Below are 140,974 nucleotides of genomic sequence, written 5' to 3' on the forward strand. Positions count from 1 at the left end.
TAGATCTACCCTACAACCCAGCAATTGCATTACTAGGAATTTACCCAAGGGATACAGGAGTGCTGATGCATAGGGGCACTTGTACCCCAATGTTTATAGCAGCACTATCAACAATAGCCAAATTATGGAAAGAGCCCAAATGTCCATCAACAGATGAATGTATAAAGAAGATGTGCTTTATATGTACAATGGAATTCTACTTGGCAATGAGAAAGAATGAAATTCTGCCATTTGCAACAATGTGGATGGCACTGGAGGGTATTATGCTAAATGAAATAAGTCAGTCAGAGAAAGACAGACACCATATGTTTTCACTCATATGTGGAACTTGAGAAACTTAACAGAAGACCATGGGGGAAGGGAAGGGGAAAAAATAGTTTCAAACAAAGAGGGAGGCAAACCATAAGAGACTCTTAAATACAAAGAACAAACTGAGGGTTGATGGGGAATGAGGGAAAGGGGAAAATGGGTGATGGGCATTGAGGAGGGCACTTGTTGGGACGAGCACTGGGTGTTGCAGGTAAGCAATGAATCACAGGAATCTACCCCTGAAACCAAGAGCACACTGTAAACACTGTATGTTGGCTAACTTGACAATAAATTACATTATAAATAAACAAACAAACAAATAAATAAAAATAAACTCAAGGCGTAACATTAAAAAAATACGTGAAAAGAACCTGCAACATAGAAGTTGTGCAGCAAGTAATAGCTCATTTCAGTATTATTATGTTAACTATATTTTGATAAGATCTGCAGTTCTTTGCCATGAATTAAGTGCAGTAGGCTCTCTGCGCACCCACACCAAGGCCAAGCAATGCTGCACTCCGACATATATTCTTCATGGGGAGCTCTGCCCTATATAGGAATTTGAAACCTCTTCCACCTGTAGGCATACGCTGAGAGGGGATCCCATAAACACAGTGTGACCAGCCTTGACTGAGAAGAGCAGTCAAGAAATGGCTCTAGAATCAGCATTCTGGGTTTTATCTTGGCCCCACTGTTTAACTGCAGACAACTTGGCCTTTCTGAGCCTCCATTTTCTCATCTCTAAAACAGGAATCATAGCAGCACCTGACTCATAGGCTTATTGAGAGGAGCAAATGGGACAATGTATATGAAATCCTGGCTCGTCCTTAAAAAGTGGCCAAAAAATAATAGCTCGTATTATATTCCCTAGGCTTAGCCTTTTCTGCTCATGAAGAAAGTGTTGTAGGAGATAAAAGTGGTGGATCCGGGTTTGAGTGACTATTGGTAAAGTTCTGATTCTGCCACAAGTTAGCACCTTTCCCCTCTTCAGGCCTCGGTTTCCCCACCTGCAGACTAAGAGGGTTGGATTAGTTCAGCTCTAACTCTGAAGGAGAGCTGATGAGAAGGTGGCATGGCTGTGCATGTGGTTTCTGGATGGTCTCAGTCTTCCAAGATACCCATATGGAGAAGGACCAAGAAGACTACTGGAAAGAATGCTCTGTCCTTCCCAAACCAGGGCCTTGGTTATGAGAGCTGCCCTGGGGACACACAAGCCCAGCTTGAAGTTCTGTCCTTACCATTGTGTGTGACCTTGGTAAAGTCACTTCACTCTCTGAGCCTTAGTTCCTTCATCTGTAACATGGGACCTGAAATGGTACCCAGAGTAAGGGACTGCAATGACCATGTGAGCCAAAGCCTACAAAGTGCTTGGCACACAAGAAGTCAGTAATGGTGTGTTGTTTAATAATCATTATTGATGCCAGTTGCATCAATTGGACTCATCCCTGGGCATGGCGCTCTTCTTAGAGCCAGTCTGAGTGCACCTGTGTCCATTCCAAGTATTATTTCTAGTGGCATTAAATCTTTTTATGAGAATAGAAGCCATCCTGGGGACCCACCTAAAGAAGAGGAGTTGGCCGGTTTCTGCATGACGACAGTTGAGATTCCCATGATTCCAGGTCAGCCTGAAGGAAGCGACAGCCATCAGTCCTTCCCCACCCTGCCAAGAAGACCAGCTCTGCAGGGTTGGAAAGGACCACAAGCTACATCTTGCCCAACCCTTCTACCTGGGGTAAGATGCCAGGAGGGGAAGTGACCTACCCAAGTGTCATGGCATGTTACTAAACCTAAGGCACTTAGTATATGCAGTATTGGAAAGCGTATCTGTGTTTGATTCTTGGCTTCTTGACTTACAGGCTCAGTGACCTCACTGAACTTCATTCCTCATCTGGAAAATGGGGATAATAATAAAACCTGTTTCCCAGAATTGCTGCAAAGATTAAACGAGCATGCATATACATATATGCATATAGGTAACTAACATGCATATAACATATAGCAAGCCCTCTATAAATCACAATGTCCAGCAGAAATATAATGTGAGCCACTACGTTTTAAATCGTTTTGTAGCCACCTTTACAAAAAGCAAAAAGAAGTAGAGAAAATTAATTTTGATAACGTATTTTATTTAACCCAATGTATCCAAGATATTATCATTTCAACATGTAACTAATAACAAAAGTTATTAGTAGTTTACATTTTTTTCTTACTGAGTCTTTGAAATCTGGATGGGGTGCAACCTGGGGAGATTTTGGCAACCGGTTGTCACAACTAGGGGAGCCCAGAGATGGGCAGCAGTGTATACAACTGGCATGAGACCAAGGATACTACCGAAAATCCTACAGTGCGTAGGACGGCCTCCCCTGCCAAACAATTATGTGTCCCGAAATGTTAACAGTGTCTGTTTTACGTGTCTACTTCATGACTACTTCACATTAGCCCCTTTCCACATTCTCAATAGTCACATGGAGCTGGGGCCTACCATACTGGACAGTGCAGCTCTGTAACAGAACATTTGGACATGCACTTAGACGGTTCAAATTTTTAGGGATTTGGGTTTTCGTAAATTAGTCTTCCTGTTCATCCTGGAATAACTGGCCAAGTGAGATGTGACTGGTTCACTAGTGCCTGGCTGGCTAAGGACAGAGACCATCTGTCTCTGGCTGGTCAGACCCTTCCAAAGTCACCGCCCTTCCCTGGTAGACGAGCCTGGGACAGACAGTGAGCCCTGTTGTTCTTTTCTGGGGAGACAATGCTACAGGCCCTGCTACCTGCCTGACAGTGCTATTGTGGCTCAGGGAGAAAAGGGCTTTGTCAGGACAGCAGGCGGGGAGACTGCGGTTCAATGGGGCTCATTATATCTGCACTCCCGGGATGCTGATGCCAGCCCTGGGGAAGCCACGCCTCCTTCTAGAACAAATGGGGAGCCTGAGGCCCTGACAGGGTTTAGAAGAACCATCAGTAGATCCCAGCTCCCTCCACCTCAGCCCACTGCCCTAAGACATGAAACTCACCTAACTCTGAAAAGCCTTGTCTCAAAGCACAGGGTGAACACAGGGCAAGGGAGCCCCTGCCCTGGACCACAAAATTTAGCAGCTCCACAAATCACAAACATATCCAAAAATATATGTATTAGGGAACATATGTGTGTACCTACCTCTCAAGATCTGGATTCAGCTCTGGCACAATGAGACCATAACTGAAATATCCTCTCTTGTGATTAAAAAAGCCCAGGTCAGAAAGAAAGACCACAAATCTCTTGTTCCATGTCCTTGGAACAAATGCAATCAGGGTTTGAAGGCAGTGAGAGTTTGAGGGTCATATTTATACCAGCCTCAGAAATGGGCACTGTTTAGTAGCACACGTTAAATCTAAGCAGCAGAAATGCTTAGCTAAGAGAAAAGACCAGTTAAATTTTCTTGTCCAATCCTCCCTCTCAGGTAGTGTAGATGTTGCTATAATGAACTATCATTTCCTAGTAGGACCAATCATCCAGTTTCCAGCTTCTCTGTGTTCCAATTTATACTGGACTTGGAGGTACTCACCTCCATTTGAACTCTGATGCCTCATCCCTCCAAGGTGAGGGGTAGGTCTGGGTGCATTACCTTGAACTCGGATGTGTAATGTTACCAATACCTGTGATTTCCCGCTCCCTTCTACACTCTACCTTAACCACCTTGCCCCCAACCCCATGGTGATACAGACACACACACACACACACACACACACACACACACGCACGCGCGCACACACACACACACACACACACACACACACAGAACGCTGGAAGGACTGTCTTATTTGACAGATGAGGAAACCATTTCTCCTCAAGAGTAAGTGATTTGTTTAAAATCACCTGAAAGTTAGGGGAAGACACATGCTGGGAGAACCCATCCCTTGGGGCCCAGCTAGAAGGTCACGTGTAGAATGTAGAAAATGATGTTGGAGAGGACAGGCTGGGGGGCAGCTCTGTTTACTCCTGGTGCCTTCACTAGTTGTGGGACCTTGGGGGCAAGTTTCTCACAGTATTTAAAATACAGCTTCTTCTATTCATATACAAAATATTAACATTAAGGGAAGCTGGTGACAGGTATATGGGAACTTTCTGGGCTATTTTTGTAATTCTTCTGTAAATCTAAAATTATCTTGTAACCAAAAAAAATTTTTTTTAAGTACAGTTTTCTCTCATCTGTACCATGGAGATAGTAATGATACCTACCTTACAGGAGGCTCAAATAAGATAATATCTGGATAGGGATTAGCCCGGGGTCTGTCCCATAGCGAAGACTCCATAACTATTTTTAAAAGCTACCTCCTCCAGGAGGCCAGTGACCAACATTGCCAGAACTGACCACCTGCTTTCTTGGAGGTCCCATGTCTTCAGTTCTCAGGAGCCAGAGTGTATTTGAGTCTAAAATGCCAAGCATGTCCTTGCGGCCACTGGGAGCATGTATTTGATCTGGGCTCTTCCACTTTCTAGCTGGGAACCCCAGCAAGTTCCTTGATCACTCTGTGCTTCAGTTTCCTTTCTGAAAGTGATAAAAGTATGTCCTGTATATGGCTGTCATGAGGACTGAATGAACGGGAGTTTTTCAGCATTAACATTGCCTGCCCTGCGGCAAACACTGCACAAGTGTTCTTATGGTTCAAATCAGTGTTTCTCTAATTCATGTTTACTATTACCCATGGATGACAAGCATACTTTCCATAACCACAGTTTTTTGAGTTTTGTTTTTTTTTTAAGCTTATTTATTTATTCCGAGGGGGAGAGAATTCCAGGCAGGCTCTGCACTGCCATCACAGAGCCCAGCTTGGAGCCCCAACTCAGGAGCAGGGAGACCATGACTTGAGCAAAATCGAGAGCCTCTCAACCGAATAAGCTACCCCAGGCACCCCATCCAGTTTGTTTTTTTTTTTAATGCTGATTTGGAAGACACCAGTTTCTAGGTAGTAGTAGGTCCCGTTTTGTTTCTCTCATTAATACATAAGGTTCTCCAGGGACAGAGAATATGTCTGCCTCCTTTTGGTCCCCAGTCACTTGGAAGAAGAGATATACTTCTTTCATTGAATTTACCAAGCTTCTATCATCCATTCATTCCACAGACAAGTATGGGTCATTTATCGGGCACCTACTTACTGTGTGCCTGTTGCGTGCTAGTGCCCAGCACAGATCAGACCTATGTTGAATGAATGAACCAGGCAGGGAGGCAGGGAAGGAGGAAGCCAAGAAGGCAGACAGGAAGGGAGAAACCCAGGGTCTTGGACCCCCTCCCGACCCGGGAGGACTCCATCTGGCAGCCGTGCCTCTTCCAACCACCACTTTCCCCACTTCTTCCTCCGCCCGAAAAATTTCCCCCTCTCCCACCGTCTGAGGATCCATCATCTCTCTGACACTGGGGACACCACCGGGTGCAGTCCCGGCGTCGCGGAGGGGCGGCGCCCGGGGACCCGCCCCCCTTGCCTCCCGCCGGGGGCGCGACGCGGTGACTCCCTCTCCGGGAGCGCTGCAGCCTCCGCACCCCGGGAGGGCGTGCGCCCCTCTGCCGGCTGCTCGAGCGCTGGGCCCCCGGCCCAACGAGTTGCCCAAGACTCTGGGTGACTCCTCCCCGAGGACCGTCCCCCTCTGGGGCGCGTCATTCTCTCCACCCCTGGGGCCGACCCCGGCAGCCTCTGGCAGGCCGGCCACGCGGGGGGACGAGTCTCGGCCACCTGCTCCGGCACCGGGGAACCCGGGGCGCCAGCAGCCCGCGCGTGGGTCCGTGCGCGCAGGGCCCATGGAGCTGCGGGCCAGCAACACCAGCTGCCAGAACGGTGCGTGCGGGCCGCGCTTCGCGCCTTCCCTTCGCCGCCGCTCCTTTCCTTCGCGTCCTCTCTGGCCGGGGCCCAAACCGAGGAGGGGTGGATCGCGCTCTGGCCAGTCTTGGGGAGAAGCGGGGTTCCGGCCGACTTCCCCCGTCTTCGGAGCTGGTAGCTGAGAGGGGGGTTGGGAGGAAAGGGGACGCGTGGGGACGGAGGCGGGAGGCGGGCAGCACTGATTGCAACTGGTCAACCAGAGGGGGAGGGGGGGCTCGTGGTTGTTTCTTATATACAGTTGCTTCAGATTCTACTACCTGCCCGGGTCTGCCTGTCTCCCTGGGGCAAGGGAGAGGGGCGCAGAGACTCTTCACCCCCAAACCCACACACACCTTTTAGGGAAAGGCGGGAAAGAGCAACCCAGGAAGGGATAGGAAAGACCTTTAGCTTTATGTTAAGTTCTTGCTGGGAACTGGGTGGTAGACTAGGCCCTTTGCCTGCATTACTTCATTTATCCTTAACTCTAGAGGGCAGGTAGATATGATCATCTCGCCGTCTCCTTTCTGGAGAGAAAGAAACTGAAGTTCTGAAAAGCCTGATGATTTGCTCAAACTAATCCGCTGGGGGAAGTGGAATATAAAGCTAGAGCCCTTGGATCCTACAACCTGTACTCAGACTACTGTGCTCTCTTCCTGCTATGTCTCCATTTTCCTACCGCCTCTTGCAATTGTAACTTGTCCGATAGCCCTGTTTCTCTAATTTCTCTTCTCCAGTGAGTGTTCAAAGCCAGCTCTTTGGGTGTTGGCTGGCTTTGGTCTCCTGACCAACAATGCAGTCCATTTTCAGCCTCACCTTCCCCTGGGGAAGAATATGTTCCCCAGTCCTAGCATATTCTGGAAAAGAACCCAGAATCACCGGGCCCAGCACCCGCTTGTCTAATGAGCATCCTTCTCAGAACTGGATGTCCTTTGGCCTTCAGCCTCTTTCATTTTCTTTTCGTCCCCCTGGGAAAACTTCATTCAGCAGAGGGTGCTTCCCAGAACAGGCAAGCTCACCCCGTGGCTCCACCTCCTGGAGATGCACCTTCAGGAGGGCAGGTGAAGGGCGTGGGGATGGGCTTGGCCTTCCTCTTGGGAGTCACCTTCCTTGGCCCATGTCCTCCCAGGCTCTGGCTCATTTCCTGAGTTCAGGGAACTCTCCAGACTAGACTGTCTGAGCTGAGGAACAGGAGCAAGAGGTCAGACCAAATTTCATTAAGGATGGAAATGGCTTCATGTCTCATCTTCTCTTGATTGCAACACAGGTGTCAGGAAGAGAGATCTCCCACTGTGAAAGACACATGGATGTCCCCTGGTGGGTTCCAGGCCCAGCTCTGCCTCTAGGTTTTTGTGAGACTCAAGCAAGTCCTTCCCCTTCTCTAGGCCCCAGTTTTCCCAGTGGCAAGTAAGAGGGTTAGACAGGCCATTCTGTGCCATGGAAGAAAGATCAGCATTGCCCTTATTTTATTCCACCAAGATGCTGCTCTATCCTCCAGATACACCAAAGCCAGAGCTGCATGACCTTGGGCTTTGGGGCCCATCTAGTGGCTCGCCTGTAGTTCTAATTGGTATGAGGAGAACCCGGCCCAGGCTTACATCCTTGGCACAGCAGCCTGGAGCTTTGTGACCCACGGTTTGAAAAAGACCTTTGACCACCAGAGGTCACAAACTCAGATGCCTACAGGGGCTGAGCACATAACCAGAATGACTGAAGGGAGCCAGGTATGGACTCAGGAATTGCAAGGTGCATTTCCTAAGGGGGAACCACTCTCAACTGCAGCCAGTTGTCGGTTGGGACGGTGTACTCAACAAGGTAAACACAGGCAGCTCAAAAGCTGAATTTTCTTGGGAAATCAGATTTTTATTAAAATTTTTTAATGTTTATTTACTTTTGAGAAACAGAGAAAGTGAGAGAGAAAAAGCAGGCAGGAGAGGGGCAGAGAGAGAGAGAGAGGGAGTCACAGAATCCGAAGGAGACTCCAGGTTCTGAGCTGTCAGCACAGAGCCTGACACAGGGCTCGAACCCATAGACCGCGAGATCATGACCTGAGTGAAGTCAGACACTTAACTGACTGAGCCACCCAGGCACCCGGGGAAATAGGATTTTTAAATGTTAGCAATAAGTTCATATTTTAAAATAACCCTCAAGAGGCCAAAGGAAACCCCACCCCACCCTTGCTGCCTGCTCTGTGGGGTACATGTGGTGGTTAAGAGCATGGCTTTGGCATCACAGGGACTTGGGGAACAATTTGGCTTCTCTTCTTACCACGAGTGTAGTCTTACTCAGGTTACCAAACTTATCAGGGTCCCAGTTTCTCCAGCCAAAACCCTGCACATGATCACTGTGTCATTTCTGTGGTAGGAATGTTCCTGAAAAGCCTCAGAGTAGAGGACCATGTGGGCACTGGAACTGGAGGATTATTGGCTGTGCTTTATATTGTTTCACTGAACTTAGGCAGCTTAGCTCTTCTGACTGAGGGTCTGCCCCTCACCCAAGTTTGTCCTATTGTCCTTGGTGTTTGTGCCAGAAAGGCAAGCAAGGGTTGGCCGGTTCTGGGGCATGAGGGCTGATTCAGACTCTCAGGATCTCAAGCACTTGGAAAGCAAACTGAAGAGATTCCACATGGAGTGACAGGGACACCAATGTCTCTGAGGCCTGAAGGAGGCCCAAGCCACTGACTGTCAGCACCAGAGGTCTTAAAATCTGGCTTGGAAATGGGCCGTTCTAACAAACAGGGTGCTTATATTTAGTCATCTTCAGGCCTAGAAGGGGCTATGGACCTGCAGGCCTCACTCCCTCATGTTACCTGTCAGGAATCTCTGCTGCGGCTGGAGGTAGGGATATGGAAGTGAAGAGGCCTCTTGGAGGAGAAAATCCCTGTGTGATCCTGAGCTATTGGAAGTCCAGAGGCTGGGAGGAGATTCCTGTGGAGGGTGGGAAGTTGGAGTCAATGATGCCTGACAGCTTGAGAGCCTGAGAACCCTGCTGGGTGTGGGGAGCATCAGTACACCTTAGGGGTTATGTGCTGGACTTCTGGAGTCAGACAGTCTGTGTTCTTAGGCAAGGTGCCTGACCTCTCATGGCCTCCATTTCTACATCTATGAAATGGGAATTCAAAGCAGCACTTACCTGACAGATGGTTATGAAAATTGAATGAGTTCATGCAAATAAAGCCCCTAGCCTGGAGTAAGCACTTAGTGAATGTTAATTATTATTGTTAGGTTCAGGCCCATTGTGTGGGCCTTGGAAGCTGAAGTATGGGGTCTGAAAGAGCCGCCAATTCCAGTATCTTGAAAGCACCCAAATGTACCCGGCGTGACTCACTTACCATGGTCTTCCTGTCCAGGTTCCCTGATCAGCCTTTACTGCTCCTCCCAACAAGTCCTGTGCCAGATCGTCAGTGACCTCAGCCCCCAGGTGCCCAGCAATGTCACCTCTACCAGCTGGAAGGAGAGGTTCAGGCAGAGCTACGGCTTCTACATTGGTCTGGGCCTGGCCTTCTTGTCCAGCTTCCTCATCGGCAGCAGTGTCATCCTCAAGAAGAAAGGCCTTCAACGACTGGTGGCCTCGGGGGCCACACGGGCTGGTAGGGTCCTGAGGGGGAGGGTGGGCATGGGGTGCCGGGCAACTGGGCCCTGGGCCAGGCCTGTGCACCTCCCTTCATAGGGGGGCCACTGTAGCAGTTTCAGAGCCTGGCTTAAATGGTCACAAAAGACTCATTGTCAACTCCACCAGGAATCCAGTCCACCAGCAGGAGACGTTCCTTTAAAATCCAACATTTCTGGAGAATTTCAAGATAAGTTAATTGGGGGTACAGATAAGGAAAAGTCTCACAGCCGAGAATCAGGAACCCCAGATCTAGTCCAGTTTTATTTCTTACCAGCTAGGTCATCATAGGCAAGTCTCAACTTCCCTCAACTTCCCTATGCAAAATGGGCATACAAATACCTCTGCCCAGAGCATTGCCGCACACTGGTGTGCCCTATTAACTTCACACTGAACCCGCTACAGGCTACAGAAAAATTACTGGGTCTCTGTCCACAAGGGACTAACTGTGAAAACATTCTGGAGAAAAGGAATCATGTGTCAAGGAATTCATTTATTTGCTCATGATTCCCCGCAAACCTGCTGGGTGCCAGATACCATGCTGGACACGGGGACACAGTGCCCTGTGGGACATTGAGTTGAGTGGGAGACACAGGCAAGTCAATAAGCAATCGTTCCATAGTAGGTTACTTGCTATCTGTCATGGGGAAAATACAGAATCCTTTGGGACTATTTTGGAGGAGCATGTAAAGCCCAGGCTTGGAAGGTTAGGGGAGGTTTTCTACAAGAGGTGATCTGGAAGCTGGGGCCTAAACGATGAGATGGCAAGGTGGAGGAGAAGAGAAGAAGACATGGTGATGCAGGCAGAAAGGACAGCAAGTGCAAAGGCTCAGAGGCGAGAGAGGATGAGTGACATTGGAAGCCGAAAGTAGTTCAGGATGGCTGGAGCACCGAGGGGTAAGAGACGGGGGAAGGGCCAGATCGCGAAGGGTCTTGCAAACCGGGCTACAGAGTTTGGGTGCAATTGTAAGTGACAAAGGTTTTGGGCAGGGGAATGACATAGTTCGATTTACGATTTGAAAAAATTCCTGGTTGCTGGGTGGACGGTGGATTAGGGACAAGACTGGTGCCCAGGAGACCAGTTAGGGGAGAGGGACAGCATAACTTGGGCCTGGGAATGAAGACAGTGGTAGAGTCCCAAGAGAGCTTTCTGGGTTTGGTGTCAACTGGCTCCCAGGGGATGGTGAAAACAGAGTCGAGGCTGACTCAGCTTTCTGACTTGAGCAACTGAGGAGATGAGGGTGCTGTTTTCTGTGATAAAGAAGGCAGGAAGAGCGGGTTTATGGGAAGACGATGGTTCAAGTCTGGGCATGTTCAGTTTAGTGTTCTGTAAGCCACTGTGCTTTGGAAGCAGACTCCTGGGGCTCTAATTCCAGCTCTTCAGTTCCTGGTGATGTGATCCTGGGCAAGGAAAGTGCTTTCTCTGTGCCTCAGTTTCCTTATCTGTAAAATGGGGATAAGAGCAGTTCCAACCTCTAGTATTGTTGTGAAGATAGGTAGTGTGTTTACAAAAATGCTTGGCACGAGTATTGGTATTACTCTTCTCTAAGTGGGACGGCCCGGCAGACAGTTGGATATCCAGAGCTAGAGCCAGGTGCCCTCTGAAATGGAAAGCTGTGAGATGTGGGGAGGAAGTCAGGAGCAATGGTCTTTGTTGCTCTCTCCTTCACTTCCTGACAAGTGTTCAGAAGGCCAGAGACCTCCCAAAGTGCCAGGAAAAGATTTGCGTGTGCCAGGAGAAAGCAGGGTAAATATCACTGATACCATTCAGAAAGGTAGCTTCTCTGGAATCCTTTTTTCCCTCCAATCTGCTATTTCCTTATCTAATGAGATTTCAACCCTTAGCATAAAATGCTCTCAGTGCTCCTTTTATGGAAGATCCTGAGTCCTTTAGGAACCTGATGAGATCTAAAGATCTTCTTAGAAAAATAGACATTTACAAAAAGCGATACACAATCTCTGGATTTTCACATAACTGTCTAAAACCCATCTATTACCATCATAACCATCATCATCATAACTATTATTATTGAGTATTGACTATGTGCCAGGCTCTGAGTCCACCATGTGAACAAGGCAGACACAATTCCTGACTTCCTGGTGTTTCCATTTTAGTGGGAGATATGCCAGAAAATAAATACATTAATTCAATTTATAAATAAATGTCATGAAGGAGAAAAGCTGGGTGTGATGAAAGAGAATCCCAAGGAGAAATAATAGAGATAAGGCGGTCACAGAGGACATCTTAGAGGAAGAAACATTCAAGCAACGTCCTGTAGAGTGAGCAAATATATGTAAGCAAATATCGTTAAGAAAACTGTTTCCAACATGGAAAAGCACATGCAAAGGTTTTAAAGCCAAAAAGAGCTCGTGATTTTGGACGAACTAAAAGAAAGCCTGAGTGAGTAGATACTAGTAAGAAGAGTGGTAGGAGATGCCTTTGGAGAGGTGAACAGGGACAAAACTACAAACTGGCTTATTTAGGATTTGGGGCTTTATCCTCTGAGTATTTGGAAGCCATTGGCCTGCTGCAAGCTGAGGGGTGACTGTATGATTTACATTCTTAAAATTCATTGGCTGCTATGAAGGCAGTGGGTTATAAAGGGATGATGACAGTGGAATCAGATGAACATAGAGGGCTATTGCCTCAGCCCAGGCCAGAGGTGGTAGTGCCTTGGAGTTGAGTGGTGGCAGTGGAGTGGACATATGTGCGATGCTCTTTGGAGAGGGAATTAGCAGAATGGATGGAATGCAGAAGGTGGAGGAATGGGAGGGTCAAGGGTGATTCTCTGGTTTGTGGCTTAAGCAACTGGGTGCATAGAGGTGCCATTTACTGACTTTCATTTGGTAGGTGGGTGGGTGGGGAGCATTTAAAATTAAGAGTTCTATTTAAGACAGAGTTTGGGATGCCTATAGGAGATCCAAGAGATGTCAACTAAGCAATTGAACATACATACATCCAAAGAAAGGATCAGTATACGTGTATGAAATAAGGATGCCTGCATAAAGATGGTATTTAAAACTTGGGGAATGGATAAGTTCACCCAGAAGCAAGCCCAGAGAACTAACCAGCTAACATATATTGAACCCTTCAAGACTGGGGAGTGAAGGTAGAGATAGGAAAGGTGCCTGAAAGAGCATGGCCAAGCTAACTTTGTGTCCATTCCTTTCTACAGTGGACGGAGGGTATGGCTACCTGAAGGATGCCATGTGGTGGGCTGGATTTCTCACGAGTAAGTGGGTTCTTTCTTACTAACAACAGTGACCCTTTGATGGCAGAGGCGGAGATGAAAGGAGGGGCGGAGGGGGGCCTTTCTGTCTCCATTGTGCAAAGTGTGAATCTGAGACCCAGATTCCCAAGGGGAACATCTTGACCATCTTTGCAGGTTGAACATTTTACCTGTATTTCAGATCTCTTTCTCAACCCAAAGTCAGTCCTTCATCCATGAAACATTTAACCCCAGAGAGGTTTGTAGAGAGCTGGTAATGATAAAGGTGTCTTTTCTCAACTTCCCTTGAAACATAGAGAGTTATCACTCCTGGCTGGAGTCTGTTGGATCTCTACATGGGAGGCTGGGGCTCCTCAGCCAATTTTCCCATTCCACAGGCCGTGTGTTGGCTCACTTTAGAACATGGCTGGTCTGCCACTTGCAGTTTGCCCAGATTTGCACATTCACACGTTTCCCCCGCTTTCCACCCACCCTCTCTGGCTTTCAAACCCTAATTCTTTTGAATGGAAAATTATCCAGCTTTCCATTTATAATTCAGGTTTTGACCCTAGTCATAGCCAGGGCTATAACATTCATCATCTGCTTTCAAAGGGCAGACCCAGGTCATTCTCTACCAGCAGAGACAGAAAGGGCACTTTCAGGAGTCTGCAAACTAGAAACTCAAATGCAGAGAATTAGGCCCTTTGGGAATGTCAGACTTTCTAACCACCTGCCTGTCAATCTGGGAGAGATGGCCTCATGACCAACAGGTACCTAGAGAACCAATAATTAAATGTTTCTTTATTTGATAAATTAACATTTTCTAGAACTCACCTCATATATACAGATGAAACATCAACAGTCCCTGAGATACATTTAGCCGTGCCTGGACTAGAAGCCAAGAGACCTCAAGAACAAGAAAGCATCCTTCCACAAACATGTCCTGTGACCTTGGACTCTGGGCCTAGCTTGCCCATCTAAAATGGAAGGATTTGATCAGGATAATCTGGGCCTGACCTTCTGATCAGATTGGCCATGAGGAGAGCATAAGGATCAAGACATTAAGGAATGATGGTCTGGGATCCTGTGAATGGTTGACCACTGAATGAAGCTGTCTCTGCCCAGGTTCAGTTGGGCTGGAGATGATGCATCGAAGCCACACTACCGTGTTTTCTCCCTTCATTTCCTAGTGGCTGCTGGAGAGGTTGCCAACTTCGGGGCCTACGCATTTGCTCCTGCAACAGTTGTCACGCCTCTGGGAGCACTGAGCGTCCTCATAAGGTTATTGTCTCCTCTCTTGCTGTCTCTGCCTCCTTCCTATTTTCAGTTTGTTGAGGTCTGGAACTGTCTAGTGGGGTCAACTGCCACTTGCAGTCAGGGACGTGGGTCGATATTAGCTCCCAGAAAGAGGCACTGTGCTGTTCAGAGCTCCTGATCTGTAGATTGTTTGCTGCTGATTGCTCTAGCATCTCCTCGAACGATGGGGCAATAGAAGGGCAGGCCAAACCCAGATCAGCTGGAAGGGCTCCCACTGCCACCAAGCTGACTGTCTCATGTCAATGCTTTCGTGCTCCAGTAGGAGCAGCATACAAGTTAAAAAGCATAAGCTCTGTATTAGCTGTCCCTGAGTTCTGACCTTAGCTCTGCCTAATGTAGTAACTACATTACCATGGGCAAGTCATTTAACTTCTCTAAGCCTCAATTTCCCTGTCTGCTCAGTGGGGATGCTAATACTACCTACCTGAAGGCATTGCTTCAAGGACTAAATGAGATGATGCACAGAAAGCACATAGTGCAGGGGCGCCTGGCTGGCTCAGCATCCAACTGCGGCTCAGGTCACAATCTCACGGTGTGTGGGTTCGAGCCCCACGTCGAGTCAGGCTGTGTGGTGACAGCTCAGAGCCTGGAGCCTGATTCGGATTCTGTGTCTCCATCTCTCTCTGCCCCTCCCCAGCTCGTGCTCTGTCTCTCAAAAATAAATGTTACGAAAGAAAGAAAGAAAGAAAGAAAGAAAGACAAAGAAAGAAAGAAAGAAAGAGCATAGTACAGAACTGGCAGTGAAGAATCACCATAGCCAGCACATATGAGGGCTTACTATGTGCTAAATGTTCTAAATGTTTCCCATGTATTAACTCATTTAATCCTCACAGCCTCCCTACTAACTAGAAAGTAGAAGACACCTGAAGCCAAGACAGGTTAAGCAATTTGGTCAAGATCAGCCAGGTCCTAAGGGGCTAGGCCAGGATTCCCACCCAAGCAGTCTGATTTCAAAGGCCACGTGCTCAAGCCACTAAGCCGTGTTGCCTGACAGACATCCAATAGTTTTTAAAATAACTGATACTAAGTATGTGTGCTTCACATTGCCTCATTCCTCCTGAACTATAAGCATAGTTCCTCTGTGGGGGTCTTGGAGCCCCATTTGAAGCTGGCTGTGATTATTGGCTTAACCTGGGAGCCCTGCCGACCACACCCAGCACCCATAGTTTCCTGTTTTGTTTTACCATCTTGATGACAATTTTGTAACGTTTACACAATCAAAAACAAACAGAACCGTGACTCACATGGTACAGTTGGCTGATGTAGTTGTGATACTTCTATTGCGTATCTGATTAACTTACAAATTCCCACTCCCAGGAAGTTGGGGGAGGAGGGGAATACTCCATCGCGTGACGTCTGCCTGTGCTAATGCCACCAGACTCTCTTGAACACACATTCTGGGTAAAATGTTATGGGCAGTTTTAAAGGAGAGACAGAAGACATTCAAAGGAGCTTGGACATTAATCTCCCCTCCCTTCATATCTTTAACTAGGATTTGGGGGGAGGAATTCATTCCTAGATCAGCCACTGATTTTTACCCCAAGTTAATGTTACCTTTGTAAGGAAATAGAAACCTACCATGAGATCATACCTGTCTTGCCCCATTTCCCTCCCTTCTTCCCTCACCTCTGCCATCTGAGGATGTGAGGGGAATGAAAATCACATCACCAAGGAATAGCAAGGAACTGGAGGTGTTTTACCCACTTCAGGGAAGTCACAAGAATTCTCTTCAATGAAGTATAGAGGAAAAACCATAGGCTTTATAGACAGAAATTCAGCTAAAATCCTGGCCTTGCTACTTACCAGTTGCATGACCTTGCCAAGTTATTTTAATTTCTATAAGACTCAGTTTCTTATCTATAAAATGGGGATAATATATTTTACTTCTCAAAGAGTTGTGAGATGTGAGTGAGATATAATAAGTAGAAAATTCCTAGCCTAATACTTAGTACATATTATATATGCCCAAGACACAGTGCCTATAATTGTCATTGTGGTTGTTTATATTGGCATATACAAACGGAAGAAGGAATAGATTTGTTCTGTATAGCTCATGGAATAGAATAGGACAATGAGTAGAAATTACCATATTTTTGACAATTAGAATGAACCTACAGTAGATCCATTTGCCTTGTGCAGGGGCGAGCTGCTTGCCACCAGTGGTTTACAAGCCATGTCTGAAAGCAGTCTGTAATGTTAAGAGAAGATGTGCTCATTGGTAGGAAGTTAGACAAGAGTGCTTTGAAGGACTTTTCCGACTCTTGTGTTTGGGGATCTTTTAGTCTCTAAAATGAAAGAACTCCACACATACGTCGATTCCTCCAGCACACACCATAAGCCTCCCCTAAATAAGTTTCTATTTCAAATGTTTTTGGAGGAGATCAGTGAGCCCTGATCTGTTCTCCATGAGCGCTTGCTCAGGCCCCATTTTCCTTCAGGACACTGGGACAAGTATGGCTTCTAATCTCTGTCTCCCATTTCCATGTGCAGTGCTGTCCTGTCCTCATACTTCCTGGGAGAGAGTCTGAATCTGCTGGGGAAGCTGGGCTGTGTGATCTGTGTGGCCGGCAGCACAGTGATGGTGATACATGCTCCTGAGGAAGAGAAGGTCTCCACCGTCATTGAGATGGCTGCCAAGATGAAAGACACAGGTAGGCTCCGAGCCCCAGTGAGTGGGAAGGTCTGGCTGAGTGCTGACCATGCCAGGTGCTGCCACCTGGAGGAGAGGGAAGCTAAAGAAAGAAAGCTGGGGGGCTGGTCCTAGGGTTAGCTCACAGGCTTCCCAGCCTGATGTGTACTGATGCCATTTATCATGTGTTTATTATGTGCCGGGCATGGTTCTAAATATTTTCCATGCATTGTCTTAGTATGTTCAGGCTGCTGTAACAGAATGTCATGGACTGGGTGGCTTATAAACAACGGAGATCTATTTCTCACAGTTCTGGAGGCTGGAAAATCCAAGATCAAAGCCCTGGTAGATTTTGATTCATAAATGGCCATCTTCTCTCTGTGCCCTTACATGGTGGAAGGGGTGAAGGATCTCTCTGGGGTCTCTTTTATAGGGACACTAATCCCATTTATGAAATTGCCACCCTCATGACCTAATCACCTCCCAAAGGCCCAATGTCCAAATACCATCACACTGGGAATTAAGTTTCAACATAGGAACTTGGGGGGACATAGTCTTGTAGCATGCATTATCTTATTAAATCCCACCAAAAAAGCTCTATGAGAAAGGTCCCATTCTTTTATTATTTTATTTTATTTTATCTTATTTTATTTTATTTTATTTTATTTTATTTGAGAGAAAGAGCAAGAGCAGGGGAAAGGGGCAGAGGGAGGGAGAGAAAGAGAGAGAGCAAATCCCAAGCAGGCTCCATGCTTAGCATGGAGCCCATCATGGTGCTTGATCCCACGACCCTGGGATCATGACCTGAGCCAAAATCAAAAGTCGGATACTCAACTGACTGAGCCACCCAGGTACCCCGAGAAAGGTCCTATTCTTAGCCCTGTTTTACAAATGAGGAAATGGAGGTCTTGCGGTTTAATTAATAACTTGTCCAAATTATTCAAAAGTTGTGTCATGGGACTGGAACCCTACTGTGTTACATCCCATCACCATGGGTAGGGGCTCTAGATACTAACTGCATCCTCTGTAGCTCAGATTATCTATCTCTTCCCCTCCTGAAGGGTACATCGTGTTTGCTGTGCTTCTGCTGGTGTTCTGCCTCGTCCTCATCTTCGTCATCGCCCCACGCTATGGACAAAGGAACATCCTCGTTTACATCATCATCTGCTCTGTGATTGGGTCCTTCTCCGTGTCTGCCGTCAAGGGTCTGGGCATCACCATTAAGAACTTCTTCCAGGGGATGCCAGTTGTGAGGCATCCCCTCCCCTACATCCTGTCCCTCATCCTGGCACTTTCTCTCAGCACTCAGGTCAACTTCCTGAACAGGGCACTGGACATTTTTAATACTTCCCTGGTGTTCCCCATCTACTATGTGTTCTTCACGACGGTGGTGGTTACTTCCTCCGTCATCCTCTTCAAGGAATGGTACAGCATGTCTGTAGTGGACATTGTGGGCACCCTCTCTGGCTTTGTCACCATCATTCTGGGTGTGTTCATGCTTCATGCTTTCAAAGACCTGGACATCAGCCAGACCAGCTTGCCCCACATGCACAAAAACCCAACCCCATCTCCCACCCCTGAGCCCACTGTCATTAGACTAGAAGACAAGAATGTCCTTGTGGACAATATAGAACTCTCCAGCACCCCATCACCAGAAGAGAAGCCCAAAGTATTTATAATCCATTCTTAAAGTGTGGAATACGAGAGTGAGAAGATGAGCACTACAGTACAGCCTGACTTCTCAATTCCAGAGCCACCTGGTTATTTTCAGAACAACTGTTACCGATGGGCTCTCTTTTCTTGAGATGTTCATTTATACCTCATCATTGTTTCCAGAAGGAAAATCCCTACCCAGTGAGCGGTGGTTGCAGAACTTCGTGGAAACAGCCTCAGTGACCAAATACCCTACTTGATGTTGGTGCCAGCAGGTCCCCTGGACCTCCCTTCCCACTTGTTTCCTCAGTGTCATCTCTGTGTTGTTGGGAAGAAGATAGAATTTGACCCGTTGAATGTAGCACAGGCCAAGAACTTCCCTGAGATGCTGGTCGTCAGGAAATACTTAGCACTGGTTCTCCTGAGACTGAATCCCATTCCTCAGCCCAAGGACAAAGTGCAGCTGGCTCCTGGAGGCCCCGAGAGCAATTCGTCACGCCTCCCATCCAGAGCTGACAACTAATGTGAGACGTCTTGCTGCTTTTGCTACTTCCTCTTCGGAGACAACAGCATGACCTCAGCTGACCTTCTTACTGTGAAAACCACCTGATGTCTCAGGGAACATTTCCACCAGCCCCATTCCCGGAGCACTCCAGCCGGGAGGTCAGCATCTTCGCTTCCGTCCACTCTACCCCCATCCCTGCCCCTTCCGTCTCTCTCTCTGTCCTAAGGAGTTGTCACTGAGACATTCAGGCAATTACCTTAGAACTCAAAAAACAAAATGACAAGGACAATGATCCTCTACAGCCAAGCTCTGCTGGCCCAACCCAGTGTTTCATTTTGCCTCCCTCTGGAAAGAGAACAGCATTTGCACTGCTCTTAAAAGTAGTCTGGCTGTCAAAATAGCATTTGGCAGAATGCACTTTCCTTTTCCTCAAGGAGTAAACCAAAATATGATTTGGGGAGATGGGGAGAATTAGGAGCAATGTCAGAATTTGGCAGAAAGCGGCCACAGGCCCTCTAGAAACCAGGGATGACTTTTGTGTTTACTCTGGTGCCCAACCAAGAACCCCGGTGGAAAGGGCTCTGAGTACTTTCTGGGCTACAGCCTTAGAGGCTTGAGCAGTGGGATCAGCTTTGAACTTCCGTGACCGAGTGGGGTGTAGGCTTGGCATGGGTGTTTTCTGGCTGTTGATCAGATGGCCACCAAGTCCTCAATGCCATTGATGAGCTACCCACCTTGGGAAGCAGCAGGTCGTGGCTGCTCCAACACCATCTACTTTGGGGACTGCCTTTGATCCCCTTGCATTTGGCCAGACGCATTTAAAAAACAAGAGCAGCTGGAGAGAGGGAGAGAGATAATTCTCTTCCTGTCTTCTTTCTAGCTGCAAGAGTGTGGGAGTTGGTAGAAGGGCCATTGAAGGGGAAGTAAGAGAGCCAGTATATCTATAAAGAGGGAAGGCTTGATCCTCAGCCCCCAAGTGGGTGCAGAGCCTCCCCTGTATAACCCCGTACCTGTGTCCTGCATTGATGTCCCATGCCCTAAGCACAGCCAAGCCCGGCCCAGACTCTTGCTGGCCTTGAAGCTCTAAAGGCTCGGCTGACCAATATACTAGCTTCCTGCACCTCCAGCCTCAAATCTCCAGTTTTCAATGAATGTGGATTTCTGTAACTAAAATCAGTGCAACATGTTGGATCTTGAGAGTGGCAGTAATCTAAGGGCCCTGAGAGCGTGGTTTACAGGGTCAAGAAAAAAGACCTCTGGGTATGTTTACTTGATACTTGTGTCTTGGCCTTCATCGGACACAGAACAATTAAATTGGTTTGTCTAATGCTGGGGGGCTGGTCTCTGATCTCTGGAGGGTTGTGACTGCCAAGTAAGTCCCTACAGTAACTTTCACAGGCACACTCACTACAGTGGGAAAGGCTGTTTGGGGAATAGTTGGTTGAAAATATTCATCCCTTGTTAATACCTGAGCCCATACTGGGAGCCATACTGAGCTTTGCCGACTGAGCCACCCAGGCACCCCAAGGTAGATATATTTTTAAGCCCCATTTTTGAGGAAAGTGTCTCAGGGAGGTTATGTAATCACCCAAGGTCACACAGCCAGGAAGAGTCCAAGTTGATATCTGGCTCTGGGTCTATAGTCTTACCCACCAGGCAATGTGTCTCTCCGAAACACTAAACTAAGTCTGGCACTACTTTGCTCATTCCTTTTCCTGTGATCCGTGCTGTTTCCCCTGTCTGGGTATAAGCCTCATGGGAGCTGGTCTTTATTTGCTGCTTGTTTTCAATGCCGAACACATAGTTGGCACTCATAAAAATCATCTGTTGAATAAAGGAGCAATACTGTTCCTTTGCCCAAACTGTCTTGGGAGCCAACTCTCAATCCAGAGCAGATATAAATAAAACCCTGGCATGTTCATCAGGGCAACTCAAAAACTGATGTAGTCAGCAGTCTCTGAGCACTTAGCCCAGGCTAGGCACAGGTGGGTGCTTTCACACGGAGCACTTCGCGTATGATCACACTTTTGAGGTATGTATTACTCCCACCATGTAGCAAAAAAAGGCCCCGGGTTCTGGAATTTATCCATTTCCACACATCTAGTAAGCAGCAGAGCTGGGATTTGAACCAGGTCTGTCCAACCAGGCTTTGCATATTGCATTGCTGATCAATCTATGACTATCAACCCAGAGATCGGCTGGCAGAGTAGACACAGTGGGTAGTTTAGATGATGGATGTTAAACAGGCAGGGGTGTTTGGGTGGGGGCTGATTTCATGAGGAAGCATTTTAGTAGTCAAAGCATTTGATATCCTCAGGCAGTCTCAAAATCCTGAGAAGTTAGAAAAATATCAGATACCAAAGACCTCCCAGGGCTTTTGTGAAGATTAAATGAGGTAATGTACAGAAAGACAGTAACATACAATGCCTAGCATAATTTAAGTACTCGGTAAATGTTACCTCCTAGCATGGTTATTATGATTCTCTCTTAGAGAACCTCAAAACCAAGGCAGGGATCAAATGAGAGAATAAGGGTGGGATCTTTCTGCGGACTCAGGGGCACTAATGGATGGCAGTTGTTATCACATAGGGCTCTGGAATCAGAAAGCATACTCAACCCTAGCCTTGGCTCTGCACCTGCCCACCCAGCCCAACAGACCTTGAGCAAGACTCTCCCCATTTGGAAGTGCATGTTACCTAGCAATAAGATGTGGAGGCTGACCAAGGGTCCTCGCTGTCTCCAAGCACAATAGTGTAGCCTGAGGAGAAACACAGCAGACGATCCCAGGATCATTCTTTCGTGCCTCTAGTGACCCCAAACCTAATTAAACTAGACTAGCCTGTGTCCAGGTACAAAGGTAAGCAGCCCTTCTCAACTGGTCATGGGAAAACCCTTTGTTGTGGCTTGGGGTCTTTCATTGTGGCCTCACAGATGGACTGGTTGTCTCTGTGGGAACTCTTCTGAGGAGTCCTCATGAGATGGACCCTATCCAGGCTGAGCAGTGGGAGATTAACACCAACAAAAAAGAACTGCCAAACCAGACAACATTTCGAATGACAATTTATTTTAATTAAATACAAACAAGGGGGGGGAAAGGCACCATGGCCCATTCAAGTATTTTGCATAGATGTACAAATATTGTAAACAATTAATAGGTGGACAAGAGAGAAGAGGATCTGTTTTCCGTGAACAATCTCCAAATAAAAAGAAAATTCACATGCCCTAGATCCCAGACACATACACACAGCAGATGGTGTGAGAGGATGAGCAGAAGGGTGGCTCTGGGGACACTGGCTTGGATTCTGCAGAACCCCTCTTAGCCAGCTTCCCTAGGGATGGGGCACCTTTCCAGTTGGCGTTCCCTTGCCTTTCTTGGGTGGCCAGCAGAGCTGTTATATACACATTTAACACAATCCTGACTTTAGAGCTGGTCCCCCATTTAAAATACACAAGTCTTCCATACCCTTTGCCAAAAAAGAACAAATTTGAACATAGGTAAGGGGAGGTTTTATTCAAAAGGATTATGGCAAGAGACAGCAAGGAGCTACTGTAGTATGGAGAAGGGGCTCTCACAATACTATAGGATCTGCAGGCATCTCAGAGCTGGGGCAGAAAAGGGCTTTTACAGGGAGAAGTAAACAACGCTAAAAACAACCGACAGCAAGTCGGTCCCTGGGTAAAACTCCCACTGAGACAGGCAGATGGGGATGCTAGCTCCCTTGCGGTCCCTTGAGGTTTACTTTTCAGAGATGGCTCCCAGGTTCTTAAGAAAAACATTTACAGGGCTATAAAACTGGCAGGTTAAGTTAGCTTTTAAAAAGATTTCCATACAGCTCCATCTGAACAAAGGACTGGTTAACTCCACCAGCTTTACCTAGGCTCGTCTCCCCACCAGACTCTGAACTTGGGCCCACCCTCAGCCTGAGCCAACCTACGGCCCTTCTGTAGCAGCCCCCCACAAGGAGGCTGAGTGCAAGGATGCTCCTACTGCAGTTCTTTCTAGTCACATCCACTCCATCCTATCAAATAAAAGGCCCCTTTATGAGCTTTGAGATACTGGCAGATCTTACAAGAGCTCACTTGAGCATTCCCCCCACTGCCAGCACCCTGCCCCGAATGCAAGTTCCCTTTCCTTGTCTTGCAGTAATCCTTTCAAATAAAATCCCTTTTAACCTAAGGCCATATTTGTTTTTATTTGTCACCTCAAAGCAGCACAGGGCACAGGAAGGAAAAGGGAGCACGCAGTGGTCAGTCTCACTCTTGGGCAGCCTGCTCAGCCTGCCAATACGGTGACTCCCAGTCCCTGGACACAGCCAGAAGTGAAACAGTAAATAGAACCGGCCACCAAAAGTCTCCATCAAATATAAAAAATTCGACCTTCTTCCAGTTCACAGTACAATTTTATGGGATAGAGGTGGTATTAAAATAACGGAAAACAAAAACAGAAAAAAAAGAAAACACAACCCAGGACTCTTTCTGGTATGGCTCCAGGGAGAGTGGATTTCAGGTTCAAAAGGCTCATGCAGCCACAATGGCTGTGGCATTTTCACTTCAGAGCCTTCGACCTCCTGGTATGTGGGAAAAAAAGCTAGACATACCACAGGAACGTCTGTGAAGCATGCAGGTGGGCATAAGGGTGACTTTTCTTTTCTTTTTTTTTTTTTTGCCAGAGTGTCTTCACCTTTACTTTTCTGGGACCCAACCTTGAGGCCTGGGGCATTTGGAGTAGCACAATTACATGGAAGGCTGTCCCCTGACCTAATCAGGCAGCAAGGAAGGTGGAAACTGGCTATGGGGATCAACCAGGGCCCTTGTCTGGGAGACAGACGCATGAATATCAGACTACCTGAGGGAAAGGAAACTCATTTTCCTGAGATCTTTCTAAATCTACCTCATGTGTGTCCCCAGGGGTACATTCCAAATCTCCCACTTGTCTAAAACCCGAGAACACATATCGAGCACCTGTTGTGTGCAGAGAACTGTAAGGGGGCCCTGGGTTGGTGGCTGGGGAGTAAAAGCTCAAGCTTCTTCCTTGTACTGAGGTTTTCAAGCGTGAACAACGGCTCACTGCAGGAGGTGGGGACAGCACAGCACCCTTCTGGGGGTGGAGACCGCCACCAGAGAACATCTCCAGTGACAAGTTGTCCAATTTAGCAGAGCACCACAAAGCCTTCCTTTCCTGCTCTGGGGAGGGCAGTACCCAATGCAGTGGCATTTTCCCAGCTGCTTCGAGTTCTTTTTATAAAAGTCAGATAAAGGCAGTGACCAGAAGAAAGAACACGAGGAAGTGGGTGATAAAAAGCCTGGTGGCTCCAGCTCTGACTCTGTTCCATCAAGACTGCTGACTGCTACTTCTCTACAGATCTCTAGGGACAGGTCAGCTCTTTGCTTAGAGGGCAACAACCGTGACTCCAATCAGTAACCAGACCTAGGGAGAGGCTGGGGTTCTGCCCCCTTTGCTGCCCTCCCTGAGGACCTTACTTAGATTTCCACCAGGGAGTAGAGGGTAAGACACCCTCACTCTGCTGAGGTCACAAAACCCAATGGGAAAAAAAAGCTTCGACCCCCACAGCCATGGCCTGAGTGTCCTCTGGTCAAGAGCCGTGAGAACCACATAGGAAATCCAGTGGCCAACCCTTGCAGCAGGACCCTCACTTGTAACTCACAAGCACCAGGTCTCTGGGAGGCTGGGACTGCTGAAGACCCACTCACCGCAGCACCACACCTTAGGTAGATCTGAGTGGGGAAGGAGAAATTTCTGAAGGGAGAAATCAAAAGCGCTGGGCACTTATTAAGACAAGGAAACAAAAGGCAACCAAGAATGATCCCGAGGTGAGAGCCACAACTTTGGCATTGGCTCAGAGGAGGCCCAAGCCTGGTGCTCCCTCTGCTGTCTATACTGCCCACAAATAGTACCTGTTGGAGTCAGGGCGACCCGTGTGAATAAGGGGAGGTGGGGGTTTAGAGGGGTGGGAGGGGAGCAAACTTCACTTGCTCACATGTGGCCACAGAGCCAGGAGTGGTGGCCTCGACCAGGCCCTGAACAGGGCCACGGTGGAGGCTGGCCTGACCCCTCTCGATCTCAGAGCTAAAAGGGATGAGTAACTGCCCAGCCTCTGTCAAGCCTGGGACCTTTAAGAGAGATAGAAGAAATGGAAAGCTCTCATGTATACCCTCCACCACAGGATGTGGATGAATGGCTTCTCCAAGCCAAGTTGTGGGCTGAAGGGCTGAACAGGACTTTTCCCAGCTGGGCCTGTATGGTGATACAGCCCAGACCATCCCCACTGGCACCTCTGAGGTGACAGGCCAACCCAAGGGAAGTTGGAGGAGAAGCTTCCATTTGTCTTCATCTGTGTTCTCTCCTCCCTTCCCTGGGGCAGTATATTGCACAAAACAACATTTTGATGCCACTGGACAGTAGTCTCTCTGGGCCTCCCAGGAAGCCAAGGAGGCACTGAGTCAAGAAGGAGATTTTTGGAGATGCGGTGGTTCTGGGAGGAAGGAAAGAGGGGATGAGGAGCTTGGAGGTGGCCAGACATGCTTTTTCCAGGTTCCATGGCCACGGATCCTTTGGGATGAGGTGGGGTTCAGAGTCCTCAAGGAAAGGCAGAAACCCCTTTAGAGGGGTTAGATCTTCGGGCCAATCATCCCCCCAGCCCTCTGTGATCTGTATTCAGGAAACTGTGGAAACAAAGAAAGGGGAGGGAGAGAGAGATCAGCTAAATGTTGACCAATGGGGTCAATGGGATCTGTCCTCTTGCTTTTGACAGGTCAGGAGGATAGACCGTCAGCTAGGAATGGTTTCCCGTAGAAATGTGTCGCCGTGCCTGTGCATCCAGACTATCAACCCTCCAGTGAGAGGTGAGGTGATGTCCCCAACCTGAGCTGCAGTTCAGTTTACACATTTCCCAGGCCTGGTGGGAACAGAGGGCAGTCGGCCAGCTTCCTCGCCTCCTCCCCTTTGCCCCAACTTCCAGGACTGGCAGCCTGAGAACATGTCAGCCCCAGGGGAGAGGGAAGAAGATGGGCCATTTGTAAATAGCCTTTCACTAGCCAGCAGTGTATATAAACTAACTGCCTTGACCTTCGCAGCAGCCTGATGGGGCAGACTACTGCTGCTTCTTATTGCCTCTTTCCAGAGAAGGAAGCTGAGACTCAAGAATGATTTGCTCAGGGCTATTTGGCTGGCCAGTTGCAGATCCAGGTTTGAAGGCACCACAGTTCAGACTCCTAAGCATCACCTTTCATATGAAAGAAAAAAACTCTAACCCTAATTTAAGGGATAGTCATGCAGGCACCAGGAAACACTAAGGTTTGGTCCTTGGCTTTTGCTCTGGAAATTCATCCCTGCAAAAAGGAGCATGAATTGGTCTGTTTTCTCAACCACATTCTTGCCTCTTGGAGCCCTCTGACTCCAGCTGATACCTTGAGGGTTTCCACAGACTCACCTTTGGGACAGGTGCTGCCAGAGGCCGGGACTGAAGAGGGGTAGTGGCAGTGGGCCGCAGCACGGAGGCGCCACCTGGCCTGGGGAGGCTCTTACGGCCTGGCACAGGGTTAGCCGGCAGTGCCTTCTGCGGCGGCCGCGGCCTAGAAACATCCTGGGGAGAAAGTCACAAGTCTTACTCAAAGGCCGGAGGGGCCTGTTTGAAAGAAAATGCTCCCGATATATTACAGATCAAAATCAGATGAGAAAAAAAGGATATACTTTATGGTCTTATTTTTTTTTAAATTTTTTAAAATATTAAACCTTTCATTTTCTTAAACCAGTTTTGTAAAGTGGAGTGTAATATACATACAAAAATGTGAATCATAAATATACAACTAGATGAATAATCACAAAGTGAGCACACTTTTATAATCCCTACCTGGGGCATGAAATAGAAGATTAACAGCCCCAGAAGCATCTACAGGCCCCTCCCAGGCATTGCACTCCCCTCCTGCCTAAAGGTAGCCCAAAGGGAATCCTTGTAAATGGCAAAGTGGATCATGTCACCATGCCTCCACCACTGCCCCCTTCCCACGGAATGCAGAGCAAAGCCTTGACCAAAGCCTGTGGCACAGTCTGGCCCCTCCTGATTCTCTAGCCTCATCTAACTCCTCAGGCCCCAGAGCCATGACCTTGATGCTCCTTCCTTCTGCGGGACTCTCTGCCATCATAAAACCTCCTATCAGCAGGTCCTTGGACCAGGAAAACTCTCTCCTCTCTCAACCCTCACGGTCTGCCAACTCCTGCTCATCCTTCAGCTCTCACTTCAAATGTCACCTCCTCAGGGAAACTTTCCTAGATTTCTTAGAGTAGATCAACTCTTGCTGTAGTTCCTTCTGAGCACCCTGGAGCTCTCCTTTATAGCACTGATCACCACTGTAACTACACATGTCTGAGTCTCTTCCCTAGCAGAATATGGACCCTGGGAGGCACGGATGGCATCTGTTTTGCCCTCCAGGGCCTGGTATAGATTAGAAGCTCCTAAATATTTGTAGGGGATAGAGGAGGCTACAAAGTTTCACCACTACCTCTCAAAGGGTGGTCCCTAGAGACCTCCAGGGTGATTACCTAGCTAGGAATGGTGCAGCTGAGATCTGGACTGCGAATGCCCCCAAGAAAAGATGATGCTCCCTTCAGCTCGGGGGATCCCAGGGCCTAAGCCAGGACCTGGCACACAGGGTGGTGAAGGGTTTGGAGTTAGAACTGGGTTTGAAGCCTGGCTCTTCCACTTACAAATTCATATGTTGCAGCCCTAAGCCCCAGGACCTCAGAATGTGACTATATTTGGAGACAGGAACTTTAAAGAGGCAATTAAGTTAAAATGAAGCTGTTAGTATGGGACCTAATCCAATCTGACTGGTGTCCTTGTGACAAGAGGAAATTTGGACACAGAGACACTGGGGCCCAAAGGAAGGACCAATAGAGGGCATGGGAGAAGGGGGTCATCTGCAGACCAGAACCAACCAACCCTACAGACCCCCGATCTTGGATTTCTAGCCTCCAGAACTGTGGGAAAATAACTTTCGGCTGTTTAAGCCCTTGCTCAGGGGGTCAGTGGGACTCAGGGTCTCTCCAGCTGACGAATGCACTTGCCGCCTCTGCTCGTGATTTCTGACCTCTGGCTCTTCTCCCTTCTTCCCTCTCCTCTTGCTGCCTGTCCTCCCCCTCCCTTTCTGCATGTATATTTTCCATCCCACCCTTGACTCAGATGAGAAAAATGGGAGACAGGCAGATTCACATCATTGGCGACCCAAACCTGATGCTCTCAACTCTGCCGAACCATGATCCTGCCCTGTGTTCCAGGGAACCTCCCAGAGCTGGTGCCAAACCCACGGATGGGGTCAGCCGGGGTCCCAGTGAAGCCCAAGGAAAGCAGTCCCAGAAGGAAAATAAACAGGTCCTCTGCCCCACTTGAAGGGTCACACCAGAACACACAGGACAGCTCTGGAAGGTACCGTGCTGGGACACTGCCTGGGAAAGATTTGTGCCTATGCCGTGGGAACTCCTGTAAGACAGGCACAGACAGGCCAGGTGAACAGGCTGCTGGCAGGATGACTCACACCTTCCAGGGGCCTCTGTCCTTGACTGCCCTCGAATTAGCATCCCTCAGTTAAGACTTCCCGACTAGTGGAAAGTTCAATTTGGTGGAATAAGTACTGTGATGAGAGAGGTACAGGGGCACGAAACTCAGGCTTGGGGGTCAGAGAGGGCTTCTGGGGAGGGGGAGTGACAAGTAGGAGGAGATCTGAGGATGAACAGGGCTGGCCATGCAAAAGGAGGAAAGAGTGTGCCAGTCAGAAGACAAAGCATTCCCAAAGGCCTAGAGGAGAGAAAAAGCACAGCAAACTGAAAGAAGTTCATTGAGGGCATTGGGTAGGTAGTGGCGTGTCAGAAAACAAGCCAACCAGGAAGGAAATCCTCTGCAGTTCAGGGGCTTCCTGAGGAGTAAACTTCCCCAAGGTCACCTCTCTCACCCTCTGTGTGCCCCTGCATTCACCAGGATGCAGGGGAAGTGGTCGCTCACGACTCAGTGAGCTCCGTCTTCACAGCCTCTGTCATTCCTTGCTGCCGGTGGCCTTGAAAACAGCATTGCTGAGAATCTGCTTACCTGGGAGAGGATGCAATTTGGTGCCGGGGGAACTGGCCGGCTGGGAGGAGGCCTCCTGGATGACTCTTTCCTCTCTACTTGGGACCCGGCCCCTGGGGAGCTCCTAGCAGCCCTGCTGAGGTGCATTGGCAATGGTGCAGGTGGGGATCCACCATGAAGATAGTCTGGAGGGGGCCGAGGAGGAGGTTGGGAGGGCTTCCGTGGGGTTTCAGGGGTGTTGGTCACCTGTATGCATAAGACAAGGAATGTCTGAGAAACAGGAGCCCTCAAGATACTGAAAAAACTCAAGGAAGGGTGTCCCTGTGTGTCTCACTGAGAAGACCAGAGACCAAAGGAAGGACATGCTGACCTGCCAAATCTCCAGGTTCCCAGAGGTCAGGTACAATCTTTAAAGTCATTAGGGGATGTCGGAACCAACTGAATCTCTCTCAAGCCAAGTTTGGCTTTTTTACCAATCCCACAGGCCCACAGAGCCTTAGGAAAATCCAGCAGGGTACTGAAGGATAAAGGAAAAGCGGCAAAATTCAATGGTGCAGAGCCCTTACCTTTCGCTTGCCCTGGGGAGTCTGCAACTTAAACGTTGGGTTAGCATGGCCAGTTCCACTGTTCTGAGACACCCTGAAGGGACAACTGGTAACAAGGAATGGGGGAGAAGGAAAAGGGGAAATGTTCATCAAGGGTCACTGCCTGAGTTCCCTCTGGCCCAGAATAGTCCAGCAAGCAGCTAAATCTCCCCAAGTCTTCTCTGGAGAAGTGAAGACTCCCTACATATGGAGACACTGTGTGGCCAGTGGAGAACTCTCATGTAAAGAGTTGCCCCTTACAAAACAGAGTTTTCCTCATCACCTTCTCTTTACCCTTTTAAGAACTTGCTCCCTCAAGGAGACACAAGGATGTCACCAGCCATCAACCAATTCCCTTCAGGCATAGATCCAGAAAGACTTGGGATTTTAAATCCTTCCATGAAAAGTATAATTTAATAGGGGACTCAAAAACTACACATCCCCAGGATCCAAAAGAATGAATCACTGGGAGGAAAAGAAAGCCTTTGTCTTGAGTCGATATCCAGCACCCCCCCCCCCTCCCGCCGGGACTGACTTAGGTTAGTCCACCTGTATTGCCTCAGTTTCCTGCTCTTTAAAATGGAAATCAAATCAATTAAAAAAAAGATGGCAAACAGACTTCATTTTACATTTCAACTTGAATTGGTTAGGGGCAGTCTGATGAAAAGGATTCTGAAGTGACAACCAGTAGAGAATACTTAGAGTAAGATCAATTAGTAATGTTTGCCACATTGGCGAAGCAAGGCAGAAGGGAAGATGGCGGCATGTACTGCTCATTTGCCTTCCCTGATTTAGACCCACTATCACCAGTTGTTTTTACCCGGTTCTGCTTACAGAAAGCTTTATGGTCCATCAATGGACCCAAGTCCTTCATGGCACCCCATCATACCTGAACTGTTGCCTCAACTTGGAAGGGAGGGCTAGAGGCTTGAGCTGGCCCAGTTTGTTGTTCTGTTTACAGTAGTGGTACATCAGCATAAGGAATGCCAGCACAAATACGGCCGTGAACACTCCGGCTATCACAGGACCAGCACCTTCCAGAAAGAGAACCCAAATTAGAAATTTAGAAGCTATTTGGGCTGCAGCAGTGGAATTCAAACACTGTATTCCTGATTCTTCTTCAGATATTTTATTTGCACTTAATTTGTATTATTTATTTTAACTTAAGAAGTATAATAAACACACACACATTATGTACCCCTAGGAAACCGCTAATATTAGCTTAAACAGCCAGGTCAACTTGCTTTGTGCAGACCTCATAGTGAAGCTTCTCCAGACACTTCTGTTTAATTTAAAAGTTCCTTTTGAGGCAAGGAGTTCAAGTTCTATTATTATTTACCACTAGCTTTTAGCCTGAATCATGGTTTTTCTGGACACAAAGCAACCAACCCCAGATGCTGAGAGGCTGAGACCAACCTAGGACTAAAAGTCTCATGAATAATCCACAATTTCATATTTGGTTTCATCAAAGCTGCCTCAATTGTCACAAATTACAAATTTAAATGTACAATGTACATTTAAATGTACAATTTAAATGTACAGACACACTACTTTTGTCTGTTTTATAAACTAGAGTTTCTTCTCTAAGAGATTTTGTTCACACAAAAGTACTTTGGTATTAAAAAAAAAAAAAAAAAAAGCTTGAAAACCAAAGGGCTAGAATCTCTGTGGTTTACACTAAAAACTGTAGTACATTTTTCTGGTTGTCTGTTTCTCCATCTGAAGCTTATTCATCCAGGGAATCTGAACCATTATAATGTGCCCCAGGTTCATGATTGTTTTTATGTGGCTGAGAAGGACAGGTTGTCACTCCACTATCCAAAACTAGATGAGATCATTCAATAACCTCTGATCTGTCTCAATCTCTCTTTCAACCAAGCAGTGTTGCTCTCCTCAGTAGAAATGATAGAGAAAGAGCAACTGACATGAGCCCCTGACATGAGAGACAGCAGGCTGCCAGCCTCAGCCACTCTCCCACTTGGCTCTTCTTTTGTGTTCCTTCGTCTACAAAATCAGGATAATGGAGCTGACTCATTCTTTCTCTACAACAGGCCACCCACCCAACCTCACAAAAATGGGCAGAGGCTCTGAGCAGGCCAGGCACTCACTCTCAGGGGGCATGGGCCCACTGTCGATGCTGCCCCCCTGGCCGGGGGTGTTGCAGAAGGGTGGGGCCCAGCCTCGGAAGCAGTGGCAGTTCTGGTTGTTGTTGCAAACCTGAAGCGAGGGAAGGGCACAGGTGTCAGCACCCTGGAGAGGTCCAGCCTCCCCTAGGGCCTGCCCCCCACCCCCGCCCCGCCCCAGTGGACATCAGTGCAGGGGAACCCAGGAATCCCCCGGGGCACACGCACCCCATGGCCATTGCACTTCTTCCCACAGCCTTCCGTTTCAAAGAAGGAGGTGTTCCTGCACTGCCCCTCGAAGCAAATCTGTATTGAGGAGGAAACCAAACTGTCAGTGCCACAGAAGGGACACTGGTTAGCAATCAGGAGATGGGGGTTTTACACTTAGGACATATGGGACTCGAAAATGCAACTCACTTTAGGTTATTACACTGAAAAATTGAAAATGACCTAAAAACCAAGGACAGGATGATAGTTAACTAAATTCTGCTATTAGTTTTATGATGAGGGAGAAAATAATAAACATTATATTAAGACATTATATTTAATATAACAAATAGATGTTATTACATTCTATATTAATATGTTGGTTATATGTTAATTACTTAAGTGTATATTAATATGCATTAATTTTAATATTGTCCTTAAAAATAATGATGGTGACAGCAGTCTACTCTGTGCTATACCAAATAAATGCTTCACGTGTTTTTTCTAATTTCCTTCTCAGTTAACTCTGAGATAGGTGCCTTTATCTTCCCAAGGCTCCTGGATTAGAGTCAAGTCCATTTCTTAAGTCATATAATAATTCATGATGAGGACAAAAGTGATAACAGCTAGCCCTTCTAAGTGGTTTACAGGGATTATCTCATTTAATCCTTACAACAGTTCTCTGGGGTGGGTCATGCTATTACTGACATGTCTTATAATGGAAGCCATGGAGACACAGAGAGGCTGGGAAGCTGGGATTTGAGCCCAGGCACCTTTCCTCCAGAGCTCACATCTCTCAGTCACTCCCCTCTCCCTTGAGTGAGACTGGGACTCACATGGTTGTAGCCACACTTGGTCCCGGTCATCACCAGGCCCGGGTCCAGCATGTCCCCCTCCTCCTCAGGACCACGGTAGACATGGGTGCCCCGGCATCGGATCTGCCTCCCGTTCAAGATGATGGTGGTGTCAATGGGCACTGCATTGGACTCCAGGGGCCGGGCCTCAGAACTCTGACACTGGATCTTCCCACACTTGGCATCTCTGAGCCCAAGAGAGAGGGGGAGGGAAGGAGGTAGAATCAGAGGAGGGGAAGAACTGGGGGACAGAAGAGCTTCAATCTTTCATTGCTCAGGAGAGCAGGTATGGATAGGGGAGGGGCCGAGGAGCAATGAGTGTGCCCTAGGGACCCAGCAGGAGAGATCGCATGTGAACTTAGACTAAGGATAGAAAATTAGATCCTTGTCCCCAAGCAGATCTGTGCCAGAGAGCTGGCCTTGGGAAGTCCTCTTTACTGCAAGGACAACTGCCTTACCTGAGCAACCTGCCCCTTATGCTCCACCCACCCCCCTGCATCCAGGAGCTACAGCCAGAAGCCTGGTGTCATTCCCACTCCCCATTCTCCCTCACTCCTGCATTCAAGTAATTCCCAAGCCCTGTCAATCCTCCCTCATATTTATTTACCCCAAATCACACCTCCATCCTTTTGTCACCTGGACAGCAAGAAACTGATCTCCCTGCTTTCAGCCTTGCCTCCACTGGTGTCTAATTTCCAAACTCCTCTCAAGCTAAAGTCCACAAATTCCCCTAGTCATGCATTCAAGGCTTTTCATGATCTGGTCTCCCTGCTCAACTGTCCAGGTTTGCTTCTCAGTAGCTCCCTCTCCACTGTACCCCAACATTGTACTTGAACTATAACAAACTGTTATCAGCTGCTTTTCACACCAGTTTTCCTCTACTCATCTATCTACTCTCCCTCGTACCAGCACAAATCCTTATCTTGTTCAACTGGATAATTTCTCCAGATCTCAGCTTAAGCACAGTTTCCCTTGGGACACCACCTTGACCTACTAAGACCAGATTGGGTGGCTCTCTCCACATTCCATTATCATACAGTATCATTTATTAAAAGTTCCATGTACTCAGCATAGTATCTGGTACACAGCAAACCTTCAACAGATGGATGGATGGATGGATGGAGGATTGGGTGGATAGTTGGTTGAAGGAAGGAAGGAAGGAAGGAAGGAAGGAAGGAAGGAAGGAAGGAAATGAATGACAGGGTATTCAGATGAGGGTATTATTAGCATTCCACAGGAATGACCCAAGAGAGCTGATTCCCTGCTCAACTGTAAGAAGGACCCAAAAGGAAGTCTGACCAGCTTTCTAGGAAGCACTGCCATTGATACCCTCCCTTTGACTTCCTTAGGCTGAATGGTATATCATCCAAGAACAGGCCTGGAACAGCTGTCTGACTCTGACAATTTACTTAAAGACCCAAGTGGCTGAGGTGGACAGGAGTGAGGACAGAACAGAAACTGCTCTGTCACTCCTCATCTTATGGGGTCAGCCCTATGGTCATCACCTCATGTTGCACTTCTTGTGTTCCCCATTCATGTCCTTCCCGCAGTTTCCAAAGGTGTCCCCTGCCACATTCACCTTCTCAAAGCAGAGATCGGGAGCGGGCCGGGCTCCTGGGTGGGCAAGAAACATTTATCAGCACACTAGCCAACTTTAGGAGAAGTCAGAAGCCCCTTAAGGTAAAAAGCTAGCCCTTGGTAAAATCATGAAGTTAAGAACATTTTTTGGGGGGGAGGGAATGTTGAGCTTTTTCTTCCTGTATCCCCATCAGATTATTCCACCCCCAACTTCTCATCAAGACCTACTCATAGAAAAGGATGTTATATCAATTCTTTATACCTTACTGAGATTGTATACCTGTGGGCGGTTTGTGTGCTAAACCTACTGACTAATTAAAAAGCCCTGTTCCATTTTAGATTTTAAAATAGGTAATATACGCACAAAATTATAAAGAAATAAAGCATGTCTTGATATTTCTAACTAGCCATTCCAGCTCCTACTTCCCCACAACCTGGAGAAGCCATCACAATTAACAATGTATCTTCTATCTTGTATCTATCTTGTGTATCTTCCAGAGATATCTATCTAATTAAAAATGGCAGCAATGTTTTTTTCACTTAACCTATTGTACGAAATGGGTTTATTCAGTACATACAGAGTTGCCTCTTTCTTTCATTCAGCTGCATAGGGTTCCACTACAGGGATGTACCAGACTTAATTGGTCCCTACTGGAGGATATATAGGTTGCTATTGCTATTACTAACAATGTTGCAGTGAATATCCTTATAAACTTATCTTCACATACATGTGCAAATAGAAGTGTAGGATATACTCTTAAGTAGCAGAATAGATTGGTCCGGTTGTATGGTACATAATAATTATTAAATTAATTTAAATAATTAAATAATTATGTTAATTTTTCAGTCTTTGTCAATCTGATATATGAAAAATCTCATTTCATAGTAGTTATAATCTGCTTAATATGAGTGAGGTTAAATATCTTTTCATAGCTAAGGGTCATTTGCATTTCCTTTTCTGTCTCCATGATCTGCGCATTCTTCTGTTGGTTTGTTCTTACGCATTTACCCACTATGAGAATTTAAAGCATCAAGGAACTAGGAAGAACACTGTCCACTGTCTCTCTCTGAAAGCCTACCCTGAGTCAAGGGGAAATAAAAAGGGAGTATCTAGAGATGCGATTTTGAAACCAAGGATCTAAGCTATGCTGAGGGCATGAAGGGGGAGGCTGGCTTGGAAGTGGTGAGGCAGGAGGAGGGACATTCTCTGTAGGAGAGTCCTTACCAGGCCCCCACAACTGCTGGCACTGCTCCTGGTAGGTGAGGCACATGCCATTGTAGCAGTAGGCCTGGCCGCCCTCACAGGGAGTGCCGTCCATCTGGTAGAAGTTGGTGGGGCATTGGGGAGACTTGCCCGTGCAGAATTCTGGGAGATCACACTGCCGTGCCTGTTCACGGCACAGGGTCCCAGGGGCCAGCAGCTGGACCGAGGAAGGAGAGGGGAAAAAACAGTCAATTTCCCACAGGCCCTCAACCCTACAGCAAAGGATTCGTGAGCATCACTTTTGTGGAACACAATTCCCCATTTCCATTATTCCAGAGACCGTTATTTTGCATGACCTCGTTAGCTCAAATCATCATCATCAGCCTTACAATATGAATAACGACTCAGAGTTTTCATGGTGTTTTCACAAATGCTAGCTCATTTTCTCTTCTAAGTTTTAAGAAGTAGATAAGAAAAAAAAAAGAAGTAGATAAGAATAATATATATGCGACAATTTACAGTTTACTAAGTAAACTGCTTTACTAATAACAGCTACTTTTTTTTTTTTTAATTTTTTTTTCAACGTTTTTTATTTATTTTTGGGACAGAGAGAGACAGAGCATGAACGGGGGAGGGGCAGAGAGAGAGGGAGACACAGAATCGGAAACAGGCTCCAGGCTCCGAGCCATCAGCCCAGAGCCCGACGCGGGGCTCGAACTCATGGACCGCGAGATCGTAACCTGGCTGAAGTCGGACGCTTAACCGACTGCGCCACCCAGGCGCCCCATAACAGCTACTTTTATGGAGCTCCCATGTAAGTGCCCAGTACAAATATTCCCTCATTTACTTTTCATGAGAGTCCTAGGTAATATGATATAATTATCCCTATTTTACAGATGATGAAACCTGAGGCAGATGAGGTTAAGCAATGTATCAAAAGTCTCATGGGTAGTAAGTGGCTGAAGAGCCAGGCCCACTAATATATACACACAAATGTGTGTCCACACATGCACATACATACACTAAGCTAGTATTCACAACATCTCTGAGTTTACAAAGCACTTTAGCAATAATATATCCCCATTATGGAGCCAAGCACTGGGCTAAGTTACACATACTTATCCTATGTGATCCTCACAATATCCATGAGGCAGAAGCTGCTATTTGCCTCTTTCTGAAGATAAAATAACCCAATCAATAGCACACCTTGGGCAAATGGTAAAGACTAAGTTTCCAGCTTCCCTTTGAATTTTTCAGCTTCCCTTCCACTGGGTGGTCAGATAATGTGCCTAGACTCAGATGGTTAGTAGGCTGCCACCAAATTGCATTACCAGAGCTTGGACTGAAGGTCTCAGACTCTAAGCCTCATCTTTCTGCACACGCTTCTCTCCAGAGAATCCTTTCTGAGACTCAAACTGAATGGGCACTGTCCATACATACTTATTCTTCAAGCCAACGTCCAAGACTCAAAGGGCCCCGCCCAGCACAACCTCCATGGGGAGACACCAGGTCTACTCTAGAGTCAAACCTAATGGTGAGTTTCCCCAGGCCTGCAAGGAAAGGTGCATCTGAGAATAATGCCCTCCCTACTTCCAGGCGACCCCACACAGGGGAGAGAGAAGGCAGAGAATGGGCCCAGCTGAGCAGCTTGGCAAAAGCATGGAGCCTCAGCTGCAAGGGTCGGCACTGGCCGTGTGTGGAGGAGGAAGACGCAGGACAAATCTCTACCACCAAGGAGCAGGATGGAGATGGAGAGGACCCACCTGGAGCCAGCCTGCCTAGATTCAAATACCAGCTCCTTAATCAGCAGTGGGACCTGGGGCAGCTACTTAACCTCTCTGGGCTAGGACAGAGTAAATGGGGATAATAACTTTCTCATGGGATTGTTAGAATGAATGCATTCAAATAGAGCACTTGAACAGCATCTAGCACATAATGAGCACTTAGCAACTGGTAAGTGGAAACATTAAGTCCACAATTCCTAGCCAAAACTTTGGGGCCAGATGGGCTCAGACTCCTCAGATTTCAGAAAGCAGACATAACACATATGTACATACACATGTAAGTATATGTATATACGTGCCTTCATTACATATGTATATTACATAACCTCCAGCAGGGCCTGGGGTTATACTTTATAACCAAACACATTAATATTTCTGCGACATTATAAATATTCACTTTAAGTGTGTCTTTTTTCTTAAGTTTACTTATTTTGAGAGAGAGAGGCAGAGAGAGAGGGAGATAGACAATCCCAAGCAGGCTCCACATTGCCAGTGCAGAGCTTGAGCCAGGGCTTGATCTCACTGAGAGATCATGACCTGAGCTGAAATCAAGGGTCAGACACTTAACCAACTGAGCCACGCAGGCACCCCCTGGACACTTATTTTTTGAAGAAAAATCTCCCATCTTCCAGGTGGTACAGCCCTCTGAGCTGATTTGAACCCAGTGAGGCATGGCATAGGAAATGGTAAACTTGGACCAAGTGGCATCCCAGCTCCATGTTTCTGAAACTTTGATGCCATCACTTCCCCACCATGGAGGCTGAATTCTGGCCACCAGCTCCCAGCAGAGCACTGGGCTGTCCGGTCAGAACCCCGGGCAGGGGGCAGTGGGGAGGACCTCCTACCTTACACTGGTGACAGCAGGCACCGTGGGCACACTCCGCGCCTTCTCTCAGGGTGCAATTAGAGGCATTGCAGCAAGGGTTGTTACATTCCTAAGGAGGCAAAGGGGAGTGGCCATGAGCCTCGGGGACAGCAGGGCAGGGAAACAGGGGTCAGGGTGGGGTGAGGCCTCTCACCCACCTCCCACATTTCCTCACCCCTCCCCCATATGCCCCTGGGGCCCAAGCTCCCCAGAAAGTCTTTACCAATAATTTCACTTTATAAGTTTATCATGAAGGCAATGTATACTGATCACAGAAAATACACAAATGCATAATCATCAATAACATCACAACTCAGACACAACTACATTTTGAGTGTGAATATTTACCCAGGCCTTTTCCCTTTCACATATATAGATACATACTTATTTTGCAAAATCCTAGTATCCATACTGCTTTTTAACGTAATACAATATGTACATTTCTTCCTGAAATCCTATAATCTTCAAAAACATGATTTGTAGCATAAACTTATACTACATAGGAATACTGAGATTTTTCTCATCCCCAATAGAACAGTCAGAGACCCTGTCTTCTATTGCTGCCCCCTGTGTCCCCACACATTCCCAGGGGCTTTAATCCCATTTAAAAAATGGCCATCAAAAGCAAGGGCATGCGGGAACAACTTCCGAACACAGTTTATGTCAGTCCTGGGGCCTGCTTCCTCAGACTTCTCTCACTATCTGCAGCTCTTCCTCAACCCGCACTGGCCCAGACCTTTCTGGGAAAGAAGATCTCCAGGGGTTCCATGTTCTCCTCTCTTCCTTCTTGCCTTATGGGTCCTGATTTGCTGATGTATAGCATGAGACTTAAAAAGATGATGAGACACCCCAATGACTCTAAGTGTCCTTATCCCACTCCTACTATGTTCATAGGCCTATTCTAAACCATTTCTTGACAATGTGCCAGGCTCCATATGCACAGGTCCATCACAGCCTTGTGAGGCAGGATTGCTCCCAATTCATAGAGGGGGAAATGCAGCTCAGACAGGTCCTATGGCTGGTCAAGGCACACACCCGGCAAGTGCTGAAGCTGAATTCAAGCCATGTCTGCCTGGGGTTTGTCCCATGCTTATGAACCATATCATAACCATAATGGTCCAGGTGTAGCATGTTGGAGGCATGCATCCCATGCCTGACTACAAGGCCCATCTGCTTGTTTCCCTAGGAGAAGGAATAAGGACACTTTCCTTCCATTAATCTCCTACCATCCTGGGCCCCAGGCAGACTGTGCTTCTCCCGCTTCAGGGCATGCTTCCTCCTCTAGCTGAAATGTGCCTTCTCTCCTTGTCCTCCTTAGTAACTCCAGAAGTCACACTCCTACCTGAGTAGAGCAGCTCCTCTCATACTGCAAGTGCTCACAGCACAATGGCATTGGCCCTCCTAAGCCCTTAGCACGTATTGTACTCATACACTTTCGCAATTATTTGGTCAGTGTGTGTTTCCTCCAATAGACGATGTGTTCCACAAGGACAGGAACCACATCTATTTTTGCTATCCATCCTATCCCTAGCACCCAACATAGTATCCCACGCTCAGTAAATATTTGCTGAATAAGCAGCTGCTCTGAACATAAGCCAAGTGGCTGAGCACACTCATGGACTGTTCCTCAACCCCACTAGACCCTCCATGATGATGGAGAGGGGCAACTCCCTCCTTTCTGATGGGTCTGGACTGATCTCTTTGAACTATGGTGGTGAAAGTGGCAGAGCCTTTAACTAATTCTTGATTTATTATGAAAGTTACGTGCTGACGTTAAGAACAAAAATCAAACCATAGAGAAGGCTATAAAATCAGTCTTACACACACCCTCAGTCTCCCCTCCACACTTTACTGTTTTGCATATGTTAACGTACATATTTCATCCTTCAAAAAATAGACATGAAAGTATCCAGTTCTGCTTTTTGCAGAACAACACACATCTGCCAAAAATGATAGAGCTATGCTGCATGCCCTCGACTCATCTGGAAGATCAGAAGGAAGGAACGAGCCCATACACAAACAGTTCTGTTCCTTCTTCCTCCTAGAAGCCCTTTCCAGACCTAACGGTACTTCCTACATCTCCTTTCAATTACCTCTTCTTCAGGATACACAGTACATAATGAGAATTTAGCAAGTGCAAGCTTGTTATTTTAAGCAACCTCAAAGCCCAGGTTCAAGTTCATATATCCAGCTATGTGGTCTCCAGAAGAAATTCCGTGCAGCTGGAGGACCAAGGAGGCCATCTGTAACTCTACTGGGGAGATTATGGGTTTTGGTTAGACCACACTCTCACAGGAAGAACTCCACCCTGACTTGGACACCAACAGTGCCAACCTCAAACTGAGAGAGTCTACATAAATGGTCCCTATTGAAAGCTTACTTTCCACATCTTATTTGTGATAGGGTCTTTGATAGCCATGTGTATGTGGGAGATGCCTATGACTAAGAAGTGTTCAGTTGCATTCTCTTTGACTTTAAGATTTAAAACCAATGAACATTCTTCCCTTCCCACTAGCACTATGAAGACACCTTACCTCTTCCTCCCCACAGTCACATTCTTCCCCATCTTCCAGGTACCCATTCCCACACCTCCGGCCTCCATACAGCGTCCTGGTGTCTGGCATATTGGAGAGACACATCCCACCGCCTGACTGTAGATACCTGTCCAGCTCCTTCCTGTTGCATCTATTGAACACTCTTGGAAAGGGGTGCCTGGCAGAGAATAAGGGTGGAGTTAGTTGGGAATCTGGGCATCAAGCAGCCAGAACAGTGTTAATCCTGCTGCCCATAAGGCTGATTCCACCTAGACTCAGACCCCTATAGTCTCCTACATGCATTCTGTTCCCTCAGAACATCACTGATACATTATCTTACAATTTTTTCTAAGCATTAAGAAATATTAACCACCCCATAATGTTCTTTTTTTTCCCCCTCACTGTGCATGGAGGAGGTATTTGAGAATCAGAAGCAGCGATTTCTGCCCTTTGTAGGAAGGGGTTGAAATAAATAAAGGGCTATGAATGTGTTACAATAGGTCTGAGCCTTAGAGCTGAATAAAATACTAGCCAACTCAAATTTTTCCTAAAGCTGATATTAACCGGAGATTTTCTTGGGACAAAAGACCAAACCAAAAAAGGCCAAGATCATGGGTTAGATTTCTTCATTAGGTCAGTGATCTGATGACCTCTATTCTAAGGATGCAGGGCAACACTCCAAACTCAACCAGCCAATCCACAAATGGATAGTTTTTACCACAAGATCATGAAAGGTTCTGAGTCCTGCTATTGGAAAAAAAGAATCAGAAGTCATATATTCTCTAGTGGCAGGTCAGTACCGCAATGTGAGTCTAAAGGAAGAGTTATCTAATTCTCCAAACCAATTAAAAGCTTGGGGCGCCTGGGTGGCTCAGTCAGTTAGGCGTCCGACTTTGGCTCAGGTCATGATCTCACGGTCTGTGAGTTCGAGCCCCGCGTCAGGCTCTGTGCTGACAGCTCGGAGCCTGGAGCCTGCTTTGGATTCTGTGTCTCCCTCTCTCTCTGACCCTCGCCTGTTCATGCTCTGCCTCTCTCTGTCTCAAAATAAATAAAAACATTAAAAAAAAAAAAAAAAAAAGTTAAACAGTGGAGGGTCCCCTTCAGTTGTCAGCTGTGTCACAAGGAATTTGTTGCCAACAGTTTTTAAACTACTTTAGTAGTTTTTAAACTACTTTAGTAGTATATTTGCATATAGTTTAAAAATGAATTAGAGTCATAATTAATATAACTCTCAACCATATGACTACAAATATGCTTTTTAGATTGAGAAAGGGATAAACTTAACCATGAGCTCTTAGGGATTTGAGCATGACCCATGGAGTTGTATCCTGCATGTCAACATCATCCTTTGTATGTCACAGCTAAGAAGTGACGGACAAACACTGGCAATGAAACTCCAAGAAAACTGCATTTCCTCTTGGAGACACTGGAACACCGTTCTCTAAGAAGCACAAGCAGGCTCTAATGGTTTGGGGTACAGAGAGCACAAACTCCCATCATGATGCCTTCCAAAGAGTGACTCAGGTCTTAGAAGAACCCAGTGCTCTCCACCGTATGAGCCCAGATACTAAATATTAAGAGTTGTGACTAAGAGTTGTGGCTGCTACCAGAATTCTCTCTCAAAGGCTTGGGTTAAAAAAATCCTTCACTGTAAAATACAGGGAGACAGAGCTGGCTTGTTCTTCTTCCTCATGGTACATGCAGTCTGTAAATTCCCTGAGGAGTCATTATGTGGGCATGGATGCTCCCCTTCCTTTCTCTTGTTGTGGAGGCTACCTCAGAACTTTCAGTCACCACTGCCCAAATTCCCTTGGGACAGAGGGACTTAAGTTTTGGGGCTGTTCAAAATGGGTCCTCTTCAAAAATTCATGAAGTGAAAAAGACACATGTGGTCGAGCCAATTTTACAGCTAAAGACCCTAAGACAGAAATGAAGTCTGTCTAGGGTTTCACCAGCACCAAATCGCCTGCTACAGACCTAGTGCTCCTCGCACACATTTACTTTCCTGGTTCTCTTCCAAGGTCTTTGTTGTCAACCGCACTTCTCTCCAAGGCCCCCACAAGAGGTATAACAGAGGCTCTTAGGGCCAACTGGGAGGAACACTTGTGTTGTACCATCCTCACACGCTCTTGCTCTCCTCACCTTGCTGCTTGACTCACCCAGTGGCAGCTGCCATGATGCACCCGCCATCAGCTGCGCTGGCCGAGCAGCAATCCGCAGAATCATGGCTCATGCCGAAGTTGTGGCCCATCTCGTGGGCCATGGTGGCAGCCACGCCAATGGCATTCTCAGAGTGGTCCTGCCCAAGGGGAGAGTTCAGGTCAAGAAGACAGCTCTCCTTACTCCCTATTCCTGTCTTTTCTTAGCCGGGCCTCAAAGCTCTCCACTGATGCCACGATCAGCACATACAAGCTTGGTTATGAAAGCCTGTGCTTTTAACTGTCATGCTACATCTGTGTATAAATACAGGATGGATAAAGGGGTGGACAAACAGATGGGTGGACAAACTCCCCACAGGTTAGAAATGAATATTCAAAACAGTCCCACAAAGCCAGAGGGAATTTCAAAAGAAGGCAGTAATTTCCTAACCAGGACTTTGAGACAAGCTCTTGTTTCATAATGACAGGCATAAAAACACAAGACCTAGGATAAATAATATTTATCTCCATTATCTTACTATTCTCCAGCCCCTGGTTTGGAACACATGAGGGATCTAGTGACATCACCGGATGTAACATAATCACTTACAGTTTTTTCTTGAGTTTGAAAATTGGGGATAAAGTATAATAAACGAAAATTCAGGGGCACAAGGGTGGCTCAGTTGGTTAAACATCTGACCCTTGATTTCACCTGAGGTTATGATCTCAGGGTTGTGAGATCAAGTCTCATGCAGGCTCTGCTGACAGTGTGGAGCCTGCTTGGGGTTCTCTCTCTCCCTCTGTTCCCTTCCACCACTCACACCCCACTCTCACTCTAATAAAAAATTGACTAAAAAAAATAAGTAAATGAAAATTCATCCTTGGGTACCTCCATCTCTTAGAACTTAATGACTTCATTTTAAACAATTGCCTTACTAGGGGCACCTAGGTGGCTCAGTCACTTAAGCGTCCGACTTTGGCTCAGGTCATGATCTCACAGTTCATGAGTTTGATTCCCGTGTCAGGCTCTATGCTGACAGCTCGGAGCCTGGAGCCTGCTTCGGATTCTGTGTGTCTCTCTCTCCCCCTCCCCTGCTCATAGTTTGTCTCTCTCTTTCTCTCAAAAATAAAACATTTTAAAAAAATTTTAAGTAACTTCCCTACTTGATCAACTGTTTTTCCTGAAATAATAAATATAAATTTTTTTTCACAAGATGACCTCCTATCCTATGAGGCAGTTTTCTGCCTTCTGCAGCATCAATATATTGGCTGATCAACTCACCATGTTGACTCCTCCAGACTGGTACACGGAGCACATGGCCATGAGGGGGGCAAGCCCAATGGTGGTGCCGTGGAAGGACATACCCCTGGACGAGGGAACAAGAGAAGGCCATTCAGATGGGAGTTGAGAGGGCTGTTCCACTGTGCCCAGGAGCAGGTGGCCATCACGGTTGTTCCTTGGCCCTGCTGACATCTCCAGATCACTCCCAAGGAGAGAGATCCTGGTATTCTAAGCCAACTGGACAACTTCCAGGTCACCACACCTCTTGCTTCCTCTCACCTATTCTCTTACTGTTCCAGAGAAGTGGAAAGAGCAAAAGGTCCCTTTTTCCCACAAATATGCCCATTCCCTGGAAGGAAATGGGCAGGTCTTGTAAAGCTGCATCCCATTCCTGCTGCAGAGGAAAAGGTCAGAGGGAGGGGTTGAGGGAAGAGTGGCACAGGTTCTGATGCTGAAGTGACTCATGACCACTTCCGCCAGCTGCCAGGGTCCTGTGCCATATCCCCGGCTCTGTGGTATGCATATGGGGGTAGGGTGGGGGGATTGGGCAGCAGCTGTGGGGGCTGATGCTTCATTTCCACATCACTTCGAGCCAAGGAAACAGATGTGTCCCATCAGGAGCCTCACAAAGTGCAGCTGGGTGCAAAGATGAGCTGTTTCTGCCTTTGTTTTGCAATTTGTGATCCTAATCTTCCAACAGCCAGCTACATTCCCCCAGTTCAATACATCCCTCTCTCAGCTGTATCCATCCAGGGCAGGGGAGAAGGGATGAATAAAACACTGGTATTCTCATGCATGCTATAAATATGTAATTTATTTAAAGGTCTACAGAGAAATTCATTATGTGGTACTTTCACATTGTCATGTTTGTCTTCTCATCTAGACCATGATATCTTTGAGAGCCAAGATGGCCTTATTTATTTTGGGGTCACCAGAACTTAGCATAGAATCTGACACATAGGGTGTACTTAATAACTGTCTGCTGTATTGAAGCCAAATTCTTCTTCAGAGAAACAATCTGCAAAAGAATACATAAAATAGGGGTGCCTGGGTGGCTCAGTTGGTTGAGCATCCCACTCTTGGTCTTGGCTCAGGTCATGATCCCATGGTTTGTGGGATCAAGCCCCAACTTGGACTTTGAGCTGACAGCATGAAGCCTGCTTGGGATTCTCTCCCTCTCTCTACCCCTCCCGCCACTCTCTCTCTCAAAATAAATACACATTAAACAAAATTAAAGAGGGGTGCCTCGGTGGCTCAGTCAGTTGAGCACCCCATTTCAGCTCAGGTCATGACCTCACTGTTTGTGAGTTCAAGCCCCACATTGGGCTCTCTGCTGTCAGAGCAAAGCCTGCTTTGAATCCTCTGTCTCCCTCTCTCTCTCCCTCTTTCTGTCTCTCTCTTACAATAAATAAATAAACTTAAAAAATTAAAAATAAAGATTATAAGAAAAGAATACATAAAATACATGCAAATTTATATGAAGCCCCACAGGTTATTTTATAAACTTAGACATAGCTCTAAGGAAGTCCTACTGGATTCAAGATCTTTCCCAAAGCAGGACATCAGGCTTCCAAAATTCAGGCAAAACCCAAAAACTTCCTAGGTGAATGTATCATTGTGAATAATCAGAGTCCAGATTTTTGGTAGTTATTTCTCCATTTCTTTTTAAGAGTGAACAAATGTTTAAATGATTGTTGATTCAGAGAGATTTTTTAGGGAACGAAAGGAAAATAGTTTTATTATGTATGTGCCTTTTGTTATAATGGTGTCAGAATACCTTTGGATGCCAACACTAAAAATACCGTATAATCACCCCCAGGGGGACATCAGGTATCACCACGACCCCTGTACAGTGTCTATTCTTTCGGGGATTGAAGATATTCTGACACAACTCCCCCACCCCACCCCAATGTCTCCCTCCCACCAATCGCACAGCTCCTGCACTGTCTGCCACTTGCATGAGTTCAGGCTGTCAGCCCTGGGCCACTGGGAACAAAGTGTAGGACGACCTAAGGAAGGCTCCCTCCTGCTACTGCTTTGGGAGATTAGTATGCATACTAAAACAAAGCACCAAGAAGACCACAGTGAGCCCCTTAGAAAATCTGTTTGAGAGCAGCCAATGAGAGTCAGTCACCTCCCAAATACACACCCAATCGGTTCTGATGTTCAACTGAATATGTGTAAATCTAATTTTTTTCATCTAGATTGTAAACACTTCTTGGGGTTGTTATGCCTCTCAGGGTTTTAATATTTTGCTGGGTGTGCTGGGGGCAGAGCACAGGTCTGAGAAATAAGTAATTATTTGGACCAGAGACGCAAAATGGCCAGTACTCCCAGTACTCAGCACTGGGGGGAGGGGGAGGGCAGACAGCATACACACACACACACACACACACACACACACACACACACACCCCGCAGGCAGGGGGGTGCAGCCAGGGCTGAGGCAACCTATATGGAAAAGGGCTACTCACGTGATTAACTGTGCATTGTCGTGGTTCTTCTGGGCGAGCAGCTTGCGCCTCCAACTGAGAAATGACCAGAGAGTAGAGTAGGGGTTCTCCGAAACTTCACACATATTCCCATGAGTCCATACTTCCAAGCCCACAAGGGCAATCCGGATGTTCAAGGATCGGTAAAACTGAAAACACACACAGAAAAGCCACAGCCTCCTCCGTCAGCACCACCTGAGATTTATAAGCCCCTTCCTAGCCTAAGCACTCAGATACCAGATTCCTCTTCTGCACATTCCTCTAAGGACAGGGAGGCAACAGGTGTGGCTATTCACATTTTTTCAGGAGGGATTAGTGAGATCCCGAGCACAATGCGCAACATTCTGGTGGCAGAGCTGGGGTGACTTAGCTTAGAGACAGGACAGGACACAGACTTGCTTTCAAACATGTACAGGGCTTTCACGCACAGATAGGATCAGCGCTGTTTCACTCAGTCCTACAGTGGGGCTCATCCAGTAGGTAAAACACGTAAGACCCCTTTCATTTTAAAATAGGAAAAAAGCTTTTAAATGAAGTTAGTCACGAGTAAGCTCAGAGCTAAGCTCTGCCATTGTCTGTAAATAAGCACCTATGGTCCAGCTGCCTGGGAGTCATCTCCCCCAATTCCTTACATGGTACTTACCTGTTTTATATGTGTCTAGAAAGTTCTCTCATACTAAATTCCTCTTGTATGCAGAGGTATAATTTAAATACCATCAAATCCACCCATTTGGGGGTATACAGCTCAATATTTTTAGTTTATTTACCAAGAAGTAAAGTGATCACCATAATCCAATTTGAGAGTATTTTCATCATACCAATAAGGCCCCTCATGCCTATTTATAGTAATTTCCCATTTTCACCCTCAGAACCAAACAATCACAAACCTATTTTCTGTCTCTATAGATCTACCTTTTCTAGACATTTCCTATAAACAGAATTACAGAATATGTGGTCTTTTGTGTCTGCGGCTTCTTTCGCTTAGCATGTTTTTGAGATTCATCCATCTCATGGCCTGTATCAGTTTATCATTCTTTTAAATTGCTAAATAGTATTTCGCTGTATGGATATGCCAAATTGTATATGGATTATTGTGTGATGTCTCCCACTCCTTTTGGAAGTGAATGGGTATAAATGATATACAAGTAGAGAGAGAACGCTTATTCTCAAAAGTTTCCTTTCCCATCACTGGAGGTGTTCAGGCTTTGTCAACAATACCACAAACAGGTTGCCAGCATTGGTCCACAAAAGTCCAGATAACCTTCAGAGTTCTGACCAACCCAAAGAGCCTGAGAGTCTATAAATGAGACCTGACTCTCAGGATCCTTCAGATTAGAGCTACACCTTACCTTTGTGACACAGTGTCTTTCATCTCACGTACGTAAACAGGAAGAGGGTTTTCTTTAAAGCTAAGCACTACTGGAAGGCGTATGTTCAAGGGATTCTTTGGCCTACCCTAGAGATCACTTGAGGCAGTAACTTTGAAAAAAATAAAAACAATGCATGTAAACCCGGATCACATGAACAGAAGATACTATCTTAATCCAAAACCCGTGGGGGCTGCAGCAACTAAAAACAATCCTAACACCAATGTTTATCAAGCACATTCTATGTACCAAGCACAGAAGCTTAGAAAAAGTCAGTAACTTGCCCAAAGTCTCAGAGGGAGGACGGTGGAGCCAGGATTAAGGCCCAGGTTATCAGATCAGGTCTCAGAGTCACTCAAGATCCTCACTGGTTAAGTGCTGGCATATTAACACATCCAGAGAATCATCTTGCCCCCTGCCGGAAGTTGTGCTGTAAGATGGGCTCCAGATTCAGTGAAATATCAGTAGATTTCAAAGGAAATTTTGATTTTCCAGTTTTGTGCCAGGTTGATCATTACAGAAAACAAAGGGTTTGGATTCCAATTTGAACTTGCTTCGTGAGGGAGCTTTTAAGGACTTAAACTTGGCTTTTTCACAGTTAAGGAAAAAACATTTTGGACTGGGTTCATGATTCAGCAAATTAGTGTGATTCATTCCAGTTTTAGTTCAACAACAGTTCAGTTCAAGTAGCTGGGTCAGCAAGCCTCAGAGAAGTAGGTTTGCCTTCCCTCACCCCAGTTGGAGTGACTAAAGTCAGCTGCTGAGGAGAAAACCAAGAGTGCTCAACGGAAGGGACCAGCTAGCAAGGCTAGGGGCTTTGAGTAAGGGCTGGGGCTTGGTGTCCCCTCTCTTCCACTTTTCATCTGCAACCCTGGTTCTACCACCCAGACCAGCTGGAGTCCATGAAGGGGAGACCCAGCCAGGCCTCCCACCTGCTGAGTCTCCAGAACAATAGATGTCATGTGAGTGACAGCAGGATCTGCCTCCTTGGTATCCCCCCCAGGAAACAAGCTTTTCTTGTTTTCCCAGATGTTGAGTGTTTGGGATGTAGAATCACTTGAATGTTATTGTTGAGTGAATTAAGAGCTAGAAAGAGGACTGAACTGTGTCCCTGGAGTCCTTCCTTCCAGGAAATGCTGATGTTTGACTTTCACCTGTCACTGACCAGTGTTTTTGGAGCCATCTAGGCCAAAACAAAAACACAGACCCCAGACCCTCTCACCTGATGACTTCAGAACACTAGCAAATTTGCTTGAAAATCCATAAAAAAAATTTAAGTTATCTTCTTTATCTATTAGTGGGCAAAAAAATAGTAATAATAATTTCCCCTGTAGACTTGGGATCCATGAATCCCTAACAGGCTCAGAATTAAGCTTCAGAAGTGCTATGAGTGCCCTGAAACCATACAATAAATGTTTTCAGATTCTCGAGAGACCTGTGACCTCAAACATATTAAAATCTACTTTTAAAAACTATTTACTACTAGCCTATCAAGAGGTTTATCTTTTCCACTGCAGTTTGCAGTTTCACATAAAGTATTTCCAAGTCCCCGACCAGACTGCTCTAGGAAAATTCAAGAATTTGGGTATTTCCTAAGGACATGTTTAAAAGGGCCTGATCAAGGAAAGTTAACCATTCACAAAGACTTTCTAAGAGACAAATAATTTTAGAATCATTTTACAGATGGAGACTATACAGCTTGCCCAAAACAACCCACTCAACTTTTAAGGCCCTGTACTTTTCCCATGCTGACCTACCTCAATTCTCCCCTAAGTCAGAAAATTTCTGGGCTTTATACCTGGAAGGAACCTCAGAGAACCTTAAAGCAGTCTTTTTTTTTTTTTTTTTTTTTTGAACCTTAAAGCATTCTTAAACTAGGTTACCCAGCAACCATTGCAGGGGTGAGGGGAAGAATCGAGAGGACATCACTTCAGATCCTCACCCTTGCTTTGGTTTAGAGCAGTCTGTTTTCGTCTGACTTTTATATTAGACATCGTCCTAAGATTTCATTTAAAAGAAGGATTCCACCAGAAAAACAAAAATAATTGCAGGCCATTGGTTTAAGCCACACCCTCTACTTTGCAAATTAAAAACATAACAAAACAAAACTGCAAACCAAAGAAGGTAAGTTACCTGGCTAAGGTCACATAGTTGAGGGCTTTGTCATGACCACCCTGAGCCTCTATACCATTGCTATTGCCTCTCAGAAACTGGCTGGGTGACCAATCCACGAGGCAGCTCAGGGGCCGTGTGATCTCCTACCCTGCAGCACCTCTAAGGTGCTGGCACCTTTCCCACAAAGTACACACCTGGTCTCACCTTATCAACGTAATTGGCGATCTCCATGAGCTTGTGTTTGGTGGCATCCTGGTCTCGGTGATTCTTCTGAAACTAAATGGAATAAGCAGAGCTAGGTGAGACCCCAGGACCCCTTCCTGTGCCCCATTTCTTGTCTTTCAATTAGCTTTTATTTTCTCCAGTCTTCTATGAGCAGTTATTTTTATATGACTTCCTCCTCCCTGCCCCTACATACAGTTTCAGCTCAGGGATGGTAGAACCTGGGTCACATTCATCTTGGTATCCCCAACTATCAGTTCAGTGCCAGGCACACAGTAGGCATGTAATAGTTGTGTAGTGAACTGAATTATCTTCCTCCAGCCCTTGAAATCAAATCTGTTCTTCTGTCCTCCAAATTACCAGGTCTCCTGCAAACTCTCATTGGGGCTTAGAAGTGGGACCAATCTGATCCTTGCTTTGGTCATCACCCCAACATGAAGCCACCATCACAGGGATCTCATGAGGGCTCCCTACATGTGATCAATCAACACTGATCAAATAGCTGCTGAATGTCTTTGATGACAAGGCATTGTGTTTGGGATGAGGTAGGACACAGTGTGTGAGATCCTGGTACTGGTCTAGAGGACCTTAAATTAAAACAGAAAGAGAGCCAGAAATAACAACAATGGCAGATTCTGTATTTAAGGAGTACACAATTAAAATGGGTACATAAATACTGCATGAGGCCACATGAACGACACACATGGGTGCTGGCAACCAGGACTATAAGCCCTTGGAAAACAGGTTTCATCTGGCATGCCACTCAGACTGATGGCAGTGCCTTTCTACAAAAATTCTGAGACTGCATGGGGTTCAGTAGGAAAGAGTGCTGTGCTCGATTATAAATGTCTGCCATGGGTACCAGGAGGGAGACATTTCAGTGTGTAGCCTCGCATTTATCATTCCTGCCTGAATGGGATAGATCTCTTTCAGCTGCAATGATGAAGGAAAGCTTCACAGTGTAAAGATAAAATTTGCTACAATTGCAACCTAAATTTGCAAATTATGGGCATGTCCTGTACACTGCTATTGTTGTATAAAAACCTATGTGATTTATCTTATATACACACTTATATACGTTACTTAAATTCCAACCCTTCACATCCTTCCTCCACCCCATCCTGCAAAAATATCCAAGCAAAAAACACAAAGAACAGCCAGATAAAACACTCTGGGGTATTTCTTGGCACGGGCGTGTGTCCCAGCCATGATACAGGGGAGAAACCCACCATTTCTTATTCTCCCACTGCTTTTGGACTTTCCTGGGCTTCCTTAGGACTGTTACTCATCAGAACAGTCAATCATCTCACCTCACCGTTGCCTTCTACAGAGATAAATTTAATGCAAAGCCCCATGACTTGGACCTATGACTTGTGAATCCTGAAGTTTCTCTTTATGGAGTCTTCCCATTTCTAAATTGGTCTTCCTGCAGAGAAAGTGTTGTAGCATTTACCGAATATTTATTTGAACATCAGATTTCATTGTTTTTCACATATATTAATATTCAAATATATTAATCCTATCTTCAAACAGCTGCCTGATGTTACCACGGTAGTTTAAGTAATGTACCATGTTGTCTAAAAGTCTCAAGCAGGAATAGCAAACTTTTTGCAAATGGCCAGATTGTAAATATTTGAGGCTTTGCAGACACACTGTGTCATCTCAACTACTCCACTGTGCCACTGCAGTTCAAAAGCAGCCATGGACAATACACACAGCAGGGAGCATTTGCTCCAGTAGAACTCTATTTACAAAAATATGTGGTGGGCTGGTTTTGGCAATAGGCTATAATTTGCGGACCCCTGATCTAAAGAAAGAAATATCTCAATACTTTCTAGGGTGACACAGGAAGTAAAACAGGATCATCGCTTGGCCTTTCCCAACTACCCCACATTCTGACCAGAATATGAAAGCACTTTGCATGCCTGTTTTTACAACTATCCTGCATCATCTTGCAACATCCTATCTTGCACTTTCCCTGCCTAGATTTCCCATTTCACTTGAGGACTGAATAAACAGAGAACCACCCCAGGCCCTCCCACCTAGGCCCAGGGAGTGAGCAGCTGCCTGGTCATTTTTACTGCAACAACTCTCTCTCTCTCTGCGGCTCTGCTCCCTGCACTGAGTTCAGAGCCCAGAGAAGGAGCCTGGCCTGTCTCAGCATCAGGTTGTAAATCACAGATAAGGCAGCCCTGCCCTGCCTTGTCTTCCCAACCTCTCAGATTAATTAATTGTCAGGGATACATTTCTGCCTGCAGAGGGTGAGAGATCACTTGAAAAGGGAGTCAGGAAGGAGTGGTGTGGGGAGGCGGGGGGTTTGTGAGGCTGTGAACCCAGCCTGGCTGATTACGTCCCACTCCAGTGAATCATTCAAAGCCCAGGACGCTGAGAAATGAGCATATTCCCGATCCACAGGCTGCACGAATCACCGCCTATCATCAATGCCTATGAGGCTGGTGCTGGAGGCTCTCTACTCTGGAACAGGAAGATGGCTCTAGACCACACCCCAGTCCTAGATGCACCTTGGGAGCCACTTTTCCTCTTGGGGGTTTGCTGTGACCCTGAAGGTCAAGAGACTAAAGGTGCCCACCCAATACCTACCCCACCCCCACTTCTTCAGCTTCCAGAGTTTCGCACCTAGTAGGTTTTAGAACCCTGAAGCAAGATTCCACTGTGGCGAGTGCAGGGCCAGAGGGGAGGATCACCCCACCTTTACATTAGAGCAGCAGGGTACCAGGAGCTTTCATCTGAACAAAAGATTCTGTGGCTAAAAAAAAAAAAGTTTCAAGACCACTGTATTAGATGATCTCAGATCATCTAATAAAAGCTTAAATGGAAAAATGTCCTGGAGTCAGAGGAACTCAGCTCTTTTCCAGCAGCCCTCTCACTATAAGGCAGTCCTGCTGGGCAGGGGCCAGCATCTGTTACCTCTCCCCATGACGGCGGAGCCTCGGTTTTTAAATCAGCTTTAGATTTTTCTCCCCACACTGCTCTCCTACCCTACACATACACCAGTCTTTGGAAAGGAAAACAAAAAGAAAAGAAAAAAAAAAAAAAAAAAAAAAGGAAAGGCTGCTGGAGAAACCAATACTGACATCAGTTACAAAGCTAAATTCTTCTCAAAGCAGAACATGATGTCCCCTTGGCCTGGAATGCCCTTCACCTCCACTTGTCTGCCCCATTAACAACTCCTTGTCCTTTAAGGCAGTGCAAGGCCACCTGCTCCTGCCACTAATACTCTTGAAGGTGGCTCTTCAGGCCCGAAGCCTAGTGTTCTTCCCATAACCTGCACTGCTCCACAATCTGTGCTCTGGGATTATGGACTAGGTAAAGCCACCTTGGGATGAGTTCTTTCCGGGGAGCTGGTAACTGTACCATCTGGATGGGGAATGAGACAGACAGAGCTCTGGGGGATCCCCAGGCAAGGCGGCAGTGTTAGAACATGGGGAGTACTCAGCTTGTCGTGCCTTTCCATACCCAGATGTGCTTAGTTGTGGGTGAGTCACTACATGAACTGAGAACTGGGGGTGAAATATGACGAATTTAGGCAAATATGGGTTCTAAAACCTGAAAACCACTCTTCAGGTGTCAGCTTCAACATCACCACGTGGGAGCTTACCCCAATTCCCACACCATGGGGCACTTCTCATTATCTTGGCTCTGATCCACTATAAAGACCGATCCTGGCAGTTACCACACTTGAAACTATAGAGTTCTTGTGCTCCTACCATAAACTCTGATGTCAGGGGCAGGTCTGTCTTAATCTCCTGGGGCCAAGCACTGTGCTTGACATATAAGAGAAAATCATGATATCGCTGATGAACAAATGAAATGAAAGAGTGAGAGAGACAAGTGTTCACCAAATCTTAGAAGCCAAGGCTCATGAAAACCTGGCATGATTTGAGAAATATAGAATTAGGCAGACAGCTTTTCCTTAGGTCAGTAGTTCTCAAACTTGCCTGTGTACAGAGTCACCCAGGGGGCTTGTTAAAACATTGGATTCTTGGACCCCAGTCCCATAGATTAGGACTCAGCAGGTCTGGGGTGGGGCCCAAGAATTAGCACCTCACAAGTTCCCAGATGCTGCTGATGCTTTGAGAACCATGGTTCTCATTTGGCACGAACACGATTACAAAAACGGACCCACACATGGGCTGGAAAATTATATTCAATCAGATGATTGCAAATACACTTTTTGTCTTTGCAAAAAAAAAAATTTTTTTTTTAATTTCTATAGAGAATTTATGGACTCCCTAAGATTAAGCACCAAAACCTAAAGATCTTCAGACTCAGTTTAAGAAATGTTTATCTAAATAACACTAGTTGCCTGATTTTCTATCTGATTAATGTATGGAGCCAGAAGAGATTTTTCCTTGTTTCCCCCCAGCCCCCCAACTGTTCAAAATAGCGAAAACAGCCGTTGGTCAGATTTAAGTCCAAAATCACATGACAAACTGGGGAAAGATCAATGTTTCAGCATTTCCCCCAAAGTAGTTTGAAGCCTGGAATGGAAGCTATCAAAAGAGTGCTTTTCTGTAAAAAAACAAAAACAAAAACAAAAACCCCTGTCTCCCCCTTACCTCTGCATAATCAGCCACAAGGTAAAGTTCCACGTACTTCATGGAGTGTAAATCTTCCCTTTTCATCTAAGAAAGAGATATATGCAGATCAGAGCTGTAGAAATGATGAGCATTTCCTCATTTTGAAAAACTACTAAGATATTGAGGAGGGCACCTTTTGGGATGAGCACTGGGTGTTGTATGGAAACCAATTTGACAATAAATCTCATATATTGAAAAAAAAACTACTAAGAAATAGTGCTAGTTAATAAGCAGTGCTGGTTACTAACTTTACACCTGGCACTAGAGCCATTCTGGCTGCAGTCGCCATTACTCTCACTACACCTTCTGCCTGCCATCTTGGTTATCATTGGGGCTGCTCTGAGACTATCAGTCCAGTCCTTTATATTCAAAAAGTAATGAGCTGGGCTTGCTAGTACATAGGCCAACATACTGTGAGGGAACATGCTGAAAGTCAAGTTCCCAAAAAGCATTTAAACCACATAGCTCTATTTTCAGTATACATAAATACAAGCATTTTGTGCATATGGTTAAGTGGCTATTCCAAAAAGAGAGGCATAAATTCTTTTCTCACATTTTAAAGTTTCTGAAATCAGCATCTCAGGGTATTTTAAATGTCATAGTGTTTTTCCCATCCAATTCATCCCATCCAATACAAGAGTATCTCACAGCAGTGAACAAGATAATAACTTAGACTATAAAAGAAAGGTAATTTCCTCCTTCTTGGCCATCTCTTTTAATTTAGAAATACCCCTGGATCCAAAGTAAGGATCCTCAGAGGGGACAAGCCTACCCCCAGGTTGACTCTTGCACTGAGACTCACCCTGCGAGGTCTTTTCTTGGTCTGGTTCGTAAACTCAAGGACCCAGTCCCTGGTGGTGGACTTGTAGTGCTCAAACCCACAGTTCCCCAGGGGCAGCTTGAGATGTTCAGATCTGTAAATGAGGTGGTGGCCCTCACTGCCAGGAAGGGGCTCGATGATGTAGCTGAGGTTACTTCTCACCATAATCAGTCCTCTGTCAATGGGAGAAATAGAATCTCTGGTCAAAGATTATGGTCTGGAAAAGTCTCTTGCTCAGGCCTGTTTCCCCATATGCAAAATGACATGTTGGTTTTGATCGTTGGTTTTTAACCTTATTATGGGTCATGCATAATGACTTCTGGTGAGAATCTGATGCAAACTTAGACTTCCTCTCCAGAGAAATGCACATGCATATGAAAGGTGGCACACAATTTCAGGTTTTAAAAGCTTATTATGAAAAAGCTCAAAGATTCCAAAAAGGCTCACCTGGGACAGTTAATAATAGAAAGGATGGTGAGACCAGGATTCCCAAAAGCCTCCCAAACTCAAACATGGCATATGACAAATCAAAAGTCAAAACTTTATAGACTCAGAAAAAAATGGTATGGTGACCGGAAAAGAAACACTGGTCTAGGGGTGAGGAGGCCCAAGTTCTGGTCTCAGCACCAACATTAAGCTGTCAGATGGACTTCAACAAACCTCTTAAAAAAATAAAATCACTCCAAGCCTCAGTTTCCCCATGTGTAAATGCAAATAATTTACTAATTTAACAGGACTCCAGATGATTAAATGGATTAAATTTTTGTGTACAGAAACCAAAGCTAGAGGCATTACCAATGGCATTCCTACTAGCCACAACAAAGCCACTCTTTAGTGAAGTGATGTCCACAACCAAGGACATGTGATTACTCTTTTCTCTTGGTTAGAGAAACAACGATTGAACTCAGAATAAGGACATGTGTTCATTCATTATATTCTTTCACTCAATGAATCCTTAATCTGTACTAGATGTGATTTGGATATAATCCCTGTCCTTGAGTAATTCACAGCTCACTGGAGGGCAGTCATTCATTCCACAAGTATTTCCTGAGCTCCTGCTATGTGCCAGGCATCAGACTAGTTGATGAGGATGGAAAAGTGAACAAGACAGACAAAGTGCTTGCCCCCACGGAGCTTAGATTCTAAACATGGGAATAAATCACTAGAGTATATAACAGAGAGCGCAAAAAGATTTCATCGCTCCTAACACTGATGGATTAGACACAGCTGCCTGGGACTGCTACGTCAATGAGGCTTCTGAGAGCTTTATCTCCACAAGGGGAGAAAGAGTGCCATGACTTATTATCAATCACTATCACAAATAATCAATGGAAGGGTGAGTAGAGGCCCACATAGCAGGTATTTGCTATCCTTGATGCAGTGAGATGACTACTATAGCAAGAGAATGCACTCCGTCAGGACTCTGGGGGAGGAAGAAGCTCAGCAAGAGGTCCTGAGGCATCAGCAGCATTTCACGAGCTCCAAAACCTCAGGCCCTCCTCTCTCCAGAATGTTCAAAAGCTAAAGTATCTCCAAGTCAGTCTTTGCCACTCCAAACTGGCAGGACCTCTCTCTGGCTGTCCTGGCTTCCACCTCCGCCTCCACCCCATCAAAGCCCTGCCCAGGTTTTGCCCTTTGGGAAGAGCCCGCGATGCTTGTGGGAGAGATAGAGCCAGCCTCTGATCAGCAGCAGCCTTCCTGGAATCCATCCCTGGCTGACCTCACTCCGGTGCCAGGGAGCCTGATGACTTCCCGTCGGCCTCACCCAGGCTGACGCAGCAATCCTGGACCAGCCCCACAGCAGGACACCCAAGGTGCCCCCTGAACAGCTGGGGGTGGGAGTGGGGTGAAGAGCAAGGGTCACATCCGCTCTTGAGTCCAGACAGGAAAGGGCAGAGGGCAGAGCCACTGCGGGCATCCTGTTCCCAAGCTTTCTTCTCATCTCAACTGACCAAGGCCCCTCCCGTCACCTCAGTTTCTCCCAATGGCTCCAAACATTGGAAACAGAGGGCTTGACCGCAAATCAGATGATGGTTTTGTGTGCATCAGTTTGTGGCTATGAAGATAATACCCAGTGAGTGGAAAGTTCCACACAGGAACCAGTGAAAGTTCCAGTGTAGTTGACCAGGCATCATTTGAACAAGCCTCTGGGCCAAATAGAACAGAGATCAAGTCAAAGATTGGTGCATGGTGAATAATAATAATCATGGTGGCTATATAGAGGCTTTGCTATAGTCCAGGCACTGTGCTGAGTATTTTATTATTCACACCAACATTTCTGATCTTTACAAATGTTATCCCTGTTGTACAAATAAGAAACTAAGGCTAGGTGAGGATAATAAACCGACCCAAAGTCACACAGGTAGTAAGACCCTAAGCAGTCTGGTTCCCACAACCTTAACCATAATCTCACACTGCCTCTGTCACAACAGCCCTGTAGAGTGGATCAGAAAGATATTCCCAGTTAAGTAACAGGCACCAGAAACTCTCCCTGAGGTGTGCTTGGCCTGTCTGAAGTAAGATATCAGTCTGCTGGGAGATAAGAAGACAAAGGAGGCATTTAGTCTAGTTTTCATTTTTAGATGCCATTTTTTGAGAGTTAACCATATGCCAGGCATTGTGCATACAATCATCACTTTCATTTCATCAGTGTTATAAGGTACCATCATGAGTCCCATTTTATAGATGAGGAAACTGAGTCCCAGGGAAGTTAGATAGCCAGGTCTGGCAGACTCTGGACCCCATGCCCTTAACCTCTATGCCGTCTGCCTCCATCGTCTGCCTCCATCAGCAAGTTCCAAACCTATGGGTCAGAGACCTCAAGGATCAGAGCTCTCAGAGCTATCTACTAGAATATTCTACAGAGTGTATTAAAAATACAGATGGAGGAGACTCAGATTCTGTAGGCCAGAGCTTCTGCACTGTAAACAAGTCCCCCGGTAATTCCCTGTGCAGTTACACTCAGGAAGTTTGGCCCGCAGCCCAGGCTTGGGGGCAGGAGCCTGTCTTTTCACAAAGCCCCAGGCGATTCTGCTTCAGGGAGTGAGCAGATTACACTTTGAGAAACACAGGCTCAGAAGGACACCAAAGGTCCTTCCAGCAGTAAGACTCCAGGCCACTTCCCTCCCCTCCTCCCTACTGTGTTCCTTGGTAACTCACCCTGTGGCACGGTTGCAATCCTCCCAGACTGCCTGGTTTGGAGGAGAAGCTGGCACAAGCCCGAGCACTTTACAGTGAGCACCAGCTTTGAAGATGGTGGCGGGGGGGGGGGGGGTGGGTTCTGAGACTCTAGTTTCTGGGGCCTCCCCTATCACCACCCTCAAATCCTGCTAGCTGCTCTCCCCTGAGCACCTATGGGTCATTTATCTTTCCAGGAGCCTCAGTTGATCTAATTTGCTAAATGTAAGCACTAGCAGAGCTTAGCCAGAGGGCACGGGAGGGGGGCCCAGGAGGCTGGGTGGCTGGGACCTCACACGCTATCCTCCATTCCATTCTCCAGCCTATTTCTCATTGTTAGGAGCTTGATATAAATGAAATTATACAGAGGAACCCAGGCAGGGCAGGACAGGCAGGCAGCAGCGAACGATTCATGTTTAACTCCTGAACAACCACAGAACTTACCCAAATGCACCCTTGAAGGAACCAGGCACAAACTGCTTCCTGGGAACGTGTCCATTCGGAGCTAAACCCAAGGGGACACATCCCATGTCCTTACATCCAGAGCTGCTCTAAGAGGTAACCACCCTGTTACCCTGCTTTCCCTCTTCCCTCCCCAGTCTCCGTCCAAGGAGAAAAAGTTACTGGGAACATCAAAGGCAGCACAGGAGGCAGAAGGCATATAGGTGACGTGCGCCCTCCGGGATAGGGTGGCAAGGCACAAGTGGAGAGTGTGGGCTCAGGAGGGAGACACATCTGGATTTGAATTCTGGCTCTGCTGTCTACTAGCATTATGCTAAGTCAATAATGCTGGCTGGCTCACACTGTGGCTGGGATAATTGACTGAACGAATAGGCAGCCATTTGGTAGCCCTTCAACGCAGGTATATTGAACCTACTATGTGCCAGGAGCTGTTTTAGGTGCTGAGGATGCAACATGATCAGAGAGTCCCTGCTCTCAAGGAGCTTGCACTCATCACCTAATGTAAATCCACCAATGATGTCATGATTATTCCCATTTTATAAGCGAGAAAACTGACACTAGAGAATTAAAGTGAGTTGTCAGGTTTTTAATGTTTATTTATTTTTGAGAGAGAGAGATCAAGAGAGAAAGATAGTGGGGGAAGGGCAGACAGAGAGGGAGACAGAGGATCTGAAGCAGACTCCGTGCTGACAGCAGAGAGCCCAATGCAGAGCTTGAACTCACAAACCGTGAGATCATGACCTGAGCCAAAGTTGGACACTTAACTGACTGAGTCACCCAGGTCCCCCGAGTTGTCAGGTTTTAAAACAGGAATGGCTTGAGTCCGGAATCTACACCTGTCATGACTGAACGGTACTGCCCTGTGAAGACTTACTCTGTGCCTGATACACAGGTAGCATTTATTGTCTGTTCTTCAGAAGGAAGGCCAGATATTCAAAAGGGAAAGGCCATGCCACTCCTTGGCAAAGCGAAGACAAGGATGGACTGCCATGTACTTATGAGCCACCTCCTCCTGCCCCAGGTGCCCAGCTCCCTGAGACTGTCCACTCTCTCTGCAACACAGAACTTCCAACACGGAAGAGCCCTTTGCGTAATCTGATCTACCTTCCTTTTTCAGATGAGAGGAACCAAAGCCCAGAGAAGAAGGAACTTGTCAAGGTCAGTAGCTAAAGCCAGGGGGAAGAGCCCAGTCTTGTGATCAACAGGCTCCTCACTCCCCAGTGGGATCCTGACACCAGCCCCCACCCCCACCGCCCACCCGCAGCCCTTGCACCATGAGCAACGTCTGTAAAACTGAGTAAGGCCCATGGGAGGTGCCAGCCCAGCCAAGGTAAAGCCAAGGAGAAAATGATTTGGGGAGGGGAAAGCTTGAGATCACACAGCCAGGAGGCATGGAGGTAGGTCTCAAACACAGGTTCCTTGACTCTAAGTTCTGAGCTCCTTCCAGGCCATCATGCACACATAATCTTGCATTCACTTTTAATCTCATATTCTTTCTCCCTGGCCTCTCTCACAGACTTGAGTCCTGGGCAGGAGTAAGGTATAACCACAGTCAGTGGGGGCCCCAGAGTTTTGAGGACAGAGCCACTGTAGGAGTGAAGCATCAAATAAAAACCACAGATGATTTATTGTATATCCTTCTCTGTATATGAACTTGCCAGACACACGTACATAAGACACTATGCAGCCATGCAAAGAATGAGGTAGATCTATATGTGTCTAAGATATAATGTTAAGTTGGAAAACAATTACAGAATGTTATGCACACGGGTAACCTCATTTGGATTAAGAAACACCAGGTATGCACACGGGTGTGCCTTGCATTTATGTACACCCCCAACAGTGATTATACATGGAGATGCAATTGGATGGAACCGTGGAACAGGATACAGAACTTGCAATTCTTTTAACTTGATACTTCTGGATTGTTTGGATGTTTAACACACTAGTTGTACAATAATAATTTTTAATAAGCATTTTCTTTAAAAAGAAACAACTTACCACTGAGGAAAAAAATTGTTTTGGGGTGCCTGGGTGACTCAGTCGATTGAGTGTCCAACTCCTGATCTTGGCTCTGGTCGTGATCTCACAATTGGTGTGATCGAGCCCCACACGGAGCCTGCTTAAGACTCTCCCTCGCTCTCTGCACCCCTCGCTTTCACTCTCAAAATAAATAAATAAACTTAAAAAAATGTTTTTTTGCAATCAATACCTCTCTTGATGACAGTGAGCTAGGGACACACACACACACACACACACACACACACACATACACACACAGTGTATCTCCCAGAACCCACAGACTCACTCATGATCACTTCATCTCAGTACTCTCTAGATTTCTTCACAAATAATCATCCCTCCTCACATTTATACTGTGTTACTTTGCAAAGCATTTGTACATGTGAAAAGTCAGGTAGACATCTAGAGGATGAGTCGTTGATCAGAGACAGGCTTCGGGGGCATGGACACCCAGCATCCCTAGTGAAATGGTATTTCACTTGTGTATTTTATGAGTATCCACAGCTGCCACGTGATTCTCAAAGGTGTCAGTGGCCCAAATGGGATTACAAAACACTATATTACATATCAATGTTCTTTTTTTGAAAAAAGTATTTCTAAAAGGATAAATAAGGTAACTGGTAACAATGGCTGCCTCTGGGGAGGGAGGAACCTGAAAATCCTGGGTGAAAAAGAAACCTGTCCTTCATTATACCCTCTTTTGTACTATTCGAATTTGTTTTTACTATAATCATGTATTACTGCTTTAATTAAAGTCACCCGAAGTACTGTTTTGGAGAGACAAGGGGGCCCAGCAACAATCTGGAAACTCAGGTGAACTCCTCTGTATTTCTATTATCAGCCTGAAGGTTCCATTTGGTATAAGTCCTACCTATTTTCTCCAATCACGAGGGGCATGTTCCCGGGAGGGAAGCACAATCACGATGGAGATTTTTTCCATGGCAGTATCGTTTTATGAGCCTGGGGAGTGACTTGGGGGTTACGTGGGTTAGAAGGCTGCTGCAGCCTCTCCTTCTCTAGCGTCTGAATCGAGACATCTGGCATGCGTCTCTGGCTCTGAGGTCAGCCGGGCCCACAGACACCCATAAGTTCTTAAGGTGCGTAGTGAGAAGGCTGGAAAAGTCAGATGGGTGGACTGCACCAGAGGGAAGCATGCAAAATAGAAACACATGGACGGCTCACCCGGTTTCCCCCTGTCAGCACGGCTGCGGGAATGATTTGCAAGAGTCCAAGCCAAGTTCCCACTGCTCCAGACCATGGAGACAGAGGAAGAGAGAAGCAAGTCACACCTGCATGTTCCCTTTCTTCCTTCTTGGGAGACACATTGTTTACTTGCAGACTGCAGGTGGTGGTGGCTGGGCCTGTAAACACCACTGGGAGACCAGTTGGTTTGGCTCAACCAGGTCATCTGAGCAGGGGATCTGGAGCCACAGTTATGGTCTCCCAGCCAAAGCTTGTTTCCTGCCTAATTCCCTCCGGCAGACTCAACACGAGGCCTTACAGAGGAGACATGGTCCAATTTATAAACAAACACATGGGATCTGCAGCATGAGGGGCCTTGCACTTGCATGTGAGCCTGGGTTAAGTCTTAGTTAGCATGGCTTCCCTGTTATAAAATGATAATAATCCCGTATGTCTGTAGAGTGCTATAGAGCTAACATAGCACTTAACATGGTCTACCATGCCTATCATCAACGCCCATTTTACAGATTAGGAAACTGAGGGCCCAGAAAATTACTTTTCAATGTCTGTCTTTCCTCTACCTGTGTAGGACATGGGCTTAGAGTAGGCACCCGATATTAATTTGAATGAAAGAAACAGTCACTGAATGAACTGACCAACAGAGAGGAAGGGTACACAGTGGAAACACCTCCTACTAATTCATGGGAGCCCATCGTGTGCATACCTCCCAAAGCTGCCTTCAGTAACGTCACGTTCATAGCTTTAAATTGGTTATGGTGGGAGTAGTTCTACCAGCATATTGGCAGATACTACAACTCAGGGCTTTTTTGCCCCCTTTTTCCCCCATAGTGCCAATTCATCAACACATTGGGTATAGGTGCCACGTAGTATAGGCAATTAAAACCCAATTGTAAAACCCGTAGTATTGGCAATTAGAATACAGGTTTTTCAGATCCTCATCTCTTTTCCAAAAAGAAGGAGAGAGTGGGAAGAGTCTAAATGAATGATATTTATTACTTCAACATACATGTGTAGATCCTGCTATATGCAAAGCACTAGCATAGGCTGGAGGAGAGAAACAAGTATTTATGAAACATGTATTCTCAGGTACAAACTGTAATGTGAACACGAATCCCCTGGGGATCTTGGTAAAATGTAGATTGTGATCCACTTGTTCTGGGTGGGACCTGAGATACTGCATTTTGAAGAGGCTCCCAGGTGGTGTCAATATCGCCCCTCTAACGGGGCACCTAGGAAGCAAGGGGCCAGGAGGCTGTTGAGTGCTACTTTATGCCAGCCAGTTCTGGACGTTAGAGATCTATTAACACATTCAATCCTTGTGACACTAGGGACATTTCCCCCTTATCCACATGTTACACAGGAGACCACTGAGGCCCAGGGTCACCCAGCTGGTCAACTGCTCCTGGCTCAAACCCAGGGAGTCTGGCTCAGAGAATGAAGAGCCATTCTCTTTCCAGTGGACCTTTACAAGGACCTAGTTGGACCTTCTTGAAAATGACCTTGCTTTCCCTTTCTCTTCTCCTCTCCTCTTCCATTTCCTTTCTTACCGCCTACAAGTACTTCTACCAGAGAAGAGCAAAGGAGAAGTGGGAATAAGTGCTCACACTCATTTCAAGTGTATGAACCCTGTCTTTTATTTTCCATATTCTGATTCTTTGACAGCTGAGGACTTGCCCTTCTCAGGATCGGCCCATTCCCAGGATGGTAAACAAGTTTCAAATTCAGGCTCTCACCCTCTGGGCCCCTGTCCCCCTACCCTGGTCACCCCAGGGCCAGGTTCCAGACAACTGGGAAGAGCCCCTGTGCCTCAGATCCCACTGAATTATTCCAAGTAGCCAATGCTAAACATACTTACCCTGCTTTGCCTGTTTCTTCCTGTAGAAACCACAGTAAAGACTCTTGCCCACATCCTCCCATCTCCCACACCCTGCCCCCTGACTGACCCGTATGCTTCCCTATGTGGTGTGCCCCTCCTCTTGGGATCTTGAGTACAATAAACTATTTTTTCAATGGCAGTCATCTCCTGGCCTGTTGGCTTCACCATCCCTAAATAATAATAAATTCAAGTTCCTCAAGAAAGAGAGAGCTCAATCCAAGTGAAAATGTGGATCATCAAGGATTCCCCTCTTCTCTCCCAAGCTCAGCCCTTCTTAGAACTGGCTGGCATACACTCTCAACGGACAGCTTCTCAAGGACCCTGCCCAGGGCCAGCCCTACCACATTTCTAGAGAGAGTGCCAGGTGCTCCGCCAGCACTGTCAGGGCCTCTTACCTTATTCCCCGGCAGGTGCTGAGTGTGACACTGGACTGTTCTGCCTTCCTCACTGTCCCGTGGTAAAAGCAGTGGTCCTAGCAAGGAGAAAAGGGGGGTGGTCAGGCCAAAGGACACTGATGAGCATGGCGATGTTAATGTCTCGTGAAGGTCAGGGATGACTATATAGATCTTAACTTACACTCTGCAAAGAGCTTTCCAAGCCACAATTTTATTTGATCCTCATAATAGTCCTGGGAGGTGGGACAGGGCAGATGTCATCATCCCGACTGAACAGATGAAGCAGCTGAGATTCAGAGAAGCAAAAAGATTTTCCAAAGGTTTCCCTGCTAGTCAGAGAAGCCAGGACTTCAGGTCTAGTTCAGAGCTCTTTCCAGGACATGTGACCACAGGAAACACTGGCTGGGGTCACCTCTGTGGCTGCCCCACAGAGTTGAAATGTGTGTCCACCCAGAACCTGAGTGTGATCTTATTTGGAATGGGGTCTTTATAGATGTCATTAAATTAAGATGAAGTCACACTGGACTTTATCATTTTTCTTTATTAGAAAAAGAGGAGAGGACACAGAGAGACAGACAGACAGACAGACAGAGAAGAGGCCATTGGAAGACAGTGGCAGAGATTAGAGAGATGCAGCTATAAGCCAAGCAGCACCACAGACTCTGCCAGGAGCCACCAGAAGCTAGAAAAGGCAAGGAAGCATTCCTCCCAAGGGACTACAGCGGAAGCCTGGCCCCTGCTGACACTGTGATTTTGGACTTGCAGCCTCCGGAACTGTGTTTTACACTCCCGGGTTCACACTGCTTTGCTATGGCAGCCCTGGGAATCCAACAGCCCCCCTTCTTCCCCACCTCCCCTGAGTCCCTGTGTGTCTGGATCAGACTTGACTTGGCACCTGTATCCATGGATGCATGGAGCTCTGATGCTCTTCTCTCACTGCTGTGTCTCACAGCCATCTGGTCGTCCTGACCTGGCTGGACTCCTCGTGACTACAGACAGCTGCTGAGCACCGCGCCATGCGCCAGGCCCCCCAGCCAGGCCCGGGAGACACAGCAAGGAGCGAACAGACACAGCTCCAGCCTTCCTGGGGCTTACAGGTTTGTGATAACCAATCTTAATTAAAAAGCCATACAAAGATTTAATTACAAACTGTGAAGAGAGGCTTGAAGTAAAAGTTGGGAGGTGCCAGCAGAGTGTTTCATAAGTAGGTGCACAAGAGCATCTACGAGGCCAACACAGCTGTGGGAGCACTGAAGCACAAACCACGACTTTCCCCTACAGGGTGATAACGAGGGACGCGCTCCTCCAAGCCTCTTCCCCGATAGTTCAAGAGAGAGAAGCTGGTCAGAACAGAGAGAAGGGAAAATCCCCAGGGCAGAGCCAGGTTCCGCAAAGGTCTTAGGAAGGGTATAAGCTATGTAGCTGCAGACCCAGGAGCTCTCTCTTTCCCCCCCAAAGCAGAGCGGGGCCAATCAGAAATCTCGGGCATCACGGGATGCCATGCTGACTCAGTCAGTGAAGCGCGTGACATTTGATCTTGGGGTTGTGGGTTTGAGCCCCACGTTGGGCGTAGATAGAATCTTTAAAAAAAAAGAAATCTCGGGCATCAGCCTATAGAACAATCCAAGTGATCCATCACCAGGACCACACTTGCTTGTAGTTGTTCTTTGATCCCCAGCTGGCAAGGATGTGACCCAGGAGACAGCTAACCCATTCCTGCATATTCTCTGGCTCCACCTTCCACCCACCTCGAGGCAGGACAGCCCAATAATTAAATTCAAGCATTTTGGCACAGCCAGGCCAGATTTAAACACAAGCTCCCACACCTGCCAGCGATGCAAACAGTTCACAACGTCTCAGACCTCCAGTGTCTTCAGTCTCTACCTCACGAGGTGGCTGTGAGAATACAGTACATCAAGGACCTAGTGCAGGGTGCCTGGCCCAGAGTGGCTGGCAATAAACCTTAGTGATCATGTTATAGGCGTTAAATTCTCCTTGTCAAAGGCAAAATGTGGCCTCGAGAGAGCTGGAAGCCAACCAAGAGCCTGAATCCTCAGTCATCGCCACACCAATTCTATGTCCCATGCAGCTGAGCCATGCCGTCAGATCACAGGACATGGGCCAGGCTGGCACTCAGTTCAGGGTCAGTCCCCAGACCACTGGTGGATGCCCTTCCACCTGGCGACAACCCACTGGCCAGCAGTGCGGCTCCTCCACCCATTTGGGCTCAGGCCCTCTGGAGGAGGGACAGGCAGCAGCCCCTCTCTGCATCAAACTCTCCTGAACATCAAACAAGTCAGATCCTGACCAGAGGTGCACAAAGGAAAGCCACTGTGTTGCACCTATGAGACAAGGTGAGGCAGGGACAACCTTTTTTTCCAGCCATGATTACATCTGCTTGCAAATGCCAGACTATCACATGGTTTCTCCCCCCATCCCCAGATTCCAAGACCTGGAGACGCATCATCAAATGCTCAGATTCTGAACCTGATCCTTAGAAGCTACAGGGCCATGAACTCCACGGCCCAGGATCATTCACAAGTGGAAGAGGGGGCCTGGCTTTTACGGAGTAAAAGGGGTTAGCAGATGTTGGAATGACGGGGAGTCAAGAAGTTCAGAATGGGGGTCAGCTAGTTTCAAAAATCTAAGTACCTCTACAGATAAAGAGAATTCAGATCCAGGGAGAGGAGTGAAGGATCCCTGTACCTCTTTGTACATCTTTGGACTGATGTGTTCACTGAGTGCTCTCTGAAATAGCATTAACAACTGACTTTTGTAACATGCTTTAAATTTACCAGGGGCTTTCACACACATCATCGTGTGTGATAATGATCCCACCATTTCCTGTTACAAACAATAAGGGCTAACATCTATCCAGCCCTTACTACTGGATAAAAAAACTGATGTCGATTTTTTCCTTTTAATTCTGACAATCTCACAGCCTTAGGAGGTAGATATTATTATTCCCATTTTCTAAAAAGGGAAACTAGGGGCACCTGGGTAGCTCAGTCAGTTAAGCACCTGAGTCCTGATTTCAGCTCGGGTCATGATTTCACGGTTTTGTGGGTTCAAGCCCCACGTCAGGCTCTGTGCTGACAGTGTGGAGCTTGCTTGGTATTCTCTCTCTCTCCCTCTCTGCCCCTCTCCCACTCATGCTCTGTCTCTCTCAAAATAAATAAATTAATTAAAAAAAAAAAAAAGGAGGTGGGGGGAAACTAAAGGTTGGAGAGGTTTCAAGTCTTTCCCAAGGTCACACACCCAGGTGGAGACTGGAATGATAGCAGCCTGACTCCAGACTCCATAGCCACCCCTGGCAAAAGCAGCCCCAGGAAAGTGCACAGGGCTTCATTTGTTATAGCTCTTCTCTCTTCTAGCACCAAGGAGGACTGAGCTCTAGTCTAAGCCTTGCCATTTACTGGTTATCTGAAGGTAAGCATGTTAACTTTTTCTCTTCTCTCCATTTCCTCATGAATAAAATGTGGTGTTGGGAGAGATGTTTATAAATTCTCATAAAACCAGTGATTCATTGTACCCTTCTACAGCTCTGAGAGTCAGATGTTAGCGTATCCAGTTTTCTGATGAAGAAACTCAATACTAGTGTGGTCAAAAGGGTTGCTGAAGGTCACATAGCTAGTTAAAGCCAAGGCTACAGCCCTGGCTTTAGACCCCAAACTCTAACTCCTACAGGCCTGGCTGATGAGTTTGAGGAAGTTCCCAGAGCTCCAGAGCTCCCACTATCCCAGCCCCAGGCTGGTAGCAGGGCATGGCTCTCAACACTGGGGTCAAGCACAGCCAAATGGTTTATTCTGTTCTCATTTCTCTTTGAAGCCCTCAGCTCCCAGATAAGAAAGCTGACTAGGAGCTCCCTGAGGCCGGGTGGGGGCTTTGCAAGAGTCCTGCAGGAGGGGATATAAGAAAACAATGGGTTATCCCATACTTCAGCTAGGATGTGCTTTGGTCAACAAGACCTTCCGTAAGAAGGAGAGTTCTGGGAATGAGGGGAAGTTCTCTTCCATCTGAAAGGCCCTCACAGCATCTCTGCCTGACTCTGAGAGCACAAAGAACAAGTAAATGAACAGTCATGAAGTCATCGCATTCCTTCTCAGCTTCTCGGCCTGAGGGGGCCACCCAAGGGGGCTTTCATAGCAGGAAGTATGAGCTCATGGCAAACTTGTGCACTGAGACCCATTCTTGAGCTGTGGGTAGAGAAGTGCAGGAGCCAAACTGAGAGGACCGTGCTTTGTGAGGTCCTTATGTGTAGGGGCTTTCGAGGCGTGCCTGCCCTCTCCCTCCCTCCCTGGAGGCACAGAACTTTAGTCTCAATGATGGAAGAGGTTTTGACCAGGGATACTGAAGAAGGTGGGGAGCCACAGCTGGATAGCCTCCCCAGAGATGAGAAGACATAGCCAACTTGCCTGTTGCGGGTAGTGGCCACACTGCCAATTCCTTCCCTATCCAGGAAGGTCTTGGTGAGTAAGATTGCATTAATCTTCACATGCAGCAATCCAACACAGCACCTCAGCCACCTGATTACTATGCTCCAGACCTCTTAGATCTATTAAAACTTAGCTGTCCTGAGTCCCTTTCCCCATCCAAGGCTAAGCTGATAAACTAATCTGAGCTTTTACTGACTGATGGTGGCTGCCATGGCCTTTTGGACATCTACACTCTAACAGCGATATTTTAAAGATGAGCCATGCAGGAATCTAAGATTCCACGGGAAGCTGCCAGAGGAGCACTGAGGCAGAGGGACCTACCCTCTGGCCCTATACACCACACCTCCACATCTATATGCCACAAAAGTGTGTGATGTCCTGCCCCAAAGGCAGAAGACCACTGGTGTTCCATCTTCCCTTCTTCACCCCATCTTATCTGCATGGTCCGAGAAGGGTCACTCTAATCCAGAGTGTCTCACCTTGGGCACTGTTGACATTTGGGGCCAGATAATCCTCTGTTGTGGAGAGGCTGCCTTATGCACTGTAGGACACTTAGCAGGATCCCTGGCTTCTACCCACCAGATGCTGGTAGCGTCCACCTCCCAGTCATGACAGTCAAAAACTGGCTCCAGACATTGCCAAGTGTCCCCCAAGCCTTTGCTGGCCAAAATGGTCATAGAAACAAATAGAATATTTTAGGGTAACTGCATCTGATTAAAACTGATATAAATCATCCCGAATCCTATTTTCTTTGCATTATGTGAGTTGCCCACATGTTAACAAAAGTTTAAATAAAAGAAACACTTTAAACAAAATCACTCCCAGCTGAGAACCACTGATCTGACCCCATGAATATTAGCAGGTACCTCAGTAGGAAAAGCTAGCAGACCATGAAACGTGGACAATTCACTACCTTAAGTGCCCACCAGTGGGGTGTGGTGAAGCAGACTAAAATTCATCCTTCTGAGAAACCATTTGAAAGACCATTTTTTAAGTGACAAATCTCTTTGCAAATAGCCAAACTCAAAAACACTTTTGAGGGGGAAAATATCCAATATGAAGATGGCAGCAAAACAAGAAAATCTATGAAACCTAAAATCCCATTAAAAAAGGCAGACTACAAAACCTTATACATCCATATGGAAAAGTCTCAATTAAACATCTAATTAAGTGCAATGGCAGGATTACCAGTAAATCATTCCTTTTACTTAAACTTTTGTTAATATGTGGGTGATTAACATACAACAGAGAAAATGTATGCTTTGTAATGATTTATGCCAATTGTAGTCAGAGGCACTTACCCTAAAATATTCTGTTTGCCTGATCATTTTAGTCAGCAGAGGAGAGGGAGCCCTTATGAAACAACAAATTCACATTTTGCTTTTCCTGCTCATGCCCTGGGTCTGGGGTCAGGGCAAACAATCCCTCCAGAGGAGGGACTGTGCCCACCACATATCTCCTCACTTCCCGGGGGTGGCACCAGGACAGGCCAGCTGCTTGACAGATTCCTGCTGACCTGAACTCACCTCAGATTTCAGCATGGTGGTTTGAGCGTTGCCACTTGGAGTATAATGGGTTTCTGTGTAGGCTGGAGCAAAAAGGTACCTGCAAAGAATAAACATAGACATTTGTCTCTTTAGGTGTTGGCCTCCACCCTCCTGGAAACAGTGGCCAGTCATTCTAAATGACCCAGGAAGAACCACCCAAGCATCTCTGTGCAGAAGAAAATGAGCAGCCCTAAGGGCCTACGGAACAAAAAGAAAACCAGGAGCAAGTTTATTAATTTTGTTCTTAATGGGATCATCACTTAGTATGAACACAACCAGATGAAGGAGACAAAACGACAGCAGTGGTCGCAACTTTTTCTGGGTCCTGGGAATACACACAAGCAAACCCATATTAAAATTTCCCAGGGTCTTTGGACACTCTTTTGTACCTATAATTATGCCAGCACTGCATCCACCAACTTGCAGTATTGGCTCGCCAATTTTTCTTCATGGGAATCCTTCCTTCCTGTTGCATGTTCTGGTGAGACTGCCAATCAGGGTGTCCTACCTGGCCCTGGCCAAGAGTGGCCCATGTTCCAAGCTAAGCCAATGGAGTGATGTTGCAAAAACCAAACAGATGGAAGCAATTCATCTGTTCCTTTGTTCCTGCTGCCTCGATTCCCAGAGTTGCCTTTGTCTGCCTTTGCTGAGACCTAGTGGTTCAGATGTCCTGAGACCTGGTAGTTCTGTGTTACCCTTACAACAAATTCTTATTTTCTTTTCTTTTCTAAAACTTCACATTGGTTTCTCTCTTGCCACAGACCCCTTGAAGCTGAAGTTAAGAATCCCTCATCAAAGGCAAGGCAACACCAAACAAGGTTCTTAGCATTTCTCTAAAAGTTAAAAGAAAAATAAAAGAGCCAAATGGACATTTCAACTAGCTCAGCCACATTAAAAGCAAAATGCATCTATAGAAAGTTGAAGTCTAAGGGCAAAAAGGTGTCTCATGGAAGAGAAATTGAAGTCTAACAAAACAAGAATTAAGAGGATCTAGATGTACTAACATGGAAAAAAGTGTTTAAAAATGGAGTTAGATCAAAACAATACATTTCAGGAAAATACACATTTTAAAAATCCCTCCTAATGAAAAACTGATAACAATACACACAAGTGTAGGCATTGAGAACACATGGAGAAGCAAATGCCCATTTTTAATGGTGGTTATCTCAGGGCATTGCAGATGTTCACAATCTAAGTTGCATATTTCTAAAAACTGGTTGATTTTTTTAAAAAATAATTATTTATTTTGAAACCTGAAAACCTAATTTGAAACTGCTTTTAAGAAGAAGGAAGTACAGACTGAGGCCAGCACAGAGAGCCAAAGGAATGTGCAGAGACAACCCTGGTTTTGGAAGAGGGGACATTTCCCAGCAAGACGAGGTCCGTTGAAGAGGGTCTCCAGAGTCACTTCTGGCTGTAAGTTCTGGGACTCCTGACTGAGATTCCTCTCCACTCCCGGAGTGCAGCCAGAAGGCAAATGTCACAAGAACTGTCTCTTCTACTACATCAAGCCCTTCAACATCAAGGCTTGGACAAGAAGAAAAGAAACCCAACAGAAAAATGTAAAAATAAAGCGAAGTACAAAACCCAGCTTGTGTAGAGAAACTCTCATTCACATGAAAACTCTGGGTCTGTAGCTCACTTGGCAGGGTCTGTCTCCCAGCCCTATGTCTTTCTCCTTAGCACCTAATAAGCCAAGGATCCAAGGAAGGAGTCACCCATTTGTCTGCGGGAGATAAACCATAGGCCCCAGGAGGACTGAGGCCAAGCTGTTTAGTGCACCAGTACATACCAGTGCTTAACATTTATTTAATGAAAGAATGACTTAACTAGTAATTGAATGAATGAGTTGTTTTCAGCATTAGGAGCTTGGAGCATGGTCTGGAGTCTGAGAGAATGAAGTTTACATTCCAGCTCTGACATCTACTGTCTCCATGGCCATGAGTGAGTTACTTTACCTCTCTGAACCTTTGTTTCCTCTCCTGCAAATATGGATATCCTGCAAAGGATAATATGCCTACTTGATAGGGCTATATTAAGAGTATCATAACAAAATGCACAAAAAGGGCTTAACACCAGGCCTGGCATAGAGTAAGCTCTGTAAAGGTCAGCAATTATCATTATTGCTTTCACCAGGGATTATGATGGAAGAACCCAGAAAAACTGATATAATCTACCCATTTTCCCCTAACTCTCCCCAGCCATTAATGTTCCAGTTTATCACTTGAGAGAGATGAAAAGGCAATTAGCTTATTCTCGCAGGCCCACTCCCTAGATCTGCCTTCACAGATGGCATCATGGACAGCTAGAAAAGGGTTCAGAGTTTAATGGTCCGTTCCCAGTGCCAGTGGGGAGATGTGAATTTTCCCAGAGGAAATGCACCCCTGGTAAATACATTCTCAGCCTAGTCTGGGTCTCAGGGGGAAAAAAAATCATTCATTCAGTGACATTAAGATGCTCCAAAGAGAACATTCCAGATTGAACCTCATAGGTGTCCACATTATGGTCAGTCCCCAGCCATACCTTCAGAAGGGTAAGCATCTTTCTGCAGCTTCTTATTCTGAGGATCTGACACCATTATCATAGGACTCCCAGAACCTCAGGGTTGAAAGGGTCTTTCGTAATCATTTAGCCAAACTCACTAAACTGTGGGCTCCCTAAGAGCAAGGGCACAAGTGCTTCATTCAGGGCTTCTCCCCAGCTCCCAGCACGTACCAGGCAGGCAGTACATGTTTATTCTGTGAGTAAGTGGGAGAAGGAATAAGCGAAGGAACGAATGAACAAATGAACCTTCTACCTAGCGTAGGAATCTGCCAGATGGCCCTTCAGGATTGGACATCTCCAGTGACAGGGAACTCATGAGACCACCCACTCCATTTTAGACTACATACAACAGTTAACATTCTTACAATGAACCAAAATCTATCTCTGTCACTGGCACCCACTGGCTTCATTCTGTCTTCTGAATCTACATGGAACAATCTGCTTCCTCTTCTACCTAACTGCCATTTCAAGACCAGCAGCATCAGCATCACCTAGGAATTCGTTAAAAATGCAGACTGCTGGACCCCAGCCCAAATGTACTGGGGCGGATAGAAACTCTGGGGTTAGGGCCCAACTATCCATTGTAATAACTCTCTCAGTGATTCTGATGCAGAACCACCGCCCTAGACCACAAGTCCTCAAAATATTTTTAAGGTAGGAGAACTTCAGAAACATCAAAGTGTCTCATTCTCCAAGCCCCTATCACCTTCCTGCCTCTACCACATCCTGGATCATTCTGAGTTTGAAAAAACCAGATAAGTTGCATCACAACAGTTCACACATATGGAAGTGTTAAACCATTTAACACACCTATGTACAACATGCCTATGAGGTAGGTCCTAATTGTTTCCCCGTTTTGTAATTGAGGACACTGGGAATTCAGACATTTAACTTGTCCAAGTTCTCATGGCATGATGTCAGGGCCAGGTTTCAGACCCAGGTCTGTTGGCCCTGACTATGCTCCTTAAGCACTTTTCTGCTCTGTCTCCCTTAGAAGGCAGAAGCATAAAAATAAAGCGCTTCCAAGAACCAGCAGTCCAAACCACAATTTGATGGTAATGATAGTTGCCTTGCAGACACACGGGATGTCACAAAAATGTCATGAACTGTTAGATGCGAATATATGCAAGAAAAATATAGTAAGCAAAGCACATGGCAGGAGAAAGGGGATGGGTATGTTAAGAACTTCAGGGCTAGTTTTTTGAAACAACAACCTTTTCTCCAAATAGGGTTACAGATGTTGGCCAGGAAGGTCTTTCTTTCTAGAAGCAAAAGGAAGGGTCATGTTTCATCACCACCATCTGTGCAATTCTACCGATAGACAAAACACAACTTCCAAATCCTCTCCATTGCCCCGAGCCAGGCCTATCTATGCCTGCGTGCCCATGGGGTGCCCTGGCAGTGTTCTCAGGACTCAGAGAGAGGGCCACAGGGCCACTGAGCAGCATGGCTTGGCCCACCCGCCCCTTCTTCAGCCACATCTTGTTCTCATCTCCTCCCTGACAAGGGGCTGGCTCAGCATATCAGCAGGAAGCCATCTCTCACCACTGGAGTGTATTAGGATTTTCAGGAAACAAGTTGTGAGTGATGTGAGTCCAGGAAGAGAGAAGGACTGTCCAAGATTTCCCACCCCACCCCCTCCTTTTACTGGCTTTGATGGAAAAGCAGTTTCTACAAAGTGTTCCCCCACCCCATACACATACCGTCCAGGCTCACAAGCCCACAAAGCAGGTAGACAGTATTCCTATACTAACAGCAGCTAGCACAGAAATGCTCACTGTGGGCAAAACCCAGGTCGCTCAGACCCCCATGTCCTCTACCAAAACCTGCATCTACTGAATCCCACCTGGGAAAATAAGCTTTTTCTCAAATACTAGACATAAGGTCGCTCTCCAGGGAAGGACAATAGAGCTGCCTGTGGTGGCCAGGGCCCTGTTTGTACGTGCAGCCAGACCCCAAAAGCACACTGCAGTCTGAAACAGCCCTGACCCACCTCTGCTAGAGCCTAGTGCCTTCAAAACCGGAACAATCCCTTTAAGGACTATTTACTATCAGACAAATTTCAAATGCCTCTCTAAACTTCAATCTCTAAAACTCCCTCTGGAAAGAGAAGCAGCAGGGCTAAAACAAATTTGCAAAACGTCTCTGAATTCAGTCCTCCTTCCTCTGCTTCAGATAAGCACGTGGTGAAGATAAAGTGATAATAATTTCCAAACTACCTTGAAAAACAACCAATGCAGCCATGCTCAGTATAAGTAAACGTTACCTAGCTCATGCCACAGTGGCTATTTTTACTGACACCTCCTCCCCCAGATCTTGCTCCCTCTAGGTCCTTCAAGAAAGAGTATCCTAGCTCTTAAGCACCAGTGATGCTTGGGGAGGTATAGCCTTGCTGAGCCCTCTTATTTCCCCTGGAAGACCTTCACCATGCCCACCCATGCTGATGATCATGCAAGCCTCTGTCATTTCTCGCTCATATTCCCAATGCCGTAGCCATGGGACTTAGCCGAGTAACTGCACAACACCCGGAAACACTGAAAAAATATAAAATCTCAAGCCCCAGCCCAGCCCCAATGAGAATTATATTCTCTAGAGAAGGACTAAGAAATCTGTATTTTAAATAGTTTTTCCAGGTGATACTGGGATTTTCAGGTTCTGGGAATTCTCCTATTCCACTGGATCAATTTTAACATTTTAAATTCTTTTTCTCATTTCTAGCCTCCTAATCACCCTCCCAAACCTAAAGATGCACAGCACAGCACAGAAGAAAAGGCCAGGGCTCAGAAAGCTTCACTTCAAGTACCAGCTGCACTACTCTCTAGGTAACTGTTCTTTCAAACCCCAGAAATGAGGCAAAAGATGAGTATGGTTTTTTTTCAATTTCGTACAAGAGCACCATGGCGTGGCAGGCTCGGGGAGGCCAGGCTAAGGGTCTTCGGACTCTGTAGGGGGGAGATGTAGCTTTGAAAGACTATTTACAATTAATTAAGGCAGCTCTTGTACAAGTCTGTAAAATGAGATGTTAACTTGTAAAATGCTAATAAGATACAATAGAGGAAATGCAAATGATTTCCACCCAGTAGAAAAGATAACTCCAAACGTTATGGTTTCATCATCCCTAGGATGATATTAACCAGTTTTATGTCTAACTTAGCAATCTTATCTCAACATTCATTTTTTTCACTATTAAAAAAATACATAGATACATATTTCCCTTATCCAACTTTTAAGCCAGTTATCATCTTGCTGGTTCTCCCATTAATGCATTAATGAGATAAATCGAACTTTGACATGTGCTCACCAGTATTTGTATGAGAACTACTTCACTTGAGCCACCGAAACCTTTACCCTCCGTTTCCTAGACCACAAATAACAGAGTAATAATTACTACCTCACAGCATCACTGAAAGGACCAAATGAGAAACATACATTCAAACACTGATACTTCAAGTTCCGGTGAGCTTGGGCAAGTCAGTTAAACTCTCTGTGCCTGTTTTCTTATCTATAAAATGGGAAGAATTTTAGAATCTACTTCACAGGGCTGTTGTCAAATGCCTATGAAATTTTGTTAAGTAAAATCAACAAATGTGAAAGAACTCTTCTTAAAGTATACCGTTTTGTGTTCTACAATTCACTGTTATAATTTTCTCTGGGAACAGCTATGTGCACATGTGGCAAAATCTTGATAACTGGTAAATCCAGATAATGAGTATCTGAGGGTTCATAATACTCTTTTCGGGTATTAATATTTTTTAACTAGCAAGGGGACATTATGCCAGTTACAAGCTACTTGGCCTTAGTCTCCCTTTCTACCAAATGGAAATAGTGATGCCCAGGACAGGCAGACACTGGAAGGGTTTCTGAAAAGCAGAGAGTGCTATTCTAATGTAATAGCCTATGTTTACCCATATTTGGGACAAAATAACAAACTCAGTAAGTATTGTTTTGTTTTCTTTTGTTTTCGAAGAAGGAGAAAGTAAAGGGGAGAAGAGACAGCTGTCTCAGAACCAAGATTTCTAAACCAGTGCTCATTCCACCTCTGACTCCAAAGGAATGGAAACAAACCAACATGCCAAAGGCACGGCCCTAAAGCCAAATAAGGATTGACAAGTCCAGGGGCCCACAGGCAGAGGCATTCCTTTTTGAGGGAACAGAAAGGCCAAGGAAGGAGGGACTTTAAACATCATTCCTAATCTAAAGAGTGGGGATCCCCTCCTACCCCGAGGACTTTCTTGAACAAGTATCATTACTGCCAGAGGACCAGCTCCAGAAGCAACACTTTGAAGCAAGATGGCGCTACCCATAATCCTGGCAAAAAGCCAAAGCTACATGGCATGTTTTCTTTAGCCTTTTATTAAGGAAGTTTCCCAACAATGCATTAAATCAACACTCTTTTTCACCAACCACTTCCCATTACATCTTCTCCCAGTCCCTATAAGACCTGGCATCCTTCCCACCAGCTCCTGGTTCTATGTTTTGCTTTTATATACCAAAGGATGTTTGGATGAGCACTGTTTACTCCTTTGACCAGCAGGGTATTTCTTTAATCCTCTCCATGCCTCCCTCTTGGCTAACTCCACAAAAACGAGTAACTTCTCTGTGCAAACATGGCTGATTTCTTGAGATCAGGGAGCTTAAGTGTTAGAGACCTGAGATAAGGGACCTCAAAATGTGTCACCCAAGAGTCTAGAGATTTGTTCTACAGTGTCCTGAAGAGCCTGTTATGAGTATTTATTGGAGCTGGATAAGAATAGTTAAAAGAAATGGGGTACTATCTCTACCACTTCTCAGAAAATTTTTAAAAATGAAAACATTACCTGATAGCAGTCTCTCTGGCAACCAGATTTTGATAAACAACCACAGTGTTTGTTTAACAGATCAACCTGAAGGGAAGGACCAAAACAAGAGGTACCAGGCATATTTCAGAGATCTACTTGGTGAATAAGACAAAGGGGAAGGGAAGAAAAGGAACCTCTAAGATCACTGGGCCTACAAAAATATGTTAGGAAAGAGGACCATTTCATTTTTCCTATGAAAAAAAACATACAAACAAAAAGCAGGTGGGTGAAGACAAGAAACCAACCCACCTTAAATGTGGGTGCTTCGTCCCTTTTAGACTCTGATTAAATATCCCAATAACTCTGCCCCAGGTTTTTTAACATCCTAAAGCACAAATCACAGCTATGACGCAGTCAAGAAGGTCGGATGTTGGCGAGCCCTTCTAGATCGTAATGGACAACAACTGTCCCAGCCTCTAGCATCTTTGCCACCTTCTTGGAGTAAGATTGCCCTGATTTGCATTCAGACAAATGCTCCCCTGTCCCTGCATACTGACTGTGGGCACCTGGAGTCAGTAGTGACAAGCCAAGACAATCAAATCTCATTTCGCCAAATTCCATGATGGGTGACATCTGGTGAAAATGGCTGGAGCAGAGTCACCCCAGTGGTGGCACCTGAAAAGACTAACTATGAATTCCTAAATCCTTCCTGTTCAAGCCCTAGTTCTTCAGCTGTTTTTTTTTGTTTTGTTTTGTTTTCCCCAACACATTCTATCTGTTGTCCCATATCCTTCCGTAAAGTTTTTTTTTGGGGGGGGGGGGGGCAGGGGGGGAGATCAGTATACAAATTGCAGAGTTGACTGCAACAAAAGAATCTTTTTATGCCACCCTATCTGTCTAATGCTTCTCCTCAATCCACTTTTTTTAAGTTTATTTATTTTTGAGAGAGAGAGACAGGTAGAGCGTGAGTGGGGGAGGGGTAGAGAGAGAGGGAGACACAGAATGTCAAGCAGGCTCCAAGCTCTGAGCTGTCAGCACAGAGCCTGATGTAGGGCTCAAACCCACAAACTGTGAGATCATGGCCTGAGTCAAAGACAGACGCTTAACCGACTGAGCCACCCAGGCACACCAACCCTTGATCCACTTTTATATTTTTTTAATGTTTATGTATTTATTTTGAGGGGAAGGTGGAGGAGGGGCAGAGAGAGAAAGAGAGTATCCCAAGCAGGCTCCACACTGTCAGTGCAGAGCCCGACATGGGTCTCGATCTCACAAACCATGAGATCATGACCTGAGCCAAAGTCAAGAGTCAGACACTTAACTGACTGAGCCACCCAGAAGCCCCTCAATCCACTTTTATAGATGAAGAATTTGAAAAAGAGCAAAAGCAACTTACCCAACATCACATAGTTATATTTTGCTTCTAAACTCATCAGTCTAAATAAACAAAAATAAGCTAAATGTCAGTGGTAGATAATCCAAGAGTTAGGCCATCCAGATACTCCCAGAAGGCAGAGAGGAAGGATGTTCGTGTAATCTTGTCAATAACTGCTTATTAAGCAGCATCATATAGTACAAACTGTGGGGCACATGGCATCAGGGAGACCAAGTTCCTCCTGGCTTGAATCCATCATGTATTTGTTCTGGGTCCTCAGCCAAGCTGCAGTACCTCTTCTGAAGCTCAGGCTCTGCCTCTGCAAACCTGTTTACTCATTCCACAAATACTGACTGAGACCGTGGTGTGCCAGGCACTGTGCTAGGATGCTAAGGGAGTTGAGTGAGTGGCACAAGCACAGTTTTCCTGCCCTCCCCAGCACCTGCATCTCTATTATGAAGATCAGAGTAGGCTGAAGGGTGGCGGAATGTGCCAAGTAAGCATACAGATAATTTTGCACCAAAGGCAATTGAAAAGAAACAGATACAAAAAAACATGCTCTCTGCCCTCTACCTATTTGCCTAAAATCAGGACAAAAATTTTCAAAGGCGTCCCTCCTCCCCTCTCTACCAGGAAGGATAAAAGTTAATCACCGGAGACAACTTCAGACCCTATCCACCTGGTGAAGGCACCAGAGGAATCTACACAACAACTTTTACTGACTAGCTTTTGTCTCCCATTAGTTTGCCATATATTACCTTCCCACAGCTTACCATCTTTGGAAGTGTAACTGTTTTCCTCTGTCCTGTCATTTCTCTACAAATTTATTGTTCTTTGGGAAAGATGCTACATAAGCCTGAATTCTAACTCTTTGAGTTACTCCTCATTTTTCCCTGGCTATCTCTTATGTATACATGTTAATAAACTTCTGTCTGTTTTTCTCTTGTTAATCTGCCTTTGTTTACAGGGTTCCCAGCTGAGAACTTAGAAAGGTAGAGGGTAAATTATTTTTCCTCCCCTACAAGGTCAGCTGTGAAAGCACTTTGCAAACCAGGCCACACAGAAGGCGGGTATGACCATCTGGTCCCAGGAGGCCAAATCACTGTTAAACAGCCCATCTTCCTTCCTTCCTAGAACTTTTGCAAACCAGTCAGGCAACAACTAGCAAGTACCCGTAACAAGCTGCTTACACAGCTATGGAGGAAGGGTGCATCAGTATTTAGGTGTGTGTGTGCATATGTGTGAGTGTGAGTGTGTGTGTGTGTGTGTGTGTGTGTGTGTGTGTGTGTTGAGGACAAACAGGAAGAATGGCGTAGAGAATAGGAACTAAGGGTCCTTACTCAACATTGCTGATCTCCTTTTCCCCAGCCATATTCCTATCACCGCATAACTGAAAGGCTTGCTTAATCTTTGCACTCTTACCCAAGCCCCATATTTAGCATCAAGAAGTCAGGAGATAAAGTGCTTCTAGCATACCAGGAGCCTGATATCTTTCCCAACACTTAGATCACCTTTTTTCCCTAGCATTCCAGTCTCCCTTCAAAAGAATCCCTTCCTTTCTGTGTGACTTGCCTTTCCTTTCAGTGGAGGAGGGGGCTTGGAAAAAGAAACCATGCCTGATATAATGCAGCCATTATAGCCCCTTGGCCCATCTGGACTTCTCTCCAGGGAGGCTGATGCAAGAGGAGAAAATGTGGAGGCTGCCAGTTTTCCACAAATCTGTAACCTCAGGGGAGAGAGAAGAAAAGGGGGCAGTGGGGTACATGGGAGCTATGGAAGGGACTGGAAAAGAGCCATAAGTACAGAAGTCATAAAGACCCCATTTCTCCTGAAACTGGCTAAGAAAAGCCTAACCCAGCTCCACCCACTCAATGATATCATTGTTTTCAACAAAAGCTGGTTTGAGACCACCCCCCCCAACCCCCCCAGAGAGGCTCCGAGTGAGGCCTCAGCTGCTGGACCAGGCAGAAGGCTCACCAGTTCCTGGGAGATTAAGTACTTAGAATTGCAGATAAGGGGGGAAACCATGTAAAAGCCCAAATTACAAAGATAACCAGGGTAAGGACAGACTTTGCTTCTGCCCAGCCTTTTAGGGTCATGGAAAGAGAACAGGACACTACTTTACACTTGGATTTTATCAGTGAATCTCCACCATGATCCTGCCAAGTTGGTGCCTGGGGATTATTACCTTCATCTAATGAGAAAACTAAAGATTGAAAAAAGAAGTGACTTGTCTGAGGTCCTATTGCAAGCTAAGGACAAACCCAGGGGCCGGCAGCCCTGTCCCACTACCTACACATGCAGGAAACTCACATTGGTCTTTGACTCCATCCCCTTCCTCAGCGCTTAGTCTACCCACCTCCCAGTCTCCACGATTCCACCCTATAAACGTGCCTGTAACGCATCCCCTTCTCTCCTTATCAGCTACCTCTTCCCTAAATTCAATCACCTTAATTTCTCACTCAGTTATAATAAAACTCTTGAATGGGTCTTAGTACCTCTCTGGTCTTGCCCCTTCCAACCCATCCTACACTTCAGTTGAAGTAGTCCTTGTCAAATGCATGTGGGAGGCTGTTACTATCTGGCTTTTAAAATATTCTTCATCAGCTCCCCATTGCCCTAAAGATAAATGGCCAACCCCCTTAAGGAGCCTAAAAGGCTCTTCAAAGATTCACCCCTGCTTACCTAGCCAACTTCCTCTCTCACCATTTCCTCCTGCCCTCCTCCCTCTGCTATAACCACAAAGAACTTGTTTTCATCTCCACATGTTACTCTTACCTTCAGGACTTTATTTCTTCTACCACTGCAGCTTGAATAGGCCAACTCTACCACCCTCCTCCTACTCCTTCCTTCCTTCCTTCACTTCCTCCCAGAAGCCTTCCCTTACCTCCAGTCCAGGGTAGGCTCCCCCTCCCCATGCTCCCACAGTAGCCTCTACGTCCTCCATTACAGCCCTATGTTGTTCCAGAAAAGTTTCATTCCCTGGCTCCTTCACTAAGCTCTAAGCCCCACCATGGCAGAGACTGTGCTTTGCCTGCCACTGCTCTCCAAGGAACACCCAGGACCTAGCCCAGTACCTGCCACGTGGTTGGCACTCGCAATATCTGTTGAATGAAGGAAGAGAAGGAAGGAAAGACAAGAAGTGAAGAGTTACCAATGAGTAGACCAGAGCTCAGGCCCAATACAATAGAGATTCCCATCAGTAAAGCCAGAGATTCAGGGTGCCTGGCTGGCTCAGTCAGTAGAACATGTGACTCTTGATCTCAGGGTCATGCGTTCAAGCCCCAAGCTGGGCATAGAGCCTACTTAAAAAAAAGAAAAAAGAAAAAAAAGCCAGGGATTCTCTGACCCAATGTCCACCTCCAGCTGAGTTTGAACAAGATCTATGATGTGCTCCAGGGTGCCCAAGAGCCTATTTATTTAGTATTCAAGGTGTCAGCTAAAGGTCTGTGTATGGCACTAAATTCTACATAGAGAAAGAGTAAGCTCATTTTCTTAAAATCAAAATATTTCCTGGGTGAAATGTAAACACAGTTTCATTCTCAGAACAGAACCAGTCCAGAGGCTCTAGTATTGACCTCCTCCTCCCTTAGATTTTTCCTGAGCTAGTCATGCAACAGGGCACAAACACAAAGGCTGTGGAGTGGAAACATCCTCCACCTTCTAGGGAGTCTAGATGAAGAGCCTCAACACATCCTAGAAGCTAGGGAGAAAACAGAGGTCCTGAAGGTGGCACTTCCACACATCTCCCAAATCCAAAAGTATATCCACATATCCTTCTGCATCCCACCCAGCATGCCCTGCTTCTCAGGAGGCTTTCTTTGCCTCCCTAAGTTGTGAAGAAGCCACCCTCTGCCTTATGCTCAGCCTCTTGCAATCAGTCTATGGCTCCCTCCACCAGGTACACTTTGATCCACTAGATTCAGACCAAAGTTCCCTTCAATGGGGAGGGGTGGGGCAAGAGCTTCTTCTCATCCGAAGTGTTAAAAAAACATGCAGCCTAGCTTTGGAGTGTACCTCAAGGATCTTTCCTAGAGGTACCCCATCTACCTCCCTGACCACATGGTTTTACCTGAGGGAAGAGAGCCCAACTCAAAGTAAAAAAAAATTAACAATAACAATAAAATTAAAAAGAGAGAGAATAAAAAATTGAGCTTTAGGGCACTGAAATCCTGGGGTAGCAAGCTGTGGAAGGAAAATAAACCCTTTCCCTAGTCCCCACATAATACCCTTCTGAGTCAAAATGATCTGGCTAGTTGGAATACTGAATTCCTAAGAGATTATTAGCACTACAGCCCTGGTGCCCCTTGATACAGACCAAATATTTATATATTAATTTCAGTCTGAATTCCTTTCTCATTTTTCCACACACCTCTCCTCCCTCCGTCATCCAAAGCCTCCCCTCCTTTGGATGGACCCAGAAAGCATAATGCTAAATGAAATAAATCGGACAGAGAAAGATAAATACTGTGTGATCTCACTTATATGTGGAATCTAAAAACCAAAACAAACGAATAAACAGGATAAGACTCATAGATATAAGAAACAAATTACTGGTTATTGGAGGAGGGACAGAGTGGGGCAGGGGGCATGAAATAAGTGAAGGGGATTAAGAGGTACAAACTTCCAGTTACAAAATAAATAAGTCATGGGGATGTAAGGTACAGCATAGGGAATATAGTCAACAATATCAACATAACTTTGCATGGTGACAGATGGTAACTAAACTTATCATGGGGATCATTTCATAATGTATAAAAATATCAAATCATGTACCCCTGAAATTAATAGGATATTGTCTGTCAATTATACTTCAATAAAAAAACAACAACAACAACAACCCACAGCCTTTTCTCCTTGCTCCTGCAAGACAGAGCTCCAAGTAACCGTCCTTAGGGAAGTTTTCTCTATGCCCCAGTCAGAAAGTCTCTATTCCCACCTGCTTCCTCAGCACTGTACTTGCAACCCTATTATTAAGTTTGTAATCTGCTTTGAATTATGTATGCTGTTTGCATGTTTTCTCTCCCACAGACAGTAAACTGCCAGAGGGCAAGGACACTGTGTTTACATCTATTCCCTACAGCACTTGCATAGTATTTTACACATACATGCTCTATAACATTTGCCGAAATCAACCTTGTGGAATGGAGACAAGTTAGTTCTGGCTTAAAATGCAAGAGATCTGGGGCGCGTGGGTGGCTCCGTCGGTTAAGCGTCTGACTTCGGCTCTGGTCAAGATCTCACAGTTCATGAGTTTAAGTCCCGTATCAGGCTCCGTGTTCACAGCTTGGAGCCTGGAGCCTGCTTTGGATTCTGTGTCTCCCTCTCTCTCTGCTCCTCCCCTGCTTGCATTCTGTCTCTGTCTCTCTCTCAAAAATAAATAAACATTAAAAGAACACTTTTTTTAAATGCAGGAGATCCATCAGCTGATGAATGAATAAACAAAATGTGGTATATCCATACAATGGACTACTATATAGGAATAAAAAGGAATAAAGTACTGATACATGCTATTCAACATGGATAAAACTCACAGATATTATGCTAAGTGAAAAAGGCCAGTCACAAAAAAAAAAAAAAAAAGCAAAAAACAAAAACACCAAAACAACACATGTTGTATAATCTCCTTTACATGAAATATCTCAAAAGCAGAAAACTATAGAGACAGAGAGCAGAGTAGTGGTTGCCTATTGCTGAGGGGGGTGGGGAAAAAGCGCCTGCTCACATCAGTGTGCAAGCGCTGCCTTCACAAAGTACCACAAACTGAATGGCTTAAAAAACAAATTTATTATCTCACAGTTCTGGAGGCTAGAAGTCTAAGATCAAGGGGTTGGCTGAGCCATGCTTCCTCTGAAAGTTTTAAGGAAGGATCTGCTCCAGGCCTCTCTCCCAGCTTCTGGTAGTTCCTTGGTTTATTCCATGACCTCAATCTTCACACAGCGTTCTCCCTGTGTGCATGCCTGTGGCCAAATTTCCCATTTTTATAAGGACACCAGTCATATTGGATTGTCCCATATGATTTCATTTTAACTGATTAAATCCACAATGACTGTATTTCCAAATAAGGTTGTTCTGAGGTCCTGGGGGCTAGGACTTCAACATGTGAATTTTGGGGACACATTCAACCCGTAACACTGCTAATGGCTTCTTTTTGGAGTGATGAAATGTTCAAAAGCTAGGACATGTGGGGTTATACAACTCTAAAAAACATTCAGTTGTATATTTTAAATAGATAAACTATATGGTTTATGAGTTATTTATCAATAAAGCTTTTTTTAAAAAATGGAAGGAGAGTTGGGTTTGAAGAGTGTGCCCAAGCTCAAAACTCGACCCACTGGTGACAGTGTGTGAAAAGTTGGCTCCACAAGGGCTGTAGGATGTAACTTAGAGGGAAGTCAAAGGCAATGTGCGTTTATCCACGTGTTCTACATAAAGTCCCCTGATCCAGTGATTGAAACCTAGAAGGTGATCCTCTAGAAGTACCTTCCAAAGAATACAGGGGCGTTCACTTCAGCACTGTTTGTAAAAATGAAAAAAAAGAAGAAACAGCATGAACGCCTATCCATATGAGGTAATTAATTAATCGTGGCATCTTTATCATTATTGAATCTGGACGATGGGCATATGGGGATTCATTATATTATTCTACTTCTGTATGCATTTGATAACTTTTCATTATAAGAAATTTACAATTACGCCATATATATACAATTTAATATCACATAGCCATTAAAAATTACCTGATAAAAAATCATCTGATAAATTTACATGGAAATGTGTCTATAATATGCTCTCATATTCTGCTGCATGACTATAAAAAGGTACAGCCTTCGGGGGTAGAAGCTGTGGAGTGAGAGGTACAACTGATCAAAATCCAAACCATTTTAAACGTATATGCTAAATGACCTTGCAACTCTACCTGTAGGTATCAATCCTACAGAAATGCTAGCAAGTGTTCTTAAAGATAATGTGTAAGCTAATTACTGCAGCATTACTTGAAATAGCAAGAATTGGAAACCTAACTGTCCATTAATAAGGATATTAATTTTGATCTATCCATTTAGTGGAATCCTATGTCACCATTAAAAAGAATGAGACAGACCTATAAATATGCTAATATGAAAAGATACTGAAGATAAATAATAAAAAAGCAAATTACAGAATAATATATAGAGTATGATCTCATTTATTTTGAAACTCTATTTCTTGTGTAATTTTTTTCTAGAATTTTATTATCAACGTTTTCAAACACTCCAAAACTTGCTTGTGTAAATTTTTTTAATGATTTGATGATTGTCCATGCTATATTTCCAACTGAAAAAAATTTATAAAACTGAGGATGTCGTATAACCCTACTTGGGTAAATTTACATGGAAATTTACAAAGGGCTTTAAAAAAAATCTATGTAAGATACTAAGTTCAGCATCAATGTACACACGCTGGATGCCGGCTATCGTTGTGACCTTAAGGTAAACAGCCTGATGGTAAAGGGATCCTTAGACTCAAGAATCAACTCCTGACTTCCTCCAAGTGCAGTACTTCCCTTTGCTCTGACAAGGGTCCATCTAAGGCCAACAGGGCAGCTGACAGCTTCCTCCCATTCATTTTACCCCGTGCTCCTGCTGAAGGGCCGCCAGGAGAAATAAGCTTGAGACAAAAGAAAACCATGGACATCCTTCCTGGCTACACAGGCAGCCCTGGCTGTGGATCCCTGGAAGGAGATAGAGCCGGAACCGGCAAACAAATCCTGACCTCCGTATCGGACAGTTCAGGGTTTTGCCAAGGGAGTGGCTGGGCACTGATTCTGCAGGCACAGAAAAGAGGTACAGTTTGGCTGGCTAGAGAACCCTACAAAGCTGTATTCTTGAGACACAGTTAGGTCAAACTGGGCATGCCTGGAGAGCAGAAGTGAATTTCCTCTCAGGGGCAATGGGTTCTAAGGTCAACTCCTCCAAATTACATTTGGAAACCAACCCAGGGGAATTCCCTCTTACTTCATTCTTAACTGTTTTTCCGACCCTGAGAATTACAAATAATAGCGACTATTTATTACACTTTCATGGTGCACCAGGCCTTGTGCACATCCTCTAAGAGCATTACGTTATTGAACTCACACAACATCCAGCGAGGTGGCCACTATTATTAGCCCCATTAAGTGGATGAGAAAACTGAGACTCAACAAGCTTACGTCATCAGTGGGTGCAAAGAGCCAAGCTCTAAATCCATACCATACACTGAAATCCAGATCCTAATCAAGGCCTAGGACAGACAGAAGGAAAGGGAAGAGGGAAGGTAGAATGGGGAAGTAATGCCAGTTCTAACTGAGATAGAGCATATCGAGCAAGGGCAAGGCATCTGAGAAGCAATACAAGGCCATGGCTAAGAGCCTGGGCTTTGAAATCAAACAGATCTAGCTTCACATCCTGGCTCTGCCCTTCCAACCCAGGTGACCTTGAGCAAGTCACACTGTTCCGTGTCTCAAGGTCTCCATCTGCCAAATAAGGCTAATATAGGTACCTACACCTCAGAGTTGTGAGGATTCACTTAGATGAACCATATAGAGACCTCTGAACAGTGCCTGCTATGTAAGCATCTTTTACATGGTAACAGCTATAATTACCATGGTTGTTGACACCATTATTAATATCTGACCATCATTCCTCAGCCAGAAGTTACCTGAAGGCAGACTGAGCATCAGAGGACATGACCTGGAACTTAGGAAATGCTGATAAGTAATAACCACACAACACTATTTCTCAATATGTTTTTCTCTTGTTGCTTCATGCATGAAGACAGTCACAGGGGCCATGTGCAATGCTATGCCTTATCAAGGCACTTTAGAAAACATTTGTTCTTGATTTTGCATGAATGAAAGTTAGTGTGTATTGAAACCTGCTTGTTATGTGCTAGGCACTGTATTGAGCACCTCCTAATACATTACCACTAAACCTCATGAGCCCTGGGTATTCATTTCCTGTGGTTGCTGTATATTACCATAAACTTGGTGGCTTTAAACATTACAGGAAATTTTTCTTTCCCGATTCTGGAGGCCAGAAGAATGAAATGCGTCTTACATGGGAACTGTAGAGGAAATCCATCTCAGTCTACAAAGCTACAGTTGGAAACAACATCTCCAACAGGACCACTGAGCCAAAATCAAGGTGACAACAGGACTGCACTCCCCCTGGGAGATTCCATTCCTTGCCCCATCAAGCTTCCAGTGGCTGCCTGCATTCCATGGCTTGTGGCCACGTTACTCCAGTCTCTACCTCCATGGTTATACACTGCCTTCTCCTGTCTACGATCAAGTCTCCCTCTGCCTCCCTCTTATAAATGTATTTGTGATTTCACTGAGGGCCCCCTAGATAATCCAGGATAATCTCCCCTTCTCAAGATCTTTAACTTAATCGCATTTACAAAGACTCTTTTTTTGCCATATAAAGTAACATAGTCTCACGTTCCCAGGATTAGAATGTGAATATCTTGGGGTGGGGAGCAATTTTCAATTTACCCCACCCTGCAATGAAGGTATTAATATCTATTTTCTATGCATGTGGTAGAATATAGTAAGAGGCAGATGGTTCTGAGTTTGGCTCCTGGCTCTGCCTGACATTGGGTAAATTACTTAAACATCCTTACACTTGAGTTTCCTTATTCATAAAATATGAATAACAATAATACCTCCTTCAAAGGGTTGCCATGAGGATTAAATAAAACAGTGTGTGAAGTGTCTCTGCACAGTGACTGGCTCTCAGCACATGCTCACCAAGGACTGAGTATTATTATGAATATAGATAAAGAAAATATTCAGAAGGCAGGTGACTTGCCAAAGGCCACCTAACCGGGAAGTGTCAGTGCCTGGAACTGAATCTGGGTCTCTGTGGCACCAAAGCCTGAGTCTGTTCTACTCTATGGATTATGATGTTCTGGGTGTATGGGCTCACTCGCGGCCTTCAGAATCAACACTTCTAGGTTATTTCAATTCCAGATGCTACCCGATACTCTCTTCTGGCAACTGTATAGCTACCTCCCTTCAGATCAGCTCTCCTAATTACTGAAACTGAATTTATGCAACGGACCCTAAGAAAGCGGTATCAAGTCTCCAGTGATTTAGAAATAATAAAGACGCTGCTTATGTGAGAATTTGGCTTGCAAAAAGATCACATCAGATTGGCTGGCGATCCATTCGGTCTGCAACTCTAGGGGTTCTGGGCAACGTGGGACTTGTAGATGAAATCCATCTCCATCTACAAAGCTACAACTGGAAACTACATCTCCAGCAGGACCACAGGTGTCTCTGGGGCAAGGTTCCTAGTGTAGTACTTGGAATTTGTATCCGCTTCTGCCTTCGCTGCCTCAGAGTCAACGCAGCAGGGTTAATTGAGTTCCTGGTACTTCAGAAAACATTTGAAGAAGACTGCAGACACTTACAGGCAGCTCTCATCAAATTCTGGTGTCCCCGCCCATCCACTCAACCATTTCCTCGGCACCAGCTTCCTTCAGTTATTCAGTCTCAGCTGTGGGGAATGGGGAGCCCAGCTGCATGCCGAGTTTGGAAAAACATTTTGAATACTTTAGATCTGCCAAATACTTGGTTAAAGAACGATATCCTCTAATTTCTTAAGCCATGTGTATTTTAAGTGAAATGTAATCCATATGTCTGTTGACTCATTTAAATGCAACTCAGTGAAGCATGGTTTACCAAGCGGACTGGGATAGCATCTAAGCCTTTCTTAAGCTGGTCTTTGATCCAGGGAAATTGAAGTTTGCCAACAACAAATGAAGCTCATGACAATAGAGGGTCAGACAGAGCTGTCCTTTATCCTAGATAAGATGTTAAAGTCTACTCTCAACTCAAGAGGAAGCTGGGAAGGTGGAGAGAGCAGAGAGCACAGTGGCTTAGGTGTATTCAGGGTTTTGGTCTGGATCAGCTATATATCTCTCCCAGGCCTCCTTGGAAGGGAAGTGTGGCACTAAGAGGTTCTTAACTAATCCAGCCTGTCTCTTACTGAAAAACTCCTTTCCTGATTGCTAATTCTCCCCTTCTCCAACCCTCCAGTATTATATAATTCAAATAGAATTGAGGGGAAAAAGGAGAAAACTAGGGCACTAGATCACTCCATTAGCAGTGAATGTTAATTTTCCAGGTTGTCACCTCTTTCCCAAGCCAAAATCTAAATCTTATCATCATTTGGACTCAAGGAAAGACAGTATACCGAGGAAATTAAGAGTTCCAGAATGTGCTCAAGAGACCAGCAGGGAGACGTACATGGCCAAAGGTCCTCTGGGCAGAGTGCCCACTAGTTGAGCTACTCATGTGTTTTTGAAGGTGACCTTGTAACCTAGTGATCTTGCCCTTGGGTGCAACCCAATGAGCATCGAGCATCCTGCAAGCTGATTCAACAGTTCAGTGGGCTCTCCTCTTGGGAAAAAGTGCAGAAAGGAGAAGGGGGTGAACCAAAGCCTACATGTCCTGGAGGTGTTCATCTCCCTTGATGCTTACAGCTAAGGAAGAGTCCATTTGATTTCAGCAAACAGATTTTTGTCCAATACAGTTTCTGGGTTGATGAGGCAGTCCTCAGGGTATGGGGGAAATTATATGCAGAAAAAATATTACGGATTTATGACTCAAAATTTTGGGTTGTGAAAATAACAGCCTATAATTTCTTCCCTGTTGTTTCCCTTTTCCTGTTTATGTTGCCTAAACGGTGAGTCCTGAGCTAGAAGTTCAAACTCTACTCCAAGGTCTGTGGTTTTGGGGCACTTGCTTTTATCCCACTGCCTTATTTTCAAGGATGTTTCTTTAACTGGAGAGCAAACTCCCTAAGGAAGGGACTCATTTTCCATTTTTCTACTTACACCACATCCTTTAAATATGCAGTGAAGGAAAAAGCTCTTAGAGCCCAATGGGGACAAAATCCCCATTTTACAGATGAGAAAATTGAGGCCCAGGAGAGCCAATTGGCTTGTTGTTCACCTCTACATCATGTGTCTCTGAGCTCAGTACTCTCTCCACCGGACCACTATGCCTTAATCGCAAGTAAGATTCTCTTAATAACAGCTATGCACCAACATTTGCAAATCATGTGTGAGTTAATGTAAAAGAACATAATATACACTTTATTGGAGTAGAGTACTACTTCAGACATACAGTTAAATCTAAATAAACAAGCATGGAACAATGTATATAGTATAATCTCATTTCTGCTCCTCCCTCCCCAACAAAAATAGCAGCCGGTATATGTGCTTCTGTGCAACTGTGTTTATGCATATCTGTGCGCGTGTTCTCACACACACAGAAAAGGTCCTGGGTAGGCCCACCAAAGAGTGGATTCACCTTGAGCCTGTGAGGCTCTCGTTCCTTAACTTACCATATTTTGGTATTGCTAAATGTTTTACAATGAGCACGTATTGCTTTTGCAATTAAAAAACCATGAGCAAGAAATAATAGTAGCTGCCATTTACTGAGTATGGAATATAAGCCAGGCACAATGCTGGGCCCTTTACACATACCATCTCATTTCATCCTCCCTATGGCTCATGGCACAGCACTATCATTATACCCTGGATAGGGAAACTGAGACTTAAAGAGAATACGCAGTTAGTTAAGTAGCAGAGCCAGGATCTGAACCCAGAACTGTCGAACACGAAACCCATATTGTGGTTAGCCCTACAATGTCACTCCTTTTCACCTGCACTCTATAAAAGATGTGTGTCTCCCATGGGCATACAGCCATTTATCCTGAGTTGCTTCACAGCAGGAAAAGGCTGCCAGTTGTGACGTTATTGAACTAAGGCAACTCGCAGTGTCTGAGCTGAAAGACTGTTTGCTACACCCCGACTCTCCCAGCCCACCCCCTGCCCCTCCATCCCCACCATTCTTGGAAATCTCTCCATGTGTGAATTCCATTAAAGGCCTGCTCACTGCTATTTTGGGCCATGCATTAGCACATGGGCTTTGATTTGATGGGAGAAGGCCAGACACCTCAGGATGATGAAAAATAAATTAGAAATGTCCTCTCCCTTCCCTCAGAATCCCAGAAGCCCTTGCCCACAGTCCTTGCCCTGGGAGGCCTCAGAATCCAATATGTGGGGAAATGTATGGGGATGGAGGAAGCCTTCATAACCTATCAGGATTTAAACTTGGGTGTTGCTTCTCCTTGGAATTGTCATCTCTTAGCTGTCCACATGGCTCACTTCCTCACCTCCTTTAGGTCTTCACCCCAATATCAAAACACCACCAAAGCCTTTTCTGACCGCCATTCTGAAAAGCACCTCCCTCCTGACCCCTCCTGCCTCCCCCAACTTTGTTTCCTCCATAGCACTTGTCATCGGACATACCACAGTTTACTTGTTTACTTGTGTACTGTTCTTGCCACTAGAATATAAGCTCCGTAGGGCAGAACTGTTCTGTTCACCCAGCCATGTCCCCAGTACCAACACCGGTGCCTGCAATGCTGCAGGTACATAATAGATGCATGACAGTGAATGAATCGGTGGGGGAAATGAAGAACCAGAGACTGAGAAGTCACCAGGCATAGGGCCTAGCTTCCCCTCAAATATCACAGGATTACAAAAACTTTAACACAGCAATTTGAAAAATCAGAAAAGCATCATTCCTCCACTTCCCCCAGCTCCCCTCCCCCTCTCAGCTGTTTTGAATCCAGATTCACAAGCACCATGAATGAGAAGGCTTTGGGAAATAAACACACTAGGAAGTCGTGTGCAGTTAGAGTTCCGCTTGCTAACACATGTTCAAAAACAAAAAACCCAATTTGGACGAAAATAGCAGGAAGCTGTCCCCTAGGGATACCTGGTGAGGTCATATTGTTTGGCTCTGCTGCTTCCATTTTTGTCAAGCCTCCTGCCTTCTGCCAACTCAAGGAGGCCAGGAACCACATCCAGCACCCCCCCCCCCCCGCCCCCACCCCTGCTGTTCACTGGGAAACCAAAGAGATGCCTGGAGCAGCAGACAGTAGAGCTGTGTGCCAGGCTCTCCTCTGGAACCTCTCAGTGTGGGACAATAAAAATCACAACAGTGGTTGATCACCATGTGTTTTATAAGCACTTCACGAGCACCACCTCATTCAGTCCTCACAATCACCCTATGAAGTTAGTCAGCGTCACATTCTGCATTTTATAGATAAGGGCACTGAGTTTCCAAAAGTGGCAACAATTTGCCCCAGGTTACACAGCTCGTAAGCCGAACCTGGATTTCTGTGACTCTAGAACCAAGCCAAGAACACAAATTATCCTACTTTCACCTCTCTCATTTACTTGCTGTGTGACCTTAGACAAGTGCCTAACCCTCTCTGATTCAAAGTTTCTACAACCACACATAAGACGGTTGCACTCGGTGTTTTTCTAAGATGTCTTTCTGCTCTAACTTCCAATGACCTCTTGCACAGGTTCCAAAACATGAGGGAAGGATGACTCCTGGGATCCCATTTACCCATGACATCACCCCCATCACTTGTACTACCCAGAGGAAGTTGAAGGCCCAAATGCTTCACTTGGGGCCAAATAGGACAGATGAGGCTCAGGTGGCAATAGCAAATATTCAGACTAGAGCTGGAAGGCTGGGGTCATGGGAAGCTAAAGCAGGCTCCTGAGAGACAGTCAAGAACAGACCCTCTGAAGGCATTTCCTGCAGGACGAAAGGAAGACAATGCAAGGAGAAATCCCAGTCATGCAGAGCCTATGCCTTCTGAGGACACAGCCAGCCAAATCTGCTCCAGGAAAATGGGACAAAAGGAACCCATTCTTGGGGTGGTTTCACTGTAGGAGGAAAGTAGCAAAAATGTTTGAGATGCCCATCTGTTTAGCTTCCCGAAGGCCACCATATATATATACTGGAGACAGAGGAAAGGTGTGGATGAAGTCCATTACTGTACATGCTGCTTAAGGCATACATTTGCCACACTTCCAACACCACTCACCCTTCTTTGCAAGTGTCCAAAGCCCAAATTTGGAATAATTTATATTCTTGCTTTCCACCCAAGCTCAGCAGCCATTCCCATCCTTCTGGATACGGGAAGGTCCCTATCCATCCCTTTCTTGGCAGTGATGCGTTTGATTACTCATCTGCTTCTAGGGGACTCAAGAGGCTGCCAAGAGGAGGCAGGCAGTTCCCTGAGCCATGCAGCCTTATCTGTGAGGTCTGTGAGGCAGAACTGGTTAGTGGGAAAACACCAAAGGCCTCAGCATCCCCCAGCCAAGTGAGCAGAGCTCTCCAGTGTTCAAGCAGATTGGGAATGGTGAAAAAGCAGCCATGCTTTATGTCTATTCACCTGCTCAATAACATGAATCAAGATACAACTGCACTTGATGGCAAATCAATGTGGAAATACTCCTGAGCCAGGCAGCCACCCAAGATGAATGAGGTTAGGAAGATGGAAGAATCAGCCTGATTTAAGCCAGGGGACTGCTGACCATGCCCTTATTGGCAGAATCTCAGACTTAGCTGACCCAGAACAAATGGAGCAGCCCTCGTGTGAGGTGCAAAATCCCAGAACACTCCACCCTGCCTCTCTGCTCTCTGCTGTTTTCCTCTAATCTCCTTCACTTCCTGCCATGCGCTGTGCTGGAGCTAGTAAGACAGCTGCCAAAGTCCTCCAGTCCATCCCTCCCTTTGTCTCTCTCTCTCTCTCTCTCTCTCTCTCTCTCTCTCTCTCTCACACACACACACACACACACACACACAACACACACACACACACACACACACACACACCCCTGTGAGCCTGCAGTGAACTCTAAGAGCCCCGGAAATACAACCAGAGGAAATTCAAGGAAGACGTTAAACGGTCCAGTAATTTCACAGCAAATCAAGAGACTGTGGATATGCTGTCTTTGCAAGACATTCCCTACAAAGGAACCACAGATTGAGAGCCTGGGTCATTTAACAAACTGCTTCTTTCCAAAACAATGGCACCTGCATCCGGCGTTGACAGGGAAGTGAATTGTTTCATTTTAGACAAGGAAGAGTCCACTTACTCATTCTTCTTTAGGTCCACGATCAATTCTTGCCCCTCAGCCATTACCCTGAGCTCAGCTTTGAGTGGATGCTAGAAGCAACAACAAAAGAATGTCAGTTCCTAAAAGCAGGGACAAGGCTCCCAGGAAGAGACACAGGATCCAGCACAGTGCTCTCACATTGATCCACAGGAAGTGAACGAGAAAGGGTCAATTGCACTTCCAGCCCAAACATGAAATTACTTCAATCCCCGCAGGACCCAATTCCCCTCCCCCATCCACCATTCTTCAAACACAAAGGAAAGAAACTTCAAGCTGAGATGTGATGGAAGTGCTCACGTACAGGTCTGGGAAAGGCAAACACACAACAACACAATCTTCAGTGTGGCTCACAATCTTCACATCTGGATTCAAGTGCTAGCTCTGAGCTCTGACACTGTAGTTGTGCCAACCTGGGCGTGTTCCTGAACCTCCCACTAGCTCAGTTTCCTCATTTATAAAATAGAAATAATAATAGTCATCCTTATGGGAACCTTGTAGGGATAAAGTGACATAGTAAATGTAAAAACTTTGTCTCAGGGCCTGGCACACTGAAAGCCCCTGATACATGTTGGCTATTATCTAAAATACCAGGAGAACTCTCTTCATAGTGAGTTCTTATTTTATGTTATTTTGGCTCTTGGTTTGGATGCCCCACTCACCCACCCATTTCAGAGGAGACAACTAGAAGAGCCTCTAACTAAGGTTTTATAAGATACATTTGAAGCACATAAGAACTTACAGATAGCCAAATTAGCAACACACCCAGAATAAATTATTTGAGATATCATGGCCAATAAGCGCGCACACACACACACACACACACACACACACAAACATGTTCAACATCACTGGTAACTGCTCCCGCCAAAAAATAAAATTTTTTAAAGATACATTTTAAAAAATCACAGTGACAAATATTTTTTAGGACCCATAAATCACAAGGCAGTGGGGCATAATGAAAAATGGGCACTCTCATACCCTACCAGTGAGAATTTAAATTGATACAAACTCACTGGGAAATAATTTGAAAGTTGGACCAAGAGTTTTTGAATGTTTAGACCCTCTGACTCAGTAAAATTCTATATTAAAAGAGCAAATGGAAGCACAAGTAAAGTTTTATATGCAAGGATGCTCATTACCTACAATAATGATTAATGAAATATGACTTGAATGTCCAATAATAGAATGGTTAAATAAATTATAATCAATCATATGGCAAAACACTAGACAGTCATTAAAAATGACTTTAAATAATTGTTAAACTATCAAGAAAGTACACATGATAATTATTAAGTACACAAAGGCTCAAAACAACACTGTTTATTTTATTTTATTTAAATATGCTTTTGTAGAGAGAAATGTATCAAAAGGTTACCACAGTTACTTCTCAGCAATAGGATCATGGGTTAATTTTATTTTCTTTGCGCATCTTTCCATGTTTTTAGAATTGCTTTTATATTTTACGTGATGGGCTTTTAATCTCTTTTTACCTTATTATCATGGAAAATTTCAAAGAAATTAAAAATTCAAGTCATAATAAACTTCCATGCTTCAACAATTCAACTTAAGGTGGTTGAACTTATTTCAAAGGAAAAAATTATTTATTTGAAATGAGATATTTACATATTTAAACATATCAAAAACAGGACCAAGGGCACCTGAGTAGCTCAGTCAGTTAAGCAGTTAAGCGTCCAACTCACGATCTCACAGTTGTGAGATCAAGCCCTGAGTCAAGCTTCACGCTGACCACATGGAACCTGCTTAGGATTCTCTCTCCCTGTCCTCTCTCTCTCTTTCTGCCCTTCCCCCACTCATGCATATGCTCTCGCTCTCTCTCTCTCTCTCAAAATTAAATAAACTTAAAAAAAAAAAAAGGATCAATTCTTTGGTGTGCTTTAAATGCACATTCTCTAAGTTGGGACCAAGGAACTGAGAAACTCTTGAAGTCTTTTTTCAATCCACAGAAGCTCTTGATAGAGTGGAGCTTCTGTCCCTTTTAAGGTTGATCTCAAAGCTTAGTTTCAGCATCTGAGAAAGTGAGCCAACTGCTTTGCCACCTCTGGTTGGGGACCTTCCTCTGCCAAGTACATTCCTCTTCTCATTTGCCCCAAACTGCATCTGCCGTTAGGGTCCTGGGCATCCCTGGGACAGTCACACCACCAAGGGCTCTGATGAGATCTGAACGTTCTGATACAGGAAGCTTGGGCAACCCTGTCCTTTGCTATTTTTGCACTAATTCATCCTATTGACTTCTCTTAAAAAGGGACATTTCAAAATCATGGGGAGAGGAAGCTAGGTGGATGTTTGCACAATAACTTCACTACGGGATCCACATCTCTGTTTCTGATGCCCTGATGCAGCTCTGTTAACACCCATTCTGGTTGCTGATCCTTTGCCACTTTACTCTGGGATGTTCCAGAGCAAGAACCCTACCCAATGACACTAAGCATCAGGACACAGTCCCAAGTGGGCATTTGAGGAAAAGTACACACCAACAGAGCTGTAGCAATTCCCTCATTCAAGGAGTAGACGGCCATGTGACAGTCCAGACAAAAAAGGCAAGTTGACACACATCTAAGCACTGCCACATCTCCAAAGAGACACAAGCTGCAACATGAGTATGAGTATTTATAAGTGGGCACTCCAAAAATATTTCCCTCTGGTGTGGAAGATGCTCAGACACTGATATTTATACTTCCTGCAGGAAAGGGTTAAAATTCCTTTCTCTTTAGAGGTAGATTAAATAAATAAAATAGGGGCGCCTGGGTGGTTCAGTCGGTTAAACGTCCGACTTCGGCTCAGGTCACGATCTCACAGTCCGTGAGTTCGAGCCCCGTGTCGGGCTCTGGGCTGATGGCTCAGAGCCTGGAGCCTGCTTCCGATTCTGTGTCTCCCTCTCTCTCTGCCCCTCCCCCGTTCATGCTCTGTCTCTCTCTGTCTCAAAAATAAATAAAATGTTAAAAAAAAATTTTTTTTTAATAAATAAAATAAATATAAATAAATAAATAAACAAATAAATAAATAAGTAAATATATCTTCAGCTCCATAGGGTATCAGAAATCTGTCCTGTGTATGTGCAGCCCCCATACGATCTGGTACGATATTTAGTATACAGTGAATGTTCAATGAATGTTTGATGAATGAATTAATTACATAAATGAGAATAAGAGGCCTGAGTGAAACCTACCTTATACTCTCTCTCTCTCTGACATTCATTCATTTGTTCATTCAATGGATACTTATGGCACAGGGCACTGTGCCGACTAATCCTACAAAATATTTTGACCCAGATTCAGGGCAGACAACGGCTAGGAATAAAGACAGGATCTAGAGCTCCACTTTGTTTCTCAGGCCCTTCCTGAGGATGCTAGGCATCCCACATCTAAAAGGAACACAGAACCTCTACAAAAAGTATCGGATCCCTTCCTTGAGCAATAATGGATAAATTGGACTATCCAAGATCCTGTTTTTTAAAAATAACCTGCTCCAGGATAGCCATCCATCAATCTGTCTAGACTTTCCCTGAAGCTATTTTTAGCCTTTCCTACTTTTTGATGAAATGAATTCCATGCATTTATTGTCTTTAGGATAAAATGTTACTTACTTTCATTTCTCCTAAAATTTTTGCAGGAAGTTCCCTTAATAAATTCAAACTGAAGCATTTTTGGACATGTCTGTATTACTCTAGCCATAACTTCAAGGATTCCAAGCATTTCTCCACCCCCAGCCCCCATTTACCTTTCCAGACTCAAAAGCCACAAAGTCTGAAGTCTTTCCTGCTTTTATATGCTGCCCAATAAATCATGAGCCCAAAGGACCTTATTAACTCTCCCTTCTCCACAGTCCTCTTTCTTCCTATCCCCTCTAAGCCCTATTTTATAAATGAGGAAACCGAAGTTCAGAAAGTAGAAAGTCCCATAGCTGGTTACTGGCACGCAGCAATCATGTCTTACTTTCTAGCCCTTTCATGACTCACTTGAACTATAAAGACCAGAACCACAAAGAATATCCTAGATGTACAGGTCCTCTCTGCATAACAGGATAATATTTTCTGTCTTGCTCCCAATCGCCTTGAGAAAGCCTGTGCATTTTTCTGGTGTTATGGCCCAAGGAGCCCTACTGCATTTTAAGATGTATTTCCCAGTACTAGATCCCTCCCTGACTCTTAAAAATAGCTTGAATTATTATTTTTCTCTTCAAGTAAATTATGTCATCAATAAAATAAAGCATGTATATATAGACAAAATATAGCAATGACAATATTTAATCAATTCCATTTGAGAGATGGTGATTTTTGTGACTATTTGCACTTAGCTTGTGTCAGCATCAATAATTTTCATTTCCTCAACTAATAGCATTTGAAAGTGTTCTACAAGTTTGTCATACAATGAAGGCAAGTCCCATCTGGGATTTTCAAAACTAATACACAGAGAGGATGTAGAGTGAGTCAGAAACAGAACTTATAATGATAACTGGGCTTCCAGGAAGATTAAGAAGGTGGCCTGCCACTTCACAGAATGGAGCTGTCAGCTCCTGCCTTTGAAAATAAGATATTTTGGGGTCTTACCTTTTCTTTCGTGGGGTTTTCTGCAACCTTCCACTGAGGTATTATTAGTTCATGCTGCAGCTGGGGGCTGCCTTCCCCGTTTTCTCCTGCCAATACAGGATGCACAACCATTGGTATCCCAGGAGTTTGCACCCTAGCTAAGCTAGGCATGCATTGCCAACTGGAAAGAACACCTTATTGGGTCATTAGGAGACCTGCTGGATGCCAGGCTCTTGGCACTTCCTGAGTCAAGCACTCTGCTAGTTGTTGGCCATATAGTGGTACACAGGGCTTACCAAGGTCTCTGTACTCCCCACAGTTTACTTTCTAGAGGTGAGAGATGCACAATCCACAAATATTCTCAAATGGTCCAACAGGGTCATAGAATAAAGAGACACTGAAGAGGAAGTACCTATTTTAGACAGGATGATCAGCAAAGATGGCATTTAAGATCTGAGAGACCAGAAGGTAGCCATGCAAAGATCTGGGGGAAGAGTGCCCCAGGGAGGGGCGCTAGCAAGAGCAATCAATGGTCATGCGTGAGCAGAAGTGGACTTGGCCCATTTAAGGAGCAAGCAGAAGGTAGAGGTAGAATCTAGTAAATGAGTGGGGAAGTTGGTAGGAGATGTGGTTGATTGGTAGGAGATTTACTAGGTAGAATCTAGTCAATGAGTAGCAAAGTTGGTAGGAGATGTGGTCAGCAAGAGAGCCACAGGTCTGTATCACAGAAGCCATGGAAAGTGTCTGGATTTTATTATAAATAGACTTGGAGGGGCATCTGGGTGGCCCTGGGTTAAGCATCCAACTCTTGATTTCAGCTCAGATCATGATCTCATGGTTCACAAGATGGAGTCCCTAATGGGGCTCTGCACTGACAGTGCAGAGCCTGCTTGGGATTTCTCTCTCTCCTTCTCTCTCTGCCCCTCCCCAACTCACACGTGCACTCACGCTCTCTCTCTCTCTCTCTCTCTGTCCGTCTCTCTCTCAAAATAAACAGATCAGTAGGCACTGGAGTGTTTAGACACAGAGCAATATGCTCTGTATTCAGTTTTTAAAAGATCATTCTGCCGGCTGGGTGGAGATGGGGGGTATGGTGGGGGAGGGTGTGGGAGTGAGAGTAGAAGCAAGATGGCCAGGCTGGAGACCTGGTGAGTGATGATGGTGGCTCAGACTAAAATGACCTCAGTGGAGAAGAATGAAGTGGTCGGATTCTGGGTATGTTCAGAATCATGGGTCAGATTCAGGCCCATGGGTGATTCCCACTGAGCTTCAGCTTGCTCATCTGTAAAATGAAGACCATGATACCCACCTGCCTATGTCACAGCGTTGCTGGGGAGAGTCACAGTGAAAGTGCTCCCAGAACCACAAAGCATCCTGGCATTACCTTGAGCTTCCTAATGGCAAGTTTGCATTTGCAGATCACTTCCTACTTTCCAAATCACTATCACCACTTGGTTCTCCTTCATCCTCAAGACAAGATAAGCAGCAGGATTCCCATTTTGCAAAAAAAAGGTGAGTTGAAACTTGTTTGAGGAGAGATTTGTTCTAGGCACTGCAGACATCACTCTTGCAGATAACCTCGATAAACTGGTAGTTTCCCAAAACCTAAACAAATTAGTCTCCACAAGAATAGGTTAAATCCATAGGACTCCTGGGGTGGGGGACCTAGATTTAGGGAGACTCCAAAAATCTATTCTTTCTAAACCAACCACATCAATCACATAGAATACAATGAGTGATATGAAAGATAGCCACAGCTGTTCTGTTAGAGTGGCAAAATTATGAGTGATTGATGTTCCTTTCAGATTACTGATATAATGTATTCTCAATCAAAATATATCTGAAAAAATAATCTCATTAGACTAGCATTAGAATCATCATACTGGTAAAAATCAGAAGCAGTGCATCCATTTACTCATGTTTTCTGAATGCTTAACTATTTACCAAGTACTATGCTAGGTGCTTGATATTCATGGGGAAACCAGAGAGGCATAGTCCCTGCTCCAGTGGCTCTCAGAAGTCTGGATTCTTTGCAACAAAAAGGAATTATACGACATTTAATGGAATATTTAAAGGAATGAAATTATCTTTATGATCGCAAAAAAAAAAAATGCTGAAAGCAAGTCTAAATAATAGAGGAACACAGTATATCTTAAGAAAAATTGTTCAAAACTTGCAAATGAGGCAAAAAGCAAGCAGGATGTCCTTTCAATGTCACACTGGAGCACTATTTAACAGGCCCTCTCATACATCACCAAATTTTTCTAGGGGAATGTACATTTGTTTGACTTTTTTTTTAATTTACAACGAATTAAAAAACCATACTCTGTGAACTTAACATGTTAACTGTAAATTTTTGTCTGGTAGAGAGGCAAATGACTTTAGTATGGGAGAAAGATAACTAAGGATTATGGTTGTTTCCCCGGATGGGGCACTGACCACTTTCACATCTGTCCCAGCACATGATTTCAACAATTCCTGGATACCTGCACCATCCCTGTTCCTCTAATGCTTTCAACCAGCTACACCACCCTACTCGCAGCCTCGTTAATGAATTGAAGGAATCTTTGCCACCCATTCATCCTATATTTGTATGAGTCATGTTTTTAACTTTTTGAAGATTACACTTCTGCGATTTCTTGATTTAATCTATAGTCATTAAAGTCATGTTTTTGCAGAATGTAACGATGTGGCAAACGCTCACACTGTGAAGTGAAGAATGCAAGACACAAAACTGTGCATATGGTACGGTTCCAATTTTATCGATATATATTTATAGGAACACACACACAAAGACTGGAGAAAGGAGGAGAGACTAGGAAAGCAGCGGAAAGAAGCCAAAAGCAGAAAAACAGTGGGAAAAGAGAAAGAGGGAGAGGGAGGCAAGCCAGGGAGAGGACCGGCTGTTTTCTGCCTGCTCTGGGTCTCCCGGACCCCCACCACCTCCCGGGGTGCACAACGTGGGAACAAAGCCCAGGCTCCCAGGCTGGGGGACCGCGGGGGAACAGCCCCGCGGAGTTGCAGGGGGCGACTCCCACGTCCTCCGGCCACCCAGCCCACCCATCTCCATCCTCACCCAGCGCCCTCGCACCCCGCCACTTACTTCTGGTCCACGCCGGCAGGGCGAGCGCCAGCAGGCAGAGCCGGACGGCGCCCACGCCCCCGGGCATGGTGGCAGCGGCCCCTTGCGCGCTCCGCGCTCACAAGCACGCGGCCATGCCAGCCCCCCGGCCAGGCGGCGGCGCGTCAGGATCCCACTGCTCTCCCAGCGCCTCCCAGCCCGGCTCCCAGCCATCGGCGACGACGCTCCGCCCTCAGCTCCGCAGGGCTCCGCCGCGGGGTGGAGGAGGGGACGCGCCCGCCAGGAGGGGGCGGAGGGACCGCGGAGGAGGGGCCTGGGGGACCCCTGGGCAGCCCAGTCGGCTCAGGTAATGGGGACCGGGGGAGGGAGGGTCGGAGCCCGAGGAGGGGCAGGCTTCACGGTGCGCAAGGCCTAGGGAGGGTCGGGGGGCTCGGGCTTCTAGGAGTTAAAACTGGACCCCTGTCTGCACAAGGGTCCGTTTCCTCTGTCCCACACTGTGCTAAGACGTCTTGGGTGACACCCAGAGGCTACTCACCCAGCACCGTGCCCTAGAGGCCGCCACTCTTGGAGGCAGGCTCTGAAAGAGTTAACCGAATCACCGAGCACAAAGAACTAAGTGCTATATGGAGTTGTTTTCTTAGCAGGACACAAATCTAGGAGCCATTCCTCTGACTGGGAGGAGGCGGGTGTCGGAGAGAGGATTCCCAGAAGAGAAGACATCTGAGCTCCGGAGGAGGAGAAATGGAGCACCACGCAGAGAAAACGGAATAGACAAATGTACTAGGGCGGGAAAGCCCACAGGCTGTATTTGGGGAAAAACCGAAATTAGCTATAGTTAGGAGTTAGGCCTTTGGACGGAAATGAAGGGAGATGAGCCTCCAAAATAATAATAAGGACCTCACTTACTGAGGACCTACTCTCTGTTCAAGTAAAAAGAAAAAAAAAAAGTAACTAAACTGGATACAGCCCTCACTAAGTGCCAGACACTGTCCTCACCACTTTACATACATTAACTTAATTAATTAATTAACTAATCTAGGAAGAGAACTACTTGTATTGTCCTTTAAAATGTGCCAGGGACTCTGCACATCATCTTTCAGTTAGCCCAGTAATACCCTGGGCTAATGCTTATCCTGTTTTAGAGATGGGAAAACTAAATCTGAGGGGCCAAGTAATGTGTGCAAGGTCACACAGCTAATGTCAGAGTCTGGATTCAAGCCCACATGAGTATAACTCCAGAGTCTGATGCAGCATACCTTATTTTATAGATGGGTAACTGATAACCAGAGGGAAGTGGCTTGCCCAAGATCCCTTGGCAAGGTTTGGCAAAGCCTGGTTCTAGAAACCAAGCCTCAGACCTCTTGTCATCTGTTCCTTGACAGCACCTCTTTCTTCAGACCCAGGTTTGTACAACTCAACAAAATACTCTGTATTGGGAAGGTGATGAGTAGGTAGGTCTATCAAAACCATTAGGTACCCGTGGGATAAATAAAGTATATGGTCTTGCCATTGATGTATTTTTTAAGTTTATTTAATTATTGAGTGAGAGAGAATGAGAGCAGGGTAGGGGCAGAGAGAGAGAGAGGAAGAGAGAGAGAATCCCAAGCAGGCTTTACACTGTCAGTGTGGAGCCCCACTCCAGACTTGATCCCATGAACTGAAAGGCCAGATCAGGACCCAAGCCAAAATCAAGAATCAGATGCTTAACTGACTGAGCCACCCAAGCACCCCAGCCATTGATGTATTTAGAGGCTATAATCATCTGCTTGAGCTGCCGTAACAAAATACCTCAGACTGGGTGGATTAACACTTTTTTCACGGTTCTGGGGGCTAGAAGTTCAAGATAAAGGTGCTGCCTTGGTTGTTTTCCATAAGATCTTTCTTCCCAGCCTGTAGAAGGCCACCTTCTCACTGAGTCCTCACATGGTGTCTTCTCTCCTTGTGTGAAGAAACCAAGCTCTTCTCTCTTCTCCTTCTTATAAGGACACTAATCCCATCAGGTCAGAGCCCCATCCTTATGATCTCACTTAATCTTTATTACCTCTTTATAGGCCCTGTCTGCAAAGACAGTCACTCTGATAGTTGGGCTTCAGCATATGAATTTGACAGAGACACAGTTCAGTCCTTAATATTCTTTCCTTTGACCCCTCCAAAATCCATGTGCTCATTGTACACAAAATACATTCAAACCATCCCAACAATCCCCAAAGTCTTAACCTATTCAAGCATCAGTTCCAAGTTCAAAGTCTTATCGAAGTACCACCTAAATCAGATATGGGTGAGGCTCCATGACCTATCCTGAGGCAAAATTCTTCTCTACCTAGATACCAGACAAGTTACATGCTTCCAAAATACAGGTATAGGATAGATATTCCCATTCCAAAAGGGAGAAATCAACAGGAAGGAAGGGGTGATAGGTCCCAGACAAATTCAAAACCTAGCAAGGAAAATTCTACTAAGTCTTAAAGCTCTAGAATAATCCTCTCGAGGAATGCTCTGCCTTCTGGACCCACTTGGTCAGTAGTGTCATCCTCACTAGGCAGTAGCCTTGCCTCCTCCGCTGGGGGCAGAGCCCCACCCTGTGGCTTTCTGCTGTAGCCCTGCCCCTGAGGCACTAAGCAGGGACAGCCCAGAGCCCTGAAGCCAAGAGGAGGCCCTACCCTCTGAAACCCAGAAGGAAATAGTCTTGCTCTCTGGGCTGTATGCTTTAGGCATATAGTGGGAATGGCAGCCCTGATGATCTGTGAATCACCTTCAGGGTCAATCCTCTTTTCTTAAAGGATAAAGCATATTCACAGCCAAATAGCTTTATTATCCTGTCCTGTAGAATCCCAGAAATCCAATAGCCTTCCTTTATCTTATCCCATCTCTGTTCCCTTTGGTCCAAACTGGCAATGTCTGTGCTGGTATAAATCCCATCTCTATTCTTGGTTTCTGCTGAGATGGCTGATACACTGCATGGGTTGACCTCCTTATAGAGTGATTTGCCAGACACACCCTAGAACATGCACTCTTGTTTTGTGCAACATGGATGGGCTGAGAATTTTGCAAATCTTCACACTCTGGTTTGTTTTTGCTTACCAATCCCTTCCATTTGCCTCTCTCATTTGCCTCATGTTTTACTATAAACAGCAAGGAGAAACCAGGCCACACCTTCAACACTTTGCTTAGGAATCTCTTTAGCTAAATTTCCAAGTTCATCACTTGCAATTTCTACTTTCCATGAAACACTAGAACACGATTTAGCCAAGTTCTTTGCTGCTTCCTGATGAGGATCATCTTTCTCCCAGTTTCCATTCCCATGTTTTGCATTTCCATCTGAAGCCTCACCAGAATCACCTTTAATGTTCACAGTTCTACCAACATTCTGTCCATGATGATATGTCTTCTCTAAAATAAGAGATGCTTTCTTTAATAGCTCTTCTCGTTCCTTCCTCAGCCCTCACCAGAATTGCCTTTAACATTCAATTTCTACCAACCGTCCCTTCAAGACAACCTAGGATTTTTTTTTCTAGCATGCACCCCACAGCTTATCCAGTCTCTCCCTATTACCCAGTTCCAGAAACAATTTCCACATTTTTTAGGCAAACCACCCCCCTCCCCACACTTCCTCCTCCACCCCCCCCCCCCCCCACACACACACACACTTCTTGATACCAGAATCTGTATTAGTCTGCTAGGGCTGCCATAGCAGAATACCACAAATGCGGTGACTTAAACAACACAAATTTATTTTCTCACAGTTCTGGAAGCTGGAAGTCCACAATCAGTGTGTCAGCAAGGTTGGTTTCTGGTGAGGTCTCTTTTCCTTGCTTGTAGACAACCCCCTTCTGCTGTGTCCTGCCATGGCTACTTCTCTTGTGTGTGCAGAGAGCTCTGGTCTTCCTCTTCTTATAAGGGCACTAATCCTAGCAGATCAGGGCCCTACCCTTATGACTTCTTTTAACCTTTATTACCCCCTTATAGGCCCTGTCTCCAAATATAGTAACATTGCAGGTCAGGGCTCCAACATATGAATGGGTGATGTGGGTTTGGGGGGTGGGGAGACATAATTCAGTTTGTAACAGGGGCTTTTACCCTAGAAGCATGAGAGTAGAATTCTAGTCCCAGCTCTCTCCAACCAGCTCTGTAACTTTGGGTAAGTCACTTCTTTCTGGGCCTCAGTTTCTAACCAATGACCTGAGAATGGTAATGGCTGTTCCAACCCATTTCACCCAGGAGCTATGAGAACGGTTGACGAAATGGTGGTGAAGGTGCTGCCCAGTGAAAAACACTGAGGTGCCAAGTCTCACTGATTCTATGGACAATATACTTGCAAAAGGTATACAAACTCTGTACATGAAATTTGCTTCCATTTGCTGGCACTCAGTGATCAATATTTAACCATCATGGGCCCCTGACAATTGGAAAGTAGCTCATAAAAGAAAAAGTCAAGTGGTTACTGCACTGACCAAGTACTGAGAAAGTTCCCAATTCTGTCTCTCATCACCCCCTCAACTCCATACTTATACACAGAAACAAACATACAAATGACTTTTGACCCCACGGAAGCCTTTCCATTTATTTGTAAAGAATGTGTTTGTATTTGTAAAGAATACTACATCTCTATGTAATCTTTAAAATATTCTTGACATTTAACCTAGTAATTACGTTTCTGGGAAACTATCCTAAAAAAATAATCTGCAAGATTTATGGACTAGAATGTTAATAGTGGTGTTATTTATAATAGTGAAAATATTGGAAATAACCTAAATATCCAACTGTGAAGGAATAGTTAATAAATTGTAGAGTATCTATATGATAGATTATTATACATTCATTTAAAATAGCGTTTACAAAGAGTTTATGCTCTGATTTTAAGTGAAAAAAAGCAGGGTCCAAAATTACATTTAAGTATGATCTCAGCTATGTAAATAAAAGACATTTCTTAAAAAGACTAGAAGGAAATGTGCCACAATGCTAGAGTATTGCCTCTAGGTGGTGAGACTATGGGTGGATGAAGGTTTATTTGTTTGTTTTTTGCATTTTGTTTATCTTTTTTTTTTTTTTTTTTTTTTGCTTCTTCCATTTTTTACAATTACATATTATTTTAGTAATGGGGGTGGATGGGTTAAATGGTAAACACAGGAAAGGATCACAAGAGGAATAGTGGTTTACCCTGGTGTCTTACACAGAGAGTTTTGCATGCTTGACTCTCTCCTCCAATGTTAGGGAAACTGAGGCAAAGTTAGAGCAACCGGTTCCAAATTTTGGGAGTCCAAGTGACCCAGGTCACTGTTTCTCTGTAGCTACGGTATACTGTCATGTTTAGGAGGTGACCATCATACCAGGGTTTAAATCCCTGTGCTACCCTTTACAACTGTGTGACCATGGGAAAATAAACTTTCCTATGACTTGTTGCCTTATCTATAAAGGACAGTGATAATGATGGTTCCTAGATCACAGGATTTTTGTGAGGCTTAAATGGTTGCTTACCATAACACCTCTCACGTAGTAAGCAGTCAATAAGTGCTAGTTTTTATTATCCTCATTCTACTGCTATTAAGTACAGGGGTGAGGAGTGTATAATGCTTAGCTTGTGCTTTTAATTGTGTGATGTGTGAAGAGTCTAATTATATACTGATTCTTTAATTATTGTCAAAGATAATGATCCTGTTATACTGTAATTTTCTTTTCCTTACCCCACTCCCACTACCTTGTGAGCCTTTTGTGAATAGGAGGTATACCTTGTTCTTCTTTTGTCCCACCAGCATTTAGAAGGTATCATAAATGTTTAATTAGATAAATTATAAATTAAATAATTAATTGTTATTATTTCATTCTGGCTCAGCACACTTCCAAGTTGCTCTTAGGAGAATTTTCTTCACTGGCCCTTACTATGGGAATAATGTTGGCCCAGTGACAACTTTGCTTTGTAAACCATTTTTCCAGCAACTAGCTCTTTTTTTAAAGTCCAGTTTGGGTATAATTTACATAATTAATAGTCTCCATGTTTTTTAGTGTACATGACTATGAATTTTGATAAATGCATACAGTTTGAACAACCACTTCTGCAATTAGGATCACCCCCAAAACTTCACTCCTGCTTCCTATCACTCCCAACTACTAGCAATCATTGATTGGCTTTCTGTCATTTTAGCATTACCTTTTCCAGAATGCCACATAAATGGAACCATACAGAATTTAGCTTTTTGAGTCTGGCTTCTTTCATTCAGCATAATGTATTTAAGATTCATCCACGTTGTTGCATGTATCAATAGTTCCCACCTTTTTATTGTTCAGTAATATTCCATTGTGTGGATATACCACAGTTAGTTTATCCATTCACCTGTTGAACGACATTGGGTGTTTCCAGTTTTTGACAATTATGAATGAAGTCACTATAAATATTCAAGTTTTATGTGAACCTATGTTTTCATTTCTCTAGGGTTAATAATTAGGAGTGAAATTTCTAGGTCTTGTGGTTAAATATGTTCACTTCGTAAGAAACTACAAAAAAGTACTTTTAAAAGTGGTTGTACGGTGTTGTATTCCTCCCAGCAATACATGAGAGTTCCAATTGGTCCACATCCTTGGCAGGACTTAGTATTGTCAGTTCTTTTGATTTTAGCCATTTTAATATATGTGTTGTTTCCCAGCAACACTTTTGCATTTCAAGTACTCTGTGAGGGGACCAGATTAGGATTATTGGGTCCATTTTGACAGAAGCAATTAAAGCCTAAATGGGTCTTTTACTCAAGTTCTTTGGTTATGTTCAAGATTTTAGTCTTTAGTTCCTTTTCTTCTCTTAGTAATCCACAGGAGAAGCAAATCCCTCCAACCCCTGGGAAACCCATAAAGCTCTTGGAATCACTCATTTAACAGCATTTCTTGAGCAGTTAATTATGTATCTAGCATTTGCTAGAATCTAAAAACACAAAGATTCTCTTTTAAAACATTTTTTTTTATTATTTTAGAAAGAGAGAGCCCAACATGGGGCTTGATCTCATGATCCTGGTATCATGACCTGAGCTGAACCCAAGAGTCAGACGCTCAACTAACTGAGCCACCCAGGTGCCCTTACAAATACAAAGATTTCTAAGACAAGGTCTCTACTGTAACAATTAGGGTAGGGGGAGGTGAGGAAAAAGAGAGATGGGAATAGGAACTGACAAGTAAATGAAATGACAGTTACAGAGAATGATCAAGTTTCTTAATGTGTCTTGGGCCTTTGAATTCTCAACACCAGGTACTGTCCCCAGAATTGTGGATAATAATAATAATCACTATCATGTGATGGTAGCAAGTACAGTGCCTGTATTATCTCATTCAGTGCCCATAATAGTTCCATAAAAGATATAAGGTCAAAGCATACAGAATTGTTGATTTTGTAGATCAGAAAGGGTCAAACTTTGGCAATGTAATATGGTTCACCTATTAATAATAGTCATAATTGATTACACAAGGCATACAGTGTAACCAGTGCATTATCACATTTTATCCTTAGGACAACTCTCTACCATAGGTACTACTGATATTCCTACAGATGAGGCAACTGAGACTGAAGGTGGTGATGGAAGCACGTTCATGAAGCTGCTAGGTTGCAGACAAAGCTTGAATTCACAACTGAAGTATGAGGAACTTCAGAGCCACTGAAACCATAATGGTCTGTAACCACTATGATACTCTAATATTATTACAGATAAGCAAACTGAGGCTTGAAGAAGTGAAATTGCCTGAGGTGGCTGTGGGATCTACCATGCCCCAAGTTCACAGGGCATCCCAGCTTCAAACTCCTGGCCAAATCACCTTTTTTTCCTCATCTCCTCCTTGTCACTCTGGATATTGGGCTGAATTCAGGCCATCCTCGGAAACACAGGGTGTTGCCTCCGCAGCTGGCAGAACAGCTAGGAAAGAGGCTTTGATACTTGCTTGCTCCTACTTGACCCTAAAGGAAGTACATCGTTTTAAATTAACAAACTTTATTTTTTAGTGAAGCTTTAGGTTCGCAATAAAATTGAACAGAAAGCATAACGAATTCACTACTTCCCTTTCCCACACACGCACCACCTGCCCCACTATTGACATCCCCCCCCCCCCCCAGAGTAATATGTCTGTTATGGTTGATGTTATGAGCCTACCCTGATATATCATTATCACCCAAAGTTCATAGTTTACATTAAGGTTCACTGTTAGTGTTATACACTCTACGGGTTTTAGCAAATATGGAACTATATGTATCCACCATTATAAATACCATACCGAATAGTTTCACTGCCTTAAAAATCCTCTGTGATCTGCCTATTCATCTCTCACCCCAAACCCCAAACTTCCAATCACTGATCTTTTTACTGTCTCCATAGTTTTGTCTTTTCTGGATTGTCAAATATTTTAAATCATATGATATGTAGCCTTTTCAGATTGGCTTCTTTCACTGGGCATATATCCAGTTAAGGTTCCTCCATGTCTTTACATAGCTTGATAGCTCCTTTCTTTTTATCACTGAATACTATTGTGTTGTTTTAGTTTACGGCAGTTTCTTTATCTGAAGGACATCTTGATTGCTTCCCAGTTTGGGCAATTATGAATAAATATGCTATATATACCATGTGCAGGTTTTTGTGTGGACGGACATAAGTTTTGAATTCATTTGAGTTAATATCCAGGAGCATGATTGGTAGACTGTATGTTAAGATTATGTTTAGTTTTTAAAATAAAAATAAAAATAAATCAAAAGGTATGTGTAGTTTGTAAGAAACTGCCAAACTGTCTTCCAAAGTAGTTGTACCATTTTGCATTCTCACCATCAATGAATGAGAGTTGCTGCTGCTCCACACTGTTGCTAGCATTTGGTGTTGTCAGTGTTTTGGATTTTAGCCATTCCAATAGGTGTGTAGTGCTATCTCATTTTAATTTGCCATTTTCTAATAAAATATGATGTCAAAAGTATTTTCATATATTTATTAGCCATCTATATATCTTTTTTGGTTAGGTATCTTAAATTTTTTGGCCCATTTTTTAATCAGGCTGTTTGCTTTCTTTTTGTTGAATTTTATGTGTTCTTTGTGTACTTTGGAGAACAGTCCTTTACCAAATGTGTCTTTTGCAAACATTTTCTCCCAGTCTGTGGCCTTATATTTCCATTCCAATGACATTGTCTTTCACAGAGCAAAAGTTTTTTTTTTAATTTTGATAAGTCGACCTTACCAATTATCTTATTCATGGATTGTGCCTTTAGTGTTGTATCTAAAAAGTTGCCGCATTCCCAAGGTCATATAGGTTTTCTTCTATATTACCCTCCAGGAGTTTTCTAGTTTTACATTTACATAGCCCATGACCCATTTTTAGCTAATTTATGTGAAGAATGTAAGGCCTTTGTCTAAATTCCTTTTTTTTTTTTTTTTTTTTTTTTTGTATGTGGTTGTCCAGTTGTTCCAGTGCCACTTGTGGAAAGGAAAAATCTTTGCTCAATTGTACAACATTTTGCTCCTTTGTCAAAGATTAATTGACTATATTTATGTGAGTCTATTTCTGGGAACTTAATTTTGTTCCATTGATCTATTTGTCTATTCTTTTGCCAATTCCACACTGTCTTGATTAGTGTAGCTTTATAGTAAGTCTTAAAGTTGTCCAACTTTGTTCTCCTTCAATATTGTGTTGGTCATTCTGGGTCTTTTGCCTCTTTATGTAAACTTTAGAGTGACTTTGTTGATATCCATAATATAATTTGCTGAGATTTTGATATTTTGATAAGGATCGCATTAAATCTATAGATTAAATTGGGAAGAATGGACTTTCTTTCTTTCTTTCTTTCTTTCTTTCTTTTCTTTTCTTTTCTTTTCTTTCTTTCGAGAGCACATGTGATTACAGGAGGGGCAGAGGGAGAAAAAGAGAGAGAATCCTAAGCAGGTTCCTTGCCCAGTGCAGAACCCAATGTGGGGCTTAACATGGGGCTCGATCTCCCAACTGTGAGATCATGACTTGAGCTGAAATCAAGAGTTGGACATTTAACCAACTGAGCCACCCAGGCATTCCAAGGGAAGAACTGACATCTTGACAATAGTAAATCTTCCTATCCATGAACATGGGATCTCTCTCCATTTACTTAGTTCTTCTTTTATTTCATTCATCAAAGGTTATAGTTTTTCTCACCTAGATCTTGTACATATTTTGTTAAACGTATGCCTAAGTATTTCATTTTGGGAGGTGCTAATATAAATGATGTTGAATTTTTAATTTCAAATTCCATTTGTTCATTGCTAGTATATAGGAAAGTGATCGACTTTTGTATATTAACCTTGTATATCTTGTAACCTTGCTAAAATTACTAGTTCCAGGAGCTTTTTTGGTCTGCCTTTCAGATTTTTTTACATAGATGGTTATGACATCTGCAAAGGAAAACAATTTTATTTCTTCCTTCCAAATCTGTACATATTTTATTTTCTTTCCTTATCTTATTGCATTAGCTAGAATTTCCTGTGTGATGTTGCAAAAGAGTGGTGAGAAGGTGCATCCTTTCTTTGTAACTCATCTTAGTGGAAAAGGTTTAAGTTTCTCACCATTAAGTATGATATGATATGATATGATATGATATGATATGATATGATATGATATTATTATATTATGATATTATATTAGCTCTAGTTTTTTTCCTTTATCAAGTTAAGGAAATTCCTAGTTTACTGAGAGTTTTTATAATGAATGGGTGTTGGATTTTGGCAAAAGCTTTTTCTGTATCTATTGATATGATCATGTGATTTTTCTTTTTTAATCTGTTGATGTGACAGATTATATTAATCAATTTTTGAGTGTTAAACCAGTCTTGCATACTTGAGAGAGACCCCACTTGGTCATTGTATATAATTCTCTTTGTGCATTGCTGGATTCAATTTGCTAATATTTTATTGAGAATTTTTGCATCAATTTTCATGAGAGATTTTGATCTGTAGTTTTCTTTTCTTATAATATCTTTACCTGGTTTTGATATAAGAGTAATGCTGGCCTCATATAATGAGTTAGGAAGTATTTCTTCTGCTTCTATCTTCTGAAACAGATTGTAGAGAATTGGTATAATTTCATCCTTAAATGTTTGGCAGAATTTACCAGTGAATCCATCTGCGTCTGGTGCTGTTTTGGAAGGTTAATAATTATTGATTCAATTTTTTTTAATGGATATAGGCCTATTCACTTTGCCTATTTGTTTTTGTGTCAGTTTTGGCAAATTGGGTCTTTCAAGGAATTGGTCCATTTCATCTAGGTTATCAAATGTGTGGGTATAGAGTTGTTCATAGTATTCTTTTATTACCCTTTTAATGTCCATAGCATCTGTGCTGATGTACCCTCTTTCATTTCTTTTCTTTTTTTTTTTTTCTTATTTTAAAACCTTTCTTTTTCAGTAGGCTTCATGCCCAGTGGAAAACCCAATGTAGAGCTTGAACTCATGATCCTGAGATTAAGACCTGAGCTGAGATTAAGAGTTGGATGCTTAACCAGCTGACCCACCCAGCTGCCCCTCCCTCCGTTTGCTTCAGATATTAGTAATCTGTGTCTTCGGTATTCTTTTCATAGTTAACCTGGCTAGAGGCTTACCTACTTACTGATCTTTTCAAATAACCAGTTTTGGCTTAATTGACTTTGTGTATTGATTTCTTGTTTTCATTTTCATAGATTTCTGCTCTAATTTTTATTATTTATTTTCCTGTGCTTACTTTGTATTTAATTTACTCATCTTTTTCTAGTTTCATAAGGTGGATGCTTAAATTACTATTTTTTAATTTTCTTCCTTCTAATATACACATTCAATAAATTTCCATTTATGCACTACATTCACTATACCTCATAAATTTCATGAGCTGGTTTTCATTTTTATTTAACCCAAAATAGTGTCAAATTATTCTTGAGATTTCTTCTTTGACCCATGTCTTATTTAGAAGTGTATTATTTAATCTTCATGTATTTTGAAATTTTCCATTTATCCTTTTGTTATTGCTTTCTGGTTTAATTCTATTATGGTCTGAGAGCTGACATGGTATAATTTCTATTCTTTTTAACTTGTTAAGGTCTGTTTTATGGCTCTGAATATGGCCTATAGTGAAGAATGTTCTATGTGATCTTGAGGAAAAAATGTTTTCTGTTATTGTTGGATCAACTAGTCTATAGATGTCAATTATATCCAGTTGATTGATGGTGTTGTTGAGTTCAACTATATCCTTACTGATTTTCCGCCTGTTGAATCTGTCCCTTTGTGATAGAGGGGTGTTGAAGTCTCCAACTATAATAGTGGTTTCATCTATTTCTCTTTGCAATTCTATTAGTTTTTGCCTTACATAGTTTGATGCTCTGTTGTTAGGTACAGACATATTAAGGGTTGTTATGTCTTCTTGAAATATTGACCCCTTTATCATTATGTAATGCCCTACTTTATCCCCAGTAACTTTCCTTGCTTTGATATCTGCTCTCTCTCTGAATTTAATATAGCTGCTCTTGCTTTCATTTGAACATTGTTAGCATGGTATATTTTTCTTCATCCATTAACTTTTCATGTATAACTGTCTTTATATTTAAAGTGAGTTTCTTGTACACAACATGTAATTGGGTCTTTTTTTATCCGCCCTGACAATCTCTCTCTCTCTCTTTTTTTAATTGGTGCATTTAGACTATTGACATTCCACGTGATTATTGATATAGTTGGATAAATATCTATTATATTTGTTATTGTTTTCTATTTGTCCTTGTTTGTTCTTGTTTTTGTCTTCCACTCTTTTTCTGCCTTTTGTGGTTTTATTCGAACATCTTTTATGATTCCATTTTCTCTCTTAGCCTATGGATTATACTTCCCTTTTTTAAACTTTTTAAAAAAGTTTGTAATATACCACAGCTAATCCAAGTCCACTTTCAAATAACACTATACCACTTCAAGGGTACTGTGAGTACCTTATAAGAACAATATAATCTCAATTTCTCCCTCCTGTCCCTTGCATCATTGCTTTTATTCATGCTACTTACATATAAGCATGTGTATGCTAATGCCTTGTGATACTAATGCTGTTGATTGGAAAGCACATTTTCAGAACCACTGCTCTCAGATGCCATTAAAAGAAATTGCAATTATCCTTTTGCCTCATTTCCAAATTTTAGATAATTTTTCTCAACAGTTACCAACATTACAAAAAAAATCAGGGGGTGGCTGGGTGGGTCAGTTGTTTGAGCATCCCAGTCTTGGTCTTGGCTCAGGTCATGATCTCACGGTTTGTGGATTCGAGCCCCACATTGGGCTCTGTGCTGACAGATTCTGTATCTGCTTTGGATTCTGTGTGTGTGTCTCTCTGTCCCTCCCCTGCTCATGCTTTCTCTCTCTCTCTCTCTCTCTCTCTCTCTCTCTCTCTCTCAAAAATAAACATTTAAGAAAAATCGGGAGGTTTTGTTTGTTTGTTTGTTTGTTTGTTTTGGTTTTTTGGTTTTTTATCCTGACCCTGGCTTCTTTTCAAACATTAAAAGATTGGACAGTAATAAGCCTAAATTCTCCCATGATGACAATTGGCAGACAATATTAGCTGCTCCTTTTAGGGAGAATATTTGTTCTCTCCATTTTGCCACAGTCACCACCACCCCCAGCCCACATCACTCATTTATTTTATTTGATTTTTCTATCCTTGCAAAAGACAGTGGACATATAATGCAGAATTTTGAGGAGGGGCATCAGCATGGCTGGTTAATCCTATCTAATTAATTCAGGCATCCATGGCTGACTTCACCAGGGCTACCCAGGCAGTTGCACAGGATCCCACTCTCAGAAGGACCCCATACTTGGCTAAATGCTCTGCTGTTGCTATCTTGAAATTCTTGATACTTTTTGGAAAAGGGGACCTACATTTTCATTTTGTATGGGAATCCACAAATCATGTGGCTGATCCCGCAGCCACCTCACATTTAACGGTAACCTTCTCATCACCAGATTACAAAGGAGAGGCAGGGAAAGGTAATTCCGGGATCAGAGATCATCTTCAGAAATCATCTTATTCAGTAGACGAGGTAATTATTTCATTTTATAGCTAGAGCTACCAAGGTCCAGAAAGAGGGAATTGACTTCTTCAAGGTCATGGACAAACCCTGAAAAAGGAGCCAAATTGGAAATCTAAAGTGATGAGTCTGCAAGGCAGTGAATACTAAAGACTGCCAGTGAGTTTATGTATCTGATGTACCTCTGCATACCAATAAGAAAATCCCTATTTGTCACTTAGCTCAGTCAACTTTAGGCTGATCCAACTGAAACAGGTGAAGGAGGTGAATAAACCCTAAGGGTGGGGGTGTGAGATTTAAGCCGATCAAGAAAACCGTATAAACAGACTCAGTTTAGCATAAGGACTGGGAAGAAAGAAAATGTTATATACGAATTCTACCCCTATGTTTTGTTACAAAGGCAGACCTCCACCTAAATCCCAAATAAATTGGAAAGGGAGAAGGCATTCAGGGAATGCCAATATACTGCCTAATTAAAAATGGCAATCAAAGTTCAAGGAAGCACTTAATTTTAGCTGGCCCCACTTAGCTGGAAAATAGCTCAATTACTTCTAGGTCTCAGCTGCCTGGTTTCAGTTAATGGCTGCATACACCCACTGAGAGAGCTGAGTCCCTGCAGCTAATCAAGTGGTAAGTTGGACTGGGAGTTAGGCAACTAAGTTAGCCCCCGGTGGTCTTGCACCTCTCCACATCAGCGCTTGTGGTTTGGATGGGACAGAGACTCCGCTCCCACCCATCCAGCCCCTCAGAGACAGTCAAGGAACCAAGGCCTGGGTATAGAACTCTGCCCCCATACCCACTGAGCTTGGCTCAGTGTTGGGTATGTGTCCCTGAGCTGGACAATCCTCCCCAAGACTCTTGACAGGCCTATCAGAAAGTATCTTCCTTTTCTTCAGAGATGGTTAGCAATGTACATTTGGGGCTGGTGAGGAGTTCTTTTGCTACTATGTAAGGAAACAACCTGGCCTAATAATATTATTTGAACCTGTGGATCCAGGCATGTCTGCAATTGTTTATTTATACCCCTTGAATTTCTCAATTACATGAACCAAAAAATTTTCTTCTTCTTCTTCTTCTTCCTTTTTTTTTTTTTTTTTTTTTTTTTTTTTGGTTAAGTCCATCTGAGTTAGGAGTTTGTCCCTTGTGGCCAAAAATGCCTAACATAAAGGCCTTCTCCATCCTAGGCACTATGCTAGGTAGGTGCTGGGGTTAAAATAGTGGACAAGACATACGTCATTCCTATCTTCGTGGTACTTAGAGTCCAGTGGGAGAATGGCAATAAGCAAGCAACTACACAAATAAATCAGATATAATAATTATGCATTGAGATTGGTAAACAAAAGGAGCTAAGACAGAATAAGAATGGAGGACTACTTTAGACAGCATGGTTAGGGAAGCCTCTTATTTGAGTGTCTTTTAAGCTGACAGCAGTATGATGAACAGGGAGAAGAGATTTCTGGGAAGAGCAAATAGGAACTGCTTTTAGTCTTGAAAAAGTCTGCTTCATTCAAGGAATTGAAAGAAGTCCGTCATTTATTTATTTATTTATTGGTTAAGTGTCTGACTTTGACTCGGGTCATGGTCTCACAGTTCGTGGGTTTGAGCCCCTCGTCGGGCTCTGGGCTGACAGTTCAGAGCCTGGAGCCTGCTTCAGATTCTGTGTCTCCCTTTCTCTCTGCCCTTCCCTTGCTCATGCTCTGTCTCTCTTTCAAACATAAGTAAAAATTAAAAATATTTTTAAAAAAAGAAATTCATATATTGTTGAATTTGTCAATTTTTTATGTTTAGTACTTTTTAAATACTATTCAAGAAATTGTGCAGTACCCCAGGATCAGAAAAATGTTCTTCCCCTGAAAGCTTTACGTTTTCGTTTTACCTTTAGATCTGTAATCTATTAGAAATTGATTTTGTTTATGGTATAACGTAAAGGTCAAGGAAATTTTTCCACATGGCCGTACCAAGTCACCTTTGGGAGCTATAGTGAATTCACAGGGGTGCCATGAGATATTTTGCATTTTTTGAGAGAAGCACAGTGACATCTGTTGGATACCAAACTATTAACTTGAAGTAGTTCAGTTTCAACATTAAATTGTACTACATTCCCTTCCATGACATATTTTTGTAAAGCTGGGTTTTTTGAAGTTGCTGTGATAAAAGTAAATACCTCTTGAAATCAGGAGATGTGAATAATGGTGTTCAGTCTGATTCCAAGGCCCATTAAGACCTGTAGGGCCCACAGGAGCATAAATCCATTAGTAAATATTGTGGTTGCTTAAAAATAAAAAAAATATTATTTTTTCTTTCAAATTATATGTACTATCTTTCAAATGATTACTAAATTGTTAGGATATAAGTACTTACTAACTTGTTTGGATCTAACTACTTAACAAAAAAAATTGTTAGGTATTTCTTTTGGCCTAACGGTGCCACGAAAAGAAAATTTCTGGGACATTAAAGGTGCCATGTATCAAGAAAGTTTGGGAAACTCACTGAGGTTGAGTCTAGGGCAGTCCCCATGATTCCCATACTGGTGCTTATGTTCTTACGTAACCTCTTCCTCATGAGTCTGGGTGAGACCTGTGAATTGCTTCTAACTGATAAAATATAGCAAAGGTGACAGGATGTATGTGATTTTGTGTACATGATTGTGTTACTTAAAATTGTAACACCCAACTACTCTCTGAGCTACTCCATGGAGAGAGGCATGCAGTAAGGGAGTGTGGGTGGCCTCAAGCTAACAGCAGAAAATTGAGGTCCTCAGTTTGGTAGCCTGGAAGGAATTGAATTCTGCCAATAACCACATGAATTTGATTTGCAGATCCTTCCCCAGTTGAACCTCTGATAATACTGCAGCCTTAGCCAACACCTTGATTGCAACTTTGTGAGACCCTTAAGCAGAGGGCCTGGTTAAGCCTTGTCTAAACTCTTGTCTACAGACACTTTGAGATAACATGTGTACATTGCAATAAAATGCTAGTTAGTGGTTAAACTGTTATTGCTGTTAAACAGCAATAGATAACTAATACACCTGCTGTATGGTTATCTCATTGACCAGCAACATTTCTTGAAAAGACTGTTCTTTACAGTGTCATCTTTGGCATAAAACAGACACTGCATTTTTTTTATAATAGTGAGAAATAGAAAGCACCTAAGTTTCCAATAGAGTTTTGATGAATAGGCCATGACACATTTTCCATCTGACTAGGAATAATAAATGGCCAAGAAAAATCATGAGGAAAAACAGCTAATTTACATGGAAAAGTTTTCACAATATATCACTTAAGTGAAAAAAGTGAGTTATAAAGTCATATGTTCATTTATATTCTATTTGTGTAAAATGTGAGTTTTGTGTGTATCTGCACTATAAAAATTGTTAAAATAGAAGAGGAAGGATTACAAGGGCTTAGCAACGTTTTTGTGTGTTTTTAAATTTTTCTACAGCAAATCACCCACTGATTTCCTACTTTTCCTACTTTTACGAACACACAAATTCATACACATACAAATTTTTTTAAGTCAAAGAACAGTCTTTGCCTTGAAGGAATTTATGGTATGGTAGAAGGAGATAGGCTTTAGACAAGTAAGGGTGCTATAAAGTTAGACATTGTATATTCATGACTATTTAGAGACCCAACTTGACCTATCTCAACACAAAGGGCTCACAGACTGTAACTGGCCTTGCTTGAGTTATATACCATCCTTGAACCAATTGCAATATTCAGAATATGAGGTTCTAGGCCAGCGTCATGAGCCCATCCTATGAGTCCTGCCTGTCATCAGCACCACATGGGGGAGGGGGCTTCCCAAAGAAAAGGGGGTGCCATAATCAGAAGAAAAAGGGGAATAAGAAAAGTGACAGTGAAAGACCAAACAAGAAGCTGTCAGTTTTGCCTGAAGGAACAGGGCAAAGGCACAGAGGAAGTCACACCTAACCTGAGTGTTCAAAGATGAGGAGGTGTTTCCAGGCAGCTGGGTTAAGGAGGGCATTTGAAGAGGATGAAGGGAAGTGGTATGAACAATGGAAAAGGGAGCCAGAGAGATAGAAACCGGATCATCCAGAAGTGGCTGCTGTATTAGGCTAAGGTGTTGAGCCTTCATCCTGTGGGTGATGGGGAGCCCCAAAAGGATTGAAGGCAAGGACAGCAGTGTTTGATAACTTTTGCTTCCCTTGCAAGGTGTAATGCCTGATGAATATTATTATAAGCAAGAACAGTAATAATATTTTCTCTCTTCTGCATGAGACTCCATGAATTCTCCAGTGGCTGTGAGAAGGATAGTTAGAGGAATAACTTCCACTAAACCAATGTGTTTCCATGTTTTTGGCCATAATCCTCAGTAAGAAATACCTTTTACGTAACAATTCAATTGAATTTCACTGAATTGTGTTTAAACAAACAAAAAACACTGTCCTGGACTACCAACACCATGATGGCAGTGACCATGACCATATGATTCTTTTGATTACCACTATAATCTCTATGTCTGGCACAATGCTTGTTCCATGGTGGGCCTATAATATTATTATTATTGCCAAGTACGTTTTTACTGAATGAATGAAAAGATGGGTGGATCGATAAATGATTCAAAATGACGCGCTAACTACAAAGAGTAATCCAGATGCAAACAGTTACTCTTAGCAACCAACTTGGAGCTATGTTTATGAGACTGTGTGTTAGACAAATCACCAGAGTAGGCAGTGGGAGGCGATGCCAAGGGCAGAGCAGAGTTGGGATTTGACGCAACAGTGGGTGGTGCCTCGTATACCACATTGGAATGATTCATACTACTTCCTGGGCCAGGATCCTTCTCCACAGGCACACTTCCTCTTTTACAGACTGTGAGTAATTTCAATAGTATAAGGGGATCATGATTCACAGATTGGAGATGAGAGGGTTTCCCTTGCTGGTCCAAAGATTCCATCTCAAAGAGAGCATAACAAATGCGCAAGGTAATCTTTTTCTCTGAAAAGGGACCTGGGATTGAAAAGCCACTGTTAAAGATATCTTGAAAGTGCAGTTGGGGCACCCGGGTGGCTTAGTTGGTTAAGCAGCCAACTTTGGCTCAGGTCATGATCTCACAGTTTGTGAGTTCAAGCCCCATGGCAGGCTCTGTGCTGACAGCTCAGAGCCTGGAGCCTGCTTCGGATTCTGTGTCTCCCTCTCTCTCCCTACCTTGTGCTCTCTCTCTCTCTCTCTCAAAAATAAATAAATAAACATTAGGGAAAAAAAAGAAAAAGAAAAGAAAGAAAGTGCATTTGGCTCAGGAAGGGTCATCAGGAGCCACTTAAGCCCGTCATTTCCTCCTGGCCTCTTGAAGCTTACTGATCAGTATCAGTTAGAAAGCCCTTCCCATAAGTTCTCTGTAGCCAAGTTCTCTATGGAGAAAGCTAACCAAGGAAACAAGTTTAAAGAAAGCAGTTTGCCCAAAGATTCACAGTGCTAACTGGGACTGAGCAATGACTTTGTTCCAGTGTCAATATTCCTATAAGGTTTGAGGATTAAGATCCCATTTGAAGAAGGACTTGTCAGAAGAAATAATGATTTTCCATCTCTTTCAAAGAGCCATAAAACTTCATGATGGACCAAGTCATCACCAAAGATCTTTAGGTTAGGCCTGCACAAACAGTTTAATAGTTATAGATGATTTGGAAGGGGTGGGGGGTAAATTTCCAATATCAATCACATGGAGCCTTTTTCATTCAACAAACAAGTCAGGAGTTGACACAATGTTCTTTTTTTTTTTAAGTTTAATTTTGAGAAAGAGAGACAGAGACAGAGACAGAGAGACAGAGCATGAATGGGGGAGGGGCAGAGAGAGAGGGAGACACAGAATCTGAAGAAGGCTCCAGGCTCTGAGCTGTGAGCACAGAGCCCGACACAGGGGCTCAAACACAAATCCTGAGATCATGACCTGAGCTGAAGTCAGATGCTTAACCGACTGAGTCACCCAGGCACCCCAAAACCATGTTCTTAAGAGGCCTTCAGCTTTTGGGGTGCCTGGGTGGCTCAGTCGGTTGAGCATCCAACTTCGGCTCAGGTCACGATCTCGCGGTTCATGAGTTCAGGCCCCACGTCGGCCGTCCCTGCTGACATCAGAGCCTGGAATCTGCTTCAGATTCTGTGTCTCCCTGTCTCTCTGCTCCTCCCCCACTCATGCTCTGTCTCTCAAAAAACAAATAAACATTAAAAAATAATTAAAAAAAAAAAAAAGAAGCCTTCAGCTTCAAGAGTAAGGAACTTTGGGAACAGGCAGACCGGGATTGGATTCCAGTCTTTCCCCTGTGTCTTTTAAGTAATCACTTTGGTTAAGTTAAAGAACATACCTTCCCTGAGCCTCAAATTCCTCAGCTATATCATTTCAAAGACATTTTGAGGATTAGGAAAAAAAATATATGGAAAACCACTTAGCACTGTACCTAGTACATAAATGTTAAATAAATAATTCTCATGGTGGTGATGATGATGATGGTGGTAGTGATCTTTTTATTATTATTTTGTTCTGAAGAAATATAATATTACATTCATATTCAGAATGCAGTTGGGAAGAAGAGTTGGATTCACAAATAACCAAAATGCCAAGTAATATTTGAGAATAACTAGCACATTCCTAACTTCCTGCCTTTATATCTAAGGTGTTTCATCTACTGGAAAAGACCTCTCACACGATGTTCACCTTTCAAACACAGCCAGACCTCATTTCAAATGCTTGTATTCTATGGGGCTCTCCTTGGTCACACAAGTCAAGCAAGCTGTCCTTCAAGCCCTCCTGCTTCCCCCCGCCCCTTCACTTGTATGGTTGTCCCCATGCAGCCTTTCAATAAATACTGCTTTCTACCTGAACTAACTCGAGTGAGTTTCTGCTTCTGTGACCAACAAAGTTTTGATTAGGATAGCACCGATGAATGTGGTTTTAAGCTTTTTGAGGGTGAGGTTGTTGGAAACAGAATTGAAGCAAGCCAGGCAAAAGGTGGGATGTGGGAGTCATGGGCTGATCACCAAAGCTGGTTCAGAACCCATGAGATCTCTGCAGAGGAAAAGAGATGAGAGAAAAGACTGGAAACATGACTGATTTCAAGAAGCACTTAGATAACTTCTTGTCCCACTAAATGAAATGACACTACCATTGAGCACTTAGTGTGCGTAGCCAGCCCAATCTAGGTACTGGGAAAGAATGCAAAGTAGAGCAGACACAACCCTCTGCCCTTCGGGAAATCACAGTTCCAACTTCTACTGAGCACAGATGTAAGGATTACCCTTTAGCAGTTCTTTCTCTAAGGGGTCTTAAAGCCTGACATGGAGGAATGGGATCAGATCATACCAAATATATGCAAAAGTGCTTTGTAAATGGGAAATAGCTTTGTACATATAATCGATGTTAGTATTCAGACCAGAAACATTAACAGTTCACAGTTATGACCTACTGTGCCAAGAACAATGACAAATCTTGTGTACATATTCTTTAAAGGAAAATAAAGTGCCAGAGAAGAAAACACTATCATCCCGTTTTACAGATAAAGAAATGGAGCCTGAAATCTTTGTCCAAAGTCATGAAATTAGTAGCAGAACCAGAAGCAAACCCACATTTATGTAACAACTGGATATCTATATGGGAACAAAAAGCGGGGGTGGGGAAGAGGTCTTGGCCTCTACCTCACAGTATATACATAAATTACTTCAAAATAAATCATAGAGCTAAGAGCAAAACTAAAACTACAAACTTCTAGAAGAAATAATAGGAGGAAATATTCACCTTGAGGTAGGCAAAGATTTCATGGACAGGACAGAAAAGTTTAAACCATTAAAGGAAAAGCTGATAAACTAGACTTCACCAAACCAACCAAACCAAACTTTGCACTTTGAAACACCAGAACTTTGAAAGCCACTATTAAGAAACTCAAGTGGTGAGCCACAATATGGGAGAAAATGTTTGCAAAGCAAAAGATAAAGGGCTTGTAAGCAGAATATAAAAAGAACCCTGAAAGGTCAATTAAGAGAAGGTAACTCAAAGACAAATGGGCAGAAGATTTGAACAGACCCTTCAGAAAGGGTGATATATGAATGGCCAGCAAGCACGTGAAAAGATATTCAACATGATCAGTTAGCAGGGAAATGCAAATTAAAAGCACTATGAGATACTGCTTGAGACCACATTAAGTTACTTATTCTGTGACCCAGCAATTGCACTCCTAGATATTCGCCCAAGACAAATGAATGCATATGCCCACAAAAAGATTTTGATGTGAATGTGCACAGCAACTTCATTCATAATAATCAAAAGAAGCAAACTCAAATGGCTAGACAGATTGTGGTATATCCATGTATCCTGGAATATTACTCAGCAGTGAAAAAGAACTATTGATATATCCAACAACACTGATGCATCTCAAAAACTTTATGCCAAGGGAGGAAGTCATGACCAAGATTCTACACGCACTATGATTCAATTTATGTGAAATTCTGGAAGTGTCAAGTTTCAGTGATAGAAAGTAGATCACTGGTGTTCTAGAGTGGGGGTTGGGGGAGGAGATTGGCTGGAAGGGGCAAGTAAGAATTTTTTGAGGTGATAGGGGTGTTCTACATCTTGACTGTGGTGGTCGTATGGGTGCACACATTCGTCAAAATTTATCAAGCTGTATGTGTACTTAAAATGGAGACATGTTATTATATGTAAATTACATCTCCAAGAATTATTTTTTCAAAATGAGAGAGCCTTGAAACATGCCTGTGCAGCAGGGAGAGAGCCTCTATGGGTAGACACGGTGTGGAAGACATTGAAGTAGACAAGGGCTGGAAACCTAAGGAGAACATTTTAGTTTATAAAGTCACTCCCTGCTTTGACAAGACCTTTCATACTCTTAGAGGTCACAATCGCTCCTCAGGTCCTGTCAGACACCAAGTGCTGGTCTGACAGGAACAGACCTGCCCAAAGGACAACAATATGGAGAAAGGGGCCTACTCAGCTCCCTGGAACTGAAGATAGATATTCTGACTTGTTCTGAGTTCTCCATAGAAACCCTCATGCCTCTCCCCTCCTCCTACCTCACATCCCCACCTTGCTTCCTTAGCAGCCTTTCTCTCTGGCTCTCATTCTGTGGCCAGGGACCTCCCCTCACCATGTCCCTGGGGCAGCACAGAAACTGTATGTAGCCACCAACTTCCAAGCCCTTTGCTTTTTCCAGAGAAGCCACAGGAAATGCTGGATGGAATAAATCCCACCACTCACAAGTGTTCAGATATTCTCCTAAGTACTGTTCTTTTAAAAAGCTGGAAAGTTGGGTTGAGGAGTTTGGAGTTATTATTAGCACCAAACACTATAAAAAGGAAATGCCACTGATAATCTTGAGTGGCTATATTTTTATATGGGATAATTCAAGCTTCCTTCTTTGAGTTCCCAGTCATAAGAAATCCTTAATAAAAATATTACCTCAGGTCATACCCTCAAACCCAGCTTAAACATTGCTGAAATCCATTGGGGCTATTCCAGTCAGGACTGACTAGGAGAACTAATATTGTGTTTTTGGCCTATTTTTATGGCTACTCCTTTCTGAGTTGCTCAGGTCTGTCTTACCAGAGGAACATAATCAATCAACCCATGTAAATATTTATTTGTAGTGACTATGTGGAGGCAACATGGCAAAGGGGTTGGTATGAAGGCCAGACATACTCAAGCTTGGTCCCAGGTAGCATCAGACATGTTGCTCTACCCTTATGAACTTCCCCTACAAGATAGGTTGTTGTGAACCTTATGATGCCCCTCACTTTGTTAATGTTCAGTAACTGTTAATTCATTTTTATGTGTTCAGTCATGCCTCTTACCCTGGGAACTGTAAAGTGTGGTTTTACCTTTGGAAATTCCACACTCAATCTTTTTACACAAAGCATACATACAGGAGAATAAAATAACAACAAAAATAATAGATCTTGTGTTAGTGAAGTTGCTAAAAAAAATAAAACAAAAACCAAACAAACAAACAAAAAAACATGTACTTTAGAGACGCTGCTGGCCTCCTGCTTCCAGCTTTATTGGAGAGCAATTTGTCAATGTGTGTCAAATCCTTTAAAATGTGTTTGCCCTTAAGAAAACAATTTAGGGGACACATGGGTGGCTCAGTTGTTTAAGTGTCCAACTTTGGCTCAGGTCATGATCTCAAAGTTCGTGTGTTTGAGCCCTGTGTCGGGCTCTGTACTGATAGCTCAGGGCCTGGAGCCTGCTTCGGATTATGTGTCTCCCTCTCTCTCTGCCCCTTCCCTGCTCACACTCTGCCTCTCTCTTTCTCTGTGTGTGTGTCTCTCTCTCAAAAATAAATAAACATTAAAAAAAATTAAGAAAACAATTTGTGAGCAAAGATTTAGAGTGGATATTAGACTCACAAAAAACTGGTAATAGTCTAAACATCTAACAACATGTGTATTTAGACATTATAATCGAACATTTGACAAAAAAAAAAAAAATTTGATGTTTATTTTTGAGCAGGGGTGCAGAGAGAAAGGGAGACACAGAATCTGAAGCAGGCTCCAGGCTCTGAGCTGTCAGCACAGAGCCCAATGCAGAGCTTAAACCCAAGAACCACAAGATCATGACCTAAGCCAAAGTCAGATGCTTAACCAACTGAGCCACCCAGGCACCCCTATAACTGATGAACGTTTACTCAAAGCAGGTCACAAAACAATATGTAAAATATGGACCCAATTGAAGGTATGACCTGAAGTAGTGCTTCTTGTGACCAGGAGCTCTACAAAGGAAACTTGATTTAAAACATAAAAATATAAATATATGGGTAAATGTGTAGATGCATGTAGAAAAGGTCTACAGACCTTGGCTTATAATAGTTCATGTGTGAGTGCTGCTTTTGAGTGGTTTTTTTGTTTTATTTCTATTTCTGTAGAGATATATTGCTTTTATATTAGAAAAAAAGCCCTCAAAACTTAGAGAAACAGTTTGGTGAATTTAGAAAACAGAAAGAGAGAACAAACACAGCACAATAGGTAAGTCAGCAGTGACCTAGTTTTTATTTGACCCTTTTTTTTTAATTTTCAAAAATTTTTATTTTAGAGACAGAGAGAGACCATGCGAGTGGGGGAGAGGGGCAGAGGGAGAAAGAGAGAGAAAAATCTTAAGCAGGCTCCACGCTCAGGGTGAAGTCTGATGTGGGGCTCATTCCCATGACCCTGGGATCATGACTTGAGCCGAAATCAAGAGTCAGGCACTCGACTGGGCCACGCAGGCCCCCCTTTATTAGACATTTCTAAGAATTCTAGGCTCTTTATTTAGCTTTCCACAAATAACACTGATTCACTGTGTGACTTAGGGCAGATTCTTCCCTTCTCTGGCCCTCAGTTTTCCATGTGTAAAATGCATAAGTTGGGCATAGATCAGGGATGGCAAATGACTTTTGTCTTGAGTTTCAGCTCCGTATCATTGCTAGAGACTGCCTGGACCACCTCTGTGATGAGAATGAATGTCTGAAAGCAGGCTAGAGCTCTGTGACTAACAATGTCTATCATGGACCTAAGGATAAGGAATGACACAGGACAACCATGCAGCTCCTATATGTAGACTAGATAACTTGAAGGTTTCTTAGAACTCTGTGAGTCCAGAGCATCTTTAACCAAAAATATTAATCTGAATTTGGAAAGTCACAGGGGCTGGGGTTACCTAATTCCACTTATTCATTTTGGTTAGGTGTGCCAGATCACTCATTCTACATCTTATTTTACAGAACCCAAGACATAATTTGGGATTTATTAAAGAAGAAAATAGTGATGGCTATTGTGTCTCCATTGCATTTGCACCCATTACCTCCTATCCCAAGAGCACGGAATAAATCTGCAGCTGTTATTTCAACTTCTTCAGTCTCAAACAATTTGAAAACCACAGCTGTTAGAGGCATAAACCTGATTCTGTCTTTGTCCTTGGTCTATGTCTCATGTTTCATAGAATTCTCTCAAAGCCACACCTCTGGGAGTTGAGTCAGAGAAGGCCACTTCTCCAATCATCACCCTCCCAGGATCAGAAGTGCTGAGTGCTCATTCCCAAGGGGACTTTCCAGTATGAAGTAGAGTCATTCCTGTTCTTTTTCAGTGGAACCAAGTTCCTGAGAGGGGTGCTGACATTCCTAAAGTCATACAAAGAATTCAACTACCACCCAGCTTTTCCCACTGGCAAGCAGACATGGATAATTTGGCAAACACCAGCATCTGGCTGCCAGCAGCTTGGCTATTTGGAGGAGGGGGCAGGCTGGAGGGCTTTACTGCATCTCAAGTTAACCACACTAATCTACCCTAGCTTTCACAGAGAACAGCAGGCTATATTCAGGGATCTCAGCAACAGCTGTGCTTTCCAAACCAAGATGCTGTTCAGAAAGATGATCCAAATGTGGGTTATGTGTTTCAGCAGGATTTGCAGGGACTTTCCTATTCAAATGGCCCTTTGTGTGCTTCTAAAAGATGGGGCATTAACCTCACACGTGGCTAACGCATGATGGATGACTTGGTGTTCTCAATTTACATTTGGCTGATGGTCAGAACTGAACTGTCAAAATGCCTGGGTATCTGATGGACAGTGCCTGGCTTGTTCAGACTTGTTTCTGATGAAGTGGGTGGATCCTGGGGCTTTTGCTCCATCCAGATTTGATAAGCTAAACAAGGCTGGACTGTTAGAAAGACTGACTTCAGTGTCCTCTCAGGACAGCAGAATCCAGTGTCCTGACTCAGTGGCCTCTATTATCAATTTCATTTATGTTCAGCATCTTTACCTGCTTCTGGGTCTTCCCTGACATTTACCCATTTGTTGCCAAGTATGGTCCTGCCCAAGACTGGGGCATTAGGAATACAGGGCCCATGCTCAAGTCACTTCTCTCAGTTCAATAAAGTCACCTGCTTGGTCTTGTTGCCTTTGTAGTAAGACACTTTGCAAGTACAAAGTACTTCTGAATTCATCAGTGCTCTGGATTGTCTTCTCAGGGCAAGAGGAGTCAGAAATTGACCTGCTGTATCCCTACTTGTCATGGGCTTGTGCTGTTATATGAGAGTTCAACGCTCCCAGGCTGGGGCTAGGAGGGGTTTCACACTCTCCCTTCTCCTTCAGACTAGAGTGGAGAAGGAGCTACTAAAGATTTCAACATGATTCAAATGATTGGGAATGAAATGATTCCCAATGAAAGTTGTGGAGGAGACTCAGGCCAGCCTGGTACACTGACTCCTTGGCTACAACAAACATGATATCACATGGAAGGAGCTAAGCTTAAGTACCTGTAGTCTCACAAGAAGTTATGAACCCAGAATCCAAGCATTATACACTTAACAAAAGATCCAGGGAAAGAATCCCAAACAGGGTAATCTGGTCTGGCAGCCCTTCACCCATGTGGATGCACATTGATGTGTGGCAGCTGCCCCAAGAAGAAGGGATGCCTGGGGTGAGGGTGGAGGGTGGTTGCATCTGCCTTCCTGGACTCCTGATTCTATAGGAGGCATTTTCACTGGTCACTGGCTTAGGTCACAGTAAAGCAAAGTAAGAGCAACCTCACTAGAGTGAGATATATTTTCACTTACCCTTAAATCCAACCAGCTTTATGCTCTGGTCTAGCTCAGAGTTACCAAAAGAGTCTCTTAGAAAGTTTAACTCCTTGGAACCTTTTCAAAGGTTATATATTTTGAGCTCTGGCTCTGAATTTTTTATAGGAATCTATTCTAAAGAAAGGAATTTGTTTTGACTATAAGGCTGTTGTCCCAGGGCTGATAATCACAATACATGTAAGAAACCATTTAAATTCCAATAGTAAGTGATTGGTTAAAACAATTATAGTATATCTATACAAGTAAACTATTAAAAATTCTATTCTAGATTAATACCTCCTGAAGTAAATATTACCTACCACTTAGGAAATATTCTGATCAAATCTCTACATCCAACTACTTATTTATAGAAAATTTAGGGGACAAAGGGACATGTTAAATGACACCAAGGGGATGCAATCAGCAAAATTCAGAATGTAAGCACTGCACAAACCTAGTTTCTTCTTTAATAAAAAACAAAACAAAACAGACCATTAGGAATACATAAAGAAAAAGAGACTTAGAATATGTTTAAAACAAAGTCAGTAAGTAGACCTTGCTTAAATCCTGATAAAAATATGTAATTATATTTTTTAAAAAGTCATTTATGAGACAATTGGGAAAGTTGAACACTGGATATTAGATAATACTAATGAATGACTACAATTTGTTTAAAAACAGTCCTAATCCCTTAGAGATATATACTGAAATATTTATGGATAAAATAATATTTGCAATTTGCTTTTTAAAAATCCACTGAGTAAAGGGAGTAAGGAGTATACAATCGGTAATTGTCGAATGTGGATGGGAGGTACAGGAAGTGTATTATAATGTTTATACTATTTTCATATAGTTTGAAATTATCATAATAACAAGTTTTTTAAAAATCTAGTGTCGTAGAAAAGTGTTTATGACATATTACATAAAAATAAAGAGAGAGTGCATAAGGGGGTTGTATGTTGAGTTCCGTGATGATCTAATTTTTGTACCCATGTGGGTATATGTATGAAAAAGTCTGCAAAAATATATGAACCAAAGTGATCAATGAACTATGAATGACTGGGTTACATTTATACTCTTTTATGGTGTTTACTAGTATGAATTTTTTCCAATATACATTGTTACTCTTATAAGCAGAAAATAACAAGTCTATCTATAATTAGAAAAAAATATATGTATAACTATATTTGCACAGGAAAAGTTATGGAAGGATAGTGGTTCTGAAAGACAGAATTTGAGGATTTTTTGTATTTTCCTAATTCACGCAAAGAGTAGTTTGTTATGAGAAGAAATTTAGAATGAAGAAACTTCAGCGCTATATGAAGACATTTTAAGAAAATGTGTGAATACTTCACACAACACTATATGAAGACATTTTAAGAAAATGTGTGAATACTTATGTATTCTGTGTCTATACAAAGTTGAACTTCTCCCCAACACACCTGAGTTCTGCTCTTCCAACAATGAGCTGTTTGATGGGAGACAAGTCAATGGTTGTTTTGTGGGTCTCTGTTTCTTCACCTTGTGTTTTTCATGAAACTCAAAGGAGAAAGCAAAGTGTTCTGAAAGGCTTTATACAAATGTCAGGAGGTGATAGTGGCTAGTACCTTCTGGACAACTGTACCATTATATCTTTTTTTTTTTATTAACGTTTATTTATTTTTTGAGACAGAGAGAGACAGAGCATGAACGGGGGAGGGTCAGAGAGAGGGAGACACAGAATCTGAAACAGGCTCCAGGCTCTGAGCTGTCAGCACAGAGCCCGATGTGGGGCTCGAACTCACAGACCACGAGATCATGACCTGAGCCGAAGTTGGCCACTTAACCGACTGAGCCACCCAGGCGCCCCTGTACCATTATATCTTAAGGAAAGAGAGAAGCCAAAATACTGGGGCAGGTGGACACCTGAGTAGGACAAATTTCTTTCCCTCCCAATCATTTTCTCAGGTTTGGCCTTGTCCTAGCAACTGGGAGGTGTCCCAAAGACATTATGAAAGAATGAGGAGGAGATGCTGTGTGTTGCTTAAAACATAAGAGGGAAACACCAGGACACCACTACTGCTCCACATATGCCCCCAACATTGCGTATTATCATAAATCCTCCAAAACAATCCTATGAGGTATGTATTATTATTATTACTATTATTATTATTATTCAGAAAAGAAAACAGGTTCAGAGAGGTGAAGTTACTTGCCCAATGTCACATGGTTCCAGAGTGATGGAGCAGGCGTCTTTCCCAGTCATGTCTGATCCAAAACCTGATAGAAATCCTTAAACACTATTCTATACAGCATCACTAGATGTGAAAAATGTACATTGTGAAGAGTATTCACTGAATTTCAAGATGTTGACTGGCTCCTTGCACCACACGAAGGGGATTTTTATGGTTCTGTGTTTGTCCAGATTAATATGCAAGAAATAAAAACCCACCACCACAGGGGGAAAGAACGCTTGAACAAGCTAACTGGCTCAAGGACCAGTGACAGTGTGAAGCTAAGCTTTGTGGTGAATGGAAGCAAAGGCTCAATGTCTGGATTCTCTCTGTGTCTTCCTGCCTGTTTCTGTGTTGGTATCATCATTTGCTCCTACCAAAGATAGACCTTACCTACACAGAGGAAACATGGCCATGGGAAGCTCCAAAGTCACTTCTTAGAGAATCATTTTCTATGATGGCAAAGTTGTCCCACCATGTCCACTTAGAAAACTCCTTGTGAAGGCTCTGACTGGCCTGCTGAATAGCTCAACCAACCCTGGACCCAACAGTGAATTCAATGCACTGTTGTGATTGTCTGTACCACAGCCACATGGCTGCAAAGGATCCAGAAAAGAATATGTGAGGAGTGGTGGTCCCAAGAGGGAAAATGTAGGAGGCACCCAGGGCACTCTGGAAGGTAGTGACAAAATTAGGGATGAGTTGATGATCCCTTTAATCCTGCAGCTTCCTTTCATGTTTTCTTTCATCCTATGGTAGCTCAGACTTCCATATCTCGTGGAGGAAAAGTTCCACCAATCTGTGAGTTCCAGTTGAATTAGATTTTCTCCAGAATTGTTTGTCAGCAAGGGTAACATGGTGAAGCACAAAGAATGCTGAGTTTGGATGCAGAGACTCAAGTTCAACTGTCAACTCTTCTGTTCACTTGCTGGGTTGCCTTGGATAAGTCACTTCACTTTTTAAAATCTCCAGATTTTTCACTGGCTAAATAAAGATGATAACACCTATTTACAAGCTTGTCATGAGGATTAAGTGAGATAATCACACTTAAGTGTGATATTAGATACAGTGGCACATAGCAGGTGCTCAAAAAAGTATAGCTTATATCTCTATTAAATAATTCAACAAATACTTACTGAGCATGTACTACATTGCAAGGCAGAGGGCTGGGTATCTGGGATCATTAATCAAGAACAAAAGACAATTGTTTCTATTCTCTTGCAGCTCCTCACAGCTGGGGTTGGAGAATATAAACAAGGAAACAAGATAGTTACAGATGACAAAACTGCTTTGAAAAAACATGAAATTGTTTCCATGCTGATATTTATTATTGGTATAACAACCATCCTGTGCAGTCTCTCTCCACCGCTTTATGTGTTGAAAGCCATTCTCAAAGACATTTCAGCATTTACATTAAGCTGGAGCTTGAAAAGGCATTGAACTATTGTCTCTTAAGTGACATGAAGAGGAAAGGAAAACAGAATGTTGATGGTAGGAAAATTCTGATACTATCCTCTAGTATATCCAAATGCCATTTTGTCAACCATTGCCTAGTGGGGTTCAGAATCACCTGGGGGGAGGATCCTTTAAAAGATACAGACTCCCAGTTCCCCTCCTCAAATATTCAAATTCTGGAGGTCTAGGGTGTTTTTTTTTTAAGTTCCCTGGTAATTCTTATGGGCAATCAGACATGAGAAACACTGCTTCCCAGTCAGTCTATGAAATCCATTAGTCCCTGAGGTTGAGAATACAGAACTGTGTCTGTAATTCTGTGGCCTACCATGTGTTTATGTTTCTAGTTTCTAGGATATTTGCCCCCAGTGGCCCTCAAGGAATTTAGAATTTAGCAGGATATATGAACAAAGATGCTGTGGAAATATAAAGCAGGAACAATTAACATGGTCTTTGAGGGTTAGAGAAAACTTTGCAGAAAGGAAGAATTCTGGATAAGTTAAAATTTGGTTCAGTTGCATATGACAGAAAACACAAAATTATAGTGGATTAAACTAGAAAGAAATTATTTTTCTGTTACATAAAGGTCTTGAGGAAAGTAATCCTGTGCTGGCATGGTGCTTTAGACTCGTCTCTTGTTTTGCTGTCATCCTCAGCATGAGGCCTGTAGGTTCCAAGGTGATTGCTCAGATTCCAGCCCTCACTTCTGTATTCTAGCCAGCAAGAAGGACAACAGAGCAAAGAAGGGCATAACCTCTCCCTTTATGGGTACCTTCTGAAAGTTGCATATGAAACTTCCTTTGACATCTTATAGTCCAGAACTTAAGTACTTGACCATGCCTGGCTTCAAGAAACGAAGTATAGCTAAAAATATAGAGTTCTACTACCAAAAAAGAAAAGCATTGAGAGGCAATGGGCTGAGCTATGAAGAACAAGTAGGCCATTAGGCCAGGTAAGTCATGAAGTAGACTCAAGAAACAGGGACTAGTGTGTCCTCTTCAACACAATGGGACACTAGGCCACATTTTTCTTTCCAAGTGCTCTGCTCATCATCCTTCATATTGTGACCCAAAGTCGGACTAGAATGAGCCTGCCTACCTCAACCATTCAGTGCTCTGTTTTAAAAAGACCTCTAAAATGATATCAAAATCCCTCATGTCACTGAAATAATGGCTACTCGGAGGGACCCCCACTCCTTCTGGTCTGTAAGAGAACTCACTTTGAAATCACATCATTGAAACTGCTAGGACAAATTACTGAAACCAACTTGGAAAAAACTACAATCCTAACTCTTTCATGTGGTTAATTATGGCACATCAGCCTGAAGCAATATTGTGCAAACATGAAAGGTAATCAATTATAAAACCATAGAGCATGAAAAACAGCTCACAATAAAATATTGAGGAAGTACACAATAGTGTATATGCAAAAGTGCACTTGTGTTGTGAATATAATTATGTGGAAAATGTGTATATGGACAAATATTAGAAAGAACATCATAAAATAAAAACAATTATTGGGTAGATGTAAGTTTTGTTTGTGTTTTGTTTCTTCTGAAAACCATTGTGGTTATATTGTTTTCATAACAGATATAATTTGAAATAAGCCTCACAAAACTACTTGCTGTTAAAGGTAGGTGTGCTTAAAGATTACCTGAGGAACTTAGTAAAAGTGCAGATTTCTGGATTGAATGCCAGAGAGACTGTGATTCCATAGGTCTGGGAAATGACTACATTTTTAACAAGCATCCCATATCATTCTGTGGGAAGTGGTACACTGACCACATTTGAAAACCACTATCATGGCTAGTGTTTCAGAGATACCTAAATAAGTATAGAATTGGCACATTATCTGTGCCAAAGTAGCCCTGGCTTACATCGGGCTAAAGACTATGACCAATATTCCTCTACCTTTGCTGGGGAAAACAGCAAGAAAGTTTAAAACAAAGACTCCATATTAACAAAAATTATTACCCACCCTGGATTATAAAATGAGATATCACTGGGGCCCCTGGGTGGCTCAGTCGGTTAAGTGCCTGACTCTTGATTTCGGCTCAGATCATGATCTCACGGTGGGTTCGAGCCCCACATCGGGCCCCATGCTGACAGTGTGGAGCCTGCTTGGGATTCTGTCTCTCTCTCTCTCTCTCTCTCTCTCTCTGCCCCTCCCCTGCTCACTCTCTATCTCTCTCTCAAAATAAATAAATACATAAAAACATTAAATAAATAAATAAAAATAAATATCACTAAAAGGTACAGTTTTATTTTTCTTTTAGTCTTCCAAGTAAAGGTGAACTGTCTGATTAAATCACCACAGGTATTAATAATTAGCTATCCTCAGTTCTCTTATAGTTCCTACATGTCCTGTAACTTATCCCCACCCCCGCCCACACACACACACCTTTCTATTAAACCTGCACAAGTTCAGCTATACTCTGCTTTTGTGAGAGAAGCATCATGATTTCAAACTCTAAATCTAGATAGTACAGTCTTCATAAGCCAACCCTCTAGATGATTCTATATTCATTTTATTTATTAGGATAGCCAGCTTGTCTCGTTTGGCCAGGACTTTTCTGGTTTTAGCATTGAAAGTCCCTTGTTCTGGGACTCCTTACCCCACAGTACTGGGAAAATGTTGGTCACCCTACACCTTTCCATTGTCTATGACCTATGTAATTAGATACAGCTTAAAAGAAAAGACATTCTCCAGGATGGGTTTGTTAGTTTGCACAGTGTCTCAGGGAACACAGGCAAATCTTAGCTCTTTGAAGATATTCCTTTGAAAAAGAATACATGTAAGATGCTGTTCATTATTTTTAGAAATAAAACATTTCTCAGGGTGTTTGAGTGATTCAGTCAGTTAAGTGTCAGATTCTTGATTTCAGCTCAGACATGATCTCACGGTTTGTAGGATGAAGCCCAGGGTCTGGCTCTGCACTGACAGCATGGAGCCTGCATGGGATCCTCTCTCCCACTCTCTCTGCCCCTCCTCCACTTTCGCTCTCAAAATTAACAGTAAAACAAAACAAAACAACATTTTCCTAAAATAATTTCAGAGAAGGAGCCAGAGACTAAAGGGTTTAGCAAACAGAAACTCCCCCCCCCCCACACACATACAATTTTCCCCTTTTCCTACAAGCATTCATCGCTGAGTGAAAAGTTTACTGAATTTGTGTATATTACACTCATCAGAAAGGAGACAGGTAGGTTGGGTCAAGTAGTTAGAACGCAGAATGTAGAGATAAAGAGTACATCTGTCTAGAGGATGCGAACGTTTTCATCAAGTAGAATTAGATAGAATGTAACTACTTATATGTTTGTTTTTAAGAAAACTGATTTTATTATGAAGCCTTTGGAATTTCTCTAAAATCGAATAAGTTTAAATGAGTCAGAAAGCTAAAAAAATGATGTGCCTCAGCAGTCTGTCCCAAAATATAGGCCAGAGATTTTTCAGAATTACCCTGCCCGCATCAAAATTATACTACTTTAAGATATTGCAAGTAATTCATAGAATCCCCAGAATTTCATTTCAACATCAGTTCCAAACTACAACTTTCAAAAGTAGCTTATACTTTTGGCTCAGGAATAATCCTACTGACAGCTGGTTTACACTGTGGAAAATATACTTGCATGGGAATTTAGCACATTTGCCCACTTGAATTCCTGGATGTAATATCTATCAACTTTCATTAAAAAACCAGTTTAGTAGAGAAAGGCAACTTACAACTATAAGTTTCAGTTCTTGACTCTTCTAAGACCGTCAGATACTTAGTACAAAAAAACAGTTTATTTAGCCACTGCCTTCTTTCAATAAAGGATTTAAGGTGATCAATGCAGGAAACCACATGTGAAGTCAGCAGTTGAAAACCAAAGCCACCGGCTATAATTGTATTAGCATTTTCCAAAGTGGATTCTGTGAGATGTTAGCAGACATGTTAAAACAAAAAAAGGGGGTCTCAAGCCAGATAAGTTTGGGGAGCACTGAAATAAACTGTTAAACATGATTTTTCACTGCAAGACTTTTAACAACCATCCCCAAGGCAGAGGAGTAGGATGTGTTTCCCAAACTTAAATATTGTCAGAATATCTAAATGGCTTGGGTTCCAACTAACACATTTGGAAAAGCACTGCTCCTGCCCTTCTAAATTTGATAATTAGGCTACTTGAAAATTGGGATTAAATTTATTTTCATTTTATTTTCAGTGAAAACAGTTTCGTTAATTTGCGATTAGCCAGAGCAGCTTTGTCAAAAGCACAGAAAAGTTTGATGCTTTGAACATGCTGATATTTCAACACACTTTTAAAGAAGGCTATTCTTTTTTTTTTTTTTTTATGTTTCCTTTAATTTTATTTCTAAAGTATACATCAGAGGGCTTCATGAAATCTGGGGGCATACCCAATCTGAAAAGGCACCAGGTCTCACCTTATAGACTTTCACCCCAATAGTTCACTTCATTCTCCTCAAATTATATTAAGTGTTAAAACAGAGACAACACTTTTGTAAATTCACTTGTAGTAGCCAGATCCCTTTTTAGCAAACTACCCAGTAATGAGCAGCTACCGTTTTCTTTGTCTTAGGCGGTAATATTATCTCAGCCTACGCTGAGCCCCTTTGGCTTGGTAAACACAACAGGAAATGCATTATTAACAATCATCTGCATCAACAATTAATAAAATTACAGGTGCATCAAGTTTTCAAGCTACCCAATTCACATCAATGAAGCCAGTACATGATTGCCTAAAGAAGGCTATTCTTATTACAAGTATTACCTCTAATTCATAAGAACAAACAAGGCAATGAGACCTATTAGAAAGTGCTTGTGGCTCCAAGCTTAGAAAATTTCACTCTGATGACTTGAAGAGGCAGATGAATTAGTGCCAATGGGGCAGGGCTTTGTTTAGTCTGTAGATCTCTAGTCAGAGCCAACAGTGATTTAAAGAGCTATAAATGAGCAGATATGGGCATTTGTAGAGAGGCATGCTTATCTGCAGTTGGGTTACTTTTCTCCATAAGAGCTACCCATATTTTCCAGCCCAAATTATCTTGTGTATCTGTATATAATCTAAACTCTTGACATGTGATCCCAGCACTGTTGCCCATCCTCAACAGCCATTAAGTACAAGAAGGAAGGAATTGGTGGTACAGGGCTAGCCTAAAGGTAGACAGGGAAAACACTAAACTATGCTCTGTAACATTCAGCTGCCTTACAAAGGGATTTACCCCAACCAATTTGCCTATAAGATCTGTAATCAAAACCCCATTTAATCACTAAGGTATTATTAAAATGAGATGGGATAGGGGCACCTGGGTGGCTCAGTCAGTTTAGTGACTTCAGCTCCGGTCATGATCTCATGGTTCATGAGTTCGAGCCCCACTTTGGGCTCTGTGCTGACAGCTCAGAGACTGGAGCCTGCTTCACATTCTGTGTCTCCCCACCCCCCCCCACCCCCCCCTCGCCCTGACTCTTGCTGCCCCTCCCCCACTCGGTCTCTCTCTCTCTTTCTCTCTCTCTCTCAAAAATAAATAAACTGGGGCGCCTGGGGGGCTCAGTCAGTTAAGCGTCCGACTTCGGCTCAGGTCATGATCTCGCAGTCCGTGAGTTCGAGCCCTGAGTCGGGCTCTGTGCTGACAGCTCAGAGCCTGGAGCCTGTTTCAGATTCTGTGTCTCCCTCTCTCTGACCCTCCCCCGTTCATGCTCTGTCTCTCTCTGTCTCAAAAATAAATAAACGTTAAAATAAATAAATAAATAAATAAACAGTAAAAAAAATTAGATGGGATAAAATGGGTCAAGCTGACACACACATTTTCCCTTAGTTATAAACATCAATTGTGAAGACAACCAAATGTCACTTTAGTTCCAATGTGGGGTTACATGTTTGTCCTATCAATAAATTCAAATTTTGCTCTTTAACCACATTGAAATGACATTGCACAGAGTAATAAAAAATATAAAATATGAAAATAAAATTTTATTGGGAAGAGGAAATATTACATACAATTAAGTATAGGGTTGATGAAATATATTACATTAACAAACTTTCCTTAAGGAACAAATACAGACTTAGTAAAGGAAGATGTTGGAAGCTTAGAACAGGTTTCCATATACAATTTCCAAGCAGTATTACGTAACAAGATCTCAATTTGCATAAATTATACAGATCACTGAGGGAAAAGTGTATTGGTTTGTGGATATTTCTGATCCTTGGTTCAGGTGCCTTGTAGATCTCTTCTACCATGATCCCAACTCTGGTGGTCCTGATCCTGTTCTAAATAGGTTCTCTCAATCCACAGTGGCCACTTACCATGAGGACACATCACAAGAAGGATTTTTATTGCTCACTGTGAATTAAAAAAATTCCATGTGCTCTTCCATGAACTCCATGGTTTTA

The 140,974-nt window shown here is 44.0% G+C and overlaps 2 protein-coding genes across 2 annotated transcripts; one reads left to right on the forward strand and one right to left on the reverse strand.

The window, feature by feature from the left end:
• The first annotated feature begins 5,811 nt into the window (after window positions 1-5,811).
• NIPAL4 (NIPA like domain containing 4) lies at window positions 5,812-20,392 on the forward strand. Its single transcript, XM_019464541.2, has 6 exons — window positions 5,812-6,120; window positions 9,488-9,727; window positions 12,924-12,980; window positions 14,147-14,237; window positions 16,764-16,924; window positions 17,964-20,392. Exons 1-6 carry the CDS (start codon window positions 6,084-6,086, stop codon window positions 18,590-18,592), a joined length of 1,215 nt encoding a protein of 404 aa, XP_019320086.1. The 5' UTR covers window positions 5,812-6,083; the 3' UTR covers window positions 18,593-20,392.
• Window positions 20,393-22,103: 1,711 nt separating this feature from the next.
• Window positions 22,104-103,504, reverse strand: ADAM19 (ADAM metallopeptidase domain 19). Its single transcript, XM_019464542.2, has 23 exons — window positions 103,391-103,504; window positions 100,309-100,394; window positions 95,721-95,791; window positions 71,007-71,085; window positions 65,045-65,121; window positions 55,892-56,084; window positions 55,069-55,134; window positions 50,471-50,542; window positions 46,767-46,933; window positions 44,293-44,377; window positions 43,032-43,171; window positions 40,873-41,050; window positions 38,319-38,408; window positions 35,711-35,906; window positions 34,413-34,521; window positions 32,890-33,094; window positions 32,075-32,152; window positions 31,832-31,940; window positions 30,613-30,757; window positions 29,706-29,790; window positions 29,161-29,385; window positions 26,512-26,664; window positions 22,104-25,744 (listed from the first exon to the last, which is right to left on the reverse strand). The coding sequence occupies exons 1-23, from the start codon at window positions 103,455-103,457 to the stop codon at window positions 25,691-25,693; spliced, it is 2,730 nt and encodes a 909-aa protein (XP_019320087.1). The 5' UTR covers window positions 103,458-103,504; the 3' UTR covers window positions 22,104-25,690.
• Window positions 103,505-140,974: the final 37,470 nt, after the last annotated feature.

The sequence above is a fragment of the Panthera pardus genome, unplaced genomic scaffold (genome assembly GCF_024362965.1).
Source record: "Panthera pardus isolate Hobbes unplaced genomic scaffold, ASM2436296v1 HiC_scaffold_2, whole genome shotgun sequence".
Taxonomy (NCBI): Eukaryota; Metazoa; Chordata; class Mammalia; order Carnivora; family Felidae; genus Panthera; species Panthera pardus.

What these genes read in the sequence shown, in the direction of transcription:
- NIPAL4 (XM_019464541.2), top strand. Translation starts at nt 6,084, where the DNA reads ATGGAGCTGCGGGCCAGCAACACCAGCTGCCAGAACG. An exon ending in CAACACCAGCTGCCAGAACG is followed by an intron (nt 6,121 to 9,487) that starts GTGCGTGCGGGC and finishes CTTCCTGTCCAG; the next exon opens with GTTCCCTGATCAGCCTTTAC. An exon ending in TGCCAAGATGAAAGACACAG is followed by an intron (nt 16,925 to 17,963) that starts GTAGGCTCCGAG and finishes CCCCTCCTGAAG; the next exon opens with GGTACATCGTGTTTGCTGTG.
- ADAM19 (XM_019464542.2), bottom strand. Translation starts at nt 103,457, where the DNA reads ATGCCCGGGGGCGTGGGCGCCGTCCGGCTCTGCCTGCTGGCGCTCGCC. An exon ending in ATCATGGCAGCTGCCACTGG is followed by an intron (nt 41,051 to 43,031) that starts GTGAGTCAAGCA and finishes ATTCTCTGCCAG; the next exon opens with GCACCCCTTTCCAAGAGTGT. An exon ending in TGGCAGCACCTGTCCCAAAG is followed by an intron (nt 25,745 to 26,511) that starts GTGAGTCTGTGG and finishes TTGTTTCCACAG; the next exon opens with TTTCCTGAATACAGATCACA.